Source organism: Vidua macroura, chromosome 17 (genome assembly GCF_024509145.1).
Source record: "Vidua macroura isolate BioBank_ID:100142 chromosome 17, ASM2450914v1, whole genome shotgun sequence".
In the NCBI taxonomy this organism is placed as follows: domain Eukaryota; kingdom Metazoa; phylum Chordata; class Aves; order Passeriformes; family Viduidae; genus Vidua; species Vidua macroura.
In genome coordinates this window covers 300,911-439,379 of record NC_071587.1, presented here as the reverse complement: position 1 = coordinate 439,379, position 138,469 = coordinate 300,911, and the positions used below count along the sequence as shown (strand labels likewise).

The 138,469-nt window shown below is 52.0% G+C and overlaps 5 protein-coding genes and 5 long non-coding RNA genes across 20 annotated transcripts; 5 read left to right on the top strand and 5 right to left on the bottom strand.

The window, feature by feature from the left end:
• Positions 1–10,747: 10,747 nt before the first annotated feature.
• Positions 10,748–13,640, bottom strand: LOC128815675 (uncharacterized). The gene is made up of 2 exons (XR_008439703.1): positions 12,926–13,640; positions 10,748–12,823 (listed from the first exon to the last, which is right to left on the bottom strand). It is a non-coding gene; the product is annotated as an uncharacterized LOC128815675 (long non-coding RNA).
• Positions 13,641–14,007: 367 nt separating this feature from the next.
• On the top strand, positions 14,008–18,341 carry SRSF6 (serine and arginine rich splicing factor 6). The gene is made up of 6 exons (XM_053992585.1): positions 14,008–14,310; positions 14,508–14,656; positions 15,935–16,062; positions 16,231–16,439; positions 17,044–17,133; positions 17,289–18,341. Exons 1-6 carry the CDS (start codon positions 14,204–14,206, stop codon positions 17,650–17,652), a joined length of 1,047 nt encoding a protein of 348 aa, XP_053848560.1. The 5' UTR covers positions 14,008–14,203; the 3' UTR covers positions 17,653–18,341.
• A 6,178-nt stretch (positions 18,342–24,519) lies between these two features.
• On the bottom strand, positions 24,520–25,688 carry LOC128815676 (uncharacterized). Its single transcript, XR_008439704.1, has 2 exons — positions 25,574–25,688; positions 24,520–24,791 (listed from the first exon to the last, which is right to left on the bottom strand). It is a non-coding gene; the product is annotated as an uncharacterized LOC128815676 (long non-coding RNA).
• Positions 25,689–25,841: 153 nt separating this feature from the next.
• Positions 25,842–53,840, top strand: L3MBTL1 (L3MBTL histone methyl-lysine binding protein 1). Of its 11 annotated transcripts, XM_053992577.1 has the most exons (25): positions 29,646–29,726; positions 30,037–30,156; positions 30,570–30,667; positions 32,507–32,696; positions 32,915–33,077; positions 35,188–35,411; positions 36,085–36,229; positions 36,366–36,495; positions 37,149–37,272; positions 37,867–37,954; positions 40,014–40,105; positions 40,699–40,803; positions 41,560–41,695; positions 42,166–42,266; positions 43,311–43,462; positions 43,547–43,623; positions 43,998–44,083; positions 44,641–44,751; positions 44,997–45,111; positions 45,368–45,467; positions 46,388–46,585; positions 46,871–46,917; positions 47,621–47,778; positions 48,418–48,480; positions 49,395–53,840. In XM_053992577.1, the coding sequence occupies exons 5-25, from the start codon at positions 32,942–32,944 to the stop codon at positions 49,527–49,529; spliced, it is 2,523 nt and encodes an 840-aa protein (XP_053848552.1). In that variant the 5' UTR covers positions 29,646–29,726; positions 30,037–30,156; positions 30,570–30,667; positions 32,507–32,696; positions 32,915–32,941; the 3' UTR covers positions 49,530–53,840. The 11 variants fall into 11 exon arrangements, with proteins under 11 accessions (XP_053848554.1, XP_053848550.1, XP_053848549.1 ...); XM_053992578.1 differs by lacking the exon at positions 30,037–30,156 and having other exon boundaries at positions 29,638–29,726; XM_053992579.1 differs by lacking the exons at positions 29,646–29,726; positions 30,037–30,156; positions 30,570–30,667 and adding an exon at positions 25,842–25,907.
• Positions 53,841–54,434: 594 nt separating this feature from the next.
• Positions 54,435–58,887, bottom strand: LOC128816061 (osteoclast-associated immunoglobulin-like receptor). Its single transcript, XM_053993318.1, has 7 exons — positions 58,840–58,887; positions 56,994–57,075; positions 56,356–56,610; positions 56,230–56,265; positions 55,771–56,034; positions 55,259–55,540; positions 54,435–54,644 (listed from the first exon to the last, which is right to left on the bottom strand). Exons 1-7 carry the CDS (start codon positions 58,885–58,887, stop codon positions 54,439–54,441), a joined length of 1,173 nt encoding a protein of 390 aa, XP_053849293.1. The 3' UTR covers positions 54,435–54,438.
• Positions 58,888–61,666: 2,779 nt separating this feature from the next.
• Positions 61,667–68,799, top strand: LOC128816052 (uncharacterized). The gene is made up of 2 exons (XR_008439779.1): positions 61,667–62,372; positions 65,602–68,799. It is a non-coding gene; the product is annotated as an uncharacterized LOC128816052 (long non-coding RNA).
• A 1,983-nt stretch (positions 68,800–70,782) lies between these two features.
• LOC128815916 (sacsin-like) lies at positions 70,783–87,166 on the top strand. Its single transcript, XM_053993054.1, is given in 8 exon segments — positions 70,783–70,867; positions 72,804–72,891; positions 73,073–73,175; positions 73,429–73,575; positions 73,951–75,283; positions 75,538–75,626; positions 76,112–80,704; positions 80,707–87,166. Coding segments are annotated over 8 exon segments (11,829 nt in total). The 5' UTR covers positions 70,783–70,844; the 3' UTR covers positions 86,160–87,166.
• Positions 87,167–104,965: 17,799 nt separating this feature from the next.
• On the bottom strand, positions 104,966–107,611 carry LOC128816062 (uncharacterized). The gene is made up of 3 exons (XR_008439782.1): positions 106,947–107,611; positions 105,629–105,774; positions 104,966–105,035 (listed from the first exon to the last, which is right to left on the bottom strand). It is a non-coding gene; the product is annotated as an uncharacterized LOC128816062 (long non-coding RNA).
• A 3,958-nt stretch (positions 107,612–111,569) lies between these two features.
• LOC128815885 (uncharacterized) lies at positions 111,570–115,488 on the top strand. Its single transcript, XM_053992991.1, has 10 exons — positions 111,570–111,616; positions 111,704–111,775; positions 111,861–111,959; positions 112,411–112,518; positions 112,687–112,758; positions 113,396–113,467; positions 113,648–113,719; positions 113,806–113,841; positions 114,484–114,649; positions 115,180–115,488. The coding sequence occupies exons 3-10, from the start codon at positions 111,923–111,925 to the stop codon at positions 115,373–115,375; spliced, it is 759 nt and encodes a 252-aa protein (XP_053848966.1). The 5' UTR covers positions 111,570–111,616; positions 111,704–111,775; positions 111,861–111,922; the 3' UTR covers positions 115,376–115,488.
• A 13,613-nt stretch (positions 115,489–129,101) lies between these two features.
• LOC128815942 (uncharacterized) lies at positions 129,102–131,045 on the bottom strand. Its single transcript, XR_008439752.1, has 5 exons — positions 130,993–131,045; positions 130,834–130,905; positions 130,650–130,748; positions 129,910–130,075; positions 129,102–129,380 (listed from the first exon to the last, which is right to left on the bottom strand). It is a non-coding gene; the product is annotated as an uncharacterized LOC128815942 (long non-coding RNA).
• Between the last annotated feature and the right edge of the window lie 7,424 nt (positions 131,046–138,469).

The following is a 138,469-nucleotide window of genomic DNA, read 5'->3' as shown; positions in this document are numbered from 1 at the left end:
AAGGCTTCATTCCCAAGGTAGAGAACAAGCCACTGGAGCAGCTTTTGGAAGTGGCCAGTGATACCAGCTCCTTCATAAACCCATGCCAGGTAGCCAGGCTTTCTCTGGGGCTCTCCTGGTCACCACCATGGCACTGCCCCTGCGGACAGGGCTGGGGGATGCCTTGCTCCAGGCTCAGCCCAGCTCCCTCCTGGAGCAGCATGGGATGGAGGAGGCAGTGGGAGATCCCTGCATATCACCCACAGCACCACACTATAACAGATGCTGAGGTCACCACAGTGACAGCAGGAGTCTTTCAAAGTTCTCTGTGCCATCTCATGGAAAATCTCAGGTCCATGCCCCATCCCAGTGAAAACCCACTGATCTGCTGTCCCTGGGCATCCCCCTGCACTGCTGTGCCCCACCCAGGTGCCAGGAATGCAGCCAGATCCTGCATCTTCACACCATGTGGCAAATGCTACAGCCATGGGTTTTATTTTTCTGTGGATGTATTTCAGGTTTTACTATAAAAAGAAAAAAAAAAAAAAGCTTATTAAATGACATCCAGACACTCTTTTTATTAAGACACCCAAATATTCTTCCATCTGTGTTTGTACTAAGTGAAAACAAAACCATTCTTATCAACAGACTTGTCAGCAAGTCTTGGGAAAAGGGTAAAATTAAGCCATGAGTGCAAACCTCTTGTTAATATGAGCATCTGTAATGCCCTCAAAATAGAAGGAAATTAAACATCAACTCAGTAAAATCAGGGGAGAAGCAAAATAACAAACTACTCTTACAGTACAGTGGTTTTTCTTTCTTGAAGAAGTCCACAAAGGTTGATCTGCTCTGTGTCAAAAGGTGCAAAACTCTTCTCCTTTCAGCACCTTCTGCCTCAGCTGCTGTAAGCTCAGCCCAAAAGAGAGCCCAGGTGTACCAGCAGTTACTTGCACTGGGGTCTTTCTTCCAGTCAGTTATGTGTGCTCTTAAATCTCTCTTTCTTACTCACGGCACAGCCCAGAGATGTTCTGCCGGATTTACCAGGCCAATTCTGAAGTCTGGTCACATAAAGCTGTGGCAGGGAAAAATAAACTCAGCATATCTTAATTCAAAGCCCAAAGACACAACCTTCATGGAAAGCAGTTTGCACTGCTGAGAATAAATCTCTATCTCTGCTCATGTATAAAGATCTAAGAATAAATTCTTTGATGATGTTTATCCTTGTGTGAAATTCTTGTATCACTCATTACATGCTCAGGATAAGCAGTTGAGCTCTGAGCTGCTCTCCTGACTGGACAGGGATGCTCTGAGGTCCTGCCAGGGTGAATGAATTCCTCTTCCCCTCCCTGGGCATTTCCTACAAGCCATTGCTGAGCCCAGCCCCACTCCTCTGTGGCAGATCCCTCCAAGTGTCCCCAGCACTGTCCCAGAGGGACATCCCCTCATGCACCACTGTTACAGCTCCTGACAGCTTCTCCCCACAACTCTACTCTGCTCAGCAGATGTCCTGGAGCTGGGGCTGCTCCAGAGCCTGGGGCAGTAGTATTCCACCCTCCTGCTTGGCTTCCTCGTGCTGCTCCAGCTGAAATCCTTGTTGACATTGCAAGGAGAGCCCCCCACCCACCAGGAAGGCAGAGCTCATCAGAGCCAGTGGCCTGGGCACAGCCTCCCCATCCCTCCAGCTCCATGACCTGCCAGTACTAGGTTAATGGGTGGGCGCCAGCAGGTCAGGAGTTCTGCTGCCCAGCCTTAACCCTCCACTTCATCCCTGAAAGATTCTTATTCCAGCTCCCACTACAGTAAACTGTGCCCCTTCCCCATGGTTGGGAAGGAATGCTGACAGGCTGCTTCAGAGAGGAGATCAGCTCTTTGGATTTCCACCCATAAGGGTTTAGGTGTTATTAATACTGTTGGGGATGGCATTTTTAATGCTAAATCAGTTTCAGTTTGAGCCAAGGAGGCCAAGTATCGTAGGCAGCACAGAGAAGGACTCACAGGAAGGATTCACAGAAGCTAAGGAGGTTTTTGGAAAAAAAAATAAAGAAATCTGTGATTAATCTCCTTAATGCAAAGAGCATTTTCTGGGACGTCAGTTTAATGACTCAACATTTCTGCCGCAATGTCACAAAGTCCCTCCACTCATCCAGCTCCTGGAGTCCAGGGAATTTCTGTCTTTTATTCAGAGCCAAAAGTGCTGAACCCCAGTGGAAGGCAAATAGCTGGAGAAGGGAATAGAAGTCCCCCAGGAAGGCATGCAAAGGCAATCAGCAAATCACCATCCTCAGAGCAGACAGAGGTTTTGGAGTCCCATCCCCACCCTCCTGTGCCTACAGCAGGCTCTCCCCATCCTGAGATGGCCCAACACTGGCAGCAGAGGGCTGGGAGAGTGGAGCACGCAGGGACAGGGACAGGGACAGGGACAGGGACAGGGACAGGGACAGGGACAGGGACAGGGCTGGCTGCAGGCAGACCCCAGGGGCCGAGCACTGCTGGTCATCCTGGCCATGGGTCTGGCAGCCATCAGGGATGGGCAGTGAGCGCTGCCCAGGGCGTCCCAGGGCTGCTGCGCCGCCCAAAATCCTCCCCACAGTGACAAATGTCTGCCAGGCCTGACAGAGCAGATGGACAGAGGCTGGAAAGCAGATGGAGAGAAGGGAATTTGGAACTGATTTGAAAGGCCCCAAAGTGCCTCGTTAGGAAAACACATCCAGGCATGGACAGAGCAGGCTGCAAAGGTGGGGAGGACAGGATGTGAGAGGAGCTGCCATGCACAGCCTGCTCCTGTCACCCCTGGGGTCAAAGGACAGCCAGAGCTCCCAAGGGACACCACACACCTTCATTCCCATTGGATGCAGACCCAGGTGGCAGCTTCCTCAACCATCCACACACTCCAAGCAAATAAATCCAGGAGAGGCTGGGAGCCCCCTGAGCACTCCGGGGGTTCCTCACCTCAGGATTCCAGCCATCATCCCTGGTGCCTGTGCACTGCCTGTGCCTGGAATGATGGCCAAGGCACAGGCCTGCGTGTGCCCAGTCAGGGGCTGTGCCCTGGGCCATGGTACCAGCAGCTCCTGGGGGGCTTGGTTGGCTCCTCCTCACCCCCTCCATCACCTCCTTGCCCACCTGCAGCATATGCAGAGAGGAATGGGATCTGGGGACAGCGGGAAGAGGAGCTGGGAGCAATGGGAGCACGTCTGGTGCCTGTGCTGGTTTCTACACCCCTCTGCTGGGCAGCCAGCACAATCGCTAAGGAATGTGGCAGGAACCACAGGGAGAAGCCTGGCAGGAAAAGGATTAAAATCAACATGTTTTTAAAATGAAAATGCCAGGGAAAAAAAACCCAACTTCTTTAATTCCCAGCGTGGAAGATGACCACCAGCACTGTGGCCAAACAAACTGAAGTCCGTGTGAACATCCCTTGGCCTAGCTCTGCCTGAGGGGACAGAATTGATCTGAGATTTTCACCTGAGGAATCCCTGAAGGAAAAATAAGCTGGGAATCCTTGCCTTGCTGTTCCACATATTGGATATCTAGAAGACCTGCATAGGATTCATATAAAAAAATATCACTCATCTTTTATATTGTTGTAAGGCAGCAGAGGCTGGAGATTTGGGCTTGGACACATCAGTTTTTAGTCTAAGCTCAGGCAGAGGTTTCCCATATGTTCTGTGACTTTTCTGTCGTGGTTTACTCCCAGCTGGCAGCTCAGCCCTTCACAGCCACTTGATCACCCCAGTGGGACAGGGGAGAGAATCAAATCAAGAAAAAAACACATGGATTGAGATAAGGACAGTTTCATAGGGAAGTAAAATACACACACACAAGTAAAACAAACCAAGGAATTCATTCACCACTTCTCCAGGGCAGGCTCAGCCATCCCTAGGACAGCAGACTCCATCACTACTGGGGCAGGGAGCAGAACAGCCCCTGGCTGTGCCAGTCCTGCTCAACAACAACCAAAACATCCCTGTGTTATCAGGATTATTTTCAGCACAAATCCAAAACACAGCCTGGTACCACCTACTGGGAAGAAAATGGACTCCATCCCAGTCAAAAGAAGCACATTCCACCCTTTATTCTATACCCTTTATGTCATGCTCAGGTCGCACAGTATCCACACAAGCTCATTAAACTCCAGCCCACTTCCCATCTTTTGATATAATGCACAGATATCATTCCCCCAGTCTTTAGACCACTGTGTAAAATGTCCATAAAATGTCCACAAATGTCCACAAAGTGAGCATTCAGTTCATTTAGTCCATGCCTTTGGGCTCCATGGCATGGTGGTCACTCAAGGCTGGAGAAGTGGTGTTTGTGGGGAATTGTTGGGCACCCAAGGCAGCCCAGGTCAGGTCACTGCTGCCCTGCAACTGCTTCTTGTGTAGTTCCTCCACTGGTCCAGGTGGTTCCTGCTGTAGTAATTCCCATAACCTGCAACTCAAATCCTGGGTTACAACAATTTAAAGATATTTCCATGACAATCTCCACCTCTTTGGACCTGATTATTTGGTTTAACACTGGAATGAACTCTTCCCTCCTTCCCTGCCCCTGCTCCCGCTTGGATTTAATCATAGACTGGAGTCCCTTATGGGTGTCCCTGCTCCAAGTGGTGCTTTATCCATGAGCCACAGTCTCCACAGGAATATATCTGCTGTGGCACAGATTTATCCAGAGCCACAGAGCTCTGAGTTGCACCTGCTCCAGTGTGGCCTCATCCAGGGGCCACAACTCCTGCAGAGACACACCTGCTCCAGCATGGCATTATCCTCAGACACATTCCCTTTGGGAGTGGCCCTGCTCCAACAGAGCCCAACCCCTGCCTCCATCCCTCTGTGTGTGCTAATCCATGGCCACACAGTTTCAGGTGCTCCAGCATGGCCTCATGCACAGCCATGCATGTCCAAGGTGTACCTGCTGCAGCATGGACAGCACCAGCTGTCCTGAGATGTCCCTTCTCCAGCGTGGATTTATCCCTTTGGAGGCACAGATTTTGCTGGATGGACATGCCAACAGCCACGCACTTCCAGAAGTACCTGCCCTGGTGTGGAGTTATCAGACACTTTGGGGTGTCCTGCTCCTGTGTGGACTCATGCCCAGGTCCCAATCCCTGTTCCTGCACAGGCTCGTCCCAGGTCCCAGCCCCTCTGACTGGAGCTCACCTGGAGTCCCAGCCTGCCCAGCCAGCACAGCACAGACGCAGCAGCGGTGCCACATCTCCATGGCTGTTATCCAGGTGTTCCCAGGCACAGCTCAGTGACATGAGCAGCACCAGAGCCAGCAGGGAACGCCAAAAGCTGCCACTAATGAGCACAAGATTGCAATCTGAGCGTGAGCTGAGCCCCCAGCAAGCACCAGAGCTGCCAATTAACAGCTCAACAGTACTCACACCTATAGATTCCACCCAGCACATTCCAATCGAACCTGTCACTATCTTGAACGCTTGGAGCCCCACAGCAGGCAGCAAAAAGGACTCCTGTGGGCTGCTGCACACACAGGCAAAGCAAACCAAGGGATTAATTCCCCACTTCCCATGGGCAAGGAGGTGCTCAGCCATGCCCAGGACAGTCAGGCTCCATCATGGTAACAGGGACTTGGGCAGATAATTGTCATCACTCAGAATATCCCCCACTTCTCCTTCCCTGGCTTTACATGATGGTCTGGGATGTCCCTGGAGTCAGCTGTGCTCAGCTGTCCACACTGTGCCCCCCACCCAGCTCCTTGCACACTCCTCTTGCTGCAGGAGTGAGGAGCAGAACAGCCCTGGATGTGCCAGCCCTACTCAGTAACGAAAACACCCCTGAGTTATCAGCAGTTTCTAGCACAGATCCCAAGCACAGCCTACACCAGCTACTGTGAGGAGAATTAATCCCACCCCAGCCCAAACCAGCACAATGTTATTAACCCAGCAGTGTGCCAGCTGTATCTAGACACTCCACATGGACACATCAACTGATTTTCTATACATACCCATAGCAGAAGCTGACAGCACTTTCATACAGTTCCCAAACTGAATAAAATGAGAAATTTGGGTTCAGAGTGCAATTAATGTTTTTTGTGGGCACAGAATTGATGGCATTCCTCCTGTAGCCTTCTCAGGGGCAGGCAGGACCTCCTGCCTCCTCTACCTGGAGTACAGAGAGAATTTTGGCTGGAATCTGTGACCATGTTGGAGATGTAGTAAGTCCACAAAACATCAGCTGCTGCTACTGGGCAGAGGGACAAACACTTTCAGAGCCCAAGGATACCCATTTCCCTCAGCATATGTGAGCTTTAGCTGTACCAACACCCACTCTGAGCCATGCTGGGAGCCCCTGCCCACATGGAGAGACCATGGGGGTATGAATGCATTGGCAGAAGAGAGAGCAGGAGTCTGAGAGCCAGGACAGCCCATGTGCATCTGTGCTTGGCTGCTCTCCTGCACTGGCCACTTCAAAGACCAAGCCCAGAGGGGACCCACAAGGCATAGGAGGACATTCCCTCACATTTTGCAAAGGAAACAGCGGGGGAAAGTCCCATTCCAGCAGTGCTGCACAGAAACAGTCACAATCAGTTCAGCAGCTCTCTATGTATGTGTCAGGGGGTCCCATTTTGATCCAAACCCAGGAGTCACTGGCTGGGATGGCTCTGAAGGTGGTGCTAAGGCACAGCAGATGGATGAGCTGCTTGATCAGGTCCTGGGAGCTGGTAACATCACCTGAATGAGAGACAGTTTTAGTTTGTTCCATGACTGGATGCCAATAGCTTTTGGAGCTTTCATGTTCTAACAGGGCAGAGGACTTAAAATCCTTAGGAATTGCAGCTGGAAAACTAAAAATCCATAGAAAAATCATTCATTTGAAGCTCACTGATTAGCTGTGGCCTGTCTCTGAGACATTGCTTCTTTGTCCCTTTGCTTTCTTCCCCCCATGCTATGGAAGAGAACATTATCCCCTGCAATGCTCCCTGATCCTGAATTTTGGAGAGAAAAAGCCATGTGCAAGAAGAAGAGACCCCTGTAGGCAGGGCCACACTTTCAGGCGCTGAAGGGACACCTCCTGCCCTCTGCTCTCTCTCCATTCCCCACAAACACAAGGAAGATAAAGGTGAGACACCCAGGGATGCTGGGAATGACCCCAACAGTGAAGTACCCCAGGAACACCTGAACTGAGTTGGGCCGTTTTGCATATGAATCCTTCTGGTGTCAGTTCTTATGGGCTCCCCAAGAGGAACTATGGGAAAATGGGAGAAAATCTGCCCATTTTGCCTCTGGAGCAGGCCCCATGTTCAGAACTGGGTTCCCAGTCAGAGAAGTGTGACAAGAATGGGGTGATGGGAGAGGGAAGTGCAACAGAAACAGTTGGACATTTGACAGCAGCATCCTGAAACTCCAGTCTTGCAACACACAGCTGGTGGATTATAAATTCATAATATGCATACTTTGGATTATTTTCATGAGCTACACATATATGGCCATACCTGCTGCTGGAACGGCTGGAGAAAGAACATGAATTTCACACTGAGGGCTCCTCTGACAACAGATTACAGGAAATAATCACAATCCAAATATTAGCCCCTAACAAGACAGACAAATTACATTGATATTTATATAGGACTAACAATAAAAGGCCTGTAGAAGGTTACCAGAGCTCTGCTTCATATATCACAGATTATGATTAATTACAGATTCGAACCTTTGTAGCAAGAGATCAGAGCCTTTCGCCCTTAGGAGGGAAAAGATGAATGTAATTTCTTCTTCTGACACTCCTCCCTCCTTCCATTGTGGCACAGAAACACCACAATACTCATCTGTCTTCATTTCTCTTAAGTGCCTAGGGAAAAGGAACAAAGGCTTGAACTACAGAGTTGCAGCTTCCAGTTGTGCAGCTCCAGCTGATTTGGTGGATCAAACCATAAAACTCACAGGTTTGGGGATCATGCTGAGTCCCAGGAGCACACATCTCTCTGGGTGTGAGAAAAGCTGTGGATTCAGGGCTGAGACTGCTCTGTGTTCGTGGGTGTCAGGAACAGGACTGCCAATCAAGGGTATAAAAATGACAGGGCACAACAGAGAGAGGTCAGGCACTGATCCAGAAGGATGGAGAAGATAATTGGATCTTATCTGCATCTGCTTTGAGCAACCTCTGCCAGCCTGCCTGGACTGTGGGAGAGATGAGGTTTACCTCTGGTCACTGTGTCACTGTTTCACAGCCAGTTCTTGTGTTCCAGGATTTCCAACAGACCAAAAGAGAAGGAATAAGACAGGACAAGGGTGAGGCTATCCTAATTACAGCCAAGGCTGGTCAGAGAGGTCCCTAAATGGCCTTGGAACAGGGAGAGGTTTTGCCATTCATCTTCTGGGCTCCAGGTTTGTCCTAATCCAGGACCAAGGTGGGAGAAAGCTACAAGGAGAACAAACAGTGTGAAAAACACATCACTGATTATGGGGGACAAACACTGATAAAAGGGCAGGGGATGTGAGAAGGAAATATTTGCAAATGGCTTGAGAGGGCACTGGAGGAAGATGTGGTACCAAGTGAGAAGGCACCTCGAAGACTCTGGATTCCTTCTGAAGGACAGAAATGGAAAAACAAAACAAAAGGACGAGATCCTAACATGAATCCTCCTTTCCTTTCCTTGTGGCCTCAGCAAATCTCACTCTGCTACCACCTGCCAGGGGCCTTGAGATGTTCTATCAGACAGCCATCACATTATCAGGGCCCCTGAAGCTCGAAAGACACAACAGCCAGTGCTGGCATATCAGCATCCTATGGGCCATGGGACTTCTTATCCCGTGTGTCACATCCTCTGCATATTCCAAAGAGCACATGGTGCCCAGGCACTGATGTTTTGGAGAAAGGAGTTCTGGCTGTGGAGCTGCTCTGGGGGCCGTGCGGGCCCAGCCCCAGGGAGGTGCCTGTGCTGAGATTCTGATGAATCTGCTCACACACGAGCAGGAAGCAGGGAACTGTGTCTCCTTTTCCCATCTAGACACTCTCTGACCCAGCAAATGCATTTCTAGTGCCGTTTTTCCCTTTCCTGATCTGTCTCACTCTAGTCTTGCTTTGTTGCCGACTGGTTTGGGGATTTTTCTAACCTGACTTTGCTTTTGGGAGAGGGTTTGTCGGGTGGTCTCATTACAGGAGAACCAATTCCCTCATGTATTCTTGTTTGCCACCACCTGCGGTCCCAGGGTGGGCAGGGCCAAAGTCCATCTCTCTGTGTGCACAAAACCCAGCCTGGAAGCACAGGGCTGTGATCATTCCCACTCTGTACAGCCCTGAGCTAAACAGGCTGCATTTCATCCACCTCCAAGGCACAGCACTGGGATGTTCTCCCCAGAAAAGGTGCTGATGTAAACACCAGCTGAGGGCTCAGAGCTCAGAGGTTGCATGGATAGCACTTTTGCCATCAAGAATTTATTTTTCCCTGTTGGAACAGGGAAAGAAATTCCTTATACTGAGAGGCAGAGATGTTGAAATAAGCATCATCACCCACGAAAGAGCAGCTTTTATGGGCTGTGAAAACAGCACTGAAGGGCAGATATTTGCAGAAAGGCAGCTCCTCAGGGCTCTGGTCCTGAAGGGCATCCATCTGCAGGGAAGCCCTTAAAACCAGGCTGAGTTTTCCTCTTTGTCCTTGGACATTACTCCAGGCTTTCACACTGCCTTCACAAGGCACAGGATGGTTTAGCTGCACTGTCTAATGGGGTTGTTTCCAGTGGGTCTTACAGGCAGCTCCATAGGTGCCAGCACAGACAATTCCAGATGAATGCACCTATCAAAGGTTTTTAAATTTGTGCCAGGGAGTCATTTCCTGGGGAGAACAGGAGTGGAAAATAACAGAATCCAAGTATGGTGGGGAGAGGAGCTTTGGGACTAGGCATTACAACCTGCAGTTATCCCAAAGGAGACACAAATTATTTAAATAAAAGGGTTTTCTATATTTTAAGTTTTTGGTAGAATTAATCCTTAGCTCTGTGTATGCCCCACTCAGTGCAATGGTGTTGCTGCCCAGAGGAGAGGCTCAGAGACACTGTGACATTTTAGTAATAGACAGTTTTCCCAGTTACCAGTTTCTGAGAAAGCTCTGGTGCTTCAGAGCTTGTTCTCCAACAGAACAGCCAAATGTGGAAAATTCTCGACTGTGAGCTACATCCCAACACTTCCAGGAGAGCTTTTATTTCAGTAGGCTCAGGGACAAGATAGAACATCTCTTGGACTGTTCCTGTCTGTGTTGAGCTATTCAGGACTTAGAAAAGGCTTTTTGAATTTTCTACACAGCGATGTGTAATGGCTAAATTTACCTACAAGTCAAAATATCTATATATTGTAGCAAAAAAAATACAGCAACTTGTAAATTAGTTGCTGCACACAGAAAACACTCCCTGAATTTGTGAAATCATCCAAGCCCTTTCCACTTTAACAGGTCGCTCACTACCTGTTGCACTCATGAATCAAGCTTGTATTAAATGAAAAACACCTGAGACTTGAGAGATTCTCCCAGTTCTGTTATCTCAAACTCAGCAATTGCTTTGTTACAGATTCACTCAGGGCAACACCCTGGAAAGGGAAGGCAGTGGTGATGCCCTGGGCTGTCACAGGCAGGGATTTACCAGCATGGAAGCACGAGGTGAACACAAGCTGCTTATAAAGCAGCTGGGAAAAATCCTGGAGTAGGACTAAATGTGGCCTTTTTATTATTTTGATTATGTAGTATGAAATATAAAAATGTTATCTGCATGTGAACAGAAATGCTTATATAAAATCTAAATATTTAATGTAATACAATATAATAATTAGATATATAGAAGTTTATCTCAACTATACAGCTCATAGTGTACACTACGAATGCTTTGAATGTAAAGCCCAGCAGACTGTAAGAGTGCATTTATCCACATATTGAGAGGATTTTTGTCAACAGATTGGGAGAATTTTCCTAATTCAGAACATTAAAGGGAAGTCAGGACACACTCTTGGTGACTCCAGGCAGATGTTTGGGATTCTCCTGTTCAGCTGTGCGTGGAAGGGTCTCCACAGACAGAGCCCTTGGGGCAGCCCAGGCTCTCAGGAGGCTGTGACAGGGCACTGTGGGACTGATTCTGGGGCTGTCTCAGACTTTCCTTCTAGGCTGATTCTGTCTCTGAAGTAGAAGAACCAGTGCCTCAGAACGCTGGAAGAACAGAACCTAGAATTGAAAAATAGCATGTCTCAGTTATTTTCTGCTCTTCAGCAGGCAGAGCAGCACTGTTCTGAGCATAGAGGACAAATGCAGGAGCTCAACACCCAGGTAAGCTGTGCAGTGGCATCCTCTTCTCCAGAGACACACAACAGCACCTTTGGCTTGGAGGCCCCAACATCTTTCCCCTCCCAGCAGCATGCACAGCTGCCGTGTTCTGCCCGAGGCTGCTGCTGCATGCTGAGGCCAAGGCTGGATCTGCTGTCTGCTGCCGAAGTTTCCCCCCCATTCTCTCTCCGGTCCCAGCAGGAAATCTGGGAGGGGAGCAGCAGCAGACTCCTCTGGAGCTTCTCTGTCCCTCAGTTAGCAGTGTTGTCCCAGACAGAGTTGGTGCCTGTGCCAGGCACTGAGCAATGTGGGGACACAGAGGTGGCTATGGCAGGCTGGGCAGGGCATTTCCAGCACAGCCATCTCAGCTGCTGTTCAGAGCTGCAGCCTCAAGGGTGCCCATTGCCTTCTTTTCCCTCTTTTCTCTGCACGTGTCTCTCCATGTCTTTCTCTCCAATGTCACCATTGGAATCCTTGCTTCTGGTTTTGGCATGGTTTTTGCCTGAAATAATTTCTTCTTTGTTGCTCTCCCTACGGCCCACTCTGCAGCCTCAGGAGCAGCCCTGTCCCTGAGGCTCTGTGCATCCATCTTCCAGATGCAGGCCATGCTGCTGGCAGAGATAGAGAAGACAGCTCACCAGGCAACTCAAAAGAAGCAGCTGCTGGAAACTGAGGTCTCTGAGCTGCGTGTGAAGCTCCAGAGCTCTGAGGAAAGAGCAGAGGCCATTGCCACACAGTGTAAGGACATGGAGCTGGAGCTGAGGAAGACACAGGCTCAGAGGGACCATCTCAGAGCCCACAATCAGGAGCTGCTGAAACAGCTGGAGCAAAGCGAGCAAGGTACAGCTTCTCCTCTCCTACCCACTGCCCCATCCTGTCTCACCTGTGGGGATCTCGCTGATGGCTTGCAGAGGAAAAGTGCCCAGAGATGGCAGAGGGGAAAAACAACCAGCAGGAGATTTATCCATCCAAGTGCCAGTGAAAGTTTTTTCTTGAGAAAGATGCTGTGGCTGGCAGTGCCACCTGGCTGTGCCATGGCTGATCCTGTGCACAGCTGGAGCCTTTCAGGTGCCGTCTCTGTGCTAAGGAGCTGTAGCTGGATGCCTCAGCTCAATTCCCCCAAACTCCAGGCCCTGCCAGAGCCTCCAGGCTATTGGCCTCTCTGGAGCAGGGCTGCACAGGCATCCCCTCGCCTTTGTCTCTCTTGGGTTGTTCACTCTGCACAAGGCCAAGAGCAAACATACTTTCCTATCCCTCTGAACCTTGCCCCTTTCATTCCTGCTTTTTTCTCTGCCTGGAAGTTGTCTTCATTTCTGTCAGCTTTGGAGCCCTTGTGGGCTCAGAGCCTGGCAAACTCAGACAGGCAGAGAAGACAGTGCTGTTGTCTCTGCAGGATGCACATCAGTTTGCCTTTGCTTTGCTTTTCCCCTTCTCCTTCCCTTTCCCTGCTGCAGATTGGTGGGAGGCAGCAGTCAAGCACATTTCTTGAGAAACTGCCCTGGAGAAAGAGGCCTCTGAAAGACAGGAAGAAACTGTGACTCTTCACCAGGAGCTGACATCTCTGAAGAGGAAATTGGAGAGCCTGCAGAAGGAAAGGAAGGATGTGCTGGTGAGATTGGCAGATGCCACAAAGGGACATTTCCTAGCTGTGTTTGCGCATTCTGTTAATAGTTCTAAGGAGCACCTTTTTCCAGTTAAACTTTTCCAATTGCATTCTTCTGAATAAGGAGGAGATGATGTTGTAGTCATGCCAAAGCCCGTTAATGCTGAGGCTGCTGATTTTCCTCCATGCTGGGCTTCCGTGCCCTAGAAGCTTTAGTTCTCAATATCCACACTGTCTCTATGGACATTGCATGGTTTGGGGAATTCCTTGTGTCCAAACCCACGTTCATATTTCTAAATATCTGGATCTGGAAGGAGGGGTGAGAAGACCAAGTTTGCTGTTAATAGAAAGGTGTTTGGCCTTGGCCATCTGACAGCAGCCAGTGGGGAGAGAAGAGAGGAAAGCCAAGTGCTGATCCACACCAGGACGTGTTGCCTGCAAGGGGAGAACTCATCGTGAGTGGCAGCAGAGAATGACAGACTGATCTGGCCATTGCTGCTCCAAGAGAGGGCAGTGGGGCTCTCGGGGATGGAGCCGTGGAAGCTCTACACAGGAGAGCTGGAAAACCACTGCTGTCAGCCCAACCCCAGGGAAGGAAATGCTGGGGGTGTTTGCTCTTCCCTTCCTCCCTGGTGATGAGCACATCCTCGTGGCATTGCCTAAATCCTGCTTAGCATGGACTTGAAATCCTGGCTGCAGTTCTGGCAGCTCCTCCCCAAAGGAGCACTGGAGTGGAGCTGCAAGAGGTCGGGGAAGGGCAGAAAGGAAGCTGGGACAGGCTGAGTGAGCTGGGAAAGAGCAGCATCAAGTGGGGAGCTCAGCAAAGGTCTGCAGCATCCCGAGGGGCAGAGAGAGAGGGGCAGCCTGTGCCTGCCTCTGCAGCAGGAGTCTGACCTGGGGGCTCTCTCGGACTGACCCCGGAGCTCTCCGGAGCTCGCCGCTCCGTGGGACTCTGTAGGACTGAGCGCGTGAGGCGCAGCGCACTGGCGACTCATGCCCAGAGCCTCGCGCTCGCCGGACCCCGCCCGCGCCCCCGCGCAGCGCTCAACCAGCACCCCCCCGAGCACGCGCGCGCTCAGCGCCCAACCAGCACCCCCCCGAGCACGCGCGGCGGCGCGGTGACGTTGGCGCGCGCCCCGCCTCCCGCTATAAAAGCGGCGGCGGGTGGTGGGCGCCATTGTGGTGCGCCCAGGCCCGGCCGTGCGGAGCGGGCCCACAGCGCCTCCGCCTCTCACGCCGCCAGCGCTCTCGCTCCTATTCTCTCTCTCTCTCTTTCTCTTTCTGTCTCTTTTCCTTCCCCTTCCTCTTCCTCCTCCTCTCCTTTCCTCTCCCTCCCCTCCTACCCCCGCCGCCGCGGACATGCCGCGCGTCTACATCGGCCGCCTGAGCTACCACGTCCGGGAGAAGGACATCCAGCGCTTCTTCAGCGGCTACGGCCGCCTGCTCGAGGTCGATCTCAAAAACGGGTGAGCGCCGCTCGTCCGTCCGCCCCTCCCGTGCGCCCCGGGCCGGTTGGGCCCGTCCATGTCGCGGCCGCTGCCGCGTGGCGCCGGCGCAAGATGGCGGCCGGGGGGAGAGCGGAGCGGAGGGGCCGAGACTTGGACCGGGGCCCGTGACATTGTGCTCCCGCCGCCGCCTGACCGGGCCTTTCTCCTGTGCCCAGCTACGGCTTCGTGGAGTTCGAGGACTCCCGCGACGCCGACGATGCCGTGTACGAGCTGAACGGGAAGGACCTGTGCGGGGAGCGGGTTATCGTGGAGCATGCCCGCGGCCCCCGCCGCGACAGGGACGGCTACAGTTACAGCAGCCGCAGTGAGTCCGGGCCCGTCCCTCCCCGCGGGGCTCGGGGCGGCGGCGGGCAGGGCCGGAGGCGGGCAGGGCTCGGCTGGCACCGAGCCCCGGGGCTGGGTGGGGGAGGTCGTTAGCGGGGGGTACCCGGGGCACCGCTGGGGCTGCAGCGGTTTCCTCGGCACCAGCGGTGCCCTCGGGTATCCCGGAGCAGTTGTGGCTGCCAAATCGTGGCCTTTTAGAAAGGGTTTGCTCTGCTAATTAACGGCTCCAGTATTCCTGGGAGCATTTAGATGTGACAGCGATGTTGCATCGGTAATGTTAGTGTATAAATTATCGTTGTGTAACTGGGGGAGAATCGCTCAGCTGTGAACTTTGTGATGGATTCAGTTGGATATATGGGAGGGGCGGGGGGAGGGTTTGGAGCAGGAATCTGTTGTGCTGAAGGGGGGGGGTATTGTAAATATTTCTGTGCTCAGCTCGGTCGTGTAGATTCTTGAGCTGAGCTGTGTAGAGCTTGAACAGCCTAGTACTGTAATTAAAAGTACTAAGGTTGATTTTTCGGTGGTGTTTGGAATCGTGGTGTTGGGGGGGGTGGGTTTCTGTCTTTTTAAAAAAATCAAATGTATGTTGTTTTAAAATTGTTGCATGTTCAATTCAAACTTTTTAACAAGTCCTTGATGTTTCAATTTAAAAGTGACCAGTGGGGCTGAGGCTGTGTCCACTGAGGCTAAGATGACTGCCTTTCCTGGCCATGGCTTTTCCATACATTGTGTGACCCTTGCCCTATGACCCTTTGGCTGACCTTACCGGAAGCCATGACGACAGCAGCCTTTTGCCATTAGACGCAGGGTGATGGTGAGGATTCCAAGGGTTAGACAAAACTGGTTAAACTGAACTAGGTGACTGTTACCTTGCGTGTTTTGTGGCCAAACCACCACCAAAAACCTCATACTGTGATGTAAGTACTTAGTGTAACTAGTAAACGTTTTTGTAAAATGTAGAAATGCATGTAATCAGTTAAGTTTTATATTTTACAATGTTCTGTAAAATAAAACTTAGCAAGGTGAATCTAATAAGGAGCAGTCACTCTCTAACAGATCTTAGGAGCACAGACTTGTAGGATGTTAGTCTGTTTGATTTGCCATTAATATAGATCATGGCAAAATTGCAAAGTTTATTGGAGGCTTAGCGAAATAAAGTCCTACTCCAGTAAATATGACTGTTAAACTAACTTTTTCAGAACATTGAGCTTCCTTCACGCTAGAAGACAACCTAACTTTGTTTCTTTGTACAATCAAGGTGGGGGTGGTGGCGGATATAGCAGTCGGAGACAGTCGGGACGAGATAAATACGGACCGCCCGTTCGTACAGAGTTCAGGCTGATTGTTGAGAACCTGTCCAGTCGCTGTAGTTGGCAGGATCTAAAAGTAGGTATTGATGTTCTGTGTGCAGTCTGTTGTGACTATCAGGAAGCAATAGCTTCCTTTAGTAGCAGCGTTGATTCTGTTGCAGTAGAATAATTAAAAAGTGTTTGTGCGCATTGAGAGCTGCTTGCAGAGCCCCCCTGTTCTGTAGCTGCCCTGTGCTCCCGGCAGGATTTCATGAGGCAGGCTGGGGAGGTGACCTATGCAGATGCCCACAAAGAACGTACAAATGAAGGAGTGATCGAGTTCCGGTCGTACTCGGACATGAAGCGCGCCCTGGACAAGCTGGATGGCACAGAGATAAATGGCAGGAAGATCAGGCTGGTGGAGGACAAGCCACGCTCCAGCCACAGGCGATCCTACTCTGGCAGCAGGTCCAGGTAACTCAGGGGACACGGTGGTCACTGCAGCAAAAGTGGTTACAATCAGCATGGGGCTGGGTGCCCTACCTGCAGCAGTTACCTAAGCTGATGGCTTAGGAATAGGAGGAGGCCTCAGTGTAGAAGGAAATATTTTACATCATACAGCAAAGCCAGGTTTGAGCAGTTTTTCACATGTGAAACCTCAGATGTGATTCACTGACAGTATGTTGACCCCACCCTGGTAGGACCACCCTGGCTCTTGAGAAGTTCTGTAGCAGCTTTTCTCTGTTAGATTATGCTGCTAGATAGCAGACTATATTAGATGCAATCAGGAAGATTTTCCTGTGAGGATAGATTTCCCAGAGAAACTGTGGCTGCCGCTGGATCCCTGGAAGTGTCCAAGGCCAGGTTGCTTGGAGCAACCTGGTGTAGGAAATAGATTTGTAGAGAATTTTTAAAGTTTGATAGAAAGTTTATGTAGTATGTATGTAACCACGTGGGATAGTGGAAGGTGTCCCTACTCATGACGGGGTGGAACAAAGTGATGTTTTAAGATCCCTTCCATCCTATGGAGGGCACAACGAGGCCAAGAGAAAAGGAATGACATTTTAAATGTCTGCAGGTCACGATCCAGGAGACGGTCTAGAAGCAGAAGTCGGAGGAGTCGGAGCAGCCGCAGCAGATCCCGTAGTGTCTCCAAAAGCCGTTCCCGGTAAGTGCCTCAGTGTTAACACTGCCAGTGCAGGAACTCCCTCACTGATAGATGTTTATAGCTGCTGGAAGTACACTGCAAGCCATGCAGTATAAACTCTCTCTCTCCCAATCTCTCCCTCTCTCTCTCTGTCTCTCTGTCTCTCTCTGTGAAAGATCTAAATCCAGGTCACGAAGCAAAGACCGCTCCCGTTCCCGATCCAAAAGCAGGAAATCCAGATCAAAGAGCAAATCCAAACCCAAGTCTGACAGGGGTTCACGCTCGCACAGCAGATCCAAGGAGAAGTCTGAGAAGTCCCGGTCCAGATCCAGGTCCAGGTCTCGATCTCCCAAAGAAAATGGTAAAGGGGATACTAAGTCTAAGTCCAGGTCCAGGAGCAGGTCTCGCTCCAACTCACCGCAGCAGCAGCCGTCTGCCAAGGCTCGCTCCGAGTCACCGTCCAAAAGAGCTGCGTCCAGGTCCCGCTCCAGGTCTCGCTCAAAGTCCCGCTCACGATCAAGATCCAGTTCAAGAGATTAGGACTACAACTCTCCTCTCACCTTGCACACTATTACGGAACATTTTCTTACCTGTCAGGCCATTAGTGTTATGTTAGTACTTCAGAAGTTGGTTTTTTCTCTCACAGGAGTGAATGGCCTAAGAACTAAGGCATAAGGCATAAAGGTTTAATTTGTATCCCAAATTTGACAATACCAGGTGGAATGGTGGTACAAAGCAGGAAGAGTCCCCATTTTGTAGAAATTGAGCTGAAAGTTTGATTTTATAGCATTTCTGCAGGAGTAACTTAACTACTCTTAAATGCAAAGGGTTTTTATATTAAAAATAAACTGAATATAGACAGGCTTAAATATGGGCTTTTTGAAAGTATCCTTTTTTCCTATTTTTTTCATGGCATTAGAACTATGGGTGTCATTAGCTTCATAGGATTCAGCTTGCTGCCAAAGGCAGGATTGCCTTGCTGGGCAGGTCACACAGTTTATCTTACTTTTGGAAGCAGTCCGCAAACTGTATAAACCAGTAACAGTACTAGGAAGATTTTAGACCAGCAATAAACTCAAGTTGGAGGACTTATGTTGTACCTTGACTTGCCAAAAGAACATTCCCCTCATACTGAGACTCTATTAAGGTACTCTGGAACCTGTATCCTACAGTATTGCTGAAAACCCCTTTGTTCCAGACTTGAAAGAATAAAAACTTTCTTGCTTGAATCTCAAGTGTCACTGTTGTCAGACACGAAGGTGTCTTTTGGCTGTGGTCCAAGTCACTAGTACGCTGTTTGGTTTGTCAGCCTCTGAATCCCCATTGGACATGAAACCCAGGTAAAGAAATATGTCTTCCCTCCCCTTTGACTCACTTATGTTAACATTTTGCTTCAGACTAGGAGAACTATAATCCTCTTGTGTGTAGGTCTGAACTTTATTGGAAATGTATTCTCTTGGAGCTAGAGTTCTAGTTTTAACAAAGGCTTTGCTAAACCACAGTTGCCAGTTCACGTAAATTGTGGAATAGGAGTCATCCCAAAAAATCCCCTTTATAGTTAAATTGATTTTTGTAACATGCAGTAGCAAACATTAGAACTGCCTTGTACTCTATACAAATGTGTAGTTTGACTTGTATAAAATTAAATTGGTGACTCAAACTCTTGTGTTCATTGCAGTGAAATGGGATTCTTGCTCTGCCTTGGGCTGGAGAAATCACAATGTACCTTGCTTTTACGGAAAAAACTTCTTTGGTTTAGTGAAAGACTTGATAGCTCTTGACAGGCTCTTGGTGGTATGCTTGAAACCAGTACAAGCTCTTTGTGTCCCAGTGTGTCACCTTGTCCTTTCTGCAGGTGTGGCTGGGTCTGACAGTTGCACCTCTGGTCTCAAGTTACACACTTGCCCAGAGGATTGGGTCGGCACAGGGCACATGTGAAATGTGACTTGATGCCAACTTGTCTTTCCTGGAATTTCTTTATCCTGTAAACAATTCTCCTGAAATTCAGTTTCTCACCATTTCCTGATGGTCTCTGAAAAGCTGCATTTTGCCTGTTGCAGGTGAGTGTCCATGCTGGTGGCAGAGGGGGTCCTAGGGAGAGTGGTCAGGTCCGAGCTCACCTTCCTGGAACCTGAAGTGGAGTTCCATGCCTGGTGTTGCCATGTGATCAGGTTGTCAGCCTGGATGCTGCAGTGTTATCTGCACCTGACCCTGGTGGTAATTAGCGATAATGAGCTCTTGGGTTAAACTGGAGCTGTTTGCTGAGGGTGGTGTATTTTAGCATGAGTACAAAAATGGTGTTGCAATATTGATTACTGCAGGATCTCAGATGGGAGGGGAGTACTGGGGGCTTCCTACAGAATTCACCCTGGGCGCGAACAGTTAAGTTCAGGTTTACAGCCTAAGGTACTTGAGTTAAGCTGTTTGGTTATATTTCTGATCATGGAGTAGGTCAGATTTGAATGGGAAGTGCTCCTCTTTGTAAACAACTTCACAGAGAGCTCTGCTAAAATACACATCACACTCCTCAAAAGAAGGATTGAGCTTGGAGCTCAGCAGGTTGAATGTGCATATTCCCAGTATGTGTGATAACAAGATGTTGACCATTACTTTTTTGTAGATACAATCCCTTTTTGAATCTGACCCCAGTGCCAGCCCAAGGATGTCCTGGCCACTCTGAGGCCCTGGGCACCCCAGCCTTGGTCAGGAATGCAGAGATGGCTCCTAACCAGCTGCACTCAGCTTTCTGAGCCAAGCTTGCAGTGACAGTGGCTGTGGTTTATTCATGAATTACAGGGAGGGGGCAGGTTGCATTTAACCAATTTACCTGGAACTCCTTTAAATACCAACATTTCTTTCAGTGTTACTGGAGCCACATTGTCTGTCTCCTTTGGCTGCTGCCCTTCACTGTGCCAATGAAGCAGGCATGACTCATCCTTCTGGATGGGTTTCCTCTGGAAAGCCAGGAGAGTTTTGCTAGTGCCAGATCCTGAGCCAGGCAGTGAAGTGTGTGGCTTGTGATAATGCTGTAAGGAACCAGCAAAACCCAAACACCCATAGTGTTCCAGCTCTGCCAGCAGCACTTTTTGTGGGAGTGCAACACAGGCTGGTGTGTGGTGGTCATCACAAATGTGATTATTCCTGAGATCTCTTCTGGGTGTGATGAAAGGGATTGGGATAAATCTCCATACAAGAGTAAAAGGCTACAGGACCTGCATGCTTGGCTGCATGTGCTTTGTTTTGCCTGCAGTAGCAGCAGTAGTTTGATGGGGAAACCACCTGACATTGTCATAACTCCGTTTTTAATCTGACCCTGGGCACAACCTTTTGAGGATATGTTTCAGAATTGGGCTACCTGATTTTTTTTTTGTTGTGTTTTGTGAGTTTTTTGGGATTTTTTTTTTCATTTGGTATAATCAATATAAATTTGTCTTTAAAAAGACAAAAGAGAAACCTGCCTTCTCATCAAATGCAGGGTGCAGGATTGACCAAATCTAAGTGTCCTGTAGCAAATTGTGAAAAGAAAAATCAACACTGCAGTTAAAAGTGAAACTCAGAATCTGGGACTGTATTTGCAGTCTGGTCCTGGCCTTCTCCTATATTTGAAGAAGCATCCCTCTATGTGTTATGTTTTTTGACATAAATGCAAGTTTTGTCCTTAAATCATAGACTCACAGGCTGGTTTGGGCTGGAGGGACCTTAAAGCCCATCCAGTGCCACCCCCTGCCATGGGCAGGGATACCTGCCACCAGACCAGGTTGCTCCAAGCCTCCTCCAGCCTGGCCTTGGAGACTTCCAGGGATGGGGCAGCCACAACCTCTATTTGATTCACTTTTTATTTGACTCTGTGTCAGGGAGAGTTGTGTTGCTGTAAGGAAGGGCACAACTTCTGTGTCTGATGTACACTAGAATAAGTCTCTCACCTTGCAATATCACTGCTTGGAGCAGAGCTGGGGGGCTCTAGTGACCCTCCTTTTTCCTACTATAACATTTCTACCTCTAAATTCTGTGGTTTCAGACTCTGTTTACAATTGGGAGATGACTGTCCCAATCCTGATTGTAACCACCTTTAGATGAGCAATGGGGAGGGGCATTAAAAAAAATTCTTGGATTTATTCTTCACACATGGGATGGCTTGAACTATTTCCAATACCTACTGAAGTCTAGTTTAGGCTGGTACTATGACATCCAAAGAGCAATTTCATGCATCAAAGAGCAAAAATCATGAAAGCAGGAACTTGGCTGAGGAGCCTGGAAATCCCAACAAATAGCTGAGGGTGCTGGGAATGTCTTTGAGAGGTGATGCAAACCCTGGGATCATTTGAAAGATTCATAATTTCTATGTGGTTGGTGATAACGTTTTTCCTTTGGGTAAGAACCAAGTACAGTGATTTTGGTCCAAAATACCAAAAACAGTGGAGGGAAAGCTGCAGGTGACACAAGGGTTGGAAGTGACAGCCTGTGCTGGCATGTGGATGGAGCGTGGGGGGGGTGGTTTGTAGATTTATTACTGGTGTGCAGCTCTGGAGCAGGATTATCCTGCAAATGGGAATAAGAAGTTAGTGCTGTTAGGCCAGCAACACCCTCAGCAGCTCTTTGCTGTGTTCTGGCTTTGTCAGATCTCTTTAAAGCAAACAGGAACATATTACTTTAAAAGGTGAGAAGCACAACTAACACAAATACTGCTCAGTATAGTGGCAGCAGTTCAGGAATTTTATCTATGTGTCCTTAGGATCATAATGGTCACTTTTACACCGTGATCAGCCTTTTTCTCCCCCTTTTTTACGTGGTTAGGTGAAAAGGACAAAATAGCAGAATATGGGCTCAACTCTCACAGCTTCCTCACACTTTATTAGTTTGCTAAATGCATGCGTAGGTGTCAGAGGGGAAGTTTCTGCTGTTTCAAAATCCAGTAAAAATTTGCAATAAACAAACTGCTCTGGAGTGGCTCATAAACTTCCACCCTTTTAGCAACATCTGTCTTTACCAGGCTGGGTTGGAAGCACAAGGGTGTGTTCCTGTGGGAGAAGGAATGGCAGAGCTGTTGGTATGATCCACACCACAGAAAAAGTGCTGACCACAGGAAGATGTCTGCAGCTAATGCATGACTACTCAGAGTGTAGTTCACACCAGCTTGTACTAGGACTCAACTTTTGGGCATGATTCTGGGTGATTCTCTGACTCAAGGGCAACTTGACTCTTGTTCACAGAAAGTGGCTTTTGCAGGGTTGTCTAATTTAGAATATCTTAAATACTCTTTTTATTCATTTTAAAAGCAGACACTTAAGTCTTGCTCCTGTGTTTTTCCTTTGGGTAAGAACTGAGTACAGTGATTTTGGTCCAAAATACCAAAAACAGTGGAGGGAAAGCTGCAGGTGACACAAGGGTTGGAAATGACAGCCTGTGCTGGCATGTGGATGGAGTGGGGGGGTTGTAGATTTATTACTGGTGTGCAGCTCCTGGAACAGGATTATCCTGCAAACGGGAATAAGAAGTTAGTGCTGTTAAGCCAGCAGGTGTGCAGTGGGTCACAGCTCTTGGGCCTGGTGTGACCACAAGTGCACAACTGCACCCAGGGGAGCTGCTGGAGCAGAATGGGGTAAAGTGCAAAATGCTTTCCTCTGCACAGCTCTTGTGCTCTTTGTTCTGTTCAGCATTGGCATGAGAGGAAAATAGCAGAGTCTCTTGTGATCACAGTGGTGACGGGGATGCTGTACAGTTCACCTGAGGGGTGCCACAGCAGCTCCTGTTCTGCTCAGCTCTGGTTCCAGCATGGAGCATGTGCTGACAGTAACGGGAGACACAAGAAAAGTATTTCTGAAAGAGCCTTTCCAATTACCTTGTCTGGGTCTATTTGCTGACAATTAAAACCAGTTGCTCTGTGACACTGAAAGTGTAATCCACCACTTGCCATCATTCAGGTGTCAGCTGTGTACCTGTGGCAGCCCAGACCCAGTTCTCCTCACAAAACATCCCCCTAGAAAGTATGAAACTGATACACAGCATTGCAGTAACCTTCCCAGTGGGAATACAAGCTGTGGATGGCAGCAGCTTCCTGGGGCTTCATGTTTTATGACGTCTGTGTCAGGCTTTGGGACATAACTGTGGGTGAGGACAGGAGTGATGTGTGCATGCTGTTGCCATCCTGGGAATAGCAGGATGTTGTGGGGATGAATTGCAGCAAAACAACTCCCAGAGCATAACAGCCCTGCACAGATTGGGTCTTGTGGGACTAATGGACCAGCAGGGTTGAAAAATCCATGTCAGAATAAATTAAGTCATAAAAGCATTACAAAGAGATAGGTTTACGTTAACAAAAGTTCACAGAATCCCAGAATAGCTCAAGCTGGAGGGGATCCATAAGGATCATTGAGTCCAAAACCTTGATCCTGCCAGGACCACCTAAAATGAAACCAACAGTACAAGTGTTGTCCAGACACTCCCTGAACGTGGTGCTGTGACCGCTTCCCTGGGGAACCTCTTCCAGGCACTGAGCAGCCTCTGGGTGAGGAAGCTTTTCCTAATGTCCCACCAGAACCTCCCCTGAGGCAGCTTCGTTCCATCTCCTCAGGTCCATTGCTGGTCCCACAAGGGGGAGATCAGCACCTGACCCCTGGGAGGAAGGTGCAGACAGCAATGGGATCACCCCTCAGCTTCTCTCCTCCCAGCTGAGGCCCACAGGTGGCCTCAGCTGCTCCTCCCAAGGCCTGCCCCTCGGGACCTTTCACCATCCTGGTCCCCTCCTCTGGACACAACTCCAGCCCTCAGCTGTCCTTTGTGTGCTGAGAGGCCCAAACTGTTCCCAGGGCTGGAGGTGAGGCTGCCCCAGAGCAGAGCAGGACAGTCACCCACCCCCCTGATGTCCCCCGGGGCAGGGCTGGCCCTTGGGGCTGCCAGGACACTGCTGGCTCCTGTTCCACTTGCCCTCAGCCCAAAGCCCCCGAGTCCCTTCCCTAGGACAGCTCCCCCAATCTCGAGGTATGAGATCCCTTCCAACAGAGGTCACAGAAATGGAAGTTAAGGCACAGAGAGGGAGATGGTCTGATGTTACATCAGTGGCAGGGCTCACTGGGAAGCCAAGTCTGTTTCCTGTTTTTTACCTAATGTAGCTGTTCCCTAGGAATTCATCATTCTGAATTCCTGATTGTTTTGTTTTTTTTTTTTACAGCAAGCTCAGACAGGAACAGGGAACTGATGGGTTGCTTTTCAAGTGACTGAGTTTCACTCTGCTCCTGATTCAAATCTGTTTGACCTTCCCTCTGCAGCATAAAAGGATTGATATGGGAAAACCTTTTTCTACACTGTGCCACTGCAGTTTGATTTGAAAATGGGGAAGAAGGCCTTAGCAGCAAAGGAAATATATTGTTACTTCCCTCCTGATTTGCAGGATCTGCTGCTTCATCAGAGTCTAACTTAATATTTTTAATATGGTAAAAATTTTGGAGTACAAAACTCAAGGAACTTGCAGATACACAAAAACTGTGAGGTTGTTCCTACAGTCTCCAAAATGAGCAGGAACACTCTGTGCCCCAGGTTTGGAGCAGCCAGAGCTGGCTGTCAGGGTGAGCAAGCAATCACCTCTCTCCAGCCCATCCAAAACACAGCGAGGGTTCTTCTCAGCAGCTTTTTGTACATTTGGCCCTTGTGCTTCCAGCCTTGGTTCCTTCCACTCCCACTTTCTGCAGGTAAGTGGGACAGACCTTGTGTAAGTGTCTGAACACACTTCTTGTGTGGCCACAAAATACTGAAGGGTGGGAGGTGAGCAGCTCTGAGTTTGACCAGAGCTGTTTGGAAGCGCTACTGCAGTGTGTCCATCCTGCATTTCCACTACAGGACCAGTCAGAGTGATCCTTTCACTTCCCAGGGATCTTGGGGATGTCACATTAACATCCTCTGGTCCCTCTTTGGGGCTGTGATTGGAGTGCTGGGGAGTGGATTCTGCCCTGGTACCAAAGCCAGACAAGGCCTGGGAAGCTGCTATGGTCCCCTTGGCTGCTGTGGAGGACACGTCCCCACTGTTCTTGTCTGATGGGTGTTTAGTTAATCACACAATCTTAGAATGCTTTGGATTGGGAGGGACCTTAAAGGCTTTTCTCATTCCATGGGCAGGGACACCTTCCACTATTTCCAGGGTGTTCCAAGCCCTGTCCAGCCTGGCCTGAGACACTTTCCGAGATCCAGGGGCAGCCACAGCTTCTCTGGGCACCCTGTGCCAGGGCCTCACCATCCTCATTCCTTCCCAGTGTCCCGTCTAACCCTGCCTGCTGGCAGTGGGAAGCCATTCCCTCTTGTCCTGTCCCTCCATCCCTTGTCCCAAGTCCCTCTCCAGCTCTCCTGGAGCCCCTTTAAGCACTGGAAGGAGCTCTCTGCTCTCGCTGGAGCACCTCCCGTCTCCCAGCCTGGCTCCAGGGCAGAGGGGCTCCAGCCCACCCACAGCACCCGTGCCGCAGCGAAGCATCACCCCGTGGCTCCGTGCTCTCCCGTCCCGTCTAACCCTGGCCCCGCGGCCCGGGGCTGCGTGGCCGGTCCGGGGGGCTCCCGTTGTTGCCATGACGACGCCCCCCTTTCCCCGCATCCCCCCGAAAAGCTGCGGCGGGGCTGAGCGCGGCCCTGCGGATGCGGCCCCGCGCGTTTCCACGGCGACGCCGCGGCTGAGCCGCCCCCTCCCCGCGCTCCCCGCGCACACTCGGACCGGCCCCGCGCCCCTCCCGCTCCGCGCCCCCCGCACCCCGGGCCGGGCCGGGCCGGGCCGGGCAGCGCCGCCGGGGCTCGCAGCAGCGCCCGCCCGGGTGCAGGTAAGGAGCGCGGCCGGGCGCCGCCGGCCCGGGCTCGGCGCGTCCCCGCCCGGAATCGCCGCAGCCCGGTGTCCGCACGAGCGAGGCCCCGGCCGGGCCATCGGGGCCGAGCCCGGCGCTGACGGGGAAAGCGCCGACATCCCCCGTGCTGTAGCCACGCGGAGGGACCGGGGGGTCTGGGGCTGCCCCGAAGGCGGCGGGGCCGGGACAGCGGGAGCGGCTCTCCGGCTCCGGCCGGGCCGCCGCTGTGCCCCGAACATCGCCGCGCTGAGGGCCCGGGCCGGGCTCGCGTCCCGCCGGCGTCTGCGAGCTGCGAGGCGCTGCCCAGCCCCGGCCGCAGGGACCGCGCTGCCCCGGGCGAGCCTCTCCGGGCCGCCCCGGGGCTGGGAGCTCCTCGCACGGGGGACGGCCGGCCGGGTTTCTTCGGGTGTTTCTCAAAACACCGTGTGTGCAGGTGCTGTCCCGGAGCCTGCAGTGACAGCACTGCAGCCCTGGACAGGGCCCTGCAGCGTGGAGGGCTTTGATCTAGCCTAGCAGTGCACAAACACCCGAGGCTGTGGACAGGGTGCTCCACATGGTCCAGGACAGGTTCTGAACTGATTTTACTAGTTCTTACCTGGATTTCTTTACTAGTTATAAAACAAAATAAAACACTGGACAGTTAGAAACATTTTGAGGTCAGGTATCCATCCTGTTTATATGTTTCCATCTGCTTATAAGTGTGGAAGAATACCGAACTGTGGAGGTCTGGGTGGTGAGCGGGGATCCTGCTCTCAGGGGGCAGTGGAAGGTGGGTGTGGTGGTCCCTGTTGTCCTCCTCAGAAGTGGCCAGGCTTCAGGCTGCCTGCTGGCCTTGGCGTTCAGCTTCGATGGTGTCACCTCGACCCCTTTGGGGTGGCACATGGGATCACTGGCAACTGCTCATCCTCCCCACCTGTGGGTCTCAGCAGATCCACAGGCCTAAAAGCTGGTCCTGGTGACAGTGAAGCTCCTGGGGACAGCAGGTGACACCCAGCCTGAGTGTCTCTGCTTTGTCGTCCGTGTCTGAACCTAAAGCTGAAGGCAGCTTGCTGCTTTATTGCCCTTCTCCCTCTCATCTCCATTTCCACAGAATCTATTTTCTCTTTTGAAATGTGTAACATGAACAGCCTCTTACTGCACAGAGGGACATTTCATCTCGTTTTGACATGCTGATAAATACTGTGTCCTACTCCAAACCTCACCATGCTTCTAAAGAACCCAGGAGCAAAACTTTTTGGCCCCTGGTTTGTTCCAGAGGAGGCATTTGCTCCTGGCTTTGGAGCAGCATTCAAATTTGGAAGGGAAGAAGTGTGTGATTGTCTTTCTCCACTGGGCCACCTGCCTGTGCCAAGGGTGTTCCTGAGTGCTCCTGTGTGTTTACAAAGCAAGTATTTTCTGCCATTAGTCTTCTAAACACCTGCCCTGGGCAATGCCAGAAGACAGGGGAAGATCCAAGAGAGCAGCTCTCAGCCCCTCAGGTCTCTGTAGTGCTCTGGTGTGCCACTTGCAGTTTGAGCATGATCCCAGCTAGTGGTCTTTCTCAAAGGCTCAGTTTTGCCACTAGAGGCAATTAAAAATCCGTATCTCTGCTGATGGCAAGGATGGGGAAGTTCTCTGTTATGGCAGAGGAAATTCCTGAGAAAAATAATTTACAGAATCTCAGGCTGGGTGAGGCTGCAGGCACCTCTGCAGGTCACCTTGCCCAGCCCCTGCTCCATCAGGGCCACCCAGAGCCAGCTGCCCAGGATGTGTCCAGGTGGCTTTTGAGTCTCTCCAGGGATGGAGACTCCACTACCTCCCTGGGCACCTGCACCAGTGCTCAGCCACCCTCCCAATGCAGAAGTGTCTCCTGAGCTCAGAGGGCCCCTCCTGTGTGTCACTTGGTGCCCGAGGCCCCTGGGGCTGTCCCTGGCTCTGTCCCCTCTGCAGCCTCCCCCCGGGTATTTATCCCCAGGGATGAGATGCCCTGAGCCTGCTCTGCTCCAGGCTGGGCAGTGCCAGCTCTCTCAGCCTCTCTTCACAGCAGAGATGCTCCAGTCCCTCCATCACCTTCATGGCCCTGTGCTGGACTCTGTCCAATCTGTCCCTGTCTCCAGTACTGGGCAGCCCAGCTCTGGGCCCAGCACTCCAGGGCTGGCCTTACTGCTGTGAAGCAGAGGGAAAGGATCCCCTCCCTCCACCAGCTGTGTCGCAGCTCCCAGTGCAGCCCAGGACGCTGTTCTGCATTGCTGCAGGAGCGCATTGCTGGCCCATGGGCATCCTGGTGTCCAGTAGGACCTTTCCTCCCAGCTGGGTGGCTCCCAGCATGTACCAGTGCAGGTTTTAGGAATATTTGAAATTCTGAGAAGCCACTACGTGAATACCCATTAATATTGTTTGAATTAGAATACTTTAAGCCAATTTTGTGATGAACAGAAGCACCTCTCTCGAGCAGATCATGCTTTGTAAACACTGTCAGGGCTGTGCCGCAGCTCCGTGCCGGGAGCTACCCTCTCCATGCTCCTCTGTGGCCTGTTGCATGCAGCACGTCCCTCCTCTTCCCAAGGAGCAGATCACTCCCTGGCTCTGCCGTGGTTTGGTGAGAGGGTGTGTGTGAGAGTGTGTGTGAGGCTGTGGCAGAGCTGGAGGCTCGTGTGTACAGCAGCCCTGGAGATGCTCTGCAAGCCCCAGGGTTGCTGCTCCAGGATGTGGCTATGCCAATACCCAGAGATTCCTGTTGGCACAGCTAAACCTCTGTGAGTAGCAGGGCCAGTGATCCTGGTTGCCTTTAAGGGTGTGTTTTGTGGCCTGTGTCCTTCATCCTTGTGACTATGTGCACAGGCTGGTGTCCCCAGCTCTCTCAGGTGCTCAGGGTGGTCAGACTCAGGTGCCCTGTGCTAACAACCTTCCCTGCTGGGTGAGGGGCCATGCAGGGACCCCTTCTCTGTGCTGGTGCTTTGTTTCCTGAACCTGAGGGTTTGTCTTTGACAGAGACCACTGTTCAGAGACACTGATCCTGCTGTCAGAACTGGTTAGGATAGGCTGGTGGGGTCTGGCTGCAGACAGGCTCCATGTGCACAGCCCTCTTACGCAGAGACGGGATTCCAGGAGCAAAGCAGGAGGGACCAAAGCACTCCCAGATGAGAATTGTCTTGAAAAATTCTACCCTCCAGCAGCACATTGTGGTGTTCTCTGGAGGCACCATGTGTATGTGTGTGGGGGTTTCTTGGGGTGGCTTTCCTCCTTCCTGGCTTTTCCAGCCAGGAATCCTTGGCTGTCCCTCAGCAGAAGGCAGAAGTGAGGAGTCCTTGTGGATTTGGATGGGCAGCTGGCTGAGGAGTGGGGCTCACCTGCACCCTCTGTAAGATGTGGAGTTACACTCAATACCAGGAAAAATGGAGAAGTCAGGGTCTCACTGTAAAGGCAAAACAGCTGCAGCTCCACTGTTGCTCTTTTAAAAGCTGCATTTGGGAGGAGGGGTTGAAGGCTGCTGAGCAGCCTGGTTCTGTTTTGTCTGGGTGGGCAGAGCTTTATCAGATGTCACTGGGACATGTGTAAACTAAAAGTGTTTTAAGACAACAGCTGAAAAAAAACCCCATAAAGATTAATAAAGCTTTTGTTCAATATCTAGGGTAATCAGCAGAACAAATCATAGAATATCTTGAGCACAAGGATCCTGGTCCTGCACAGACACCCCAGCAATCCCACCCCGTGGCTGAGAGCATTGTCCAAATGCTCCTGGAGCTCTCCCGGGGAGCCTGTTCAATGCCTGACGACCCTCTGGAGTTAAAACCCTTTTCTAGCATCCAAGGAAAAAGTGTGAGTTTGGTTTGCTAATTGTTGTGCTAATTTGCAGATTTGCATCCTGGTAGGCGGGATAACGACCAGACTGGGTAAAGCCCTGAGCAGCCTGGTGTAATCCCACACTGCTGGGAGCAGAAGGTTGAATTACAGAGCTCGGAGGTTCCTGAATTATCCTGTGACCATATGGGTCGCTCCAGGGCTTGCAGGATCCCCTGAAGGGATCTCTGGGGCAGTGGTACCTCCTGGGCTCTGGCTCCAGGGGCTGAGGCCACCAGGGTTGTCTGAGCTGTGGGCATCCCCTTGATTACCTCTTTTCTGCTTCTAGGGAGCAGGGTTATCCAAAGTGTCTTTCTCCTGCTGTGGCAGTGGTGCTAGGGCAGCTCATAGCTGTGGCTGAGCCCCTTTTCCTCATGTAGCACTCCTGACCTGGGATACTTCACAACAGGTTGTTTTTATTACAAAAACTAGTGAATTTACATGATATAATTAATATATATTAGTAGTAAGTGTTTGAAGGGGTTAATATTTTTAAACATTTATGTAATATTAAAAATAGTTACTTTTTATTGGTATTACTTATAGAAAACAGAAACAACAGAGGTTATACGTTTATTACTAAAATTTCTAAAACTTTGAATCATTGGGGAATCAGCTGATGACTGTAGATGACTTTGTAGATAGGATTTGATTGAAGTTTTTAAAATGTTTTGTTTTTAGAGAGATTTTTGGTAGTTGAATTATTACTAATATTTGTATCTTTATATGGTGGTTTCACTTGTTGGGAAACACTTTTTACAGTAAAAGATTTGTATTTATGTTATATTTGGAATAGTACTGATTTGTATAGTGTCCTTCCAGGGGGTTTTATACCAGGATTTAAAAAACTGTGAGCTGCAAACAACACCTCCAATCCTGATTCTCAGGCCTCCAGGTGGGGATGGAGCTCTGCAGTCCAGGTATTGGCATGCCCACACCTGTGGGGCCGTGGTCCAGGGGCTGTGGGGGTTCTCCCAGGAATGCTGAGTTAAAAGTTTACCAGTGTGTGCTATGGTTGATGGGAGCAGTGTTGGTGGTAAATTGTTTTCTGACACCATGGAAGCCCCTGACAAGAGATGGGAGAGCCCTGGGAGACGCTGAGTTTCAGCTGTGGCAAGAGTGTGCTTACAGGTTCGCACCAACAGTGTTCTGGCAGCTCATGTGTGGCCTTGGAATAGAATTTGTGCTCCATGTGTGCTCAAAGGGCAGGAGTTGCGACAAGGAGTTGGGGAGGGAAAGGTTTCCACGAGCAGGACAGAAGTTGCTCCAGCCAGGAGTTCTGGGGCAAGCACTCACACTGCTGCTGAGGGACAGGTGAGGGGAACAGGAGGCACAGTTTGTGGTAGAATGATGGCATTGTTAAGGTTGAAGAGGACCTGTAAGATCACTGAGTCCAACAGTAGGGCAGGGCTGTGGGCTGGATGGCCTCCTCTGCCTCTTGGAGGGCTCCCAACCCTCTGAGCTAGGCTGCCCCAGTGCTGGGACATACCCTTGGCTGCAGTGAGGCCTTTCCCAGGAGGCTGCTGGAGGAGGACCTGTCTGGAGGTTAAGGCCTAAATCTCAGTTGTTTAGCTTTTCCAGTTTAAAGAACAGCACCTCAATCTGTAATCCAAATTCATTCTGTTCACCCTGAGCTCACAGTGTCCACAGCATCAGCCTAGTCCTGTAAGGATTTGGAGAGTGAACCACAGTCACAGAATATCTCAAGCTGGAAGGACACCAAAGGACCATCAAATCCAACTCCCTGCTCCTGGCACCCAAAATTAAGTAAAATTAAACCATAATGTTGACTACTGCTTTGCATTTCCTGAGCAAATATTTGCTTTTGTGTTCACATCAGAGACTGTAAGAAACTCAGGTGAAGCGTCATGAACCTGAGTACTGGATCTAGTTGTTTCTCTTCCTTTCTAGGCATTTCCAGTCCCAAATTCTGTTAGAATTTTAAAAAAAGGCAAAAGTTCCCACAAAATGAAGAGTTGTCCTTGAAATATTTGACCCAATGATGAATCAAGGATTGATTGGATTTAAGTGCCAAAAAAAGCAGATAGATTCCTACTGGCTATTAGGAAGCACTGAAACAGGTTGGCTGCTAAATTAATTTTGGCTTTCACTTGGAGTCTGGTGTCTAGATTAGTTTCTCAGTTCCTTCAGTTGTCCTAACACTTAACAGTGTTTTTCTGCACCTGGAGAGCCTGAAAGGTCTGTGATGTTTGCCAGTTGACCATCAGGTGTTTCTAGTCACAAACCTGACAGAACTGGGAGAAGTAGATCTTCCCCTCAATGTGATCACACCAGCCCACTCTGTACCCTCTGATTGTAACACCTTTATCTGAATGTCTCAAGTTTTAAAATTCCAGACTTTTTCCTTTGTAGCTCAATTCTTAGCTAACCCTCCTTCACCAAAATGATTATCCTCTTTTCCACATGGATATCTTGCTTTTCGAATTCAAATTGGATGAAGAGGAGCCAAGACATGACTGTGGTCCTCTCTAGCCCTGCCTCTATCCTGGCAGCAGGTGCTTTGGAGAGGATGCTGCTGCAACGTGGAGCCCCTGGGCCCATGGGTGGGGGGCTAGTCACAGCCAGAGAGAGCCAGTCATGCCCTCGAGGCCCTGACACTTTGCTTCCTCCTTGAGATTCACAGCTAGACAGGTTGAGCATCACCAGTCCCCTGAGAAACTCAGAGGGGGTACAGGAACATCAGGTTCCCCCCACTCACACCCCCAGTAACTCCTGTCACTTGTGAAATTCTCTTACAGCCAGTTAGAAGATCAAGGGTGACACTCTGACGGGAGAACGGGAAGGGGCCCTGCAGGGAGCTCTGCCTGCTCCAGGGTGAGATTTGGCAACTCTCAGTCACAGTCTGTCAGAGCATTGTGGGCCCCCGTGGGAGCCAGGAGCAGCTTGTGGTGGACCTGTTGTGCTCGTGCCATCTTATGGTCGTGCCAGGTGAGAAAAAATCCTCAGCATTTGCAGGCTCTAAGCTGGGACCTCACAACAGGGGCTTTCATGGGGCATGTTGGTGCCAGCTGTGACCTTCATGTGGGACCTTTAATAAATCTTTCAGGGATTTCTGCTGGGAGAGACCATCCTGTGCTGTCACATTCTCGCTCCTTTGTTGTGTTTATACTGGTACCCAAGTTGATTTGTTCCCCGCTGCCCTGCAGGGCTTCGCTGTGTGCCCAGGCAAGGTGATGGACAGCAGGGGGGAGATGGAGGTGGTGAGGAGCACCAAGGGCAGTGCAGCTGGGGAGGTCAGTGTCCACGTGGTCACCACCGAGAGCACTGTGCAGAGCACCCACCTGCCCACCACTGCCTTCATCATACCAGGTATGTGGAGCAGCCCCCTGCAACTGCTGCCTCCCCAGCCTGGAGAGCCCACATTCCTTGGGGAGCTGTGCTCCTCCCAAACCTTGGGAGGCAAAGCCAAGCTGCTGTTGTCATCTTGGATGTGCTCTGTGGCTATCCCACATCACTTAGACTGTTTGTGGTCAATCAAATCTTTCTGAGCTTTAAACTGAATCCCTGGTGTGAGGGGCCCTGAGCCAGGGCAGCACAGTGTGCTGGTACCTGCTCTGCAGGGCTGTGAGCTCCTGGGCTGCTGCATTAGCATGGAATCCCAGAACAGCTCAAGCTGGAGTGGATCCGTAAGGATCATTGAGTCCAAAACCTTGATCCTGCCAGGACCACCTAAAATGAAACCAACAGTACAAGTGTTGTCCAGACACTCCCTGAACGTGGTGCTGTGACCGCTTCCCTGGGGAACCTCTTCCAGGCACTGAGCAGCCTCTGGGTGAGGAAGCTTTTCCTAATGTCCCACCAGAACCTCCCCTGAGGCAGCTTCGTTCCATCTCCTCAGGTCCATTGCTGGTCCCACAAGGGGGAGATCAGCACCTGACCCCTGGGAGGAAGGTGCAGACAGCAATGGGATCACCCCTCAGCTTCTCTCCTCCCAGCTGAGGCCCACAGGTGGCCTCAGCTGCTCCTCCCAAGGCCTGCCCTCGGGACCTTTCACCATCCTGGTCCCCTCCTCTGGACACAACTCCAGCCCTCAGCTATCCTTTGTGTGCTGAGAGGCCCAAACTGTTCCCAGGGCTGGAGGTGAGGCTGCCCCAGAGCAGAGCAGAGCAGGACAGTCACCCACCCCCCTGATGTCCCCCGGGGCAGGGCTGGCCCTTGGGGCTGCCAGGACACTGCTGGCTCCTGTTCCACTTGCCCTCAGCCCAAAGCCCCTGAACCCCTCCCCCACAGTAGCTCCCCAGTCTTGGTCCCCAAGGCATACAACTTTTCAGGATTAACCCATCCTAGGTGCACAATCCAGGTCTTACTCTTGTTTCATGCATATGGTGATTGGATTGCCCAGCTCTCAGGTCCGTCCAGATCTCTGTGTAAGGCCCCTCTATCCTAAAGGGTGTCCACAGCTCCTCCTAATTAAGTGTTATTAATAAACTTACTTAATGGACATTCAGTTCATCCATCCAGATTATTTATAAAGAATTTAGGAGCACTGGCCCTAAACCCTGGGAACCCCACTGGTGATGGCCACCAGCCCCATGTGCACCCAGTTCCTGTAAGGCTTTGTACCCAGCTGTAGGAGAGTCATCATCCACTTGTTCACCCGATGGACAATGGACTGGATGAGCTCTGTACTGGACTTTTTTGTCCAGAAGGGTACTGTGACAGGCAGTATCAAGGCTTTGCTAAAATCCAAAAACTCACATCTATTGGCTTTGCTTGGTCAGCTTAGTGGGGTGACCTTTCCATAAAGGGAGATTCAGCTGCTTAACCAGGACTTCCCCTTGTGAACCTATGTTGGCTGTGACCAACGACTTTGTTGTCTCTCCAGTGTTTTTCAGTAACTCCCAGAATAACCTTCTCCATAATTTTACCAAGCACTGTAGTGAGACTGACAGGCCTGTAATTATCAGGGTCGTCCTTCTTACCCCTTCTTGAAAATTGGGACAATTTTGAGTGCAGCTGACCGGTGTCTTTTAGGAGGTGTTTGAGCAAAGCATGGTTGTGTGTTAGGTGAGAGGAGGAGTGTTCTCTAGAAGTTTTTCCTGGTGCCTCAGTTCTCACTGCAGAGAGGCCCTGGGTTTCACAGTGCGTTCCCTTGAAACACAACTAAACTGGAAATTGCAGCCCAGGAGCAAACTCCTGTCACATCAGGGCACCCTAGGCACAGAAACAGTCTGAGATCAGGCTGAAGTAGAAACCCTTGAATGTGGATAGTGTTGGTGCCACCCCCCAGCATGAGCCATTACTGGCTGCATATTTTTTTTTGCGTCACTCTGCTTCCTTTGTGCTTTGGCCCACAGCAGAGCCCTCACTTGGGAGACCATGTCCTCTGGGATCCTGGGCTGCCTTTGAGCCTTATTTGCATCAGTGAAGTGTTCTGTGTATGCCTCTGGCTGTTTGTCTCCTTTCTTCCCTTCTCAAGCAAACGCCACTGCCATCAACCTTCCCACGAGCACCTTAGAAATCCAGCGATTCCCTCGGGAGCCCCAGAGAAGCACAGGGGCTGAGAGGCCAGACAGGGGAGGAGGGAATGAACCCATCACAGCTGCTGTCATTCCCCAGATCAGCGGGGTGCAGACCTGCAGCACAGTCCGTGTGCTGGAATGGAAAGATGGGGTGGCAACTTTGCCTGGGAGTAACCTGCGGGTAAGTGTAGCCCTGGGCCACTGGGTTTGACCCCTCTGCCTCTCCCCACAGCTGCTTGTGGTTGTAAATCCCTCAGCCTGTGCCAGGTAAGGAGCACCAGGATGTGCCATGGGCCTCCTGCACCCCAGCTGGAGGATCCCTCAGCTGCCCCAGCTCTTCTTCTGCCCTATCCCTATGGCCCTGCCATCCTGGGAGCTTAGCACAGAGCTCACAGAGGTGCCTGGGGGGCTGCAGCAGCTCTGCCCTGCACAAGGAGGCACAGGGGTGCTACGTGCTGTGCAGGACATCTTCCCTTCCAAACTATGCTGTGGACTTGGCTGTGCCCCAGGTCCTGCCCTCACCCTGGGAGCAGCAGCCTTGTGCTCATCTGGCAGCAGGTGCCTCAGTGCATGACAGCTTGCAGAAAATGCACCCATTTCTCAGCTGCTGCTCAGCCTCAGGACACCTCATCCTTCAGCCACCCACCTGCCAGCTCCATCTGAGTGCCCAGCACAGGCTGCATGCAGGGCACCTTCACAAGGCCTGGGGTGCTGTGCTCACCTCTGTGCTCAGAAGAGTTGTCCTCTTGTCAGACACACTGATGAACATCCCTGTCCCTCATTTTCAGACCAACCACCCAGTTACATGTCTGTCCTGCTGAACTCTTTTTTCCTTGCTTTTTGTTCAATGACAGTTCCGGATAAATGAGTACGGCACGCTGAAGGTGGTGAGTGCTGATAAGATGCCTCCCGTGGAAGCTGTGAAGGAGGGTCACACAGAGAAAGATGGGGACTCCGAGGTGGCACCCCCCAGCAGAGACAATCCTACTGTGGCTCAGGGTAAGGGCATCATGGTGCCACTTGTGCGGTGGGCACCAGCATCCAGCAGATGCTGTCTGGTGTCCCCATGGATGAGGCAAATGTCTCCAGTGTCTGCTGTTCTTCTGTGTGCCTCACTGCTGCTCCTTTGTCGCAGACGTGCCGGAGCAGCCCACGGCAGAAGGCCTGTGCCACTGCGATACCTGTGGCCGCAGACACATGTGGGACGGGGCCCGGGAGGGCAGGGGCTTCTGCAGCGAGCACTGCCACCAGCAGTTCAAAGAGAGGTAAAGGAAGGGGGTCTGTGCCCTGCAGAGCCAGATCCATCCCTCTGCCCTCCCTCCCTGCCCTGCTCCACATGCTCCAGCAAGGGATGGGAATGCCTCTGCCTCCGGCAGGTGCTGGGGGTACCGTGTGTTCCGCTTGTTCCTGGAGGCAGGCTGGGGAAGGGAAACTTCCCAAGGGAGCAGCACGAAGCATGGGAGCTAGATTTTCTCCTGCCCAATTTGTGGCCTCGTTAACGCATATCTGCTGGAGCAGGAGGTTGCTGCATTGGGGGCTTCCAGGCTGAGCAGCAGTGGAAGGCGACAGGTCACGGGGGCATTTCCAGCCCTACTCCTGACCAGTGTGTGACTCTCAGGACTTGTTTTCCAGCATCTCTGGTGCAGCTTAGAGCCCTACTACTAAACTAGATCTCTTTTGATTCATCCCTGGGTTCAGGTTTCTAACACCCAAGTGTGTGAGGGTGACTCTGGCCTGTCCCTGGCTCTAACTCTTGACAACTTATGTGCGTACATCCCCCCACAGGAGGGGTGGGGGTATGTGTGAGTAAGAAATGGGGGGACAGTGACTGTCCAACAGTCCCTCCCTTACTGACACCCCAGGCAGTGTCACTGTGCTGCACTGGCTGCAGTGCTTGGCCCTCCTTCCCTCTGTGCAGGTCTGTCATTGTGGAAAATTCTGCCAGCAGCACCAATGCCACTGAAATCCTCAAGCCTGTGAAGAAACGAAAGAGGAAGGACTATCAGAGCCCCTCGGAGGAAGAATATGAATCTGAACAAATGGTAGGACAAAGACAGGGAGGGGGTTGGTGCAGCCAGTGTCCCAGGGGTTGGAAGCCAACCCTGCGTGCACAGATCTCATCGTGCTGCTCAGGGCTCTGTCAGCAGCAGGTCAAAAGGGAAACAGATTGGCCAAAATGCCAAAAAGACTTGAATGTGTGGAGATGAGGGCTCCTAGCAATGGGCTGGTTGTTTGGCGTGTGGAGCACTGAGGCCTGGGCAGTGCCAGACTGTCCAGGCTGGGCTGTAGGTACTGACCACTCTCAGCTGCTCTCTTGTGTCTGGGCCACCAGGGTAAGGGTTGAAGTAGGGGAGTGTCTGTCTATGTGCTAGTATCCTGGGGAAGGGAGGCATTTTGACAAGGTAAGGAAGCTCTGCTTGCCAGCCCTGACTGTCTGTAGCAGGTCCAGTCCATGTGTGATTGCTACCAGTCCCTGCAAGCTCCCATCACCAGATTCTCTGGCAGTCCATTTCTGGGCCAGGCATTGGTCAGACTGTGAACCTTCTGAGGGTGCACTATGGCCCTGGGCACCAGTGTGAGGATACAACACACAGCCAAAAACATCTGGGTTCTGTTCTATCTGTTCTCATGTCTAGGAGGAAAAGCAGGAAGAGAAGAAAAGCTCTGTGGAAGATTCTGCCATGAGCAATCTGGAGGCTGAGGCGTGGAACGGGAGCCAGCACGGTACGGAAGGCAGGGTGGACTGTGGGGTGAGCACTGCTGCTGGGGCTGGGGGGTCCCCCTGCAGGGTTGGACCCTTTAGGTGCTCCTGCAGGGTCAAACACCCACTGCAATGCACTGGCATGTGGTCCTGAAGGCTTGTGAGCTCCTCTGCTTGCTTGATCCTGCTCTCTCTGTCTCTTTCCATTTCTCTCCTTTCCTCTCTCTCTCTCCATGGGAAGGGGGCACCCTTACAGACACGTCACTGGCACTGGCCCGTGCTGGACAGAGCTTCCTGTCCCTCCCCTCAGGAGCTCAGTTTGTTACTGGCTCGTGGGCACTGTGTTTGCTCCCAGGGACACTGTCCTGAGCACAAACAGGACTGCACCACGTGTGGCTTTGCCCTTCTTTAGGATCGGCTCATGGGGAACTTCCCTCGTGGCATCAGGAGCTCACAAGTTTGGGAGCTGCTCGTGTAGGTGCAGTGCCACTGAAGCCCTGTGATTTGGTATTGTCTCATCCCGTGGGGATCTATTTCGGGACTGTATCACAGATCTCAAAAGCAGAGCTGTCGACATGGAAGGAAAGGAGACAAGCTGAGGGATGCAGTGTTTTCTTGGTTGGTTTCTTCCCTGCAGTGTCAAGGAAAACTTCAGGAAACACTGAAAATAAACATTCATGGGAAACCTTTTGACTTTGAGTACTGAAAGTCATACTCAAAATAATTTTAAAATTAAACTGTTACAACTTCATACTCCTCTGCATAACCAAGTGCAGGGAAGGTGGCAGGGGCCAGGTGTCATTAACCCCTGATGTTACAGTGAGTTAACCATCATTACAAAGGAATCTCAGATCTCATACCTGCTTCTCACTCTGAGCCCTGAGCATGTAACCTTCCCTGCTGCATACAAGTAAGCAGAGATGAGCTTTGTTACTTCAGCATTTTATTTTCTCTTATTTTAGAAGTACTTCAGCAAACAAAATACACACCTGGCTGCCTCAGTGCAGCAGTCAGTGTATGCTCTGACTCTTGGTGTATTTGCCATTTCCCAGAAGTGCAGAGCTTGTACTCAAAGATTCCCCAGCTATGCCTGGCACTTTTTCTATGTCTTAAGGAATAGTAAAAGTGTTTTTCAATCTGAAGATGTCAGCAAAGCAAGGTTAGTCACCTTGCTCACTGAAGTTCACCTTTAAATTCTTCCCTAAGTTTCTGGATTTTTTCCATTTCCTCTTCCCCTAAGCCCAAAGGAGGAAGGAGTAGATCTGTTTTCCTCCTGCATTTCTAGCCTGCTGTACCTATGGCTGTCTGCCATAGCTGATCTGCAGCTGGAAATTCCTCAGCTCTGGAATAGGCACAGCACCCCTGGAGTCCCTTCAGCAGCTGCAAATTAGGGAGACAAAGAAGCTGGAGAGCAAGAGACTTGGGTTGTGTCTCATAGGTCTTGGGCAAGGCCTTTGTGGCCTTCTGAAAGGCATGAAGGCTCACCTCCCTGCCTATGAAGAGACAGTACTGTCTTCTTTGTCGTGGGCAAACACATCTCTAGGGCATCAGAGTGGCCTTGCTGTGCCACGGGGGCTCAGGTGGCTCTCAGAGCAGAGGATAGCAGAGCTGGGATGTGAACCTGCTGCTGGTTTGACTGTCTAGGAGTCCCTTGCAGCTGGGAATGATTCCCAGACCTGTGCATGGATCCTGGCTTCCACAAATCCATCCTGTGTGGACACAGCAGATGTTCTGGCTGGAAGAGGGTCTGGTCAGGTCTGGTGTCCTGATGGCTCATCCCTCACACTCCCTGGAATCCCAGACTCATTGGAAAGGACCTTAAAGCCCATCTTGGTTTCACCCCCTGTCATGGGTAGGGACACCTTCCACTAGCCCAGGTGCCTTACCAGGACATGGTTCAGGACATTTGGGTCATGGGGGCTCCTGGCTCTGCCCCTCATCGTGCAGCCAGCCAGGTTTGCTGGAGAAGGGGCTCTGGAAGGATGGTGCTGAGCTTTGCAGGGATGCAGGACCCTGTGTGAGAGCGGGATGGGGCTGGAGCGGCCCTTCAGCAGCGTTTGTGTGCGTTTGTGCTGCGCTCAGGTGCCAGTGAGGAGAAGAAAGAAGGCTGGTCTTGGGCGTCCTACTTGGAGGAGCAGAAAGCTGTCGCTGCCCCTTTAGATCTCTTCCAGGATGTGAGTTGGGATTTTCCTGTCTTTTCCCCTCTTTTGTCTTCTCTTTTCTTTCCCTTTTTTTTTTCCCACCCCTCCTCCTTCTCCTCTCTTCCTTGCTTCCCTATTTTGTGGGACTCTGAGCAATAGCCAAGCTCCCATTGTCAGCTGGAAGTGGCTGGGCAGCCTCCAGTTTTGATTTGCCCAGAGTCCCACTCCCCAGCAGGTGCTAGCCCCATCCCAAACACCCCACCTTTGTCTAGGACACTGCTGTGACTCTGGCAGGGTGGTGGAGCCTCTCCAGCCCTTCCTGGGAGCCAGGTGGGCTCTCCTGAGGCTGTGCTGCAAACAAGTCAGGCCTGTGTCCTGCTCCCCCGGCTTCAGCTTTTACCCCAGGGACACCTTGCCCTGCCAATAGCAAGAGATGTAAATCCATAAGGAGGTGTAACACTGTTTTTTTCCTATGGGAAAAAAATAAAATTTGTATGACAACATAACCTGTGGCCCACAGTCTCTTGGTCCCAGCAGCTCCCATTGCCTGGTGGTTGCTCCCCTGGTGGGTTCTAGACCCAACCCCCTGTGTTGGTTTTACATTGTACTTTAATTTTTGTTTCCAGTACCAAGTAGCTTCCCAGCACAAAAATGGCTTTAAAGTGGGGATGAAGCTGGAGGGGATCGACCCGCAGCACCCATCTATGTACTTCATCCTGACAGTGGCTGAGGTGAGGAGCCTCCAGTGCCCATGTTCCTTGGTTGCTCCTGGCTACCACTCAGCCAGAGGCTCTGGGGCAGGGGAGGTGCTGCCAGATGGCCCCTGGAGGAGACAGGGCCTGTCGCTGCAGGAGATGAGCTGCTGCTCCAGCACCTCAGGCAAACAAGTAGGGAGTTCCCTGCCAGCTTGGAGGGACAGGACACAGCACTGTGGAGCTGTGTTGGTCTCTGTCACCCTGACACAGCACGGGGGGAGGGATTGTGGTGATGGCAACAGCTTATGTCCCTAAGACAGGTCTGAGCCCTTGAGATGGAGGATGTGGAGGCATCCCACTACTCTTCTTGTGTCCATGCAGATCCACTTTCCACTCAGCCAAGTGGCAGCTGAACCAGCCTTGCCTTGCAGAGCTCCCCAGGCAGCCAGTGTGGCATTTAGCCAAAATCTCTGCATCAGCAGCTTCCTAGGCTGCAGAAAAGGGAGTCTGTGCACTTGCTGGATATAGCAAGGTGCTCCACCATGGCATTTAATGCACCCTGAACATCCCTTCTTCAGGCTGGCTTGTGGTGGCTTTGCACTGACCTTGTTCCATGCTGGACACCCTTTGGGACTGGTTTGTGCCTCCCAGTTTGGGCACCGGCCTGTGATTGACTTTTGGCTTCCCAAAGTGAACCATGCTGAGCTGGTATGTGGGAGGGGGTGTGATGCTCAGCCAGGGACAGCAGCAGGTCTCCATGGCTCTTTCCTTCTCCTCCCTCCCTGCTGGCAGGTGTGTGGCTACCGGATGCGTCTCCACTTTGATGGCTACTCCGAGTGCCACGACTTCTGGCTGAATGCTGACTCCCCTGACATCCACCCTGCTGGCTGGTTTGAGGAGACGGGGCACACACTCCAGCCCCCCAAAGGTAAGGAGTTAATTCAGCTCAGGTGGTGGGTCATGCTGAAGGAGGGGGATGAAGAGTGGTTCAAATGTAGAGCTTGAGGTGGGGACAGGCTGGCTCCATGGGGCCAGGGAGGGACGCTGCTGTACGGGTGGAGTTCCACAGGATAACATTTCAGGCACCCATCTCTGCTTGCTCACATTTTGCAGCAAAGCCCTGTTGCTCTGGACCTCCCAGTGCCACCAGTTGTGGCCCAGGGCAGGCAGGACCCGAGGAGGAGCTGTGCTCTAGATTTCCACTCCACTGCTCATGTTTCCTAACACCCCTTCAAAACCACCTATCAGCCCTCAGCCATGGGCTTTGGGCATCCCAGGGCTGCTGCAGATCCTGCTGCAGCAGGATATGCTGGCAGGGTGACAATTGTTCAGGGATGGCCAGGCTCACCCTCACATCCTTCTGGCTGTGAACTAACTGTTCTCATTTCTCTTCCTGAGGGGTTGTAGGTTATAAAGAAGAAGAATTCAGCTGGACAAACTACCTGAAGTTAACAAAGGCTCAGGCAGCTCCTAAGCACCTCTTCATGGTCCGAAACACTGTGAGTAGCAGCATCTCCTTCCTGCCAGAGCCTACAGGTTCAGGTTTGATTCTTCCCCTCCAGCTGAGCAAAATGCTTCCTCTAGCACTGGGCTTTGCTTTGTCCATCTCACACCCCTCAAGCCCACAGTGCTGAAGAGCCAGGAGCATGTGTCACATTGTTGCTCAGGATCTGTAGCTTGGACACTCATTTGACATGCCCAGAATTGGTGCTGGTCTGATTATGTTTCATCCAGGTTGATCTCATGGACAATTAAATGTGAAGTATTGATGAGAAGTAACTACTATTCTCAGCAATTATTTGGCTAAAATATATCACTTAATGCTTCATAAGTATAATTCCTTTGCCTCTTTGTATATTTGTTGTTTCTGTGTCTGCCTATTTTTTTCACATGGAAGCTTGGGTAAGGAAAGTGGGAATATAGGAGAATGAAAATGCTGATTGTTCCTTTGTCAGCTGCAAAGGAAACTCACCCTACTGGCAAATCACCCTCTCCAAGTTACTTATTGGTCTAAACCCTGCTGTTCATTGCTGCAACAGCCCCACCAGTGTGTGCGATGCAGTGTTTTGCACAGAATCTGGATCCAAGAAATAAAGGCAAGGAAGGGAGAAGGCTCCCAGCTCCTCCTGCCATGCCTGAGGCATTGGTTGCTGCTGACTGACCAGAAACAAGTGTTTTGGGACAAAGCAGAACTAGTGTCAGTTGGAGGACTTTTTTTTTTTTTTTTTCCCTTGGAATTTACTAGTTACAGAAGATCCTGAAGGTCTGAAGATCACTTTTCCTCTTTCTTTTTTTTTCACTTTTCCTCTTTCTTTGCTTTGAGTTGAGTGACCCAGCTGAGTTATTTACCTACTTCCTCTTTCCTTGCAGTGCAGCACACTGCCCATCTGGGAGCCTCAGTGGTCCCAGGCCTGTCTGGAGGTCAGATGGGGTGTGGTTTTTGGAAGGTTTGGGCAGGTGCCTTCTTGCAGCAGGCATAGGCAGTGGTGAGGAAGGAGCTGGGGCTGCAGCTCTGAAAAAGCCCTGCCCCTCTCTCCTGCCAGCATGAGGCTTCTCCAGGCTTCAAGGTGGGCATGAAGCTCGAAGCCGTGGACCGCATGAACCCTTCCCTGATCTGTGTTGCCACAGTGACTGACGTGGTGGACAATCGCTTTCTGGTGCACTTTGACAACTGGGATGATACTTATGACTACTGGTAAGTGTACTGAGGCTCTTGGGAGCCAGTGGTGGGGAGACACCCACAGAGGGCCCTGTGTAAGAGCTTGGGTATGTTTTCTAGGTGTGATCCCAGCAGTCCATACATCCACCCAGTTGGATGGTGTCATGAGCACGGCAAACCCCTCACACCTCCTCAAGGTGAGTCAGTGATTGGTGAGGTGCAGCCTGGGAGTGCATCCCCTTGGGAACAGGCTTTTCAAGGTAGCATGGGGGTCCTGGGGACACAAACCTCCTGCCAAGGCTCCTGTAAACATGTTCAGGTGCAGCATGGTGCTTGTGTTAGGCCAAGTCTCCACTCTGAGATATGAGGAGGACCCCAGCTGTCTGTGCACACTCAGCTGTTTCTGCTTCCTTGTACTGTGGTCCATGAGAAAGTAGCAGCACTTCTTGGTGTCTCTCAGGTTCCCGTGTGCCCAGCAGACTTGGTTGGCCCTCGAAGGCAGTCGGGCATTCTGGGGTACTTTCTGACTTCCTGCAGGCATGTCTTACCTTCTGCATCTTCCCTCTTCCAGATTATCCTGATCCTGACAACTTCACCTGGGAAAAGTACTTGAAAGAAACTGGAGCATCTGCTGTCCCAGCTTGGGCCTTTAAAGTGGTGAGTGTCACATCATCTGCTCCACTCCACCTGCGCAGGAGTTTGGGTTTTCTTCATTGTCAGGTCTTTGCTTTTGTGACAAGCCTAGTGATGTTCTGTATTTTCCTGCCAGAGGCCTAGGCTTTGGATCTACACTCAGAGTTCAGAAGTCAGGGGTATCCTGGGCAAATAGTTCAAAATTGGGAAAAATGAGGAGTATGACTGTGCCCTCAGCTAAACAGGAGCTGAGTGATGGGAAATAATTTAGGTTTGCTTGATTAGTTTTTGTGTCAAACTGCACCACCAGCAGCCGTGTCCAGCCAAGCGTGGTTACAATATATATCCCCAAAATGTGTCTCTTAGAGATCTTCTTCCCTGGGGCACATCTTGTTAAAGACAACTCAAATGCAGTGAGTCTGTTTCTGCTTTCTCCTGTTGCCACTGTGAGCTGGGATGGCTCTTCCTGGCCAGGCCAGGGCCAGGCAGGGACCTGGGCTCGAGGGGGACACAGTGCTGGGAAAGCTGCTGAGGGGGCAGGAGCCTGAAGCTCCCTGCTCCCCCTGACTGGGCTCTTCCAGCGCCCGCCCCATGGCTTCCTGGTCAACATGAAGCTGGAGGCAGTGGACAGGAGGACTCCTTCCTTCATCCGAGTGGCCAGTGTGGAGGACGTGGAAGATCACAGGATAAAGGTGGGTGCTGGAGCATCGGTACTGAGCCTGTGTCCAGGCACTGTACTAGCTCACTCCTGCCCTTCCCAGCTCACTGGGAATGTGCAAATGTGGGCAGGTCCCAGTGCCTGGCTCCAGGAGTGGAGAGTCTTGTGCTGCACTTCAGCTCTACCCTGCTGCTTGCTCTCAACTAGGAAGGATCCAGAGCTCCTCTGGAGAGAGGTGTGCTGGCATTTGAAGGGTGACCCCTCTACTTGCTTCCCCAGGTCCACTTTGATGGCTGGAGCCACGTGTATGATTTCTGGATTGATGCGGATCATCCGGACATCCATCCCATGGGCTGGTGCTCAAAAACAGGACACCCATTGCAGCCTCCTCTCAGTAAGTGCTGCACCTGTGTCAGCTCCTCCCTCCAGGGCACAAGCACACCAGACACCTCTGTCACTGCCACCTGCCCATGCACAGAAATGGGAGCACAGGTTCTGGCTGAGAATGGGAAGGGAGGAGAGGCCACTCCATGGATTTGTCAGTTGGAAAAGCCCTCCCTGTTTAGTGCAGGCAGGGAGCCCAGAGCCCTGGCTCTGCCTGGGCTTGCAGCTGTGACAGCCTTTCTCCTGTTCCTCTCCTCTGGCTGCAGGGCCAAAGGAACCAGCCTCCTCTGCCCATGGGGGCTGCCCGAGCCTTGGCTGCAAGACCATCCCTCACTCCAAGAGCTCCAAGTACAGCTTTCACCACAGGTGAGCTCCCTGGCACAGCCTGGAGGGGCACAGCTGCTTCCCTGCCAGGCCGGGCCAGCTCTTCCTCTGCTCTTCCTCACCTGCCACTCCCACCAGCATCCAGCCTTTCCCTGCACTCACACCACATCTGGCTCTGCCCCCTGCTCCCTGGGCAAGGCCCGAGGGCAGCAGCAGGACCCCAGCTGGAGTAACCCCTGTGAGCCCCTCCTGTGCCTGTCCTGTTGCCCCAGAACCCCTGAAGGTGTCCTGTGTGCCCACCTACCATGGGCACCTGTGGGCTATGGAGAGGACAGTGCAGATGCTGTTCAGTGACACCAGCTGTGACAATGCTGTCCCCCCCACCCCTCCTGGGTGCCTTTCCCTGTCATGCTTTGAGCTGGGAAGTCCCACGAAGGAGCAGTGTATGGTTCCAGCTCAGGCAGTCACCTGAGGGACCTTTTCCAAGGGAAGCCAGTCTGTGTCTGGTGCCAACCCCAGCACTAGGCTGGTGTCTGGAAGAGCCAGTATGGTGGAGTATCTGTGAGGATGGGGAAGGCAGGTGTGCCTCCTGGGGGTTTCTCTGCTGGCTACGCTCCTGGCACATGCTTACTGCTTGCTCTGAGGCTGGTCTGGATGCTGTGGGGGCAAGGGAAGATGGAGACTCTGGGAGCCCTGATGAGCTGCTCAATCAGCACATGGGTGCCTTGCCCAGGCTTGCAGGCATGGCAGAGGTCCAAGGTTTGTACCTGGAGGGACTGGCTGTGCCCTGCTCCTGCCCCCAGCAGCCTGGCTGCAGGAATTTGCTCAGCACATCTTTCCTCTGCCTTCCATTGCCAGGGCAATGGCTGCCTGTGCTCAGAGGCAGAAGGGTGGCCCTGCTGGCTTGTCACCCGATGCTGCTCCAAGCTGGGCCCAACGCTTGTGTCCCCTCTGTTCTCTAGGAAGTGCCCCACACCAGGCTGCGATGGCTCAGGCCATGTGACGGGGAGGTTCACAGCCCATTACTGCCTCTCAGGGTGCCCGCTGGCAGAGAAGAACCAGGGCAGGTTGAAGGCTGACTTGTCTGACACCGAGGCCTCGACACGCAAGAGGAGCCCAATGGGTTTCCCTCAGCGAAAGAAATCTCGGCACCATGGAAGGTAGGAAGCCAGTGAGCCCCGTGCGGGGAGGGCCCCTGTGCCACCACTGCCCGCCCTGGCAGGAGTCACCAGGTCGCAGAGGCTCCTTGGCCTTGGTCCTGCCAGCTCTGCCGGGCACCTCTCTCGCTTTTTCTTCCCATGGTTTCTGGCTTTGGCTGTCAGCCCTTTGGGTCAGGGCCCAAGGGGTCCCTGCTCCCACTGCTGAGGTGTTGCTCTGGGTGCTGGGGAGGAGGGCCCTGGGGCCAGTCCCAGCCCAGCCGGACATCAGTCTTCCTGTCTCTTTAGAGGGAGGCCTCCAAAGTACCGGAAGATCCAGCAGGAAGACTTCCAGAGTAAGTGCCATCCTCTCCCATGGTGTCATTGCAGGGCAAGGCTGGAGGAGCTGGGGTGGGTGGGGGTGCTGGGGATGGGTCTCCCTTGGCTCACACAGGTCCACCCCAGTGAGGGGCTTGTGTTCAGCTGCCAGACTCGACCACGGATAAGAGACGTTCCAGCCTTGTGCCAGGGCTCACAAAGCTCCCTTGATTTGGCTCTGGGGTTATGCCTGGGAGTCTTTGAGTGCTTTAGAGCATCGAACTAGGATCCTCTCCATGGCACTGTATTTTCTGTGCTGCTTTGTCCTCTTCAGACAGAGGTGGTGGGAAGTTGTGCCCCAAAATTTCAGTATGGTTGTGAAGTGCCAAATTACTGCTGCCACACAGAAACTGATGCTGGACAGTTGGCCTGGCATTTAGTTCTGATGCCTGACAGAAGCAAATGCCTGATGTGTATTCCATCCAGCATCCCTTTCACCATAGGCTGTCCTGCTACCTACCCCACCGCTGGGAGTGAGTAGAAAATGAATGATTAAAGGTCATGAGAACAAGGCAAAGCCAAGCTTGTCTAAACTTCTTTCCCCAGGATCCCTAATCCCATCTAAGCGAACACTTGGATACACTGAAACCCTGTTGACTCAAGGGACAGCCACTGGCTCTTGATACCTGCATGGGATGTTCTCATCTTTTACCTCATTCACACATTGTGCTTTATCCCCAGCTATTTCTTCAGACAATGTGCACCAGTCACTCTTCATGTCCGCCCTGTCCGCCCACCCCGACCGCGCCCTGTCCCTGTGCTGGGAGCAGCACTGCAAGCTGCTGCCGGGGGTGGCTGGCATCACAGCAGCCACGGTGGCCAAGTGGACCATCGATGAGGTGAGGTGCTTTGGACAGTTCCGTGCTGGCCCCTGTTTTGCTGGCATGGCTGGGAGCGCCCTGCCCAGCTGTGCAGCACCGTGGCACATGCACCAGGCACTTCAGTGGCCACGTCCCTGGGCTAGCAAGGGGGGATCTGCTGGACACGTTGTCACTTTTGTTCACTTTCTTGGGCAGCTATGGTGACCCCTGTTAAGGCCTGAATAGGTGGAGGAGCTCTAGCACCAGCTCCAGCAGCCTCTGCCTGCCTGACTCAGGCACTGGCACAGGCTGTCCAGGGCAGTGGTGCAGTCACCATCCCTGGAAGAGTTCAAAAGCTGTGTGGATGTGGCACCTGGGGACATGGCTTAGTGGTGGCCTTGGCAGTGCTGGTCAGTGGTTGGCCTCAATGACCACAGAGGGCTCTGCCAATCTTAACGATCCCCTGATGTCCTCATGACCCCCTGGGTGCCCCTCTCAGGCCAGTGCCTGTGCCTGGGGCAAGGGGTGGGCTCTGGCATGGGAGGGCAAAGCCACTGCAGCCTCTGCCCCAAGAGCCCCGTGGCACCTGCAGAGCTCAAAATGTGAGGATGTGGGACTGGGGGGGGTCTCCAGCCAGAAACGTTGCTCTGTCTTGACATTTCTCTCATTTATTCCAAGGTTTTTAGCTTCGTGCAGACTCTGACAGGCTGTGAGGACCAAGCCAAGCTCTTCAAGGATGAGGTGAGAAGGGCTGGTGGATGAGACCAGGGGGTCAAGGCCCCCACGAGGGCCAGGAGGAATTAGCCAGTGGCCTTCTTGCAGTGGCTTGCTGCTGGATGCTGAGGGCAAATCCAGCACCTGGCAGTGGTTCTGCCCTGCAGCCCCACTGCATGGGAGTGTGCAGCCGTCTGGCTGTGTCCATATGGGGCAGGAGGGAAACTGCTGAGCCCCAGGGAGCTGTGCTGCCGTGTTCTCCCAGCATGGGGGACAGAGGGCCCCTCTGTGGGGATGTGGATGGGGGGCATGAGGAGGATGGTGCTGCAGCCTGAAGAGCACCATTGCCTCCTGTGGGGAGCTGCTCCTCCTCACCCTTTCATCCTTCCCCCTCTGCCCCTCTCACCAGCACAGCAGTTGGGTGGCACTGCTGCCTGTCAGGGTTGGCGTTTTTGGATCCTCTGTGGGCACACGTGGTGAGGGTGGCTCTGACACCTGGGGCTGATCCTGGGCACCCTGGCTACAGCCACTGTCACAGCCTGTGTGGGAGTGGCCCCTGTGCTTTAAGGGTGCTCAGGCAGGCAAAGCTGAACTGGGGCAGCAACCACAAGTGCTGGTCCTTGGAGTAGGGAATGGATGGTTGCTTGCCCAGAGCAGGTTGTGGTGGCTCTGTGCTGTGCCCGTGGGGCTCCAGCATAGAATCCCAACCTGGCTGCAGTGTGGGCTCCTGGGATGGCCCTGGAAGGGCTTCTCCCCCTCTGCCCTGTTCCTGGGCACATGAGCTGCCAGCTGGGGTTTCCCTGGGGAGTGCTGTGGGTGGGCCCTGCCCTGGTCTCTGGAGTCACCTGTGGCTTCTGCCCAGGTCATGCTGGTGCTGGCTGTCTGCAGGAGTGCCAGCCCAGGTTTGCAGTAGTGCCTTTTGTCCCTGCTCTCCTTCCCAGATGATCGATGGCGAGGCGTTCCTCTTGCTGACACAGGCTGACATCGTCAAGATTATGAATGTCAAGCTGGGTCCGGCACTCAAGATCTACAATGCCATCCTCATGTTCAAGAACGCTGATGACACCTTAAAGTGACTTCTCTTGGCCCAACCGGGACCCTCCCTCCTCACTGGTGCTGCCAAACTATCCAGTCAGGACAAAGATTCCCCCAGCCGACCGCAGCTTGTCACATCCTGCTCATGTCCGCCTGGATGCCACATCTCCCCTCTCCCACCAGTCCATCTCCCATCCTGTTCCTTGCACGCTGCCCTTCTGCAGCGCTGGGCCCAGGCTGGCCGCAGGCCTCGGGGGCGGTGGCAGGGAAGGAGGGAGGATGTGGCACTGGCCCATCTTAGTGCCACAGCTGCCCCCACTGTGTCCTGCTGTGCCTGCACTGGGTCAGGAGTGCTGAGGGCCGGGGAAGCATTGTGGAGGGTACAGGTGTCAGCAGAGGACTGACACCTGCTCAAGTCACCCAGGCATGGCAAGGGACTGACTGCCTGCATCCATGTTCACACCCACTTAAAGGCTGCTGTTGCCTTTGCTCAGCAGGTGAGAGAGATTTGGGATTTTTCCCTCTGTATGATCCTCTGGGGGTACTTCTGCTAACACCATTTCCAAGGGACATTCTTGAGGAGCTTCTGCTCATTTTGCCTTTTTCTCTGAATTCTTTTGACTTTCCCTTTTTAAGGCCAGTTGATGACTGCTTTGCCCCTGCACTGCACTGCAAACCAGTGGCCACCTCTTGCCCCTTCACAGAGCAGCTGTCCTGGCAGCTGCTCTGCTTACGACCAGCACCTGTGCTTTCTTCCTCTTTCCTGAAATTCAACAGCCTCAGGGCCCTGTCAGGCCAGGGCTGGCTGGGTGCAGAAAAGGCTTCATTTCTTCTTGCGCTTCAGACTGTTTGGTCCAGCACTTCTCTGGGAGAAAGGATGCTTGGATAGCTTGTTCCCCTTGCACCTATTAAAGAGCCCTCTACAAAGGAAGTCGGGCTCACTTTGGTCCTTGTATTAGGAGCAAGGCCCTCTCTAGGATGGAGACAGTTGCCAAGGACAAGAAGCATCCATTGCTCCAATAGGCAGATCCACAGTCGCTTCTGAAGGTATTCCTGAGTTGGCTGAGTCAATTCTGCCAAGCTGCCTTCTCTCCACTCTTTGCCCTCACAAGACACCCAGGTTTTGGTGTCTGAAGAGCAGGATCTTCTGCTGTCCCTAGATACCTTATGTGCAGAGCTAAAAGAAATCCAGCACTTAGCTGGTTTGTTTCTGTCCTTTTCAGAACATAGCATCTTTCCAACAGAGCCGCAGGCAGTTTGGGAATGCTCATGTAACACTGTCCCTTGTGATGGAGGAGGGACCAAAAGGCTGCAGAGCCAGAAAAGCCAACATTCCTGGGGGTCCTGGCAGAGTCCCAGCAGCTTCTGATAGGCCCCTGTACCTCCTGGCAGTCCCTACACTGCTCTCCATGGTCCATCATCCTGGCACACCTGCTGTGGGAGCTGTTGGAGCAGGGGCTGGCTGTGCAGTGCTGGAGGATGGCCACCTGCCCAGATGGCCACCTGCCCAGGGATCCAGTCCCAGGTCCACTTCCTTTCCCATTCCCAACAATGACATTCCAGTAGTAAAACAGCTTCCCCCCTTTCCCAGTGCCCAAAGACATGGATGCAGAGGTGTGAGCAAGTGCACCAGTAACTTGTCCTGGAGCTGTGCTGCCTTGGGAGGCACTGTCACATCTGGGTCAACTTGTTTGAGGCTTCCCATGGAAATGTAGCATTTTGACTCTGTTATTGAATATTTGGGGTCATGTTTGACCTGCTCTTGAAATGTCTGCTGCTTGCTCTTCCCACAGGACTTGCAACTTGTCCATGCCTTTGTTTTGTCACTGCTTGGGTTTGATTTAGGCAGCTTTCCTTCTCCTTTCCTTTTTTATGTCCTTGCATCTTTTCAAGCACTGCAGTGTGGCCAGCTGTGGAGCAGGTGAGTGAGAAGAAACAGCTGTGTTCCTGGGTCCCAGAGTCACTCCCTGAGCCACCCTTCATCTGTAGGAAGTGGTGTGGAAGTTGGTCTCTTTAGCTGATGGAGAGTCTCTTTCTGGGCAACTGTGTGCTAGGGTAAAAGAGGAGGAGGCCTGGGACCTTCAGCCCAAACTGTGAATGGTGCTGAGACTTTTCCGGGTTTAATCTGGAATGAAGAGGCTCCCTCACACTGGACACAAACCTTGAGCTTGCAAGGACCCATTTTAGGAAAGCATCCTGTTCTCATCTGCTGTATTCCCATGTGTGAAGTCATTCCTCCTGCTGGGGAAGGGACTGAGCACCATCCCAGGGTGCTGGGAGAGGAGCTGCTACCCAGGCATCAGATCTGAAACTACTGTGAAGGAGGAAGAGCCTTCTGTCTCACAGGGCTGCCTGGGAGAGCAGAGGTGGTGAGGAGCTCAGAAGATCCTGCTGAAGGGAAGAGGAGCCATGAGCCAAACCCTGGCTGCCCTCCAGGGCTGGGTACAACCAGCACCACCGCCTCTTGCTCTGCTGCTGGGTGCAGCCAAGCTGTACTCTGCCTGGGCACCAGCCACACAGGCAGAGGTGCATCGCCACACTGTGCCAGCCATGGCACCACCTACCCTGGGCTCTCCTCACCTCCCTCTTAAAAGCAGACATGACCTGGACTGGACTGCCAGGGTGCTGCCCCTTGTTTGGGGGGTCTGGCTGCAGAGCTGGAGCCCAGGTCCCCACCAGGTCTGATCTGTGCTGGGAGCAGTTGTCAGGAACACCAGTCCCATTGTCACACACCTGCTGGATTGAGCATCACTTCCTCAGCCTCTCAGGCTGATGTACCTGTTGGGGTACAAAGCTGCTGGATTTGTCTGGGTGAGGGAGTTACAGGGTTTGTAGGTGGTCAAGGGCTATTTACTGTTAAAACGTGTAACCTTCTGTGTCCTTTAAAACCAAACTCAAAGCATTGTGTATGTGTGGATGGGTGATTGTGGGAGTACCATGATGCCATTCTCCTGCTGTTGGTGTGTTGCTGTTTTAGGGTGGGGGTCTCCAGGGCTGTGGAGGCAGCAGATGCCCATCCCACAGTCTCATGTGATGTGTCCTCTGTGAGCAGTTGTCCCTGGTCCCAGCAGGGAAGCCCTGGTACCAGCAAGAAGGAAGGTTTGCTGCACCCCTGGCCTTGGTAAGTCCTCCATCCCCACAGAGCATTGAGTGGGAATCCCCCCTCAGGGACTGTTAAGGACAGTTGTGGCCAAGGCAGAAGCACCAAAGTTTTCTGTCCTTCCCCTGTTGCCTGACCCGATTCCTCACAGTGACGTTTACTGCTGTGTCACCAAGAAGTCAGAGAGGACAGTGGGCTGGGTCTGGCCCACAGGTTCTCCTCTAGGGCCTTTCTGAGAGTTGTAACTGCAGCCAGCATTTCTAAGTCAATGAAGAATTCTTCAAGTCAAATGTTTTTCTGAGTGGAGGTCCCCAAGTCTCTTTCTGCCATTCCTGCCTCTGCAGCTGGTGGTGGCAGGGCTTAGCTGGAGCCATGGGAGAAGTCCCACTACATGCTCCAGCCTCAGTTATGGGGTGTCTCCTGGGAGGGCTGGTCTGTGGCTGACTCTGGGTATGTAGGAGCAGTTGGAGCCTCTTAGGAAACTGTTTTCTCCTCCTCGTGGAAATGGGCAGCACTGGGACAGCGCAAGCCAAAGTCTCCATTTCCATGGGAGCAGCCAGCCTGGAGCTCAGCAGGGAGGGTGGCCGTGCCTGCCCCAGCAGAGCACAGCCACATGCCCTCGCCTTCCTCCGCTGCTCTCCATGGCAATCACAAGCACTTTCAGAAGAGAAAAGTACCCTCCAGTGGTTTAGGAGGGCTGGGGTCTTAGGGCAGCTGCTGCCACAGGGGCACATCTGGGCCCAGAGGTGCGATGGGGTTGTTGGAAGAGGGAGCCAGGGGAGGGGTATGACTTTGCCACTTGGGTTCCTCACTCCTCATCCTCCAGGAGAGCTCCTCGATGCAGAGAGGGAAAGACAGGAGGGCTACAGCTTGGCTCCCTTCTTCCAGCCTAGCCCTTCCTTCTGGGGCCTGAGGCTCACTCGTACTTGGAGGGGGGAATGGGAACCATATTGTGGAGGGAGTGTGATTATGATAACAAAAGCTTTTTTGCACTTTCATTCATTTTGCACTCTTTCTTAATTTCTTTTTTTCTGTGTTTTTGATATTGGTGCCTCCTCTCTGTGTTTTCATAATGAAAATCCTTCTGTTGTAGCCAGTGCAGCTATTCTGGAACTGTGTGTCCTGAATGTACAGAGATTTAAAGGCTCTATATATATAAACTTATAGTGGTACAAAGGTAAATTTATATATATAGATGATGGTGTGATATGTTTTGTCAGTGTTTTAAAATAATAAACGAATGTGAGCAACAGAGGCCTGTGAAGCAGAAGTGGTCACTGCGCTGCATCAGCGGTCGCTGCAAGGCTGGAGCAGTCACACTGCTGCAGGGCAGTGGGAGCAATCACTGTGCAGTGGGGTAGCAGGAGCAGTCACTGCGTGGTGGGAGAGGTCAGTGCACTGGTCACTGTGTGGGAGCAGTCACTGCATGGCCAGTGTGGTTACCGTGCAGCAGGTGAGGTCAGTGGAGTGGTCAGTGTGCAGCAGGAGCAGTCACCATGCAGGAGCAGGCACAACATGGCTGGAGCAGTTGCTCTGTGGCAGGAGTGGTCAGTAGAGTGGTCGGTGGAGTGGTCACTGTGCAGCAAGAGCAGTCAGTGCAGCAGTCACTGTGTGGCCAGGGAATCAGTGCAGCAGTCAGAGCAACGGTCAGTGCCCAGCAGGAGCTGTCAGTACAGCAGTCAGTGCACAGCAGGAGCGGTCAGTGCAGCGGTCACCGCGCTGCCCAAGGGCGAAAACCCCACCCCTCTGTGTGTTCCTGGGTGTTCCACCACCGCCCGCCCGCCCCGCGGGACCCCCGAGGCAGCCAGGACCGGGACAGGGACCGGGACAGGGATAGCAACAGGAAGGGTTTATTCATCCCGGCGCGGGTGGCTGCAGGGGAACAACTGCGGCAGTCCCGCGGCGGTGCCCGGCGGGGCAGCGCTGCCCGCGGGGAGCGGGCAGTTCCCCCAGCCCCGGCAGCAGCGGCTCCGCGCTGCCTCAGCCGTAATGAGCCCCAACAGGAGCAGCAGCCCGGCCGCCAGCGCCAGGCGCACGGTGTTGCACAGCGTGTAATCTGCAGGAACAGAAGGGACCGTCACTGGGGAGGAATCCACTGGGAGATCCTAGTCCTCCCACGGGGGCAGGGACACACAAAGGATCCAAAGGGCAAGGGGAGACCCCAGGGATGTCCTCGGTTAAAGAGACACAAAGGGAAGTTCATAGAGAGCAAAGGGAGCCCCGAGGGGGCCCCCAGCTGCACCTCCTACATCCCTGTCCCCTGGGACACTCCCTACTCACAGCCTCTCACCTGTGACCCCACCAAGTGGGGCCAAAGATGGGAAGGAGGGAAGAAACATGGAGCTGGCCCTCAGATGCCACTGCCAGCAAGATGGTGACACTGAGCTGTGACAAAACATATGACTGTCCTTGGGGCTGGGAGGTGCAGGGAGAGGTGTCCTCTGACTCTTATCCCCACCTGTCAGACCAGCAACCCTGGTGTCTAGGTCATCTACAGGGTCCCTGAGGAGCTGGCCAGGCTCAAACACAGGTGAAGGAAGCCAGAACCCTCTCCTTGGTCCCCTCTTACAGCTGCTTTCCTGCCCTAAATCCTCTTTTCTAGTTCCCCCAGGATGTGACAGATTGCAGGAAGGAAGAGTGGAGCAGGATGTGGCTGGGGCAACATCTCACCTCTCACCACCAAGTCCAGGGTGTTGCTGACAGCAGACCATTCTATCGAAGCATTGAAGGTGTAGCACTGGCAGCTGTAGCGGCCACTGTCACCTTCCTGCACGAGGGAGAGGTTGTAGTCACCTCGTTCCCTGGGGAGTAGCTGGGCTCGGATCTGGCCCTCCAGGTACAGGTAACAGCCGGTGCTGGGGTGTGTGGTGGTGCAGTGGAACTTCACATCAGCTCCCGGAGTCACCCTCTGCCCAGGCAGGACAGAGAGGTTGGGTCTGGGCAGACGGAGCTCTGTGGGGACAGGAGAGGGAATGAGAAGGTGCAGAGAGCTTTGATGTGCCAGGAGCACCAGGATCTCTGTGAAGCCACCAATTGGCTCAGGCAGAGGTGAAGATGGTCCCCACCTCTCCAAGCCAGGGAAGAAGAAAAAAAAACCCCGTCCATCATGGGAACGGCCATAGGCATCCTGGTGTGCCCTGGGGCATGTGACCTCACAAGAGGGGAAACAGCACATCACTCACCTTCCACAAGGACTTCCAGCTCAGTACTTCGAGCCAGCACAGTGCCTCCCTCCAGGTAATGGCAGTTGTAGCTACCTCTATCCTTGTAGGTGGCATGAGAGATGGAGAACTCGGCCCTGCTGCCACTCTGCTCCAGGAGCCGGCGGCTGCCCTTGTACAGCACAAAGCTGCCATAGCTACGCTGGCAAATGCAGGAGATGGTGATTGAGCCCCCAGGTGGGATCACCCCAGGTGGCTTCTGGAAGATGGAGATTGTGGGGGCACCTGCACAGGAAGAGAGATGCTGCCAGCCAGACAGGGAGCCCCCAGCAGCTGCCCTGCTGTGAGCCCAGGGCTGCCACTAGGCCCCATCTCCATACAAGGGTGAATTTTGTTCCAGGGGCCTGTGGAAGACCCCTGAGAGATGGGTGGGCCCAGAAATGTGTCCAAACTCCCCATCCACCTTCTCAAGATACTCACTTGGTGTAGCCTCACTCTGTGACACCAGCCAAGTGCCTGCAAGAGAATCAGCTGCATAACATCTCTGTGGAGTGTCTGGACACATCCTGTCACCCTCTGGGAATCCCCACAGCCTCTGGCACTCACCTAAGGCCAGCACATGGGTCACAGGCAGCATCACGTCTCTCTTGGCTCCCTCTGTATTCGGCTCAAGCACGGTTTCTTCAGAGCAAAGTGTTGGCCAGAGGCACCAAGCAGCTGCGTGGCTTCTTGTGGCTCCTGATACAACCTTGTCACAAGCCACCTTCTGTCCCACAGCTTGGGTTTCTGCAGCACAACTGCAGGGCTGGGATGGTTGAACTGGAACCACAACGTCCCAGTCACATGCCCAGGGCTGGGCCCCTGTGACAACTTAGGTCTTAGGATCTGGCAGACCTTGGGGGAAAGGCTATCAGGACTTTTTGTTTCTTTCTTAGATCTGGTCACTTGATGGTGAAATGGCTTCTTCTCTGTCTTATGAAATAGGGGGTTGTTTTGCAACCACAAACCCACAAGTTTGGTGGCTCAGCAGAATGAAATAGGAGGGAAGGAACTTGACTTCCTTTTTGGCCATTTCCTGGGCTACAGGGTCTGTTTTTGCAGGAGGGACAGCAACACTTCCTACCTGTAGGTCTGGGTGCTCCCCACAGGGTTGGTCCCACTCCTCATCCATCCAAACCCCTTCAGTCCCACACTGAAGCAACTGATGGTCCTTACTCCAGACAGCTGCTCCCTTCCACCCACACCTGGAGCCAGGTGCACCTCAGCTGCATCTTCTCTGGGTTGACCAGTGACGTAGACAGAGCTCCCTTTGACAATAACGAAGAGCTAATGAAACAGGGAAAGTCACTTGCACCTCTGGATGTGGGAGAAGAGAACAGATGAATTCTGGCACTGGGGCTGTGTGGGACAGGTGCAGCTTGTCCAGGAGTCCTGCTCTGAAGGTGGCAGCGCTTATAGCTCCCTGCCTTCCTGTGAGCTGCAGGCAGCACATCCTGAACCCTTGGCGTCTGCAACCTCTGCCACAACTGGTCTCCAGAGGAAAAACAGGGAATGCTCAGGGCTGGGTGGGTGGGGGTTCTATGGTTGTAAACCAGGGGAAAAAGGCAAAGCTATACTTCTTCCAGACCCTTTTTTTCCTTCCCCCTTCAGCCCTTTCGGTCTCCCTTGGAGATTCCATGGGCAAGAAGAAGTTTTGGCAGCAGGGTGCCCTATGGCCTTTTCCTGTTCTGGGCACCTCCTCTGGCCCTTTCTCCCGTCTAACCACCCTTTGCCTCCCCCAGCCTCAACTAATTATTGGCATTGATGACTTAGCATTTTAGCTTTTATATTTTTCATATATTTGTAATCCGGAAATTCTTTAGTGTATAACTCTAAACTCCATACAGTGTCAGCTGCTGTTTCCCATTTTGTTCAGACACAACAATTCCTCTCCAGGCCTGGCAATCAAGGACACCTCACTGTCTCAGGCCACAAGAAATGTAAACAAAAGTGAGTTGGGGGGAGCAAACTGGGGGTAAGTGACTTCATTACCTGAAGCTGTAATTGGAAGATTAGCCCCCAATATGCAAATGGACCAAACTTATGAAAGTTATAAATGTATGAAAACCTGTGAACTGTTATCCATTTTGGGTGTAGCCCCTGGGGGGCTTTGTCTGCCCTAAATGTACCTGAAGGGCCTTCAATAAATATAATTGCTTAATATTCCCTTAATTTTGTCTGGCCTCTGGTTTTAAGTAGCCCCAAAAAGGCATCAGGATCTCATTGGAGAGCCTCCTTTCAGCCCCACAGCCCCCAGTGGCCACACCAAACTGCTCTGGGCTCACCATGCCCAGTGGAGAACAAGCCCTGGCCATTCTGTGGCTCTGGCCTGGCTCACACTGTCCAGGATGATGGTGGCATCGCCGTGGGCCCATTCATGGGCACACTGGAATCCTTGCTCCCCTCTCCAGAGCCTTTTGTCACATCCCTCAGCCTGAGACCAACCTCTGGGTGCATATCCAGAGCATGGGACCATGGAAAGAGTTTCCCCCCTCCATCACCACTGTTAGGAGTTGCCTGATCCAGCAGCCCGAGAGGAGGCTGCCACAGCTCCAAGGCCCCAGGTCCAAGCAGTTGTGGTGTCCCCAGAGGACAGGTGGGGTCACACACAGACACAGCCAGTCCCACAGGTCTCGACAGGCACACAGGGCCTCCCACAAACAGCACCAACAGGATGTGCCCCTTATTGTATCCCTGCAAGCACATTTGAGCTTAAATATCAAAAGCTTTAATGAACAACGTACCCCAGAGTCCCACCACCATAAACGGTTTTACAGGCAGTAGGGAAAGATGTGGCTGGAGACAATTCCTCATATCCACTTAAGCAACTCCAAAGAACTCCCCTGTGAACTGGGCTTCACCCCCAGCTACAGCTACACCTCCCTCTACTGCCCAAAGGTGGCTCCTCAGCAGCTGCATTGCCTACAAGACAAGGCTGCTGCACGTCCTCACCTCAGCAGCAAGTGAAATGTCACCCTCTGACAGGAGTCAATATCCCCAGCATTCCTGCTCCCAGCCAGTTTAGCCCTTTCTACCACTGGACATTCTCACCTCAGAATCACAGAATATGCTGACTTGGAAGGGAGCCATCAGAATCATCGAGGCAAAATTTTGGCTACAGTGCAAATATGTGAAGCAGTAGGTTCTTCTATTTTTGGTCCTGAAGGAAACAATTGTCACATAATATTTTCCTTTCAGTCATCTACCTTCCCCAGTCTAATTCTGCAGCCTCAAGTCACTGGCTAGAGCAGAAGTATGTCCATACTAGAAACAAAACATGGAAGAATAAAGAAATACAAGCTGTTTCCAAACCATGCAAATATCACAAGAAACCACCCCTGCTGCCAAAATCTAGCAACTGCTGCAGTGCTCCCAGTCAGCAAAGCAGACTCCAGCCATGATCTTCCACCTGCTCATTGGTGGGACCACCACATTCATAACACCTGAGCCATGTGTCCTGATAGCCCCACAGACCTTGGCTGGCACTTCCCACCTGGATTCTCCCTGGCTGTCAGTGGAGGTCTTAATTACAAACTCTAAAGACATGCAGAAGCATCTTCCGACAAGCTAAGCATGAAACAAACTCTACCTGCCTGTTCACACACTACCAGGTGAGCATGCAGCCATCCATGTCTCCCAGCACCGAGGCCAGAGAGCAGCAAGAACCAGTCTGCAGCAGACTTCCCAGGAAAGGTGGCTTTAGAAATGTCAGGACAGACTTCACAGCGTTCTACACCTGCCTCTGCTGAAGAGAAGCAGCAAACTCAGGCTCCCAAGGCAAGAAATGTGATAAAATTTTTAATTTTAGAAATGTGATAAAAAAAGCCAAAAACTTGGGAAATAATGCTGTCCAAGAAGACAAATGAGAAGACATTCCTAAGATTAAATTTTAAAAATATTTTATGTAAATGATATTTTTTTTTTGGTTAATTTTTCACACTTTAAACTATGCATTAATTAAAATACTGCGATAAATGCATCATCTTGAATTATAAAATAGTATAATATTCTTGTTGAAAATATTAATAGGAAAATGCTTTTCCACCTGGGTTGTTTCAGATTAGTTCAGAATAATAAGAACTGATTCTTTCTTACAAGCAGGTTTTATTGGTTTTTCAGTGAACCTGCATTTTCCAAAAGAGAAAAAAACAATTATAATGTCAGTCTTGTTTTGGGTTCTACTTCATTTTCTTGTGATCTGCCTATTTTTGCCTTTCATTTTCAGTTTCAATTTTTCAAATTTTGCCTTAATTTTGAGAGCCGAGATACTGGAGAATAAATGTCTAATTAGATCCCTCCCTTTGCCTCATCTCTGAACACTGGTGTTTGTCCTGGCCCTGCTACATCCAGAGAGAACAACAAGGAAGACTTTCCTCCAGACATGCAAAACTGTTCCAAACAGCCCAGGAGGTGCCTCAGCTTGCTCTGTCCACCTCTCAGCCCAGCACATGAGAAAAAGCAGGGAAGAGCAGGGTCAGTTTTATTGCATCTATCAAGGGAAGGACTCATTTTACTTACCTTCTGTCATAGTATAATCCCAGACAGCAATTAAGCCTCACACACGATCCCTGGTGGGATGGCGGAGAGAATCAAATGGTCAAAGTGAAAAAAAAGCCCCTTGTGGTTTAAGATAAAGTTGTTTAATAAGGGAAGGAAAAGCTGCACATGGAAGAAAAGCAAACCAAAGGATTTATTCCCTATGGCAGCAGCTCTCTGGCCACAGAGAGCAGGCACAGACTTTCCCAGGCACTTCTCAGAGAAGGCTGTGAGAGAAGCAAAGAAAAGAAAAAACAATTCTTATCTCACTTGCTGCTGCCTGGTGTTTGTGCCCATGTGGAATGTGTTCTGGAGATTGTTTACTCGAGGTGATTGCTTGATTGGATTCTGGTGATGGTTGCTTGGATCTACAGCTGTGTCGGGACTCTCAGGAGAGAGAGTCATGGGTTTTCAAGTTAGTAGTGAGTGAGAGCTCTTGCTAATGTAATATACTGTAATAGAAGTATAATATAATATACTATAAGATGATATATTAATAAAGCAATTGATCAGCCTTCTGAATTCTGGAGTCAATGCTAATTATTACCCAGCTGGGGGCCTGCGGCAACAATTCCCCATCTCCCACTGGCAGGTTCAGCTATCCCCGGGACAGCCTGGCTCCATCACAGTAACAGTAACTTGGGAAGACAAATGGCATCACCCAAACATTCCCTTCTCTCTTCCCCAGCTTTTCCTGTGAGCACAACGCCATCCTCTGGCGCAGCAGCAGCAGCTATGTGTGTGTCCCACTGTAACCTGGCTAGCCAGAGCTCCTGGCAGCACTGCAGGACTCATCCCCATCCCTGCAGAGAGGAAACACGGAGCACAGACCCATGTCTATCTGCAGTCCCACCTGTCCTAGGGTGATGTTATGGTGCTTGTATCCCAAATCGTGTGTTCTGTTCATGCCTGATATTATGTTCTGTGCCTTCAGGACTGGCTCTGAAAAGTGAAGGTTTGTTTTGTCTTGTTATCAGCCAGCTCACCTCCCCCCCCATGGTCTGTGTCTAGGAGAGGCTAGGGCTTGCTTTGTTGCTTGCTTGCTTGCTTTCGCTTTGCTCTTGCTCCTGCTTTTTTGCTTTTGCTTTTGCTTATTAGTTACTTTAGCTAGGCAGTCCAATTTTTTTTCCCGGACTGTTTTCTTTCCCTTTCTTGAATACCATTCAAACCTGCTCCAGACTGGGACCTGGGAAACACCACGAAACACCGAGAGCCTGCATTTTGTGACCTGCAGGAGCCGTCCCCAGCACCAGAGACCAATAACTGGGCGACCACTCCCAGGAGAGACTTTCTGAATTTGTCATCTCTTCAGAGCAGTGAAAGAGTTTTTGTCATCTTGTAATAAAAAGGTCTTTGTTCATCAAAACGAACATTGAAAGAAAATAAGAATTTAAACTGAATAGAGAATTTCAGACTGTGAGAAGAGAAAGAGGAGAAAAAAAAAAGGGGGGGGTTTGATAAACAACAAGTATTCTGCTTAAGAATTGTGCAAATGCAGCTAGCACAGAAGACTGTGTAACTAACTATATACAAGCTAACTTTTAGACCAAGGACAACCGGCAAAGAAGATAAGGAGCCTTCATCCCTATGATCACCAAGGGCAGAGAGAAAAAGGACCCCCTAGCAACCAATTGCACCGGCGCAGAGTGCATCGAGAGAAAATACGTCAACCGAAAAAGAGGGGGGACTATAAAAACAAAAAGGTCAAAGGGGGAAGGTGCGCCGTGGCAGAGTGGAAACTCCCCGGCCGCCCAGCGCTGTTTTTTGCTTAATACCGCTTGCTTAATAAATTCTTGTTAATTGATTTATCTATAATTAGCCTCCCCAATTGACTTTGTCCATAACAAATTTGGTGCCGTGACTCGGATAAGGGCAAACGGGCAGGAATTCCTAATCAGGGAGGCGCCCCGCTGCCTTTTCAGCGGCCCTGGTGCAGGCTTTTCCTTCTCGGGCCCTTACCGACGAACCTAAATTCGGTATTAAGCAAAAGGGATACCGGTAACCCCGTAATCTTTGTGCACGAAGCCCGGGCGAAGACGCAGGACAGCGTGAGTATAAAAGTGGGATCCGCTCGGTTGGGGTTGGGATCCCAGGACATAACGTACGAGACGTCCTTTTAGGACGAGGCAAGTGTGGACCTCTAAGTAGTGCGGTTTCCAGACCCCGAGAGGGGCTGGGCCACGAACAGGGGGCCGCGAGTGTGTGTGTGTGTGAAGGTGTCCTGGAAGATGGGACAGAGGAAAAGCAAGCCCTCTGATTCCATGGGGACGGGGACCCCAGTAAAGTTTCCTCAGATACCACCTGACAGTCCGTTAGGTTTAATAATAAAATCTTGGGATGAATACCCTTCAAGAAAAGGGAAGGATAGGGCAAAAATGATACATTATTGTATGGAAGTATGGGGAGGGAAACAAATCTGTGGTGATAATTTATTTTGGCCAGTGTTTGGAAGATTCGAGGACTGGATTTGCCAGTCATTAAACATTTATGTAAATTCTAAAGAACCTTTTGATATGGAAGAGCGCAAGTACGCTGCTCTCTGGATAGTGGGGGAAACAAGAGCAAAACTTTTTGCCTTAAGCACCCAGGGAGAAAAAAAAAAAAAAAAGAAGAAAAATAAAAAGCCTGAGGAGGTTCCAACTGCACCCCCTCTACCATACATACCTCCCCCTCCTCCACCTCCACCAGCACCACCAGTAGTCTACCCCAATTTAGATCAAGGGGGGGATCTTGAAAACCAGGAAGTAGAAGTCCTGGAACCGGTCCCTGAGGAAAATCGTCGTGTTACTCGTAGCCTAACAAGGGGGAAAAGCGAGAGGGAAAGGCAAGCTCTATATCCATTAAGGGAAGTAGCTTTGGGAATGATCCCTAATCCTAATGCTGGTCAGCAGGGACAACCAGCCCAAATTCCGGGAATAGGTTATGTGGAGGTACCTCTTAATTCAGGAGATGTGAGGGAGCTCAAGAAAGAAATGGGACATCTATTGGAAGACCCCCTCGGAGTTGCAGAGCGGGTGGATCAGTTTCTGGGGCCCAATGTGTATACGTGGGATGAAATGCAGTCAATACTGGGGATTTTATTCACATCTGAGGAGCGAGGGATGATCAGGACGGCCGGTCTGAGGATTTGGGATAGAGACCATCAGGCAGGACCCCAAGCAGATATTAAATGGCCTTTACAGCGTCCTAATTGGGATAAGCAGGATCCCCTGCATAGGACACATATGGCAGACTTAAGAACAATTCTTATCCAGGGGATCAGAGAATCAGTCCCTAAGGGGCAGAATGTGAATAAAGCTTTTTGTGAGAGTCAAAAGAAAGATGAAGACCCCACGGAATGGTTAGGATGGCTCCGGAGATCTTTTCAGCTGTACTCCGGAGCAAACCCTGACACTCCGGAAGGACAGATGTTGTTAAAGACCCAGTTTGTGGCCAGAGCCTGGCCTGATATTAGGAGAAAATTGGAAAAGATTGAGGATTGGCATGGTAGAGGCCTGGATGAATTGTTGCGGGAAGCTCAGAAAGTGTATGTACGGAGAGAGGAGGAAGGACATAGGAAACAAGCAAGAGTGATGATGGCTGTGGTACGTGAAGGGCAGAGGGGAACGTTTAGTCAGTTCCAGGGAAGTAAGCTGAAGGGCCAGAAGGTAGAAGAAGGGAGAAGAGAAAAGGAGAGTGGACAAGGAAGCTGCTTTTATTGTGGTAAGAGAGGGCATTTTCGGCGGGAATGCAGAAAAAGGTTGGTAGATGAAAAGCAATTCAAGGAAGATTGAGGGGGTCAGGGGCTCTATTTGCTGGGGACCCAGGAAAAAAACAGAGCCCCTGGTAAAACTAAAAATTGGTCCCCAGCAGCAAGAATATGAGTTTCTTGTGGACTCAGGAGCTGAGAGATCAACGGTTCAAACCCTTCCCTCAGGGTGTAAATTATCAAGAGAAACAATACAGGTAGTTGGGGCAAAAGGGGAAGCCTTTAAAGTGCCTGTAATCAAAGACGTGATTTTTGAAACCAGCTCCAAAATAGGTATAGGGTCACTGTTGTTAGTTCCAGAGGCTGACTATAACTTACTGGGACGAGATTTGATGATTGAATTAGGAATTGGAATCGACATAAATGACAAGAAGCTAAATATTAAATTATGTCCTCTTCGGGTAGAGGACGAACAGAAAATTAACCCTGAAGTGTGGTATACCCCAGAAAAAGCTGGCCGATTGGACATAAAACCTTTTGAGATAATATTAAGAAATCCTGAAGTCCCAGTTAGAGTTAAGCAGTACCCAATTCCAAATGAAGGAAGGAAAGGGGTCAAACCTGAAATTGAAAGATTAAAAGCACAAGGGTTATTAGAACCCTGCATGTCCCCTTTTAATACTCCTATCCTTCCTGTTAAAAAACCCGATGGGAAATACCGTTTGGTACATGACTTACGAGAAATTAACAAAAGGACTGTAGAAAGATTCCCTGTAGTAACTAACCCTCATACTTTATTAAGTCAGTTAGGCCCCGAAAATCAGTGGTATAGTGTTATAGATTTAAAGGATGCATTTTGGGCATGTCCCCTTAAAGAAAGTTGTAGGGACTATTTTGCCTTTGAATGGGAAGACCCAGACACCCACAGGAAACAACAACTCCGTTGGACGGTACTCCCACAAGGGTTTACAGAGTCCCCTAATTTATTTGGCCAGGCACTGGAGCAGCTGCTTACAGATTTTCAGTTGAGAGAAGGGGCTGTCCTGATTCAGTATGTAGATGACTTGTTAGTAGCTGGGAAAGAAGAGGAAATTGTCAGGGAAGAGAGTAAAAGATTACTCAATTTTCTAAGCCTGAAAGGACTCAAAGTGTCAAAATCCAAATTACAATTTGTGGAAAAAGAGGTGAAGTATCTCGGACATAGACTGAATCAAGGAACGAAGAAACTAGACCCAGAAAGGGTTAAGGGAATCTTAGCTATGCCAGGGCCAAGGACAAAGCGGGAGGTTAGACAGCTGTTAGGACTGTTTGGGTACTGTAGACAATGGATAGAGGGATTTAGCGGGAAAGTAAAATTCCTATATGAGAAACTAACAAAAGAAGGCTTGCTTAAGTGGACTTGGGAAGATGAGGAAAAACTACAGGACCTCAAGGCAGAATTAGTAAATGCACCGGTTCTCAGTCTTCCTGATTTAAAAAGGCCCTTTTATAATATAAAACCAGGTGATAAGGTGTTAATAAAAAAACCTGGAAAGAAACCTCACTAATCCCAAACTGGGAAGGCCCCTATGTTGTTTTACTTACTACAGAAACTGCAGTCAGAACCGCCGAGAAGGGATGGACACATGCGAGCCGAATAAAGGGACCGATTACTGCTGCTGCTGCCGAAGACCCCTGGAGAATAACCAGCCAACCCGGAGATCTTAAGGTCACATTTAAACGGACTTAATGGACTCAGTAAAAATTGTACAAACCAGCTGGTATAGTGAGATATTGGATTATGGATATCCTGTAACTGATGATTTTAGAGTCTATTGTACAAATAAGGATTGTGATTGTTACCCTTTTGTATGCTATATTTGTAAAATCTGCCAGGAACGGTGGTGGGTCCATAGTTATAGAGGTACCCCTCCTAGGGGTATTTGTAAAGGGTGTTACCAATTAGAAAGAGAACTGACAAAGTCAGTCCTAAAGATTGGAGAAGAGAACGAGACCCTACCAAGGGAATCCCAAGAGTGGTGGGAGGTGTTTACTAAGGGGGCTAGGCCTGAAAATTGTTGTTACCACTCTAATGAACCAATTCCCCTAATTGTTCAAATTATAAAAGGGAATTGCCTGAAGACTTTACCTGGAATTCAGTGTAATTCACCGCAAGTGAAGGATAAGAATTGGGAATCATTCAAAAAGAGGCAGCAAAAAACAGAGTAAGGGTCCTCCTGAAGAATATCCTTGCTGCCGAGAAGATGGTACACCTCGCGGCTCGAAGCAACCGGGTCGGCGAGCGAGGCAGAGGGATAAGAAGCAGTGGAGGAAAAAGCCCTCAAACTGGGACAATTCAAAGGTATTTCAAGAACTGCCTCAAGGGTACTGATCTCCCAAGGGTAAAGGTGAGCCCGGCAATAACATGTCAAACCAAACAGCGGGAAGGGGGAAATAATGATAATCAAGTTCTGGGGTGGTTTGGACTCCACCCTTGCTGGCAAATTCTGTACATATTAGTTATATGTTGTACCTGGCCTGTACAAGGGGACTATGCACACCAGCCATTTAATTGGACTCTGACCAAAATAGACCAAGGGAAAGTTGTTAAGCAAAATGCCACCACTGTAGCTCCTACTTTTTTAGTTACTAATGAGGACTTGGTGAACTCTGTGTGGGGATGGAGTAAACCTGACTTCCACGCTATCTATTGGTGTCCTAGCTCCAATCCTGGGAGGGGATATTGTAATTACCCTGGGGAATATCTATGTGGATATTGGGGCTGTGAAACCATAGCAACTGCCTGGGCTGTCACCCATCCAGATAAATTTTTACAGGTCTCATGGTATCCTAAAGGATGCAAAGTTCCATGGTATGGCACTCAAGGAGAAATTCTGTATATGGGGAATTGTAGGTCCTTGAAAAATACAGGTGCTCAACCCCCTGGACCCAGGATGGCTGGTAGGAAAAACTTGGGGAGTAAGGTGTTGGGAACCGGGTAAGGATCGTGGAGGGTACATTCAAATAAAAAAGGAAATCCTACCACATGATCCTCTACCCATAGGCCCTAACTCTGTAATTGCTGAGGAGAAGTTAACTGAGACAGCTATAGGGACCAGTGACACCACAATGCCCGGAAACGGGACCCTCATACTCCCGACCCCGGATCCCCAGCAAAGTACCCTTTGGAAACTTATGCAGGCAGCGTACCAAGTCCTCAATGTAACACGACCTAACATTACTGAACAATGCTGGCTGTGCTTTGATATTAAACCTCCTTTCTATGAGGCAGTAGGGCTCAATGAGAAACCCAAGCGAGTTAATGGGAGCAATCCGCCACAATGTAACTGGAAAGACCCCCAAACCCAAGGGATAACGTTAGCAGCAGTAACTGGAAAGGGACGATGCATAGGGAGAGTCCCGTGGCAAAAGAAACATTTGTGTAAAACAGTCAGTAAAGCACAGCATAGGAGTAACCCGGCAAAATGGTTGATTCCAGCCAAAAATACTAAATGGATATGCTCCAGAGGGGGGCTTACACCCTGTATTGCTCTTGACCTATTCAACGAAGTCTCTGAGTTTTGCATACAAGTGGTAATAGTCCCTAAAATCATTTATCATCCTGAGGAATATGTGTTTAATGCTCAAGTCACTTCTGAACATCACTTATCAAAAAGGGAACCCTTCACAGCCTTGACAGTGGCTACCCTAATGATTGTAGGTGGAACAGGTGTTGGCACCGGGGTGGCATCATTAGTAAAACAGAATCAAGAATTTAATTCCTTGAGGATTGCTGTAGATGAAGACTTAGCCCGCATTGAACAGTCGATCTCAGCCCTTGAAAAGTCTGTAAGATCCCTGTCAGAGGTAGTATTATAAAATCGTAGAGGATTGGACTTAATATTCTTGCAACAGGGAGGATTATGTGCTGCCCTTAGGGAGGAATGCTGTGTGTATGCAGACCACACGGGAATTGTGAGAGATACAATGACTAAACTAAGGGAAGGCCTCGAACGGAGAAAGAGGGAGAGAGAGTCACAGCAAAGCTGGTATGAGACTTGGTTCAACAGCTCCCCTTGGCTTACCACGCTACTATCAACACTTGCAGGTCCTGTGATATTGTTGTTACTAGGTTTAACTTTCGGACCTTGCATTTTTAATAAAATCATAGACATTGTAAAAGGAAGACTAGAGGCAGCTCATCTAATGCTTATTAGGGAGAGGTACGAAGCATTGCCCAGGGACTCAGAAGTAGATGAAACCCTGGTCTTAAGCCACCAAGAGTTAAAGCGTTTTAATGAACAAATTGGTAAAGAGAAAGAGGAGGGATTGTAATAAAAAGGTCTTTGTTCATCAAAACGAACATTGAAAGAAAATAAGAATTTAAACTGAATAGAGAATTTCAGACTGTGAGAAGAGAAAGAGGAGAAAAAAAAAAGGGGGGGGTTTGATAAACAACAAGTATTCTGCTTAAGAATTGTGCAAATGCAGCTAGCACAGAAGACTGTGTAACTAACTATATACAAGCTAACTTTTAGACCAAGGACAACCGGCAAAGAAGATAAGGAGCCTTCATCCCTATGATCACCAAGGGCAGAGAGAAAAAGGACCCCCTAGCAACCAATTGCACCGGCGCAGAGTGCATCGAGAGAAAATACGTCAACCGAAAAAGAGGGGGGACTATAAAAACAAAAAGGTCAAAGGGGGAAGGTGCGCCGTGGCAGAGTGGAAACTCCCCGGCCGCCCAGCGCTGTTTTTTGCTTAATACCGCTTGCTTAATAAATTCTTGTTAATTGATTTATCTATAATTAGCCTCCCCAATTGACTTTGTCCATAACAATCTGGTGTTGTTCATTTTTTGTGCTGGGGAGTGCTTTGCCTATTAAATAAACAGGTTTTTTTTCCACTTCTCTCTGAGGAAATTCTTCCCGAAGCGGGTGGGGGAGGGGCCATGGGGGTTTGCTTTCTGGGGGCTCCTTCCAGAGGTTTTCTCCCAGATTTGCCTGAAACCAGGACAGCTCTGAGGGTCACAGGGATTGAGGGTCTTGGAGGAATGGGAATCTGCCTGGAGAGGGGTCAAAGCGGTGGAGCACTGACCCGAACACCATCGCACTCAGCAGACAGGTGAAAGAAGGAAGAAGTGAGGAGGCTTCCCTGCAGAGGTGCCTCATTGCATCCCCTGAAATTTGTCCTACATTTGCCCCAAGTCACTGTGTCCTACAGGTTCCTTCTTCATACATTCCAAGTGGTCTCATGCCTTTGTGGTCTTTTTGCCTTCACTCTGCAGTCCAAGTAGCCTCAATGTGGTGTCCTTGTGATGTCGTGTGGTCCCCACATGGTCTGTAACAGTCCATGGGTCTGAAATTTGTCTTATGTGATCTCTACAGTGCAAGAGATCTCCGTATGGTCCCATGATCCATTAGATACAGCCCTTTGGCCCAGGACAGTTCAGGTGTTTCTGCAGGCCAGTCTGAGGCAGGAGACCAGGCCCTGATGGCCCTGGGCCCACAGCAGTGTCTCCACATATTCACATACTACATCCCTGCAGCCATATCCCCACGGATTCCCATACCACATCCCCGTGGTAGATGTCGGCAAACCCAATGGGAAGAATGATGATGTCTAAATCCATTTCAGAAGGCTGAATGATTTCTTTATTATAATTATGTTATAATACATTAATATGCTATGTAAAAGAGAATAGTAAATACTACATGCTACTTTCTCTAACTATCATATCTCACTAACTCACAACTCGTGACCCTGTTCTCCAGAATCCAGACACAGGTGGATCCGATTGGCCGTCAGGCCCAAACAATCCACCATGATCCAACCAAGTGCTCACTCTGGGTAAACAATTCTCCAAACACATTCCACAAGAGAAAAACAAGGAGCAGAAATAGAAATTGTTTTCTCTTTCATTTCTCTCTGTGCACCTCAATAAAAAATCCTGAGAGAGAGAGAAATGTGCTTGCCACACATCCCTGTAGGTGTATCCCTACATATTTCCATATCCCTGTAGCCCTATCCCCACATGTGGGACATAGATTTGTAGAGAGTTCTCAGGGCCTGACAGAAGGCTCACACAGTGTGCATCCAGATGCAAACTTTGAGATAAGAAATGCTGACCTAGAAATGCCATGGAATAGGACAGATATTGTTGAGAGAGAGATGGAGCTAGAAAAAAGTTTCAAAAGGTGGCCTTGCAAATAAGACTAGATACTTTAGAGAAATAGAACTATGAAAGATGCATTGTAGTGGGACCCACGAGGGGTAATTTTAGATGATTGGCTTTAAAGCATCTATAGCATGGTGGGACTACAGCTGATAGGCCAAGAAACACTTATAGTGTATTGTAATTAGGAAATAGTTGGCTTCTGATTGTGATGGTGTGAATTATAACATCTGTATTGTCTCACCCTTCTCATGCGACTGAAAATGGAATAAAAGTTTTTAAAACACGTCTCAGTTACCCCATCTCTAAATCTAAAAAAATATTATCCAACACCCATGTATTCCCATACCCCATCCACGTATCCACTTTCCCATATCCCTGCCCCATAGGCAAGTTCCCGCCCTGGTCCTCCTCGCCTCCTTTCATGCCTCCTTGCTCCCCACCCCTATTTTTGAAAAAAAAAAAAAAAAAAGAAAAAGAAAAAAGCACATTTCCCCGAATGAGTGTGTGCAACGGGGAATCGAAACTCTTGGTCCGGGAGGCGGCACCAGGGAGGCGGAGCAGGGGGCGGAGCGGAGCTCCGAGCGCCGGCAGCGCACTGCGGCACCGGGCAGCAGCAGCAGCTCCAGCTCCGGCTCCAGCTCCAGGAGTGGGCAGGGGTCCCCCGCAGTGCCCACCATGGCCCTCAAGCAGCCTAAGGCGTAAGTGGATCTGGGGGCGTCACTGGGGGTTTGTGGGGGGAGACAGGGCATGGCTGGAGTGTTCTGGGGGTCACAGGGGGCTGTTGGTGGGCCAGGGGGCTCAAGGGGTGCTGGGGAGAACTGAAGGGTGACTGAGGGAGGTGAGGACTGCAGCGGTCAGGGCTCACAGGAAGGGTTTTTGGGGGCTGCTGGATGTCTTGGTTTTGACTGGGAAAGATAATTTTCTCCCCAGAAGCTGCTCCAGTGCTGTGTTTGGGATTCAAAGTGAGAACAACGTTTGTAACACGCTGAGTTGGAGCCCCATCGAGCTCACTCCAAGTCCAGGACTTTTCAGTGTCCCATGCTCTGCCAACAGGGGGGAGCATGGCCAGGAGACCCAACCCAAACTGGCCAGAGGGATATTCCAGACCACAGAACCTCCTGCCCAGTACAGAAACTGGGAGGGGGTTGGCCAGGAGCCACCGATCACTACTGGGGAACAGGCTGGGCATTGGTCAGTGGGTGATGAGTGACTACTGGGCACTGCTGGTTTCTCTCAGGTTTTATTCTGTTCTCTCTCCTTCCCATTACTATTCTTAATAGTAGTAGCAGCAGTAATGTCAATATATTTAGTCTAGTTTCAGTTATTTAACTATTCTTATCTTCACTCACGGGTTTTACCTTTTCTGGATTCTCTCCCCCATCTCACCAGAGCAGCAAGCAGCTGCGTGGGACTGAGTTCCTGGCTAGGGTTAAACCACAACAGTCCTTGGTGCTCAACTGGGGCACAAAGAGTTGAAATAACAACAGATCTGAGCAGAGTGTGTTAAAACAAAGTTGTTGTGAGCATCTCTCGTATTTATTTAACAGCTGTGGGTCATAGTTTGCTCTTGGAGTTCCTGCCCGTGCACTCAGGTGCATTTTATAAAACCCTTCCTGGTGTGTGTGATCCCGTGGGAATGTTCATCCTCCCTGGCTCTGGGCTAAGGTTATCATTCTGTTGTGGTTGGTAACACGGGGCTGTGGTACGAGAGAACGGCTGGAGCTGAATCGAAGTTGCCGGCTGTGCTCAGCATTGCCGTCCCCGATGGGCTTCGGGAGCCATCCAGTGGGAACTGTCAATAATTACACCTTGGGATTTCTCCTGCGAGAGCCAAGCCATGAGACAAATCTTCCAGCGTAGCCTTTCCCCTTCCCCTTCCCTGTACTCTGTGGTTACCCAAACCCTCAGGACAGTTGAGCTGCCTGCAGCTCATACCATAAAGCCACTTGCTGTTCCCAGTACGGCAGAATCAAAAAGAAAAGGTAAAACCTCTGAACTGACACAAGAACAGTTTAATAATTGAAACAAAGCTAAATATATTGATGTTACTGCTGCTACTAATAGTAATGAAAAGGAGAGAGAATGGAATAAAACCCAAGAGAAACCAGTAATGCCCAATAGTTACTCATGCCCCACTGACCAGTGCCCCACCCATCCCACAGCAGTGATCGGTGGCTCCTGGCCAACCCCCTTCCAGTTTCTGTACTGGGCAGGAGGTTCTGTGGTCCGGAATATCCCTCTGGCCAGCTGGGGTCAGGTCTCCTGGCCATGCTCCCCCTTGCTGGCAGAGCATGGGATACTGAAAAGTCCTTGACTGGGCTGCAACTCAAACATCAGTGTGCAACCAACACTGTTCTCATGCTAAATCCTGAATGTAGCCCTGGACACACTTCTGGGAAGAAAATTAACTCCATCCCAGCCAAAACCAGTGCACTGGAGCATCCCAGGAAGAGATAGGGGTCTGGGGAAGTATAGTAGTCATCCTTGGAGGTGGTTGTTTCAGGGGGTCCTGGAAGGAGATGGGGTCCTTGACCCTTTCCAAAGAGAGGCACATCCTGCGGGATCCAAGGAGAACATGGGCATCTTGGTTACAGAGCATTCCCCACACCTTCTCTCCCTCTCTCTGCTTTACAGAGAGACCTTCTGCCAGCGGGCACCCAGCTTCCTTGACTACCTGCACAGCATCCTGCAGAAGTACCCGGACGGAGGGCAGATCCTCAAGGTCAGATCCCCATCACCCATCCGCGATCTCCTGCCCAGCGGGGCAGAGTTACTGCAGGCAGTGGGGCTGGTCCCTGTCCAGCACCAGCCCCAGGACCTTGGTGCCCAGCTGGGAGAGAGGGTTGATGCTCTTCTCAGGGCCTGGAGGGCCCAGGTGACCAGGCACTGGTGTCTAATTCCAGGAGCTGGTGCAGAACGCAGACGATGCCGGCGCTAACGAGGTCGTGTTTGTGTCTGACGAGCGGGAATTCAACATCACCGGAGGGGGCCTGGAGGGCACCCAGGGTGAGAGGCACTGCGGGCACTGGGAGAAACTGGATGAAGCCCTGGGGTGGCACTGGCTGGTGCTGGGAGGGACTGGGGGAACTGGAACTGGTGAGGGGTTCTGGGATGTGCTGGGGACACTGAGGTTACTGGGAGGCCTCAGTGCTAGTGAGGGGAGTTTTGTGGGACTGGAGCTTGTGGGAACACTGAGTGTGAATGACAATTCCTGCTCCGTGTCCCAATTCCCCCTTTACCCATGGATGGTGCTGACCAGGCCCAGCTCTGTTGGCCTACAATGACGCCGTGATGTTGCCCCGGGACTGGACAGGGATTCAGCGCCCAGGGGTGTCACACAAGCGGGAGGATCCCCACAGCGTGGGGCGCTTTGGCTTGGGCTTCACCTCTGTCTACCACCTCACTGGTGAGTGGCACTGGGAGCCTCAGCTGGGACTGAAATGGGGATCTGGGTTTTACTGGAGGCACTGAACTACAGGTGCTGGGGGGAACTGGGGGGCACTGGGGGTGTGCCAAATGGAGGGCTGTGTCCAGAGTGAGGAAACCTGAAGCTGGAAACCTGAAACATCAGGAGGCTGGAGGGAGGCTGGCTGGCAATGGAGAGCAGGGCTAGGGGGACAAACTGAGGGAGGACTGGTGAATTGGGATTAAGCTTTGGATCATGGGAGGCACCATGGGGATAAACTTGAGGCCATTGGCTGGGCATTGATGGGTTGGGATGATCTGGGAAGGCAGTGGTGTCCATGTCATCTCTGTGGCCTTACGGTTCCCGTGTCTCCAGACCTACCAGGTGTGCTGAGCCCCCCATACTTGGGGGTGCTGGACCCCAAATGCCAGGTGCTGCCTGGTGCTGGCAAGCGCTGGGACATCTCCGAAGCCCAGGACCTTCCTGGCCTTTTCGAGCCCTTCTGGGCTGGGCTGGAAGCTGTGGGACAGCACCGTGCCTCAGCCCAGGGCACCCTCTTCCGCTTCCCCCTTCGCCAGCAACCCTCAGAAATCGCTGCAGGGGTCTCCAATGCTGAGCGCATCTGCAACCTCATGCAGACTTTCCTCACAGAGGCCCCTCTTGCCCTCCTCTTCCTCCGCCATGTCCGCCGCTTGGCCCTGCACCGTGTGGCCCCTGACGGGGTCCAGACACTCATGGGAACACTTGCAGCATGCCCTCAGCCTCTCCCTGTCCCGGTGCCATTGGGGGATGAGGGGCTGAGTCTGGCGTGGTGCCTGGTGGCCCTGCACAGGGATAGCGTGAGTACTGGCAGCGAGTGGCTGGTGGCCACAGGCAGGGCCACTGAGGGGCCAGTCGTGGCTCTGGGCACACGGCTGGGGTGCTGCCCTGAGCTGAGCCTGGCACACCCCCTCCACGGGGCCTGCCAAGGGCGGCTCTGCTGCTTCCTGCCACTGCCAGCCACTGATGAGACAGCCACAGGGCTGCCCGTCCATGCCAGCGCTCCCTTTGCCCTCTCTGATGATCGCCGCCACCTCCGCTGGCCCCAGGAGGGTGAGGAGGGTGAGGAAGATGCCCGCTGGAATGCTCTTCTGCTGCTCGACCTCCTGCCCCGGGTCTACAGCCACTTGGCTGCCATGGCTGTGGCTCTGCCCAGTGCAGATGCCTACAGCCTGTGGCCAGACCCCGAGCGCACGCCAAGCTCCGGCCGTATCCACAGCCTGATGAGCCGTGTGTGCCAGGAGCTGGCGGCTGCCCCTGTCTTGCTGCCGGCCGCAGACGGGGCGGCGGGGCGGCTGCGGGCCCTCGAGGCTGTGCTGCTGCCAGAGGCTGTGGGTGATGCAGCCACACGGCAGGCGATCCAGGCCTTGCTGGTGGCAGCTGGGGAGCCGGTGGCCGAGGTCCCACCCCACGTGTGGAGGGCACTGACTTTGGGGATGCCGAAGGGTCTGCGGGAGGCCACGGCGGGACACGTGCGGGAGGTGCTGCGGCACCACGGGGCCGCAGAGCTCCCAGCTGCCGGCCGCCTCTCCCTGCTGCGCTACGTGGCCGGGGATGGCTGCCATGCTGAGCTCCGGGGCCTCCCTCTCCTGCCTCGCGCCGACGGAACCTTCGTGGCCTTTGGAACTGCCTCAGCCGTTGTCTACGTGGACACATCTGACTGCCCCAGGTGAGCCCGCGGCCCCCGGCAGCTCCGTTCCTTGCAGAGTGGGCAGGACAGACAGTTGCCCGCAGTCACAGCTCTTGCTCTTGAATTGGGAACAGGAGGCATGGCCAGACCTGGATATTTGGCCCTGGACATTTGGGCTCCTCACTGCCTTCCTTCTCTCACCTAGTGTAACCAAGGGGGAGCTGAGGCAGGTGCCCAGAAAGCTGCTCCCCATTGCCCTTCTGGTCTCCCAGCACGTCTGTTTGTTCCCACAGGGAGCTCCTACCTGGCTTGGCCGGGTCCTTCCTGCCCTCAGACCTGGAGCCAGGCTTGGAGAGCCTCCTGCGAGGCATTGCCAAGGAGGGTAAGAGATGGGAGTCTCTGGACCACTTTTACGTCCCCTGGTTGCCCCCGCTAAATCCCAGCATCCCTAGGCGACCTTCTACGCCCTGGGTTACTCTGCAGCCCCAGTATCTCCCTGTACTTCCCTGTTTCTCTGGAGATCCATGTCCTTGCTGTTCTTCCCACATTCCCCTGTCCCCTCTGTGCTCCCTTGGGTCCTGGGTCTCACTGTGTTCCTCATCTGAAGATCTCTGTGCTCCCCAATACTGGTTCCCCTAACACCTTTTTACCTCCTATATCTCTTTCTTATATCCCCATCCATCTGGGGTTACTGGATTCTCTGTGCTCCTACTAAGGGTATACACCACCCCCCCAGAGCCCAGGTCCTCCCACATCCCATATGGGGGCCACCCATCCCCTGCAGGTTCTTTTCCCCCCATCCTGTGTCCCCCTGCCAGGTCCCAGGTCCCACATGTTTCTAGTCCAGCCTCTGCCTCTTGTACACAGGTCTCTTCCCCAACCTGGTTCTGCTGGATCCAGCTGTGACTGTACAGACCCTGCGCTTGGCTCTGCCCCCCACCTGGACATCCCAGTCTTCAACCCCAGTGACATGGTGCCCAGCCCAAGGCCCCCCCCAGCCCCCAGCCTCCTGGTTCCCAGCCCTGTGGCAATTTCTGGCCCACCACATGGATGACTTGGGCCCTCTGGAGGGACTTCCTCTCATAGCCCTGTCCTCACTGGATGCCCCCACTGTCCATCTGGCTCCACTGATACCTGAATCCAGTCTTATCTTCCAGGTGTGGGAGGACCAGCTCCTGCCACTTGCTGTGGCCTCTGTGCTGGAGGTCCTGGGTTGCCCTGTGGTGCCACCAAGTGCGTGGCACCGCTCCCTGTCCCGCTATGTCCTGCCTCCATCCCCTCTCAATGCCCTGCGGGCCCTGGGCAGGCAGGGGGCTGCAGCACTGGCCTCCCGCATGGCCTCGCTTCCTGATGCAGATGTGCTCATCCTCCGGCTCTACCTGGCAGACGTCCCATCCCTGACAAAGCAGGACGTGGCCACTCTGGCTGCTCTGCCCCTCTTTCTGCCACTGCCCTGCCTGGCCACCCCACAGCCCTCGGAGCTGGTGCCAGCTGCTGCCACCCTGGCGCTGGAGCCAGAGCTGGAGCTGCCCCAAGACGTGGTGCTGCCGGAGGCCGTGTTGCGGTGCCGGGATGAAGCTGACCGGCGGCTACTCGGGAGGCTCCAGAGGCCCCTCATCAGTGCAGCCTGCGTGATGCTGAAAGCCATCAGAGCCGTGGCCCAAGGCGCATATGTGGGGCGAGCGGCTGAGACACAGGCTCTGCTGCTCTGGGTACTGCAGCACGGAGACACTGTCTTTGCACAGAGCCCCCCACTCTGGCAGGCCTGCAGCAAGCTGGCCTTCCTGGAGACCCCTGATGGCCCCGCATGCCCGCAAGACCTCTATGACCCCTGCGACAGCACCTTGCAGGCCCTGCTGGGACCCGAGCGCTTTCCTCCTGCTGCCTTCCACACTCCGTCTGTCCTACGTGCCTTGAGGGCCGTGGGCTTGCGGCATGGTGAGGGGTGCCTGCTGCCCTCAGACATCCTGGCAGCTGCAGCAAAAGTCAGTCAGGGTGGCACGGCAGCTTTGGACAGGGCTGAGGCACTGATCACAGTCTGCAACCACCCCAAGGCACTGGATGGCTTCAGCGCTGCAGAGCTCAGGCAGCTCCAGGCCCTGCCATGGGTACCTCACTCCAAGTGCACAGGAGAGCCTGGGCAGCCCTTCCTGCCCCCTCGGGAGCTGCGATCCATGCAGTACCAATCCCTGGTTGGGCTTGCCATGCCCCTGACTGACGCCTTTGTGCCAGAGGCAGAGAAGAAGCTGGGGCTGAGTCAGACCCCACCGCCGGAGAGAGTGTGGGAGCAGCTGAGAAAGCTGGCGGGGCGCAGGGACATGGATGAGGTGGGTCCCGCTCTCCAGCCTATCTACTGGCACATGCAGGAAAACATGAAGGCCTTTGGGACTGCCCCAGATGGTGCCGTTGTGTGGACTGAGTCTGGGCTTGTCCTGCCACGTGATGCTGTACTGGGCTATCCTGAGAAGCTGGAGCTGGGGCTGCTGGTGCCCCGGGTGCCCCCTGACTTCCTGCCCTACAGCTGCCTCTTCAGGGCTTGGGGGGTGGTGGACGGGGTGAGTGAGGAGAGGGCGGTGTCAGCCCTGCGCTCCCTGGGGCAGGACATAGACAGGCGCGGCTCCAGAGCGGGCACTGCCACAGAGTTGCAGGTGGTTGTAGCTGTCCTGGAGTGGCTGAAGAGACGGGGCCACAAGGGCAAGGGCACTGTGCCAGTTCCTGTGAGGATCCCGCAGGGCTCAGGCTTTGCCCTCCGTCCAGCTGCCTCTGCCGTGTACCTGGACATGGAGCTGGAGGAAGAGGAGGATGTTCAAGAGGTGGTGCACGAGGCAGTGCCTTCCAGCACAGCCATGTTCCTGGGCACGGAGTGTCTCAGCACGCAGGTGCTGGGCCCAGAGCCATTCACAGCCTGTGGCCCCTCAGAGCCCATCACCCTACGCCTCCGCAACATCCTCCGGGAGTACAGCGAGGAGGGTGACCTCTTCACAGAGATGGTCCAGAATGCAGAGGATGCCAGTGCTACCGTGTGCCGCTTCCTTCTGGACCTGCGGTGCCGCAGAAAGGCCACCTCTGGGCTGCTAGACCCAGGCATGGCTGCCTGCCATGGCCCAGCCCTCTGGGCCTACAACAATGCCCTGTTCACAGAGGATGACCTCCAGAACATCACCCGGATTGGGGCTGCCACAAAGGAGGGCCAGGCAGGCCGGATTGGGCGCTTTGGTCTGGGCTTCAGCTCTGTCTACCGTGTCACGGATGTGCCAGCAGTGCTGAGTGGGGAGACACTGCTCATCTTTGATCCCAATGGCACCCATCTGGGCAAGCACATCCCCAGGGCCGGCTCCCCTGGCATCCGCCTGGACTTCTCCAGCCGGCCACGCATCCTCCGTGTCTTTGCTGAACAGTTTCAGCCCTACCATGGAATCTTTGGCTGCTGCCTGCCTGAGCCAGGACCCTTTCCAGGGAGCCTTTTCCGCTTGCCTTTTCGCACTGAAGAGGAAGCTGTGACATCGCAGATTTGCTCTGAGGCCTTTGGTACAGAGCGCATCCAGTCCCTTGGGGCTGCTTTCCTTCGCTCTAACAGGCTCCTGCTGCTCTTCCTGAAGCACGTGAGGGAGCTATCCCTGGAGATGCTGCCGGACACCGCCACTTCTGCAGAGGATACCATGCCTCTGGCCACGCTGCAGCGAAAGGAGATCCGAGACTTGGGGGCCCCTGGGGATCCCCCAAGTTGGGCAGCCATTGAGCAGCTCTCAGCCTGTGAGGAGGAATCCAGGACAATGTGGCATTACCTGGTTTTGGTGTGTCAGGGTGATGGGGAGTTGCTGGAACTGTTTCACCAGAACACACAGGCAGGACTTCATCCTCCACTTCCCATGGCTGGTGTGGCCCTTCCTCTTGCCCCTACCAAAGATGGCAAGTGGGTGCCACGTCTGGATGCTGAGAAGGGGCAAGTTTTCTGCCACCTTCCCATGCCGATCATCTCAGGGCTGCCAGTCCACCTGCATGGGGCCTTCAGTATCCTCTCAAATCGCAAGGGGCTGTGGGACACGGCAGAGCGGGGCAAGTGGAACCGGGTGCTGCTCCACAATGCTGTGCCGATGGCCTGGCTCCGGGCACTGGACCATCTCCGTGCCATGCACGAGGCAGGCGAGTTGAAGAACTATGAGTATCATCTCTTCTGGCCAGACATTAGCACTGCCCGTTACCCCTTTACAGAGGCTGTGACTAGTTTCTACCAGGCTGTGGCAGCCAGGAGTGGCCCAAGGCTCTTTTCTGATGGCCACTCCTGGTGTTCACTGCAGGACGCCTGCTTCCTGCACCAGACTGTGGAGAGACACCATAAGCTGGGTACTGTGGCGCAGCGAGTCTTTGCCATCACCGTGCCCCGTCCCCTGTTGGCTGTGGCCTTGCCTGGGAAGGTGCAGGAGGGCCTTGGGAAGGTGCTGGATGCTGGAACCTATGACTGGAACCGCTTTCTCTGTGAGCTTGTGCTTCCCAACTTGGAAAATCTCCCTGATGTTGACCGGAACCTGCTGCTGCTCCATGCGCTGGATATGTCTCATGAGGATGTGGACAAAGTGCTGCAGACAGTGCCTTGCATCCCTGTCACCCCTCATGGCCACCTGCAGTTCATCAATCACCTCGTGCATCCCAGAGGTCGCGCTGCCCCTTTATACAGCCCTGAGGATGGGCGCTTCCCCACTGGGAATGCCTTCCTTTCCCTGGAGAGACTAAGCCAACTGGAGAGGCTGGGCATGGTGAAGGACACCATAGCCCTGCCAGAGCTGCTGGAGAGGGCAAAGACTGTGCAGCTTCTCTGGACCAAGAATCGTGCCCAGAGCTGCCAGAGGGCTGCTTGCATCCTTGAGTTACTTCAGGATGCAGTGAAGAAGAGAAGAAATGACACCCTGCAGGCCACTTTTCAGACTGTGCCCTTCCTCCCTGCTGTACTACGCAATGGTGAGCCTGTGCTGCTGCCAGCTGCCCAGCTCTACCATCACCTCCATGAGCCTCTAGTGGGACTCATCCAGCCTATCTTGGCTCCTAAAATGCTGGGGAAAAACTTCAGCCTCTCCGAGGAGGTAGCATCCTTCTTGGGGCTGGACCGGCAGATACCATCAGCTCAGGTCCTTGAGCAGCTGTGGGCACTCAGACATTTCTCCAACACTCTCCCTTTGGAGACCCTGCAGTACAGCACCAACTGCTGCTACAAGCAGCTGAACATGCTGCTCCGGGAACATCACTCCAGCTGGAATGAGGTGGCTTCTGCAGTGGACCCCGGGGAGCCCTTCATCTTGATGGGCTCCCGTTTTGTGCCAGTCACAGCTGTGGCCGAGACACTGTCATTTAAGGCTGCCCCATACCTTCATCAGCTCCAAGAGCAGTACAAGCCCTACAGAGAGCTCTGGGAGTGTGTGGGGCTGCGCCACACGTTCACCTGGGATGATTATGCCCGAGTGCTCTGCACTCGCTGACACATGCTGGAAAGCCGCTGCCTGCTGCGGAGCTGGATCTGGCCCTGCGGCTGGTGTCTTGTGGCTTGATGAAAGATGGCACCCAGCCAGATGCCTGCCAGACCCAGCAACTCTTTCTGCCTGATGAGGAGGGCATTTTGCACCCATGGGACAAGCTCTACTTCAATGATGCACCATGGATGCCATTGGACAGAGATGTCCTGCTGTGCCATAAACAGCTGTCCCGAGATGCAGCCCTGCGCTGTGGGGTGGCCACCACACACCACCGAGCACTGGAGAGGAGTGAACTCATCACTGATCACCTGAGCCTCTGGGCACAGCCATTTGGTGCCCACGAAGATTTGCCAACACGACTGAAGAACATCTTGAAGGAGTACTCTGAGTCCGCTCCTGATATGGTGAAGGAGGTACTCCAGAATGCAGATGATGCTGGTGCGGGGCTTGTGCACTTTGTGTGGGACCACCGGCAGCACCCAGCGAAGGCCACTTTTAGTGAGAAATGGAACATCCTGCAGGGCCCTGCCCTCTGCATCTACAACGACCGCCCCTTCCGGGAGCAGGACATTGAAGGCATTCAGCGTCTGGGGGTGGGTGGCAAGCAAGACCAGCAGGATGTCACAGGCAAATATGGCCTTGGCTTCAACACTGTCTACCATTTTACTGACTGCCCAGCCTTCCTGACCGGAGACAGTACCCTGTGTGTCTCTGATCCCCATCTCTACTACATGCCCACGGCCACAACTGCGAAGCCTGGTAGCATGTTTGCTGTTGACACTGACTTCAAGAAGAATTTTCCAGACATTTATAACACCTTCCTACCATCCTTCTTCAACCTGAAACAGGGCGTCCTTTTCCGGCTGCCGCTCCGCACTGCAGCTGAGGCTGCCAAGTCCAGGGTGTCTAACATGGTGGTGCGAGACCAAGACCTCAAGAACATGGAAGAAACACTGGCTAAGGAAGGTGAGGACTTGGTGCTCTTCCTCCGGCATGTACACACCATCATCTTCTCTGAGATCCCCCCAGGTGGGAAAGAGTTGGTGGAGAAGCTGCAGGTGACCACAGAGCTCACGGAGGATGATGCAAAGTTGAGACAGGAGGTTCAAGCAAGATTAAGCAAAGCCATGGATGGGAACAGCCCCACCCCTCTCTCCTATACCATGAAAGTCAAAAATAGCAGGGCCAAGACCACAAATTTGTGGAGGGTGATCTCCCAAACTGGGGTGCAGGGTGGGGCTGAGGAGTTTCCGGTGCTTAAATGGCTGCCCTATGGAGCTGTGGCTGCCTGCCTGGAACCTTTGAACCGAGTCACGGGCAGAGCCTTCTGCACCCTCCCACTGCCCTTGATCACTGGGCTGCCTGTGCACATCAATGCTAACTTCTCTGTGGATGCGGCCAGGTGCAGTCTCCACTGGGACAAAGGTGGCACAGGGGCAACCTGGAATGACTTCTTGCTCCGGCGCTTGGTGGTTCCACTATACTGTTACTTTCTCACCAGGCAGTGGAAAGCCCTGGAGCCAGAAAAGCTCCAGTATAAGTCCCTGAAACTCTGCCAGCAGCACCTGGACTCCCACTTCCTCCAGTTTTTCCCTGTTATGAAAAGGGTCTTACCTATCTTCCAGGACATGGTGAGAGAGGTCTACAAGCAGATCAGTCATGCACGACTGCCCCTGGTGCCTGTGTACCACAGGAAGTCATCTGACACGGTGACAATAACCTGGGCATCTCCAGGTGGAGGGGACATGCTAACAGAGCCATACTTCCTCAAGGAGAAGCCTCAGCCAGAAGTCCAGGAAGTGCTGCAGCAACTGAACATGAAACTGGTTCCAGCATTCACCCACCTGCAGCAGATCCATGAGGAGTTCATTGAAGCCCAGGTGAACGCTGTGGTCTTAGGGCCAGCCTCTCTCCAGTGCTTCCTCAAGGCCCTGGCTCTGCCTGTGCCCTGCAAGCTGGCTGAGACACCCCTGAGGACCCCAAAGAGCTGCTTCTACCTGCTGCAATACTTAACAGGATGGAACAGGCACTCCCAAGGTACTCACAAGGATGGGGACAAGGCAGACCTGGAAGGCCTGCCCTTGCTGGCCACAGAAGATGGTCTTCTGAATGCTTTCAGCATCCACCACCCTGTCTTCAAGAACTCCTTTGCCCACCTGTTCCCCAAGCACAGCCACCGTTTTGCCCAAGAGTGTATTTCTGAATGGATCCCAGCTTGCTTTGTGAAGGAGCTTGACCTCCCAGAGGCCACACCACTCATCCAGGAGGTATTGTGTCAGCTGGAGTGGACCGCAGAGGGGGAAAAGTGGCTCAAGGGGCTGTGGACCTTCTTTGACAGGATGGTCCCCTCCAGGACTTCAAACATGGACATGAAGTCATTCATGAATCATCTCCATAATATGGCAGTGCTGCCTGTTCAGGGGAGTAAGACAGACTCGAAGCACCTACTGCCACTATCCTCCCTCTCCAAGGTTCTTTTTGAGTGTCACTCTAAAGTGGAAAAGGTGTTGCACAAACTGGGCATCCCTGTGCTCCAGCAGTCCCTGCTGCCCTGGAGTTTTGCCTACTGTTGCCTGAAGCCGTGGGCACTGCAGGTCACAGATCCCAGGGCTGTAGTGGCCCATCTGGCAGACACAAGAGCTGATCTCTGCTGGGGGGATTTAGGGGAGCAGGACGTGTCAGCCCTGCTAAGGTTTGTCCAGGAGGGAAAGCTGGATTCATGTGCACTGGAGCAGCTCCGGTATCTGCCTCTCTTCCAGAAGTTTGGGGGGGGCTATGTCGCTGTGGCTCCCTACCACAAGGTGCTGTTACTCCGCAGACAGTTCCTGCAAGTGCCCTCAAGTGCCCAAACCCTGTATGACTTGGACAAAGACATGCTGCTTCTCACACCAAGCCAGGACCATGAATGGCTGGCCAAGTGTTTGAAGTGGGAGTTCACCGATGACCAAAAGCTTTTCATTACTGTGGTACTTCCCCGGCTGTCCCAGCTCACACAGCAAGACCTCATGGAAGCTGTACGCTTGTTCTTTGTCCTGCAACCCATCTGTTCCACTCAGAGCATGGACGCCATCATGGCAGCTTTTCAGAAGGTGGCCTTTATACCAGATGCCCACAGAACACTGCGCCTGGCCTCCTACTTCTACCATGACATGCCCTCCTTCCACACCCTGCGGCTCCAAAACCGCTTTGTGCCTAAAACTTTCTTGAATAAGCTACCTTTAAACTCCATAGTAATTGTGGATTTCTTCCTTAAGGCAGGTGTCCGCACCAGCCTCTCTGTAGAGGATTTTGTGGTGCTGGCTGAGGAGATAGAGCGTGAAGCCACTCAGGCTACATGCCATGCTGCAGAACTGCTGGAGCGACAGCAGGAGATGCTCAAGCAACTTGCAATCCTGTTGGAAAATCCTGAGGAAAATTTCCTGAGGAAAATTGCCTCAATCCAATTCCTGCCTCCACTGGATATCCCCCCAAACTTGATGAACCTCCACCCTCCTTTTGCAGACTGCACTAAGGCCGTGGCTCTGAAAGGCAGTGTTTCCTACTGCAAAAATGTGGCTGAGCTCCTGTGGACATCAGCCACCATCCTGCCAGAATCCCTTGAACTTGAGGAGAGGTGTCTGAAGGCCATGGAAGTCCTTGTAGAGATACCCACTGCCCTGGTGGTGGCCAACCTGGAGCATGTGTGCAGGGCAGCCTGCTCAACAGAACTGCAGGTAAGCACACGGGCCAGGGTGCTCCAGAGCATGTACAGCTTCCTGCAGACCCATCTGAAGGAGGTGGACGCAGAGCACCTCTCTGAGCTGCCTGTGGTGCTGGCCAAGTCATGGGACATAGCCAGGCCACGGCAGGTGGTGACATCACTCCCGGACGAGGCTGACTTTTACCCCTACCTCCTCACGCCTCACCCCCACGCAGCTGCCTTTGGAGATCTCCTGCAACACCTTGGTGTCGTCCTGGTCCCCACGCTGACTCACTACAGCCAAGTCCTGGCCCAAATCTACCAGGAGAGCCATGGCAGTGGAACCCTTTCCAGTAGCCAGAAGAAGACAGTCCTGCTGGCCACACGGCATTTCTTCCAGCTGCTGCGGGAAGAATCGGAGCCTCCCGATTGCTCTGCTGTGGCTGAGCTGTACCTGCTGAGCGCTGCTGACTGCCTGGAGCCATCCCACAGACTGTGCTTCAATGACTGTGTGCCCTCAGAGACCGCTCGGGCCCTAGAGAAGACCTTTGTGTTCATGGCTGCACTGCCAGTGTCTGGGTGTAATGTCAGGTGGCTGCTGCAAAGGCTGCCACCACACCTGCGGCCGCGGGCACTCTCAGAGGTGACAGAGAAGCAGCTGGAGGAGGGTGGTCCACAGCCATGTCATTACGGCTCTCAGTGCGCTGCGCAGAGGCGTCTCCAGACCCTGCTGGTATCCCCGTGGTTTAGGCTGGGGCTGGAGTCCCTGCTGCAGTGGCAGACCCCCGAGGCTATGATGGGAATGGAGGGGGATGGTGGCTTTGCAGTGGAGCAGGTGAAAGTGCAGTGCTGCAAGGACATCTGCACAGTGCTGGTGCACAGTGGGGCAAAGGTGGAGGGCAGCTCCCAGTCACAAGTTATCTATGTGTGCCCTTCTGGTGGTGCTCAGCGGCTCCTCTACATCCAGCATGCAGAGATGGTGCTGAACTGGCAGCAGCTGAGGGTCGTGGAGACACTGGCACAGGAGATAAATAACATCCTGGGTGGGCAGCTGGAGGCACAGGCTTTGTCTGTGCTGCGTGAAATGCTGGTCTGCCAGGAGCCACAGGACGTGGCCTTGGTTCTAGAGGCAAACAACGTGGCACTGGTCGGTGCTGCACCAGAGCCAGAGAAAAGGCTGCAGGAGGAGGCTGAAGCTGGTCCATGGAAGGATCCCAGCCTGTCAACCTTGAGGCCTCTGCATGGTGTCAGGGGGCCAAAGGTGTTGGTCCAATACAAACCTGTGAGTGCTGCCTGGCACCACAGACAGGGAGGCTGTGGCTCCTGGCTGAGCAGTGAGGAGTTTATGGCCCTGACTCCATCTGTCCCTGAGGCCCTGCGTTGGCTGTGTCAGGCCACGAGTGACCTGCAGGCAGCCCGCAATGACATCCGGCACTGCTGCCCCAACTGGGTGCTCTTCAAAGTGCACCAGGCCCTGGAGAAGGCACTGGTGGCGGCCGTGCTTTGTCGTGGTGAAGCTTTTGCGGGCCACAGGGGGCTGATGGGTATGGCCCAAAGGCTGGAGGCGGAGGAGCCGGAGCTGAGGGGCCTTGTCCTGGACGTGCAGTGGTTGCGTGAGTGTGGTATGGACGGCAAGGCCACACAGTACCCGAGTTACCATCCCTTTCCCATGACCCCCAGTGAGGCCTTCCCCAGCGTGGATGAGGAGGAGTTCCTGAAGCGGGCACAAAAAGTGCTAGTAATACTGAAGGACCATGTGGGCAGAAAGTGATAGATCCCTACCAAGGCGCACGGCACCTGGGCCAAAGGACCATCAGGCGCCCATCAGAGACTCACCATGGACCTGCTGTGGACTTGCCATGGACTTGCCACAGACCTGCCACAGGCAATTCCAGACTGTCCAGCCCTGGCAGGGGAGTTTTGGTGGCAGACAAGGGCCCAGACCACTGGACATCACAGAGTTGCCTGTGCCATTGGCATGTCTTGAGTGTGCAGTAAATAAAGTGCAAAATAAATGCTGCAATGCTGGAAGACCCTTCACTGACAGTGGAGTCAGGGACATGAAGAAGACATGGGCAATGGGTGTTGAAGATGGAGGTGGTGATGAAGGAGTTTGGAGAACTGTGGTTGGTCAATTTTGGCTAGCCAGGTGCTCACTGAGCCACCCCATTACTTCCCCTCTTTGACTGAAAAGGAGAAGAAAATGTGATAAAAATCCCACGGGTGTCTTTGTTTGAAAAGACAGGAGTCTGTGAAGGAAGGCAAGGGCCTCCCATGAAATGGAAAAGGTAAACCCCCTCCCTCCAAATTACCACAATTTCAAAATAAAAAGGCTCTCAGGCAAAGATATGGGAATGGGAATAACAGTTCTTTACTAGGAAAAAACTAAATTTAAAAAATGTAATTAGTGCAAACAAAACTACTGATAGAGTCAGAAACCTGACACCCTGATGAGTGAAGAGGCTGAGGCTGAGTTGCTGTCTCAAGAAATGCTGATTTTATGCGGGTAGGTGTGGATATTCTCAGCTCAGTCAGAGAGAAAGAGAAAGGTTTTCTAACCAGGCAAGAGCCTGGGAAACAGTTGGGAAAGAATGTAAATAATTCTCTAATCTATCTTGTTATTCACATTGTTTATAGATATGCTCTGCCAGTGTGCGTCATTCACTGCACACCAATGGTGTGACATGTTTTCACTCTACGACCAATGAAATTAGTCTTCTCGATGTTCTCTATATATAGAGCGGTACATTTGAAATAAATCAGAGCTCATTTTCTTTGCCTTCTGAGCTGGAGTTCTCTGTTCCTGTCCTGCTTGACAGCGACAGGTAGGGATGCTTGGCTCCTCCCTCTGGGTGGAGCATCTTACAATGGGATGATGTAACTTTATCAGTCATGCAGTGAGCCATTCAATGGCACATTAACAGAAGATATCTGCCCGGAGGGAGACATTGTTCTTGGAAAAGATAAGAAAACTGCCCAACACAGATGGCAAATAGAATATATGCTTATTTTACAAGCCAGGACATTATCCACCCCTTACTCTATTTCCATCTGCATCACAATGAAATCTTACACCCAGTTCTCACATAAGACTAGGTTTCCCTGTGGTACACAACGGGTTTCCCCATCTTTCTGCATTACCCACCAAGTGTAACCAGGTCCTTGAGCAAAAACAATCCCACGGATGGGTTTGTCTTTGCCTGAGGTGGGATTAATCCAAACCGTTTTTCCTAAAATACCTTTCATATGTACCACAGGGACTTTATCTCCATCTACTGTGTGCAAGGGTTCTGTCTGGGCAGGACCAGCTCGATTGATGGACCCTTGGGTGTTGACCATCCAGGTTGCTTTTGCCAGGTTCATTTCCCAGTTTCTAAATGTTCCCCCACCAAGTGCCTTCAGGATAGTCTTAAGGAGTCCGTTGCACCGTTCAGCTTTGCCGGCAGCTGGAGCATGATAGGAAATATGATATATCCATTCAATACCATGTTCTCTGGCCCAGGTGTTGATAAGGCCGTTCTTGAAATGGGTGCCGTTGTCAGACTCAATTCTCTCAGGTGTGCCGTGTCTCCGCAGGACTTGCTTTTCCAGGCCTAAGATGGTGTTCCAGGCAGTGGCATGAGGCACAGTGTAGGTCTCCAGCCATCCAGTGGTGGCTTCCACCATGGTCAGCACATAGCGCTTGCCTTGGTGTGTCTGAGGCAGTGTGATGTAGTCAATCTGCCAGGCCTCCCCATACTTGTACTTGGACCACCACCCACCATACTACAGGGGCTTCACCCACTTGGCCTGTTTGATGGCAGCACACGTCTCACAGTCATGGACAACCTGAGAAATGCTGTCCATGGTTAGATCCACCCCTCGGTCTCGTGCCCACTTGTAGGTGGCATCTCTGCCCTGATGACCTGAGGCATCATGAGCCCATCGAGCCAGGAACAACTTCCCCTTATGGTGCCAACTAAGTCTATCTTTGACACCTCAATTCTTGCTGCCTGATCTACCTGCTCGTTGTTTCGGTGATCTTCATTAGCCCGACTTTTGGGGACATGGGCATCTATATGACGGACTTTCACCGTTAGTTTCTCCACCCCAGAGGCAATGTCTTTCCATATATCAGCAGCCCAGACTGGTTTTCCTCTACATTACCAGTTGGCCTTTCTCCACCTTCCCAGCCAGCCCCACAGAGCATTGGCTACCATCCACGAATCGGTATAAAGGTAGAGCTTTGGCCACTTCTCCCTTTCAGCAATATCCAGGGCCAGCTGAACGGCCTTGAGTTCAGCGAGTTGACTCAATCCACCTTCCCCTTCGGTAGCTTGTGCAACTTGTCGTGTGGGGCTCCATACGGCTGCTTTCCACTTCCGGTTCATCCCTACGATGCGACAGGAACCGTCAGTGAAAATGGCGTAGCGTGCTTCCTCTGCTGGTAGTTGGTTATAGGGTGGAGCTTCTTCAGCCCTTGTGGCTTGTATCTGCTCCTCGTTGTCAGCGAGACCAAAGTTTTCACCTTCCGGCCAGTTCGTAATTATCTCTAAAATCCCAGGGCGATTCAGGTTTCCAATACGGGCACGCTGGGTGATGAGGGCAATCCATTTGCTCCATGTGGCATCAGTGGCATGGTGGATAGTAGGAACCTTTCCTTTGAACATCTACCCCAGCACTGGTAGTCGGGGTGCCAGGAGGAGTTGTGCTTCCGTGCCGATCACCTCCGAGGCGGCTTGAACTCCTTCGTAGGCAGCCAAGATTTCCTTCTCTGTGGGGGTGTAGTTGGCTTCGGACCCTCTGTAACTGCAGCTCCAGAATCCCACTGGTCGGCCTCAAGTCTCACCAGGCACCTTCTGCCTAAGGCTCCAGGACAAACCATTGTTCCCGGCTGCAGAGTAGAGCACATTCTTGACTTCTGGTCCCGTCCTGACTGGGCCAAGGGCTACAGCATGAGCAATCTCCTGCTTGATCTGGGTGAAGGCTTGTTGCTGCTCAGGGCCCCAGTGGAAATCGTTCTTCTTGCAGGTAACCAGGTAGAGAGGGCTCACAACCTGGCTATACTCGGGAATGTGCATTCTCCAAAAACCTATGGCACCTAGGAAAGCTTGTGTTTCCTTTTTGCTGGTTGGTGGAGACATCGCCGTGATTTTGTTGATGACTTCAGTGGGAATCTGGTGCCGTCCATCTTGCCATTTCACTCCCAGGAACTGGATCTCTCAGGCAGGTCCCTTGACTTTGCTCTTCTTGTTGGCAAAGCCAGCTTCTAGCAGTACCTGGATGATCCTCTCACCTCTTTCAAACACTTCTGCCGCTGTGTTCCCCCACACAATGACATCATCGATGTATTGTAGGTGTTCTGGAGCCTCACCCTTTTCCATTGCAGCCTGGATCAGTCCATGACAGATGGTGGGACTGTGTTTCCACCCCTGGGTCAGTCAGTTCCAGGTGTACTGCACGTTCCTCCAGGTGAAAGCAAACTGAGGCCTGCATTCTGCTGCCAGAGGAATGGAGAAAAACGCATTAGCAATATCAATAGTAGCATACCATTTTGCTGCCTTGGACTCCAGCTCGTCCTGGAGTTCCAGCATATCCGGTACAGCAGGGCTCAGCGGTGGAGTCACTTCATTTAAGCCACGATAGTCCACAGTCAATCTCCATTCTCTGTCAGATTTGCGCACAGGCCAGATGGGGCTGTTGAAGGGTGAGTGGGTTTTACTGACCACCCCTTGGCTCTCCAGCTCACAAATCATTCTGTGGATGGGGATCACAGTATCTCGATCTGTCCGATAGTGCTGGCGGTGCACTGTCGAGGTCGCAATTGGCACGCGTTGCTCTTCCACCCTGAGGAGTCCTACTGCAGACGGGTTTTCTGACAGTCCAGGCAAGGTGTTTAATTGCTTAATGTCCTCTGCCTCTACAGCAGCTATTCCAAAAGCCCACCTGAGTCCCTTTGGCTCTTTGTAATAGCCATTCCAGAGGAAGTCTATGCCTAGAATACACGGAGCGTTTGGGCCAGTCACTATAGGATGTTTTTTCCACTCCTTCCCAGTTAGGCTCACCTCGGCTTCCACCAGGGTCAATTGCTGCGATCGCCCTGTCACACCAGCAATGGAAACAGGTTCTGCCCCCACATGTCCTGATGGTATCAGAGTACACTGTGCACCAGTATCAACTAAGGCATCATATTTTTGTGGCTCTGATGTGCCAGGCCATCGGATCCACACCATCCAGAAGATCCGGTTTTCCCATGCCTCTCCCTGGCTAGAGACAGGGCCCTCTAACCCTGGTTATTATTCCTTTCCTGGGCATATATACTAGAGGTTCCTTCAAGGGGGTCTGACAGATTGTACCCGACAGCTTGGTCATGGGAGGTTGAGGCTACCTTCACCTTGGTGGAACTCTCCTGGTTAGAGTTTCCCTCCCTGAGTTGACGCACCCGTGCTGCCAGGACAGAAGTGGGTTTCCCATCCCACCTTCCCATGTCTTCCCCATGGTCACGCAGGAAGAACCACAGATTAGCCCTTGGGGTGTACCCTCTCTCTCTATCTGGGGAATGTTGGGCTCTGACTTTGGGGTCTGTGACTCGCAAGGGTGCTGCATTAACCTTCCTCATCTCCTCCCTCATCTCCTCTTTGAACTCCTTAATCACAGCTGAGACATGAGCCTGCATTGGGCCATTAATCATACTCTCATAATTCCTAAGTTTGTTGGCAACAGAACCCACTGTCTCTCAGTTAGTGTCAGCATCGATTGTTGCGATGAAAGTGGTGTACTGGGATGGCCCAAGATTTGCTAGACTCCACAGCATTTGCCCTGTGCACCTGACCTTGTCAGGGTCATTATCATGCTGTCCATCCCTCCCAAAGAGTACCTCCAGTACTGCCACTTCCCTCAGCTGTTGGATCCCTTCCTCAAGGGTCTTCCAGCACATTCTATGATAGTGCTCCTGCATTCTCTCCCTGTGGACATGATTTATTAAAGAAATATGGATATTGATCTAGCACTGATATCCATCTGTGATGGACAAAAACTCTCTAACAGTTTAAAGTTAGAAAGTGTATGTTTATTGCGACACCAGGCAGCGTGTGGGATAGCTCCCAAATAGACACCGCACCTTTCAAATGATTACAGAGTCCTTTTATCCACACAAGAATTGAATACCCAAAATACAAAGACATATTCATCATTTTGGTACATCCCATTCCTCACTTCATATGCTAATCATTTCAAAAGCTATTAAGCATGCGTAGTTTGTTCCTTGAAATGGGTTGGTGGTCCCTTTCATGGGGAGGGGTCCCAAAATGAGGAAGTAAATGAAGTCTTCCTCATTCTGACCTTTCTACCTTTTCAATGCAAATATGACAAATGAACCTTGGTAGAACACCCATTCCTTGTCTTCAATTGGTTTCAGAACAGAGGAGGCCCACAATTGTCTTATGTTCCTAAAGCTATTTGTCAGTTTCTATATTCTTCATTATAAACCCACCTAACTAAACACTGTGTTGACAGGCAATCAATTATTAAACTACTCTTAACTTCATCAAGGCCTACTTACAAAATCCCTTTATTTTAATTAACTCTAGTAAGGCTTATCTCTAACTAAAATCTTAGCTCCTCTAAAATCTCTAAATCTCTTAAAAGTTTATGTTTCAGACAAACCTCTCTCTGACACTCATTAAAAGCCGCTCCCAGAGAGAAATGGACCCTGGCTCCCTTACAAAAATCTGATTCATACCTGAGTCCTGGGTCAAGGGTCCCAAGTTCCTTGCCTCACCACCATCCAGCTGGAGGCCTCTACCCATAACGTCCCAGATCTGGAGTAACTAGGTAGTATAAGCCTCACGTCCTCATTGCACAATGTCTTTGTGCAGGTTATGGAGACTTTCGTACGTCAGGGACTCAGTGATAATCGCAACCTCTGGCTCCCCTGTGGGTTGTGAGGTTCCTCCATTCCTATCCCTATCTGGGTGCTCTGCTTTCATCTTAGACCTCCTTGTTTCTACTGGGGCAACTGCTGCTGGCTGGGACTGTCTTTGTGGCTCAGCTGGAACCTGGACAGTGGGTTCCACAGCTGTACCATTAGACTGTCCCTCTTCAAGGCAAAGGGAGGGTTTCTCACCAGCTGGGGAAATGCACTCCTTCAGCATCTCACGTATCTCCTTAACCAGAACCCTCACCCAATCTGGGTGGTTCATTTCTGAGGCGGGCTGCGGGGCAGGGTCAGGCTCTGGAGCAGCAGCATCTCTAGTCTCTGGGGCAGTGTCAGGCTCTGCAGCAGTATCCCTAGTCTCTGGTGTAGGTGTCAGGGTAGTTATCCAGGTTAATCTTCCCTTATCTCTGAGTGCTAATAGAACAGGCCTATCAGCAACACCACCCATTGTATGATGTCATTAGTGTTGTAGTGTACAGCTACGCAAATGGAGCAAAAAGCTTTGTGAATTTGAAATGGGAGTTTCTGTTTCCTAAACCTAAAGCTGGAGTTTCTATTCTGTATTTTTACATGTATTCATCCTTCCCCCTGAAGCTATTCCCATTGGATTTTACCTATAATGTATTCATACTGGGCATTGTTCTATTGGTTTCACCTTATCTCTTATTTTCCCCTATAAACCCTGTAACTCAACCCCAGACCACTGTCACTTGTACGTGCGGCGTTCGAGCAAATACAACCTACTTTAGACTGCACAACAAGTGTCCAATCTCTTGAGTCTCTTTATCCCGGTCATGATCGCACTCTCTAAATAGCTCTGCCTGTATCAAACGAACCACAAAGGTGTTTGTTGCTTCCCTCTGGCTGCTCCCGGAAGCGTCCGGCTAGCGCCCCGGGAAAAAGGAGCCGGGCGAAAACAAGGAAGTCGGAGAGAAAAGAAGCAACAATTAGCATTTAGAGTGGATCTTAACCCTTCAAAAACTGGTGGGGCAGATCCAAAAAGATAGTTAAACGCTTGGGAGAAAAATTCCCCCTGTGTCATTTCCTCACAGTAGGTACCATTATTAAAGTAACCCCAAAAACATACAGTTAGTGTGTGATAGCTCTGAATCCATGTACCTGCCTTCCAGAGGAAGTTAAAGATCCATAAATTCCTCACCTTATTAACCCATAAGCCAAACTGGATAACAGCCAGAGCAGCCTTAGTTATAGGGCCAATGTCAAGATAAGGGCCGACAAATGGGAGAAATATAGCCACGACCACATGTCACCCAACTAGACCACATGGTGATACTTAAAGATGTTTCTATATCAGCACACACACAAAAAAATTAGATTACTTAAGAACTGTTAATTATTTTTCCTCTCATTGCCCTCGAGCCCCACTTTGGGTGCCAAAATCTGTCTTGGTTTGATAAGACAGGAGTCTGTGAAGGAAGGCAAGGACCTCCCATGAAATGGAAAAGGTAAACCCCCTCCCTCCAAATTACCACAATTTCAAAATAAAAAGGCTCTCAGGCAAAGATATGGGAATGGGAATAACAGTTCTTTACTAGGAAAAAACTAAATTTAAAAAATGTAATTAGTGCAAACAAAACTACTGATAGAGTCAGAAACCTGACACCCTGATGAGTCAGGGTGTTAGTGATAGTCCAGTTAAATGGTGGCTGCTCCTCCTGCTCCTGGAGTGGCAGATGAAATGCTGCTGAAGTGATGGTCCAGTAGAAGGGTGTAGTTTTCTCTGAAGGCCTGGTGATAGAGTAGGTGGGCCTGGTCTTGCTCTAGGAATCCAGTCAAGAGGCTCTGTTGATGTCCCAAGAAATGCTGATTTTATGCAGGTAGGGATGCTTGGCTCCTCCCTCTGGGTGGAGCATCTCACAATGGGATGATGTAACTTTATCAGTCATGCAGTGAGCCATTCAATGGCACATTAACAGAAGATATCTCCCCAGAGGGAGACATTGTTCTTGGAAAAGATAAGAATACTGCCCAACATAGATGGCAAATAGAATATATGCTTATTTTACAAGCCAGGACAACGGATCAGGGAGATCACTCACCAATTACTGTCACAGTCAAAACAGACTCACCTCGGGGAAATGAATTTATTTTATAACTAATTAAACAGAGTAGGAAAATGAGAAATAAGAATAAACCTAAAACCATCTCCCCCTACCCTCCCTTCTTCCCAGACTCAGATTTACTCCCAACTCTTTTACCTCCTCCCCTTGAGCAGTGCGCAAAATGGGGAATGTGGATTTCTGTCAGCTCATAACACTTGTCTCTGCTGCTCCTTTCTCCTCATAGATTCCCCTCTCCATGGGAGGCAGTCCTGCACCAACTTTTCCAATGTGGGTCCTTCCCATGGGCTGCAGTTCTCTAAGAACTGCTCCAGCAAGGTGCCTTTTCATGGGGTCCAGTCCTTCAGGAACAGCCTGCTCCACTGTTCTGCCAGCTCCTGCATGGACTCCTCTCCACAGAGCATAGCCCCTGCCAGGAGCCCTCTTGTGGCAAGCACATTTCTCTCTCTCAGGATTTTTCATATAGGTGCATATAGAGAAAGGAGAAAACAGTTTCCATTTCTGCTCCTTGTTTTTCCTATGTGGAATGTGTTCGGAGAGTTGTTTACCTGGGATGATTGCTTGATTGGATTCTGGTGAGAATTGTTTGAGTCTGGTGGCCAATCGGATCCACCTGTGTCTGGACTCTGGCGAATAGGGTCACGACTTGTTGGTTAGTTAGATTTAGTAGTTAGAGAAAGTAGCATGTAGTTTTAGTATATATATATAGTATATTATATTATATATATATATAGTATATTATATTAGTTTTAGTATATATATATATATATATATAGTATATTAATGTATTGTAGCATAGTTATAATAAAGAAATCATTCAGCCTTCTGAACTCAGTCAGACATCATCGTTCTTCCCATTGGGTTTGCCTGCATTTACAATACCCACTCAAGTGTGGGCTCCTTCCAGGCTGCAGATCCCTTCAGGGCATCCCCACCCACTGTGCTGTGGGCTTCTCACATGGGCTGCAGTGGGGATCTATTCCTCTACTCACCTACACGGGCTATGGGTCAAAATCCACTGTTGCTCTCACATCTCCTTCCTCCCTGCCAGCTGCTGTTCCACAGCAGCATTTACCCCTTTTTTAGTATCTAATCACAGAGGCCCTCCCAGCATCACTGGTTGGCTCAGCCTTAGCCAGTGGCAGGTCTGTCCTGGAGCCCTCTGGAGCCGGCTCTGCCCAACATGGGAGCAGTTTCTGGTGTCTTCTCATAGAGGGTCACCCTGCAGGCCCCTGCTACCCAGATGTGACCATGCAAACCTGTGACGAGGATGATGAGGTAGTACCAAGGGGAGCATAGGGGTCTCAAGAAAAGTATGAGGCAGGGGAAGCAGCAAGAGGAGCTTAAAAGTTTCAATGAGCTGGAGTCATTGCCATAGGTCCAGAGACAATCACCAAAGTCCCAGTGTGACTCTGCTGGTATGAGGCCAAGGACATGGCCCGCCCCTGGGTCAGGGCAATCCCAAGCACAGACTCAGGCTGGGCAGAGCAGGGGTTGAAAGCAGCCCTGAGGAGAAGGACTTGGGCATGTTGGTGGACAAAAATCTCAGTGTGCCCCAACCGCTTGCACTGTCACCCAGAAAACCCCATGCCCTGGGCTGGCACCACAGAGTGGGCAGCAGGGGACAAGGGGGATTCTGCACCTCTGCTCTGCTCAGGTGAGACCCCACCTGCAGAGCTGCCTCCAGCCCTTGGGTCCAGCATGAGAAGGATGTGGAGCTGCTGGAGTGAGTCCAGAGTGGCCAAAGAGATGCTCCAAGGTCTGGAGCCCCTCTGCTCTGAGCCGAGCTGGGAGAGCTGGGAGTGTTCAGCCTGGAGAAGAGAAGGCTTCAGGGAGACCTTAGAGACATTTCCAATGCCTAAAAGGGCTCTAAGAGAGCTGAGGGATAACCTTGCACAAGGGCTTGGAATGCCAGGACAAGGGGAATGGCTTTCCACTGGCAGAGGGCAGGGTTAGAAGAAACTCTTCCCTATGGGGATGGTAAGACACTGGCACAGGTTGCCCAGAGTAGCTGTGGCTGTCCCATCCCTTCAAGTGTCCAAGGCCAGGTTGGAGGGGGCTTGGAGCAACCTGGTCTGGTGGCAGGTGTCCCTGCCCATGGTGGGGGGTGGAATAGGATGAGCTTTGAGGTCTCTCCAGCCCAGACCAGTCTGGGATTCTATGCTGAGGTGAAACATCACCATAGTGATGACGAATCCAGGGGTTGCTATGCTGCCATGGCATCATGTCCATTGAGTGGTCCTTGGCAAGGTCAAAGGGCAGCTCCTGAGGAGACAGGGTCATCTGATTGGGCCAAAGCTGCAGAAGTGGGATGCCATCACTCAGTGCTGAAGGCTCACTGTCAGGTGCCCTGACCTTTGACCGGTAGAAGGTAGAGGCTTTTGTGCCTTCAAGGAGGGACAGCCTGAGCACATGGCTTCTGCCTCTCCTGCCTGTGGTTCTTCCCTGTCTGGGAAAGGGATGTGAGCTGAGCTGAGGCTGGACATGACATTCAGTGCGTGGCATGTCGGTCAGCCTCAGAGACCATAGGAATGGGGTTGGCTCCAGCCAGGAAGACACATTGCTGCCACTCACTGTGACAGAAAACATGAAAAACAGAAAGTTTTGGTTGCAAAATACAGCTTAAAGACTAACTAGCAAATGAGATAAAAGAATGTAAAAGTAGACACACAGGATGTTGAACAGAGCTGGAAGCAGTGGAAAAACAGATTATAAAGCACCTAGGTGGGTTTTGTGGCAAAGTTATGTAACAGGAAACAACAGTGCATGCCCTAAGAGAAGTTCAAGGCAAAGGCACTTCCAGTTTTGAGGGCTCACAGTGAATATGACCACCAGAGACCTCTTTAGATGACCCTCCAAGACCATAAAAGGACTTCCAGCAAGGGGCAGAGGTGCGTAAAATAGTTCTATGAAAAGTAATGTTTATGTATGAGCTAGGAACTACCTTGTGATGTGTATGATCATGGTGGAATAAACCCCCTGTTGAAAAGTTTCTTCGATTAGAGGAGACATTATCTGCATATAAATATTAGTCATTAATCAACAGTAATACTGGCTCCAGGGATGATCTGGAGTGAGTGGTGTCACCACAGCCTGGCCACTTCGTACATCTGATCCAGCAGCACTGAGCCTGCTGGTTTGGGCGGTTTTCCCTTGGCCATTTACTCAGTCCATTGTGGGAACCTGTGTTGAGGGTAGCAGGCCTGGGATGCCTTGGGAGGATACTTTTGTTTAAACTGTGTCGATTCCCCGAGGGTCCCTGCCCCATATGTTAATAGCCACTTGCCAGTCACCCGGGATTCACTCCCACAGCCCAGAAAGTTCTATTCACCCCATTCCCCCATTGGTTCCTGTGTTAGTCACTCCCCTCATGTTACACCATTGGTTAAATGTATATCACCCCACCACAACTCCTCCTTATATCCCATTGGTTCATTGTACCCTGTCCCCGCCTACCTTTCCCTGGTTTATATACTTTGTATCCACCCATTGCTGGGGCTCTCAGCTCCAGCTTAGGCTTCTGCTGTGCGCCTGTGCACCGTTCCTGGATCCCTCCTCCTGCGGTTTGTCTCCCTCCTGCTTCACCTGCCTCCCTCCCAGCCTACCTTCATCCTACCCCTGTGGACCCTCTACTCAATCCTCAAATAAAACCCAGTTGGAACTCTACATGGAGTGCACTTCTGTTTGTTCCTAGTGTGGAAGATTACTTCATCCGGGCACTGTCGACTGGTCGGCTGGGGGACTGGTTCGTGGGACCTTGGCACGGCAACAGCACCAACCCTGCGGGTCATCTTACGGGACACGGTCTGGGGCAGCCCGCAGTCCATATCTCACCAGTCAGGCTGTAAGGAGACTGCATGGCTGTTGAATGTTTTGCAATGTCCAGCAACACCATCCCTGGTCTCCCGTTATTTGCAGAGTTGCTCAGGTTGGCCAGGCAGCATGTTCCTGTGGTAAATCTATGCTAGCTGTTCCCAATGCTCTTCTTTCTCAGTTGCTTGAAAGGGTGTCCAGGGGGATTTGCTCCATCACTTTCCCAGGGATTCCAAAGCAGCTGCTTAACCTGTAGTTATTCAGACCCTCCTTTGTGCCTATCTTTAAGACTGTTGTAATGCTCTCTGAAGTTCTCAAGAACCACCTTCACTGGCCAGGCTCTTCTGAAGACAATGGACAGCTGATGTAGCTTCCTCCAGTCCTTAGACCTGGTGTATGCCTGGCTTAAGATTCTAACTTCTCCCTAACCATTCTCCCCCTTCCCTACTGCTGTGGCATATGAATGTGAGAGACACAAGCTAGAAGCAAGTAAACTGGGTTTATTGCAAAGTTAAGACATTATTTATACATTTTAGTGTGAGAAACTGTGTTCAGCAGTTTGCTCAAAAACGGTTGCGGGCCTGTAATAAATCCGTCGTTTTGACAGCTTGTTATTCTTCTCACGAGGTTTACAGGCTTGACAAACAGGACATCTTTCCAGTTTTCAGATCGTGTGTTATCAGCTTTCTTCCCCATTTCTCAGCATTCTTACCCACATGATGCAGGGCAGGCTTCCTCTTAACTCCATAACTGCTTCCACAGGAATGTCTGTACACTCCTCCTGGACAACTTGATTCTTCTTCCACAATCTTTTCTTCCACATTCCTCCTTTCTAAGATGAGGTTAATCAGAAGTTTCCAGTTCACTTGATCTCCTATCACCCAGGGCTGTGATTCTGCTTTTCACTTTGCTAAGTTATTTTAAATTATACCCTCAACCCTTGACCTTCTCATTCTTAGCCAGTTCTTGAGTATTTTCAGGATCAAGAATTCCTCCCTCCTATCAAAGGTCATATAAAGATGAGTGAATTGTACACTGGGCAAGTTTCAACTTTGATCTGTCATCATTAATGGAAAAATTGATCTGGGAGGGAAAGGAACTCACAGAATTGCAGGTTCTGCCCTTGCCTAGGAATTGTTCCTGATTTCCACAAAACAGGGGCTTCCATGGTTTGAAGAATAGTCTTTGAATGATCTCTACAGCACAGCTTTTACCTTCCTCAGGGTGCTCCTTCCCACAGTATCTCACACCAGTCTGGCACAGTTCCTGTGCAGGTGACATCCACTGTCACCAACAACAGGACCACTTTTCCTTTACCCACTGCCAGTGAGAGGGAGCATGGATCATTACATTTTTTCCCCACAGAAGATGTGGAGCAGAAATCCCTGTTGTAAATCCTGCCAATCCTTTCTGAATTTGTACATCCAAGCAAAGAATCTTGCACAGAATCTACCTTCTTGGAACCCTGGTGATCAGTGGCACAAAGTCTAGCGGTGGAGCCTGGAAGACAATGCTGAGTCCAGTCCTTTCTGACACCTTTTTTAGTAAACTGGGTAATGGGGCCAGGGGGTGCCCTCCCACAAACTGGGAGCAGTGGCTGATCTGCCAGAGAGAAGTGCTGCCATCCAGAGGGACAGTTCAACAAGGGTGACAGTTCAATGACAAGTACTGAGCTGTGTCCTTGGGAAGGAGCAACCACAGGCACCGGTATCTGCTGGAGGCCACCCAGTTGAAAAACTAAAGTTTGGCAGGGTCCTGCTGGAGACCAGGATGCCCATGGGCCAGCAATGTGCACCTGCACACTTCTGCACTGGGAGGGTGGCTAAGCACTGGTGCAGGTGCCCAGGGAGGTAGTGGAGTCTCCATCCCTGGAGAGACTCAAAAGCCACCTGGACACATCCTGGGCAGCTGGCTCTGGGTGGCCCTGATGGAGCAGGGGCTGGGCAAGGTGACCTGCAGAGGTGCCTCCAGCCTCCCCAGGCCTGAGATTCTGGGACTCTGAGAATAATCAGGCTGCAGTTTCCTAAGGACAAATGAAAAAGCTCCACATATGGCAGGTTTCTCCTGCTCTCACCAAAGTGGTTCATGTGACATGTCTCCCTTCTGCAGATTCCTCCCTGGAGTGAGGATGCCTCTCAAGGTCATGCCTTGAGGCTGAGAGAAATGTTTGCCAGTGGTCATTGGTTTGGGTGAGTAGCATCAATCTTTAAGAACTGGTTTTGCTGGCTTGACTAGAATTGCTACAATGTTGCTTCAAAATATAATGCACTATACTGGAAATTATAGGTCTCTGTACTGGGTAGTAAATAACTCTGATAAAGATCTATTCGTTTAATCATGATCATAATAAACTCTTTATTTTTCTATAAATGTATCTTTCATCATATGGAAAACAGTTGTGTAAAAGTTTAATTTCACTTATACTATCCTTTAAACATAAACTACTGACTAAATCTAGGACTGCATCCAGCTGCACCCTGGCTCCTCTCTGAGATGTTCAGGAAGCAAGGAGGTCCCTTCTGCACCTTGTGTCTCCTGCCTGCTCCCTGCACAGCTCTCCAGGTGGTCCTGTAGGTCTTGGGCCAGCTGTGACTGCAGCAGGGACACCTGAAAGAGGCACAAGGCCTGGCTCAGACAAGCCCACGCTGGCAGGAGCACCTGCAGCCCCACGGTACTGGCTCTCAGGGCAGACACAGCCTCCAACTCCAGCCCTCGCCAACACTCCTCCCTGGGGCAAGGGGAAGGGAACAGGCTCCCACACAGAGCAGAGTTCAGATGATCAACAAGTCCAGTTCAAGGCTGGCAAAGCCTTCCCACATACATCCCTCACCCACCACAGGTCTGTTAGGGACAGTTCTGACAGGATTTAGGAACCCAACTCTGATTTCCAAAGCACACATTTGGGCCACTGACCTCTTTCTCCACAGGCTGTGCCTCAGCAGGAGGGCTGCTGCTCCCCTGAGCTACTGGAGGAGTCTTCTATTGTAGAAGTAGACCAATTTTGATGGGCAGACTTGTGGACAGGCAACGTAAAGTGGTCTGGGGGGAACACTCTCCTAAAAGTTCTGATTCTTCTCCTTTCAGGTTCCACCTGCACGTTGGATGGGAGAGACGGTCACAGAAACCTGTCAGCAAACACAGAGCAAAAGGACCTCTGGACATTATGGCAAGGAGATCTCTGCTCTGAGACCCTGAATTGCACTAGACAACACTGGGGGCAAAAAGCTCTCGCTGGGGGCTGTGCAAGAGAAGCCAGTGTGTGTGCGGGGACACAGGGCCAGGGAGGGAGCCAGCGGAGTGAAGGTGCCCTAATGAAAGCCATGGGCTGCCCCAAGAGAGAGGACAAACAAAAGGGTGTGCCCACAGCAGGGACAGGGAGAGGCAAGGAAACAAGGAGAGGTCTCCAAAGCACTTCCTGGGCTAACGTGCCAAGTTCCAGAGGAGCCTGAGGCTCAGCAAAGGCAGCAAGAGCCCAATTTACCTGCTCACCACTTCTCCTGGGCACAGTGGATAATTCAGGCCTCTCTCTCTTCTCCTCCTCTGCTGATGCAACCGGCTGCTTAGGTTCCAGGCTGGTCCCTGAGCCACATAACAGCTGTTCCACTTGTGCTCCAACAGCCTGCTGGGTATTCAGAGAGGAGATGATGCCCATATTTCAAACACCACAGAAGCTGTCCCTCAGAAATCTCCATCTCGGGAAGCATCCTCAAAGCACCAGCAATGCAGCTGCTCTTCAACCCTCAGTACAAAACTCAGCTGGGTTTAGTTCATCACTCTGCTCACCTGCTCCATTCTTTTGCACCCAGAATATAAACCCCCATGTGTTTGCTCCCCTTGTGTAGGGCATAGGAGAAGCAGCTCCCCATGCCCAGCTTCTGGCCTGGAGTTGATTTGAACAGTAAGCTCCAGAGCTGGATCAGTCATTCTGGGCATGCCAGGAAACAATCTGGCAGTCAATGGTCTCTGGCTGGAGCCAGGCAGACAGACAAGGCTGCCTGCTGCAGCCCGGGCTGCTTTACCCAAGTAGGCCTGGACTGACAGGGATAGAGACCCACCTCTTCATGGGAAACAGCACTGGAATGATTCAGGGACACTGGAATGGACTGAAGGTCAATGCCAGTGCCTGCCTGGATACCAGACTTTCCCTTCAAGATGTACAAGTGTTTCTGCAGAGACCCTTTTTCTTTCAAAGCAGCAATCCCATGCTCCAACTCTTCCTGCCTCCTTTCCTTTGCAGTGCCCAATTGTTGTGTTCTTTCCTGGTGACTTTGCATCTCAGGTGCATGCATTTAATTCTTCTTTTCCAGATCTCTCATGTGCTGCTGGTTCAATTCCCGTTCATGCTGCCAAAAAAGGGAGAAAAAGGGTCACTCATTCCCTCTCTTGGTTTGCTTTTCAGACCAGATCTGGATACCTGCTGCAGGGGCAGGCACAGGCTGCCCCTCTCTCTCTCTGCCCCTTGGGATGCTGCAAACCTTTGCTAGTTCCCTATCATGGCCTGGGGTCCCAGGGGTCTGTCCAGCCCCCCGGGTAGCTGCCACCGTAGGTGTCCTGGATAGCGCTGTGCTGATGAGGCGCAGCCTGTCTGGCCCCTCGGGCTAGCTCCCAGCCTCAGGCAAGTTTAGCGAGCAACTCTGGAGTGATTTCAGCTCTGTGAGTTCAGCTTTTAAGTGATTTCAGCTCTGTGCTCACTATGTGCCTCGGCAGACGCAGGGATGGAGAGAGGAGAAATCTGTATGGAGTTCTGCAGAGATGTATTTATTGGCAGGTCCTGCACAGGGTTCCAGTGACAGCTCTTCTGCTGAACTGGGCAGAGATGGTGTTTAAGTAGGGTACTGGGGGATTGGAAATTGTCCAATGGCCAGGGTTGAGGAGAATACGATCTATAGCCTTACAGAGAGATAACAAGGGTCCGAGGGCAGAAGAGGGGCTGCTTTGGTCCAGTCATCATGAATCTGCATTTCTTATCTTAGGGCGAGTGACTGCCAGAGAGGCCTTACAGGGCCTCTGACTGCTACAGTCCCCCCCTTGATGCTGCTCTTTCCCAGCTCACTCAGCCTGTCCCAGCTTCCTTTCTGCCCTTCCCTGACCTCCTGCAGCTCCACTCCAGTGCTCCTTTGGGGAGGAGCTGCCAGAACTGCAGCCAGGATTTCAAGTCCATGCTAAGCAGGATTTAGGCAATGCCACGAGGATGTGCTCATCACCAGGGAGGAAGGGAAGAGCAAACACCCCCAGCATTTCCTTCCCTGGGGTTGGGCTGACAGCAGTGGTTTTCCAGCTCTCCTGTGTAGAGCTTCCACGGCTCCATCCCCGAGAGCCCCACTGCCCTCTCTTGGAGCAGCAATGGCCAGATCAGTCTGTCATTCTCTGCTGCCACTCACGATGAGTTCTCCCCTTGCAGGCAACACGTCCTGGTGTGGATCAGCACTTGGCTTTCCTCTCTTCTCTCCCCACTGGCTGCTGTCAGATGGCCAAGGCCAAACACCTTTCTATTAACAGCAAACTTGGTCTTCTCACCCCTCCTTCCAGATCCAGATATTTAGAAATATGAACGTGGGTTTGGACACAAGGAATTCCCCAAACCATGTCCATAAAGACAGTGTGGATATTGAGAACTAAAGCTTCTAGGGCACGGAAGCCCAGCATGGAGGAAAATCAGCAGCCTCAGCATTAACGGGCTTTGGCATGACTACAACATCATCTCCTCCTTATTCAGAAGAATGCAATTGGAAAAGTTTAACTGGAAAAAGGTGCTCCTTAGAACTATTAACAGAATGCGCAAACACAGCTAGGAAATGTCCCTTTGTGGCATCTGCCAATCTCACCAGCACATCCTTCCTTTCCTTCTGCAGGCTCTCCAATTTCCTCTTCAGAGATGTCACCTCCTGGTGAAGAGTCACAGTTTCTTCCTGTCTTTCAGAGGCCTCTTTCTCCAGGGCAGTTTCTCAAGAAATGTGCTTGACTGCTGCCTCCCACCAATCTGCAGCAGGGAAAGGGAAGGAGAAGGGGAAAAGCAAAGCAAAGGCAAACTGATGTGCATCCTGCAGAGACAACAGCACTGTCTTCTCTGCCTGTCTGAGTTTGCCAGGCTCTGAGCCCACAAGGGCTCCAAAGCTGACAGAAATGAAGACAACTTCCAGGCAGAGAAAAAAGCAGGAATGAAAGGGGCAAGGTTCAGAGGGATAGGAAAGTATGTTTGCTCTTGGCCTTGTGCAGAGTGAACAACCCAAGAGAGACAAAGGTGAGGGGATGCCTGTGCAGCCCTGCTCCAGAGAGGCCAATAGCCTGGAGGCTCTGGCAGGGCCTGGAGTTTGGGGGAATTGAGCTGAGGCATCCAGCTACAGCTCCTTAGCACAGAGACGGCACCTGAAAGGCTCCAGCTGTGCACAGGATCAGCCATGGCACAGCCAGGTGGCACTGCCAGCCACAGCATCTTTCTCAAGAAAAAACTTTCACTGGCACTTGGATGGATAAATCTCCTGCTGGTTGTTTTTCCCCTCTGCCATCTCTGGGCACTTTTCCTCTGCAAGCCATCAGCGAGATCCCCACAGGTGAGACAGGATGGGGCAGTGGGTAGGAGAGGAGAAGCTGTACCTTGCTCGCTTTGCTCCAGCTGTTTCAGCAGCTCCTGATTGTGGGCTCTGAGATGGTCCCTCTGAGCCTGTGTCTTCCTCAGCTCCAGCTCCATGTCCTTACACTGTGTGGCAATGGCCTCTGCTCTTTCCTCAGAGCTCTGGAGCTTCACACGCAGCTCAGAGACCTCAGTTTCCAGCAGCTGCTTCTTTTGAGTTGCCTGGTGAGCTGTCTTCTCTATCTCTGCCAGCAGCATGGCCTGCATCTGGAAGATGGATGCACAGAGCCTCAGGGACAGGGCTGCTCCTGAGGCTGCAGAGTGGGCCGTAGGGAGAGCAACAAAGAAGAAATTATTTCAGGCAAAAACCATGCCAAAACCAGAAGCAAGGATTCCAATGGTGACATTGGAGAGAAAGACATGGAGAGACACGTGCAGAGAAAAGAGGGAAAAGAAGGCAATGGGCACCCTTGAGGCTGCAGCTCTGAACAGCAGCTGAGATGGCTGTGCTGGAAATGCCCTGCCCAGCCTGCCATAGCCACCTCTGTGTCCCCACATTGCTCAGTGCCTGGCACAGGCACCAACTCTGTCTGGGACAACACTGCTAACTGAGGGACAGAGAAGCTCCAGAGGAGTCTGCTGCTGCTCCCCTCCCAGATTTCCTGCTGGGACCGGAGAGAGAATGGGGGGGAAACTTCGGCAGCAGACAGCAGATCCAGCCTTGGCCTCAGCATGCAGCAGCAGCCTCGGGCAGAACACGGCAGCTGTGCATGCTGCTGGGAGGGGAAAGATGTTGGGGCCTCCAAGCCAAAGGTGCTGTTGTGTGTCTCTGGAGAAGAGGATGCCACTGCACAGCTTACCTGGGTGTTGAGCTACCGCAGTTGTCCAGCACGGTTTGGCCTGCTGAAGAGCAGATTGACACTGAGACACCTGATTGTTCACTGCCAGATTCTTCTCTTCCAGCGTTCTGAGGCACTGGTACTTCTCCTCCAGAGACAAAATCAGCCTAGAAGGGAAGTATGTAACTCATTGCTATATGGTATCAGATTTTATAAACTCTTAGGACTTGCAGCACCTCAGGGAAAAACTCCTCTGTCTGATGAGGTTTGTCTAAACAACTTGCCTGTTTGTTCCCCCTGCAGTCACAGCCCAGCATGTGCCTACTCTGCTTTTGGTCCTGAAAAAACAGGGAGTTCCTGCCTGTTCACACGCCCTACCTTCTTTTTGAGATGGGAATGTGAATACAAACCTAACAAAGTCTTGCAATGAAGACATTAGAGGAGAGTAACAATTTCCTTCTGACTAACCAGGCTTCAAGGGAGGGAGGTTTGGTCAACATGGAAGAGACATTTCCTTCTCCCATCTTGTATGTCCAGGTAGGAGGAGCAGCACCCTACAGCCAGGGGATCTCAGGTGAGTTCCCTAAGATTTACCAGCACCCATCCTACTTTCAGCTGGAGAAACAGAGGCTTGGAGCAAAACCTGATGGAAGACGCAGAAGGCTCCAGGCAAGCAGGAGTGCCCTGCCTTTCCTTTGCCGCCTTCTTGGAAGAAGAATCCTGTGGCACTGAAGACTGGCAGGACTTGATCAGCTGGAGGAGCCCCCCATACCTTGGTCCTGTTTCTTGCATTCTTTGCACAGTCAGTAATGCCTGTGACTGTGCAGGGTGGCAGGGAGCCTGCTTGACCCCCTCCAGTCACCGGGGCACATTTTATGCGGAACGATGCAACAGAGCCATTCTTGTTTCTGGGCTGCCTTGGAGGGCAATCTGGCCTAGATCAGCAATCAGGGCCTTAAGATGGTTCTGCCCAGGAAAAGCGTCAGAAGCCAGGCTGATCCACATCCTAAAGGCTTCAAGTTACAGGACCCAAGGTGGAGCTGATGGATGTATCCAGTTCCTTACAATGCAGCTCGGGCAGTGTCAACACACCCACCTAACAACACAATACCCCCTAGAGGGAAAAGGCTACCCCAAAATCCTTTGTCTTCAGAAAAACTCTATCTGATGGCTTAAAAGAAAAGAAAATGAAAGACAACATCCAGACAAGGAGAAGTGTCTGCATGGAGAGTTCAGAATCTGCCACTTAGGAAATGCTGCCAGAGCCCCTTGCAGGTGCCAAGAAGGCAAAGAGGGAATCCATTCACCACAATGCAGAGTCCCACAGGCTTTCTTTTACCTGTTTTTTTCACTCTCTAGGGCATTCACGGAAGCCTGCAATTCTGAATTTTGCTGAGCCACTTCTTCCCATTGACTCCATTCCCTCTCCAGGTACTTCAGATGCACTTGCAGATCCTTTTTTCTGATTTTCTTCCTCCTTCAGCATCTTCTGGGTATGCTCAATCTCCAACAGCTTCTACCTGGACTCTTCCTGGGCCTCCCTCCCATCTTGCTCGGCTCTCTGGACAGTTGTTTCCTGGGACTCTCGGGGGGCTGCCAGCTGGGATGTCAACTCTCCCACCTCCAGTCAAAGAGAACAAAGCCGTCAGAGGCTACAGCCACAGCTTGTCACTGTCAGCCACAGCACAGGCTGTGAGGAAAGGCAAAGGACAGTTTTCCCTTTCTCCCTGTCCTGAGAGCACCAGATTCACACTGGATATGGACAACTTGTTTCAGTCTCTAAGTGGCCCACCACCAAGGGTGTGATAAGTTAGAAAAGACTCTTTCTTCATCAGGACAAAAAGGGGAAAGCCTTGTGTAAATAACAGGAAGCCAAAGGGGAAGCCTTGTGTAGGTAACAGGATTTGAGCTGAGATGTATATAACATATAACCTTATATGGAAAAGACCATTACAGGGTCGTGGACTTTCATCGAGGAAGAAGAGAGGAGCCTTCCTCCAGCGACCACCAGAGAGTAGAACATGACCCCCTAGCAACAGAGGGCGCAAGCGCAGAGTACATCCAGAGATACCGTGGACACGGAAGGAAGAGAGTATAAAAAGACTCTGGGGAGGGGGAAACAGGGTGAGCCGTTTGTGGAGCAGGGACTCCCCGGCTCCACCCAGCGCTGTTTGCTTGCCATCGCTTGCTGTAATCAATAAATTTCTTATTGACCCTCGAAAGGCTGAACAAATTATTCGCCTCTATTTATAACACTGGGATGGAAGGAGCCCCTTGCTGGGCAGTCGGGGCAGAAAGGACTCCCTGGAGCTGCCAGCAGCTCTAAACCCAGCCCCAGCCAGGGCCAGGCCTTGGCAGCAGCAGCAGCAGCAGGAGCAGCTCAGGCTCCCTGGGGCTGGCAAAGGAGCTGTGAAAGGCTCAGCCCCGGGGCACAGCCCTGGGCCCGGCCCCTTCCCTCTCTGCTCTTCTCCCTGGCTGCACAGAGCACACAACACGGAAGGACACACAGGCATTGCACATGGGTGGAAGATGGACAGCCAAATGCTCCTTCCTCCCACTGACAGCGATCCTGTGGGATCACTCAAGACTCCAGAAGGGAGCAAGTCAAGTTTTCCAGAAACTTTCACCCCTGTGATTCTGCTAAGGGAAATGGCTTAGGAGGCACTGATTCTTCTCTCAGGAAAGGCACACAGAGAAAACTTGCCTCCAACATTCTCCAAGAGGTACAAACTGTCATCCAACAGGGCATCCGGATAAGCCATGTCACCATGTCCCTCAAAGTCACCATGGCCCATGTCCCTCAAAGCAGCAATTGCCCAAGCAGCTGTGCTGGCCCCGGGCCATCCTCCCGGCCTGCTGGGCTTTGTTGGGTGGCACAGCCTGTGCCAAGGGGCGGCAAGGTGCCTGCAGGCCCCAGCTCTGGGGGAAAACAGAGAATGTCCTGGCCGTATGCACCGTGCTGCCAGCTCAGCAGTGCAGCACAGCGCAGGCTCACACTCCCCATTGCTCCCACAGATGCAGCCAGCCCCACAGCACGTGTTCCCAATGCCCAGAAGGGAATCAGAACGGGTTGCTGTTGGGGAACACCCTGTTTGTTTGTGATAAGGGCAAGTTTGGCCTTCTATTTCTAGCAGGAAATGATTTGGAAGTGCTCAAGAAAACCTCGACTGAGAGCTTCCCAAATCAGCTCTTCTGTTGCAATAAAGAGATGGAGCCGTCATCCCCGTGTCCGGGTGGTACCACCAGCAAAGTCCAGCCGGCACCAGCACTGGCTGAGCTCCGTGCCCAGGAGCAGCCGTGGATGCCCACGGTGAAGGCAGGCAGGAGCCAGGCAGGGGCTGCTGTGAGCAGCGGCGGGGCCCCGAGGGGCTGGGGGAGCCCATGCTGAGAATCCCTGGGCTGAAGGCACATTTCTTTCAGTGAGATCATCTGGGCCTGGAGCTCCTCCAGTGGCATGCCCAGGAAAAGAGGGAAGCCATCAAGAACATCTCCAGGGACACAGCCTGACCAGCAATACCAGCAGCAGGTTTTGCTGAGCAATGGCCCTTGGATCAAGCAAAACATTTCCAATCAGGGCAGTCCATTTGTACAGATGGGGTTACACTCTGGGGGTACAGCCAATGCCATGAGGTCACAGCAGGCTCTGGGGTCACAGCAGGCTGAGGTCACAGCAGGCTCTGAGGTCACAGAGGTGCCAGAGCCCCGTGGTTGCACAGCACCACAACGACGGAGCAGTCAGTCCTTGAGCACAACTGTTGCGGCAGCAGCGGCGGTGGCAGCAGTGGTGCTGACATTGGGACAGCGGTGTCAGGACAGCGGTGGCAGCAAGAGCTGCGGGACTGGCAGAGGGCAAGGCACCATGGCACTTGCTCTGCGCCTCTTCCTCCTGCTCCTCCTGGCCGTGGCCCTGCCTGCCAGGTCTGCCCAGGCTGCTCCGCTGCAAGCGGGGGGAGCAGGTGAGCCGGCAGACTGGCTCCCCTTTCCCGGGACAGCGCTCCCTGCTCGCCGGGAAGCGCAGGGGGATGGTTTTCCCCTGGGCTTGAGGGAGGGTTACCTCTGTGGGAGGGAGAGAGCCACCGTGGGGGCTGGGCTGCTCCAGCCGCCCTCCCAGGGATGTTGCACAGGGCCTACCAAAAGTGTGGAGAGCGACCAGGAGCCAGCCCAGAGCTCCCCAGGACCCTGTGCAGCTTTGGCCATGGCCATTCACATGAGGCTCCCATGGCCATACCCGACCCCCTTGCCGTGCCCTGTTCCCAAAGGCACAGGGGGATCCCAGCACACCAGGAAATGGTTCTCATCTGTGCTCCCTTCTAGATGAGCATGCCATTAAGGTTTCTCCAGCAGCTTGGCTCCATGCAGATTTCCAGCCTCTTAAGCCTCCTGCAGGTATGCTGTCAATGTTCCTAAGAGAATAATCATTGGCAACCTGGCAGGAAGCAGGTGACAGAAGCTCCTGTGCCTGTTGTGTTACAGCTGTGTCTGCAGGGAGGACTTTCCCAGGTCCTTTGGTGGATGTTGCATGCAAATCCATCTCCTATTGCAGGGGTGAGTAGTGTGTCCCTGCGGACCCCACAGGCTGAGCCCTGGTTTTGTGGGATCTATTCCTGGGAAATGCAAATACATCTCTTGAGCTCCTCCAAGAGGGAGGCACAAATCTACAGGAGACAGTAAGTCCCTGGAGGCATCCAAACACATGGAGAAGACACTGAGTGATGTGGAGAGACAGTGGGTGAGAGAGATGGTGGCTGCATTTCCCCCAGCCTTCCCCTGGGACTAAGCAGCCGGGGGCATTCCCTGCACATCTGGACACACCGTGCCCGGCACAGCGGGAAGGGATGCATGGCAGCCTGGCTGCCCCGCTGCTGCTTTCACGGCCTGCAGGGCTGTTTCCCAGCCTGGCCTGGCTGCAGCTTCTCCCCAGCCTCTGCAGGAAGGCATTTGGCAGCAGCTGACAGGGAGCCCAAACTGCACCATGGGCCACGCACACCCTGAGATCCCCTGCAATTTCCTGGTCACCACCAGATAAAGAGGGGTGGTGGTTTGGAGAAGGCAGGGCCCTGCCCTGGTTCCAAAGCTTGGATGAGTCCCCGAACCTTATTAATATCTTTGACAAGCATTGCCTCCTGAAGATGCCATTTTCCTGTTGGGGAACAGGCCCACCTGATCCAGCTATGCCTTTTCCCTTCTCCAGAGATGGTAGGAGAGGCTGTGCTGAAGGCTGAGTTTCCTGGAGGAAGCAGTGGCTCATTGGCAGCCTCTGCTGCAGGAAGGGAGGTGATGCCAGGCACAGTCACTGGAGGTAATTGCTGTGTCTCTGGGCCTGAGCCCTGCTGAGGCTTGAGCTGCCCTCTCTGCTGCTTGGCAGTGCGGGCACAGCCCGGACAAGACTGGCACAGCCCAGAGGAGTTATCCCGAGCAGGCTCAGGACACTCAGGTACTGAGCAGTTCTGCTGGGGTCCCTCGGTGGGAGACACATCCCACAACCCGGGAGAGACTGCACAGGGTGCCCATGGTGGGGAAAGGGCAGAGGGCAGGAGCAAGGCTCCAGTGTGTCCTGAGAGGGAGTGGCTATTTCCCCTTGGATTGGGGGAGTTTCCCAGCAGAAGGAGGGATGGAGTTTGAGAGGCATAGTTGTAGCACTGCCTGCTGCAGTTTTCCCCAAGGATTTAGTGAGGGTCTCCTGTGTGGGAGGGAGAGAGCCCCAGGGCCCTGGGCTGCTCCAGCTGCCCTCCCAGGGATGTTGCACAGGGCCTACCAAAAGTGTGGAGAGCGACCAGGAGCCAGCCCAGAGCTCCCCAGGCCCCTGTGCAGCTTTGGCCATGGCCATTCACATGAGGCTCCCATGGCCATACCCGACCCCCTTGCCGTGCCCAGTTCCCAAAGCACAGGGGGATCCCAGCACACCAGGAAATGGTTCTCATCTGTGCTCCCTTCTAGATGAGCATGCCATTAAGGTTTCTCCAGCAGCTTGGCTCCATGCAGATTTCCAGCCTCTTAAGCCTCCTGCAGGTATGCTGTCAATGTTCCTAAGAGAATAATCATTGGCAACCTGGCAGGAAGCAGGTGACAGAAGCTCCTGTGCCTGTTGAGTTACAGGTGTGTCTGCAGGGAAGACTTTTCAGGCTCCTTTCCGGGTTGCTGCACACAAGCCAAGCTCCCATCGCAGGGGTGAGTAGTGTGTCCCTGCTGACCCCACAGGCTGAGCCCTGGTTTGTGAGATCCATCCCTCTGAAATGCAAACACATCTCTTAAGGTCCTCCAAGAGGGAAGAACAAACCTACAGGAGACAGTAAGTCCCTGGAGGCATCCAAACACATGGAGAAGACACTGAGTGATGTGGAGAGACGCCGTGGTGGGTGCATTTCCCTCAGCCTTCCCCTGGGACTAAGCAGCCAGGGGCGTTCCCTGCACATCTGGACACACCATGCCCGGCACAGCGGGAAGGGATGCATGGCAGTCTGGCTGCCCCGCTGCTGCTTTCACGGCCTGCAGGGCTGTTTCCCAGCCTGGCCTGGCTGCAGCTTCTCCCCAGCCTCTGCAGGAAGGCATTTGGCAGCAGCTGACAGGGAGCCCAAACTGCACCATGGGCCACCCACACCCTGAGATCCCCTGCAATTTTCTGGTCTCTGAGCACATCTGGAGGGGCAGCTGTTTGCAGGAGGGAGGGCCCTGGAGCAATCCCAAAAACCTGGTCTTTAGCCTGAATCTCATCCATGACAGACGAGCATTGCCTCCTGAAGATTGCTGCCTTCCTGTTGGGGAACAGCCCCGCGTGATCCAGCTGTCCCTTTTCCCTTCTCCAGAGATGGACAGAGAGGCTGTGCTGAAGGCTGAGTTTCCTGGAGGAAGCAGTGGCCCATTGGCAGCCTCTGCTGCAGGAAGGGAGGCGATGCCAGGCACAGTCACTGGAGGTAATTGCTGTGTCTCTGGGCCTGAGCCCTGCTGAGGCTTGAGCTGCCCTCTCTGCTGCTTGGCAGTGTGGGCACACAGCATTACCTGAGCACCTTGCAGTGCTCACTTCCCCATAGAAGGGGATCCCAGCACACCATGGAACATCTCCCATCTGTGCTCCTTTCTAGCTTGGGACCGTGACTTGCATCATTTGGAAAGACTGGCACACCATGGTTTAAGGGTCTTGGAGCTTGGTGAAGGTTGGTTATCAGCAACTCTTTCCTAACAGAGTGATCACTGTCCAGAGTAATATTCATGTGTGATTTCCTTTAAGATGCTTTGAAGTTTGATGGATTCTGGAAATCCTGTCCCCCAAATTTCTACTCTTGTGCCCAACAGTGATCCCACAGGATTGCTGTCAGTGGGAGGAAGGAGCATTTGGCTGTCCATCTTCCACCCATGTGCAATGCCTGTGTGTCCTTCCGTGTTGTGTGCTCTGTGCAGCCAGGGAGAAGAGCAGAGAGGGAAGGGGCCGGGCCCAGGGCTGTGCCCCGGGGCTGAGCCTTTCACAGCTCCTTTGCCAGCCCCAGGGAGCCTGAGCTGCTCCTGCTGCTGCTGCTGCTGCCAAGGCCTGGCCCTGGCTGGGGCTGGGTTTAGAGCTGCTGGCAGCTCCAGGGAGTCCTTTCTGCCCCGACTGCCCAGCAAGGGGCTCCTTCCATCCCAGTGTGGGGCCACCGCAGGCACGTGGTCCCCCTGCCCCTGCTCCTGAGTGGGAGGCAGAGCTGAGCGAGTGCCTTGGAGGCCACCAATCACCCAGGGGCACTCACTGCCACTCTGGCCTGAAGGAGAATCTTCAGCAGAGACACAGGAGCTGTTCTGTGCTGCCTTTCTTTGCAGCTGAACGTGATGATGAAGATGATCTGGATTCCCAACCCATACCCATTACTGAGCCTCTGGGAGATGCTGAGGGTGGGTCAAGGCCTTTCCCCCTGGGAGAGCTGCCAGCTCAGAGCCCAAAGCTCAGCCAGGGGGGCATCGCTGCAGGTGCCAGGACAGCACCATGCACGTGTGTGCTCTCGCCCTGTGCCATACCTGCTGCCCGTGCAGATCTGCAGAGATGACAGAGCTTCTGTGGCTGTTGTGTTACAGGTGTGTCTGCAGGGAGGACTTTCCCAGGTCCTCTGGCAGATGTTGCACATAAGCCCAACTCCCATCACATGGGTGAGTAGTGTGTCCCTGCTGACCCCACAGGCTGAGACCTGGTTTTGTGGGATCCATTCCTGGGAAATGCAAATATTTCTCTTAAGGTCCCCTGAGAAGGAAGAACAAACCTACAGGAGACAGTAAGTCCCTGGAGGAATCCAAACATCTGGAACAAATACTGAGTGATGTGGAGAGACGTGGTGGTGGCTGCATTTCCCTCAGCCTTCCCCTGGGACTCAGCAGCTGGGGGCATTCCCTGCACCTCTGGACACACCGTGCCCGGCACAGCGGGAAGGGATGCATGGCAGCCTGGCTGCCCCGCTGCTGCTTTCACGGCCTGCAGGGCTGTTTCCCAGCCTGGCCTGGCTGCAGCTTCTCCCCAGCCTCTGCAGGAAGGCATTTGGCAGCAGCTGACAGGGAGCCCAAACTGCACCACGGGCCTGAGATCCCCTGCAATTTCCTGGTCTCTGGGTTGATGCAGAGAGGCAGCTGTTTGCAGGAGGGAGGGCCCTGGAGCAGCTCCAAAACCCTGGCCATTTTCCTTGTCTTTATCCACCCTTTGACAAGTATTGCTTGGAGCAGGACAGCACAGCACAGAGGAATTATGGCATGCAGGCTCAGGGGTTTGAGTACTGGACAGTCCTGTGCCAAGGGGCGGCAATGTGCCTGCAGGCCCCAGCTCTGGGGGAAACAGAGACCAAGGACGTCCTGGTCATATCCACCGTGCTGCCAGCTCAGCAGTGGAGCACAGCACGGGCTCACGCTCCCCATTGCTCCCACAGATGCAGCCGGCACCTCAACACATGCTGACAAGACCTGGAAAAGCATGAGAAGAGTTTTCTGCTGGGGAACACCTTGTTTGGTTAAGTTGATGGCCATTGTGGTTGTTGCAGCACTTTGCCTGATGATTTCCTCTGCTGGAATCTGGTATTGCTGGAAGAGAAAATGGTGAGTGTTTTGCTGATCTCGACCTCAAACAGCTTCCTTTAATGGCTGCTGATAGTCAGGGAACATTCCCAGTGAGGCTGCAGTGGAGTTGTGGCCAGTCTGTGGTTGTCCAAAGAACTCTGCTGAGGGTTCTGCTGCTGCCCAGTGCTTTCATTGGCCTCTTAATTGCTGGGCCTTGTCCTGGGGGGCCCGCTGGGGCTGCAGCCAGTGCTGGCTCCCACTGAGGCTGCCTGGCCAAGACCAGCCCCAGGGGCACAGGGCAGAGGCAAGGCAAGGCGGGGAGGAGAAAGAGCAGGGATGAGATTGTCCTTGAAAGGCAGTCGCGCTCTGGGGCCCACTCCTGGCCAGGGAGCCTGCCCAGAGCCGTCCCCTGCTCACCGGGGTCTTGAGGGGCAGCTGTCCAGCTGGGCCAAGGTGTGCCAGCAGCTCCAGCTGGGCTGGGGAGCCTTGCCAGCTCTGGGCCCTGCTGTGCAGGAGGGTCCCAGTGTGCCACTGGCAGCTGGGGGCCTCAGCCACTCCTCTCTCCAAAGGTGCTCCTGCCCATCTTCAGAAGACAAGCCTAACAACTCCGGCAAAGAGAACTTCACCCGTCTTCCCAGCTCTTCACTTCTGTCCCCATCTGCCCTGCCGCAGCTGCAGCACCCTCTTGAGCACTTTCCAAAACTCATCCCTCCAGAAAACCCTCCGCCCCTGAGCTCCCTGGTCCTGTTCCCCAACTACGACTAAAGATGGTGTCTTCATTTGAAAAGACAGGAGTCTGTGAAGGAAGGCAAGGGCCTCCCGTGAAATGGAAAATGTAAACCCCCTCCCTCCAAATTACCACAATTTCAAAATAAAAAGGCTTGCAGGCAAAGATATGGGAATGGCAATAACAGTTCTTTACTAGGAAAAAAAAGAAACTAAGTTTTAAAAAACAATGTAATCAGTGCAGACAAAATTACTGATAGAGTCAGAAACCTGACACCCTGATGAGTTAGGGTGTTGGTGATAGTCCAGTCCAGTGGCTGTTCCTCCTGCTCCTGGAGCGGCAGATGAAATGCTGTTGAAGTGATGATCCAGTAGAAGGGTGTAGTTTTCTCTGAAGGCCTGGTGGTAGAGTAGATGGGCCTGGTCTTCCTCTGGGAATCCAGTGAAGAAGCTGAGGCTGAGTTGCTCTCTCAAGAAATGCTGATTTTATGCAGGTAGGGATGCTTGGCTCCTTCCTCTGGGTGGAGCATCTCACAATGGGATGATGTAACTTTATCAGTCATGCAGTGAGCCATTCAATGGCACATTAACAGAAGATATCTCCCCGGAGGGAGACATTGTTCTTGGAAAAGATAAGAAAACTGCCCAACAGATGGCAAATACAATATATGCTTATTTTACAAGCCAGGACAGGTGGGCAGACCTTGTCTGCCAGGGCAGGGCTTGGCCCACATTTTATGTTCAAATAAAAAAATAGAGTTGTCGTAGATATGTCCAGGTGGTACCACCAGCAAAGCCCAACCGGCACCAGCACTGGCTGAGCTCCGTGCCCAGGAGCAGCCGTGGATGCCCACGGTGAGGGCAGGCAGGAGCCAGGCAGGGGCTGCTGTGAGCAGCGGCGGGGCCTTGAGGGGCTGGGGGAGCCCATGCTGAGCGTCCCTGGGCTGAGGGCACGTTTCCTCCAGTGGGATCATCTGGGCCTGGACTTCATGAGGCACACAGGAGTATTTCTGGCCTCTCCTAAGAGGTAGCAGGATCCCTCATGAATTTGAGGGGTTTTTTTACTCTTCTCAGCACAGCAAAGTGACACTTGGCCAAGGTTTTGCAAAGCTGGGAGAAAGCCTCTTGCAAACCTGTGGGCCCAAAAGGCTGTGGGCACAGCGGCCGGCCGGAGCCCATCCCCTGGGGCCAGGCCGGGTGAAGCAATATGCGGAATAAATAAATAGACTCCATAACCTAGGGTAGTTATGAAGTGGGTATGTATGTCAGCGCCCGACACAAGTTTTGGCGAGCTATCTCACTTGTGCCGGACGCTGACATACGTACCCACTTCATAACTACCCCAGGTTATGGAGTCTATTTATTTATTCCGCGTATCGCTTCAGTTGGCAACCACAAAGGGACTGCTCTGCTCACCCGCGGGTCCGGTTGGGAGCAGACACCCTCAGGTGCCGCGGGGCTCTTTCCTGGAGGGACTCTGCGCCTCGGCTGTACACTGCGGGGAGCAGACCACGGCCCGTCGACTAGCGGATGGAAGCGGTATATATTAATTTATTTTCTTAAGGCTGGCACTGATAAGTCGCAAAAAGACGTTTTTGCGCACAGATTTGCCCAGGGGCTTGCAAGCAGACCGCCACCGGGGGAGAGGCCAGCGGTGGGAGGACCTCCCCAGCTGACAGCACAGCTCGGAGAGGGAGAAATCGCGATTTCAGTGTGTGGTGTGTGTCCCGATTGCAGTGTAGTGTGTCTGTTACGTCCGGACGTGCGTGCTTGTGTGTGTGTGTGTGTATGTGTGAGTGGAACGGTGAAGCGCGGTGTGGCGTTGCTAAGATACAGAGACGCGGCACGGCGGTGCTGGAGAGCGCATGCGCGGGGCAGCTCAGCCACACTGCCTGATAGAGCGGGTGGTGCGCACTCTACCTGATAGAGCGGGTGGTGCGCATGCGCAGGGCGGCTAGCAGCCGCACAGCCTGATAGAGCAGGTGGTGCGCATGCGTGGGACGGGCTGTCTCTGGCAAGCTGGGGGAGCGCGGCGCGGGGCTTAAGTCGGGGCTTGCAAAGGTGCTTTAGGCGCAGCCTAGCTGGTAGTGCTGCGGGCGCGCGGGCACAAGCCGCGGTTTGAGGAGCTGCTCTGAACACCGCTGGCTGATAGCGCAGCTAGTGGGAGTGTGGTACAAGTTGGGAGTTACAAGCACTGCTTAAAAGCATCGCTGGTTGGTAAAGGGCTTGCAAAAGTAGCCAGCGAACCCGGCTGGGCTAAGAGTTAAGTGTTTGTTGTGCGATAGCACTGCCCTTTAGTGTTAAAAGCTGTCACTGGGAGATCCTTTGCATTACGGGGTTTGCTGTTCAGTTTTTGTTACAAGTGAGAGGCGATCTGCCCACAGTGGCTGCAGAACTCCAAGCCCGGGCTGAGAGAGCCCGGCCTCCCAGACAGGCTCTCCACAGGTGGTTTCAGCTTGAACCAAGTCAGTCTCTTCATCCATCAGGAGACTCAGTAGTCATAGAGCAGGAGGATGGAGAGACAGAGTATTCTTGGGAGCGATATACCAAAGTTCAACAAGTTGCTATCTAGCCTTTGACTGGGAACAACCACCAGTTGAACAGGCGCTTAGGAACCCCTTGAGGTGGGGTCTGGAAGGGGTAATCCCCTGTTTCGTGTGTGGATTGACAACCTTTTGCTGGAAGCCAGACTGGCACACAGCTTGGGTTCTCCTCCGATGCTTGAAGTATCAGAGGAGGTGGTATTGTATTTCATATAGATGGAGATCCACATGTCGTGCATGTGCCCGTGAATTACCGAGATACTATAACCCAGGGGTTGAACAAGCAAGGTGTGAAATAGTGAATTTAATCTGTGGGAAAAGCCACCTAGTCCCTGAAACCTGGGATGTGTTTGAAGAAGATTGGGAAAGGATAAAAGAGTGGTACAGCCTTAGTATTAAAAGGAAGAACTAAGGAAATTTTTTCTCCTTTTCTTTCCTCCCCAGTAGTTTGGATTGAACCCTTAGGAGTTCGTAAATTTATGTGGGACTAGGCAAACAACAAATTAACAACAATTGATGGTTAATTAATTAATACCATAATATTTCAGTATTAGAAGTACTATTGATTATTAATTTGGCTATTGTTATAAATTGAGGCGAATAATTTGTTCAGCCTTTCAAGAGTCAATCAGAAATTTATTGATTACAGCAAGCGATGGCAAGCAAACAGCGCTGGGTGGAGCTGGGGAGTCCCCGCTCCGCAAACGGCTCACACCGTTTCCCTCTTCCCACAGTCTTTTTATACTCTTTTTCTCCGTGTCCGCGGTATCTCTGGGTGTACTCTGCGCTTGCGCCCTCTGTTGCTAGGGGGTCATCTTCTACTCTCGGTGGTCGTTTGACGAAGGCTCCTCTCTTCTTCCTTGGTGAAAGTCCACGACCCTGTAATGGTCTTTTCCATATAAGGTTATATGTTATATGCACCTAAGTTCTAATTACACAACCAGCTTAAGTAATCAACATACTAGCTAGTTTCTGTCTGGCGGTTTTCTGTTATCTTACACAAGGATTCTCCTTTGATTTTCTGTTATCGACACAAGGCTTCTCCTTTCTGTCTTGATGAACAAAGAGTCTTTTCTAACTTATCACAGCTATTAATATTTTAATTTGGTTATTTGAATAACTATAAATTTTATTAATATTTTAATTGAAATAATTATTAAATTTTTTTAACCAAAAAAAAAGTTTAATCCAATATTGCTTCCATTGACGACCATTATATTGTCTAAAGGAGGAGGCAAGATAGCCTCCTACAGGTACATTGGAATATAATACCTTGTTACAACTAATGTTATTTAAGTGAGACCAGAAGAGACTACCCCAGCAGGCCTTCTAGTTGTAATTCTAAAGCTGGGAGAAATTAAGAAAGAACTAGAACTCCTAGTTGATACTAGGACAACGTACTCAGTTCTAAATACAGCCTTGATGTCCATAGGAGAGGAATACGCTATAGTTATAAGAGCGACTGGCCAAACTGAAAAGGCATTTTTCTTTAGGCCGCTAAAATACAAACTGGGAAAGCAGTAGGGGATCCACAAATTTCTATATATGACCAATTCCCCTGCGCCACTTTTAAGCAGAGATTTCTGGGACAATTACAGGCAACATTACATTTAAAAATGGAGAAATGACTCTAGAGGTAAATGATCAAAAGCATATAAAAATATTAATCACCACTAGCTGCATCTAAAAGAATATCAATTTTAATACCCCTATCCTACCAGTTCACAAACCTGGTTAGTACAGAATCTGCGAGCCGTGAACAAGATAACTGAGGATCTGTATCCTGTGGTGGCCAATCCCTACACGTTATTAACTTGCTTAACACCCGAACTAACTTGGTTTACCGTTTTAGATTTAAAAGATGCCTTCTTTTGCCTTCCTATCCACAAAGCCAGACAAAAAATTTTTGCATTTGAACAGGTAAATCCTAAAAGCGGGCAAAGAACTCAACTGACATGGACCAGACTCCCACAAGGATTCAAAAACTCACCCACTTTGTTTGGAGAACAACTTGCAAAGGAATTAGAGACTGGGAAGCCCCTCCAGAGGAAGGGAAGTTGCTAGAGTACGTAGATGACATCCTGATAGCCACACGGACAAGGGAAGCATGCATGGCCTGGACGGTAAGCCTCTTGAACTTTTTGGGGCTCCAAGGGTACCGGATATCAAAGAAAAAAGCCCAAGCAGTAAAACAGAAAGTAACTTATCTGGGTTACGAAGTCAGTGCTGGACAATGTACCTTGGGCCAAAGCCAGAAGGAGGCAATATGCCAGACCCCAAAACCTCAGACTGTAAAGGAACTACGAACTTTCCTGAGGATGACAGGGTGGTGCAGGTTATGGATCTATAACTACGGACTGTTTGTTAAGCCCTTATATGAACTGGTTGCAACTGAAAGCAGGGACATCCAATGGACAAAGGAAGCTACGCAGGCTTTCAACCAGCTGAAAAAAGCCCTCATGTCAGCTCCAGCCCTGGGATTGCCGGACGTGAGCAAGCCTTTCCTTTTATTCTCCCATGAGAAGCAAGGAATCGCCTTGGGAATATTAGCACAGGACCTCGGCCCATACCGGAGGGCAGTGGCTTACTTCTCTAAGCAATTGGATACAGCAGCTAAGGGGTGGCCTGGATGCCTCAGAGCTGTTGCAACAGTCTTACTGAACATCCAAGAGGCACGCAAATTCACCCTGGGCCAGAAAATGACTGGGCTAGTGTCTCACACGGTGTCTGCAGTGCTGGAGGTAAAAGGCGGGCATTGGCTTTCCCCACAACGGTTCCTGAGATACCAAGCTATTATGGTGGAGCAGGATGATGTAGAGATAGTAGTGACTAACATTGTCAATCCAGCCTCCTTCCTCAGTAGAAACCAAGGGGAACCAGTGGAACATGACTGCCTAAAGACCATTGAAGCCACCTACTCCAGCCGCCTTGACTTGAAGGACACCCCTCTCGAGAAGGCAAAAGTCTGGTTTACTGATGGAAGCAGTTATATCATCAGTGGAAAACGGCACGCCGGGTACGCAATTACAACGTGCAAGGAAGTAATATCATCTGGGCCCCTACCAACAAATACCTCTGCACAGAAGGCTGAGATAATTGCTCTTACTTGGCCCTTAGAATTGGCAAGAGGGAAAGAAATAAGCATATACACAGACTCAAAGTATGCATTTGGAGTAGTGCATGCTCACGGAGCCATTTAGAAAGAGAGAGGACTGCTGAACTCTCAAAGGAAAAATATTAAAGATGCATCAGAAATACTGCAACTTCTGGAAGCAGTCCAGCTGCCGGAGAAAGTAGCGATCATGCACATTAAGGCACATCAAAAGATAAACTCAGAATTGGAAGAAGGGAACGAGCTGGTGGATAGGGAAGCAAAAAGAAGCAGCAAAAATTGAGGTAATAACTGATTCCACATGGGCAAATTTCCCTCAAAGGTAAGCCAAAATACAACAAATGAGACAAAAAAAAAAAAAAAAAAAAAAAAAAAAAGAGCCTATAACCAAGAGGGATGGGCCACCATAGAAGGAAAATTAGTTATACCCTCCTATTTATTATGGTCCCTAATAAGAGAGGAACACCAGAAAACCCATTGGGGTATTGATGCTCTATATAAATATCTAAATGAAAGGATCATAGCTCGACATTTACGAGCAACTATCACCCAAGCGACTCGACAATGTGACCTTTGCCTCCCGACCAACCCCAAAAATACTCCCAAACCAAAACTTGGCCAGATTGGGAAGGGTCATGGACCGGGGCAGCAATAGCGGATTGATTTCACAGAATGGCCAAGAAAAGGGGGGTATAAATTTTTACTGGTACTAACAGATACCTTTTCAGGATGGCCAGAAGCATTCCCCACCAGGACTTCTAAAGCTTGGGAAGTAACTAAGGTATTGGTACAGGAAATCATACCACGCTTTGGAGTCCCGGCCACAATCTCCTCAGATAGAGGACCACATTTTATCGCAAAGTTGGTGCAACAGGTTAGCCAATACTTGGGCATAGACTGAGAACTTCACACCCCATATAACCCACCGTCAAGTGGTCAAGTAATCATTTGATCAAACGACAAATTATACGATTGGGACAAGAAGCTAATTTATCATGGCCTAAATGCCTCCCATTAGCACTACTGCGGATTCAAACCAAACCCAAGACTAAAGAACCCCTTTGAATTGCTTTATGAGAAACCATATGGGGTGCAGAAGCGAATGTCTACCCAAGACCTGTCACTAACCTCTTATGTGTTAAGTCTCTTACAAAAAGGCCCTAGAACCACAATGAGAGAGACCGCACCAAGTGCCCCTTACTAACTTTGTGTAGTCAGCACCAATCATATCCCACTAGCTAATAAACACAAGTCATAACTAGTGAAATGCACTGTTTAGAACACTTTATGTCACCCCATTAACTTTAGCTACTATAAGTTTAATGATGTCTATTTTAACATTCATGTAAAAATTAAAGGATGTTAAAATGCATAAGCATTCTAACTTCCCTCTCTAAAACTCATAGAATCCTGCTAAAAGAAGACTGTCATGATAGTAAGTCAGAATTTAAATCGAGACCCCTGTAGTAAAAGAATTTGTAAGGAAAGGCGGGACTGAAATAGAGGTTTTTGGAGTTTATTTAAGTTAACAAAATGAATTAAGCATTTATATTTTAGCGTGTAGAGTTATCTATTGAATTTTAACCTTTTACTTAAGAAACCTCTGCCTGGTACAAAGGGCATAAGAAAATGCAAATTTCTGAAGCTTCTTGCATAAAGAACAATACCAGAAGATGCAAAGAACCCAGATAAAGAAGCTCCTCTGTCTCCACGCCTATCAGGACTGACGGACGTACTCAGATAAGCACGAAAGGACCAAAAGTGCACGCGCAGAGAGGAGAAGTTCAGAAGTTCAGTCATGAGGAAGACCACAATCTTCAGCCTCAGGAACACCGAGAGACCCCCGTACGACCACCACAGCAAACCACGCATGCCCAGAAGGGCGTGGACTTATTTAGCATGAGAGGTGAGGACAGGCGGGGCCAGGAGTTGAATATGCATGGAAAAGTTGTGTAATGTATTGCATATGGAACATCATTGGGAATAAAGGTGTGGGTCAGACTGAGGCTCGGGGCACAAGTTTTGGAGAGCTATCTCACTTGTGCCGGGCGCTGACATACATACCCACTTCATAACTACCCCAGGTTGTGGAGTCTATTTATTTATTCCGCATATCGCTTCAGTGGGAGACACGTCCCGAAACCTGGGAGCGGCTGCACGGGGTGCCCATGGTGGGGAAAGAGCAGAGGGGGAGAGCAAGGCTCCAGCGTGTCCTGACAGGGCCTGACTCTGTCCCCTGGGGCTGGGGGAGCTGTCCCAGGGCAGGGAGGGCCAGGGCTGGCAGGGGCTGCTCAGGGATGGGTTTGGCCCGTGTCCTCAAAGCAGTGATTGCCCAAGCAGCTGCGTTGGCCCCGGGCTCTCCTCCCGGCCTGCTGGGCTTTGTTGGGTGGCACAGCCTGTGCCAAGGGGCGGCAAGGTGCCTGCAGGCCCCAGCTCTGGGGGAAACAGAGAACGTCCCGGCCGTATGCACCGTGCTGCCAGCTCAGCAGTGCAACACAGCACGGGCTCACGCTCCCACAGACGTTATCACTGAAACAGGAATATTTGCCCCAGATCCAATGCGCCTCCCAAGAGTTGTCTGTCCACAGGATGTGCGCAGGCCCTGCATGATAGGCACAGTGGTGACACTGTTCACTGTGCCCCTTGTGCTGATAGGCTGCTATCTTGGCATTCGGAAGCTGTACGAGAGCAGATGGTCAGTTGTTAATTTTTCTCCACAGTTTTCTTGTAACTCTGCTCATAGCATTGGTAGCCTGACTCATAGTCATGCTGCACTGGAGTTGTGGCCAGTCCGTGGCTGTCCAAAGAACTCTGCTGAGGGCTCTGCTGCTGCCCAGTGCTTTCATTGGCCTCTTCATTGCTGGCCTTGTCCTGGGGGGCCCGCTGGGGCTGCAGCCAGTGCTGGCTCCCACTGAGGCTGCCTGGCCAAAAGCAGCCCCGGGGGCACAGGGCACAGGCAGAGCAAGTTCTCAACAGTATTTGGGCAACACAGCTCAGGACAGGACAGTGCTTATTTAGTAGCTCATGTCAACTTTCATGGTGACAGTGATGCTACCGGACAAGCAAATTTGCTGCAGTTCAGTGTTCAAAGAAATCCAACCTGATGAAGGTTTGGCTTTGGCCTTGAGGCTTTGCTCTTTGTGTGAGCCCTGTTCTGGATTGATTCCCACTCAGTCTTGGAGCCAGTTTTGGGTGAAGGCTCATCCCGGCCCTGACCCTTGGCAGTTCTGGGCTCAAAGGGACCACCAAGGCTGCACTGCACATGACTGGGGTTCAGGGCTCCATTATCAAAGGGCTTTGAGAAGTTTAAATTACTGTATTTTTACTATTTGGTTTTCTTTATGGCATTCATTCACTTTTTTTACGCTTAGTTTAAAAAAAAACAAACTTCTTTTCCAGTGCTTTTCAGTTATTTGATATAGTGAATGATGGCATAATTATCCCATGGCTGAATGAGAAAATTGTAAGTACTACAAAATGAAATAATATTTACACACTCATGTCTTTCACATGAAGCTTATGTTGGTTTGATGTGACCAACAGAAGAGTTTTGCTCTGCTTTTAATTCAAACAAGAAGCAGAGCTGGAACCTGTTGAGAAGAGTCTCTTCACTTCATAGCTAAAGCAAACTGCCAGCGTTCTTTTTTCCAGCTCTGGACAGGAAGATAAAAATCTCTCAGCAGAAAATACTCGAGTGAAGTAACTGATATAAATTAGGGACTTGTCTGTTTGCTCCCTAAGCCCTGAGTTCCTCAGAGCTGCAGCTCCCTGCTCTCTCTGCAGACAGAGGCTGGCTGTGGATGACAGTCACGTGTCTGGCCTGGTGCACACCAGGTGCACACACGAGCTGAGGGATCATCCCTGCACACCCCATCCTGGAAGAACCGAGGTCATTGATGAATCTGACACGGTTTTATGGCATGGCAGCAAAAGAAGGCAACAGAAAGGCTACAATTGGTACCATTCCAACCACTTGACATTTTGCCATGTGTAATGGAGATAGGAACTACAAGTTTCCTATTCATGCACAATTTGCTGCCTGAGAGCACTCTGTTCTCAAATCACAGGGGCTTGCAGGTCTGTGTCTGAGATGACTTTAAAAACAAAAACAACCTTTATGTGCAACACCTGTGTATCAAAGCTTCACAATACAAATCACCAGCTGATTTCTGCTGTTAAGTGCATGAAAAAAAAACCCAAAAAGCAAAAGCAAAATTGTGACCAAATAAAACAGGCAAACACAACAACCACCAAGAAAACAACAAAACCAACACAAACATCCCCACAAATCCAGAAAAAGATAAAAATCAGGTGAAGGAAGCAGAGATCCAAGAGCAACAAATGGGCAGAGGAACTACAGGAAGGACAGATCATAAGAAAGGAGAGATAAGAAGTGGCTATGGCATCAAACTAGCCAGGGGATCTGAGATACTGTTCTCACCCTTCCGAAAACAATCTGACATAAAAATGAACAGAAAATAAATTATGATGACTGTGATAATGGGAGTCTGCATGTTTAGCTTTAATATATCCATTGTGTGTGAGTTGTGTTTTCCTTGTTAAGTCACATCATCTGGCAAGGGTTTGTTTCTGTGCAAAGAAAAACACTGCAGTGGAAAAGGAGGCCGGCTGGGAAAACATTAAAAGCAAGAGCTAAGAATAAAGTACCTTTTTTTAATATGTTGTTTGGTTGGTTTGCTGGTTGTTCATGGGTTTTTTGTCTGTCTTTGAAAGCAGCCCCTTGGATGTTAATGCACGCAACAAGTCCTTTGTAAAGGGCTGTCTTTGCAAAAAACCTGCCAGTTCTGTGATGCAAGACAGAAACAGCTTCCCTTGGGCTACACCCAGGATGTCATAAATAAATTCACTTTCAAAGGTGGAGTTCTTAATGGTTAATTATTACAGTAAGTTTTTTTGGATTCTTAATGAATATAATGAGTTGTTATACAATTAATGTGATAAGTTATTACGTTGAATGTACAGTTGTTTAAGTGTATGCATATGGCTACTAAACAGAGAAAGGGGGGTAGTAATAAGGTGCAAGAGTAAGAATCTTCTAGAAAAGTGACATCATAGGGCGATGACAGCAACTGGAACTACGATTGGGAAACGAGCCACCCAATAAGTTTGCTGTGTTCCAAAATGATTGGTCAGGACTGCACCATCTTATAGAGCGATCAGCGACCAAGAAAAGGATGGTTGGCAAGAGGATCCAAAGCGCACCAATCGAGCACCCCCAAGAGACTTTAAAAAATCCCTGGGTGCAGAGCAGCCGGGCTCTTTCGAGGGCACCTCGTGTCCGCAGGAGCACCTTGTCACACAGTGCTGTTAGAGCTACCTCTGGCTTGTGGCGCAGGCCCCAGGCTTACCCTGAGGCCTCGGCCTCTGTTGTTCTAAGTTTTAATAAACAGGCACATTTTTTATAAAAGTCATCAGCCTCCTTTTAATTTCATTTTGCCTGTTTACCACAAGGAGGCCCAGCAGCTCCTTGCTGAGGGCCCATTACATGCAAGAACTGGCACTCAGAATATTAAATCAATTAAAAAGAAAAGGATGGGGGAAGGCAGCAGTGAGGTGGCCTCAAAGGTTCAACTCTGCACTCTGCATTTGTCACCAACATTAGCCAAGTTCCTGTGCTTGTTTTCCTGGAGAATTTGTAGTCAACAGAGCTTCAACGCCTTTGATCAGATCACTTTAAGAGCAGCTCAGCTCTGGGTCAGTCATTGAGACCTGAGCACGGACTGGGGTCCAGCCAACAAAAGAACATTAGCTGCAGACCACCCACCCAGCTTTTCTTATTAATGAGCACAAAGCCTTTATTTTAATTATTTATTTATTAAACAGAGGGATGTTGGGAGGGTTTTTGCACCATCAGGCCGAGGCACAAGGCTCTGCATCCTCCCAAGGAGCAGAGCCAGCCCCCTTGAGTGCCAGAAGGCGCGGCCTCACTTGTAGCCCCACCCCCCGTGCCTCCTGTGCCCCAGGGCACGGCCCTGGCTGTAAATGTCTTGGGCTGCAGCACAGGGCCAGGGCGGAGCTCAGCAGCCTCATCAGAGCCCAGGGCCGCGGCCCTTCCCTGCCGGGGCCCTCGCCTGGCCCGGCCCAGCCCTGGCCCGGCCCGGCCCGGCCCGGCCTGAGTAGCCTGGAATGGCCCCAGGGGATGGGCTTGGACCAGCCGCTGTGCCCACAGCCTTTTGGGCCCACGGGTTTGCAAGAGGCTTTCTCCCAGCTTTGCAAAACCTTGGCCAAGTGTCCCTTTGCTGTGCTGAGAAGAGTAAAAAAACCCCTCACATTTAGCCTGATGCACAGCTCATGAGGGATCCCAGCACACCTTAAGAGAGGCCAGAAATACTCCTGTGTGCCTCATGAGGCATCCCTGTGTCATGAATGAATTCAGTAAAACTTACATATTTGTTGTGCCCCCATGTTCATTCCAATTGTACTCCCCTTGTTATTTCTCCCACTGTGGATGCCTCTCCCTGTTCATTCCAGTTGTACCCTGGTTGTAATACACCCCCTGTTTGCTGCTTCTATATGCCTCCCCATGTCCCTTCCAACTGTACCCTTGTTGTAATACCCCCCTGGTTGTTATATGCTTCCCCATGTTCACTAAGGTTGTATAATACCCCCCTGTTACTGTTATGAATGAATTCAGTGCATATTTGTTGTGCCCCCATGTTCATTCCAATTGTACCCCCATTGTTATGTCTCCCACTGTGGATGTCTCTCCCTGTTCATTCCAGTTGTGCCCTGGTTGTAATACACCCCCTGTTTGCTGCTTCTATATGTCTCCCCATGTCCCTTCTAACTGTACCCTTGTTGTAATACCCCCCCTGGTTGTTATATGCTCCCCTATGTTCACTGGTGTTGCATAATACCCCCCTGTTACCCCTTGTTAAATCCTTTTATTGTTACCCTCATTCAGTCCCTCGGGCATTGCCTTCGCTGCTCCCAAAATGGCGGCCAGAAACAACCTCGGCAGTATGCAAATGAGGTGAAGCAGAACAGAATCCACCAAAAGGGCCTAAAAATACCAAAATAACGTGGAAACTCGAGGAACCAAGTGACTGGACCTAGTGGGAAGAGTCCTCCCATGCCATCAATCGAATTCTGGAGGTCACCACCACCTGAAAGTAGCCAGACCGAGATGAGGACCCTAGTCTACGAACCACTAATCATCTTCCTAGGCACGCCCTCGAGGATGGAAGCCCCAGTTCTGCTGTGAAGCACAACTGTTCACCTCCTCCTCTGCGTCGCCGAAGGGAGCAGCGACGGTGTGCGCGACCCCTCGGGCCCCCACCCAGAGCTGATCACCTAAATAAAGGCCTTTTCAAAGGAGCTGGTCTCCTGGCCCTTAATTTACATCAGTTACCCCTTGTTGAATCCCTTTATTGTTACCCTCATTCAGTCCCTCGGGTATTGCCTCCGCTGCTCCCAAAATGGCGGCCGGAAACAGCCTCGGCAATATGCAAATGAAGGAAAGCAGAACAGAATCCACCAAAAGGCCTGGAAACACCAAACCAACGTGGAAATTCGAGGAACCAAGTGACTAGACCTAGTGGGAAGAGTCCCCCACACCATCAATCAAGTTTTGGAGGTCACCACCACCTGAAGGTAGCCAGACCAAGATGAGGACCCTAGTCTACGAGCCAGGAGACGTCTTCCTAGGCACGCCCTCGAGGACGGAAGCCCCAGTTCTGCTGTGAAGCAAAACTGTTCACCTCCTCCTCTGCGTCGCCGAAGGGAGCAGCGGCGGTGTGCGCAAACCCTCAGGCCCCCACCCAGAGCTGATCACCTAATAAAGGCCTTTTCAAAGGAGCTGGTCCCTGGCCCTTAATTTACAACACCTGCACACCACAGCAGAGACCCCAAAATATCCCTGTGTGCCTCTTGAAGTCCAGGCCCAGATGATCCCACTGGAGGAAATGTGCCCTCAGCCCAGGGACGCTCAGCATGGGCTCCCCCAGCCCCTCGGGGCCCTGCCGCTGCTCACAGCAGCCCCTGCCTGGCTCCTGCCTGCCCTCACCGTGGGCATCCACGGCTGCTCCTGGGCACGGAGCTCAGCCAGTGCTGGTGCCGGTTGGGCTTTGCTGGTGGTACCACCCGGACATATCTATGACAACTCTATTTTTTTATTTGAACATAAAATGTGGGCCAAGCCCTGCCCTGGCAGACGAGGCCTGCCCACCTTTAGTCGTAGTTGGGGAACAGGACCAGGGGGCTCAGGGGTGGAGGGTCTTGTTCTGGAGGGGTGAGTTTGGGGAAGGGCTCAAGAGGGTGCTGCAGCTGTGGCAGGGCAGATGGGGACAGAAGTGAAGAGCTGGGAAGACGGGTGAAGTTCTCTTTGCCAGAGTTGTTAGGCTTGTCTTCTGAAGATGGGCAGGAGCACCTTTGGAGAGAGGAGTGGCTGAGGCCCCCAGCTGCCAGTGGCACACTGGGGCCCTCCTGCACAGCAGGGCCCAGAGCTGGCAAGGCTCCCCAGCCCAGCTGGAGCTGCTGGCACACCTTGGCCCAGCTGGACAGCTGCCCCTCAAGGCCCTGGCGAGCAGGGGATGGCTCTGGGCAGGCTCCCTGGCCAGGAGCGGGCCCCAGAGCACGACTGCCTTTCAAGGGCAACCTCGTCCCTGCTCTTTCTCCTCCCCACCTTGCTCTGCCTCTGCCCTGTGTCACTGGGGCTGGTCTTGGCCAGGCAGCCTCAGTGGGAGCCAGCACTGGCTGCAGCCCCAGCAGGCCCCCCAGGACAAGGCCCAGCAATTAAGAGGCCAATGAAAGCACTGGGCAGCAGCAGAACCCTCAGCAGAGTTCTTTGGACAACCACAGACTGGCCACAACTCCACTGCAGCCTCACTGGGAATGTTCCCTGACTATCAGCAGCATTAAAGGAAGCTGTTTGAGGTCGAGATCAGCAAAACACTCACCATTTTCTCTTCCAACAATACCAGATTCCAGCAGAGCAAATCATCAGGCAAAGTGCTGCGCCAACTACAATGGCCATCAACTTAACCAAACAAGGTGTTCCCCAGCAGAAAACTCTTCTCATGCTTTTCCAGGTCTTGTCAGCATGTGTTGAGGTGCCAGCTGCATCTGTGGGAGCAATGGGGAGCGTGAGCCCGTGCTGTGCTCCACTGCTGAGCTGGCAGCACTGTGCAGACAGACAAGAGGTCCTTGATCTCTGTTTCCCCCAGAGCTGGGGCCTGCAGGCACATTGCCGCCCCTTGGCACAGGACTGTCCAGTACTCAAACCCCTGAGCCTGCATGCCATAATTCCTCTGTGCTGTGCTGTCCTGCTCCAAGCAATACTTGTCAAAGGGTGGATAAAGACAAGGAAATAGGATTTTGGAGCTGCTCCAGGGCCCTCCCTCCTGCAAACAGCTGCCTCTCTGCATCAACCCAGAGACCGGGAATTTGCAGGGGATCTCAGGCCCGTGGTGCAGTTTGGGCTCCCTGTCAGCTGCTGCCAAATGCCTTCCTGCAGAGGCTGGGGAGAAGCTGCAGCCAGGCCAGGCTGGGAAAGAGCCCTGCAGGCCGTGAAAGCAGCAGCGGGGCAGCCAGGCTGCCATGCATCCCTTCCCGCTGTGCCGGGCATGGTGTGTCCAGATGTGCAGAGAATGCCCCCAGCTGCTTAGTCCCAGGAGAAGGCTGAGGGAAATGCAGCCACCACGGCATCTCTCCACATCCCTCAATGTCTTCTCCATGTGTTTGGATGCCTCCAGGGACTTACTGTCTCCTGTAGGTTTGTTCTTCCCTCTCGGAGGACCTTAAGAGATGTGTTTGCATTTCAGAGGGATGGATCTCACAAACCAGGGCTCAGCCTGTGGGGTCAGCAGGGACACACTACTCACCCCTGCGATGGGAGCTTGGCTTGTGTGCAGCAACCCGGAAAGGAGCCTGAAAAGTCTTCCCTGCAGACACACCTGTAACTCAACAGGCACAGGAGCTTCTGTCACCTGCTTCCTGCCAGGTTGCCAATGATTATTCTCTTAGGAACATTGACAGCATACCTGCAGGAGGCTTAAGAGGCTGGAAATCTGCATGGAGCCAAGCTGCTGGAGAAACCTTAATGGCATGCTCATCTAGAAGGGAGCACAGATGAGAACCATTTCCTGGTGTGCTGGGATCCCCCTGTGCCTTTGGGAACTGGGCACGGCAAGGGGTTCGGGTATGGCCGTGGGAGCCTCATGTGAATGGCCATGGCCAAAGCTGCACAGGGGCCTGGGGAGCTCTGGGCTGGCTCCTGGTCGCTCTCCACACTTTTGGTAGGCCCTGTGCAACATCCCTGGGAGGGCAGCTGGAGCAGCCCAGGGCCCTGGGGCTCTCTCCCTCCCACACAGGAGACCCTCACTAAATCCTTGGGGAAAACTGCAGCAGGCAGTGCTACAACTATGCCTCTCAACCTCCATTCCTCCTTCTGCTGGGAAACTCCCCCAACCCGAGGGGAAATAGCCACTCCCTCTCAGGACACACTGGAGCCTTGCTCCTGCCCTCAGCCCTTTCCCCACCATGGGCACCCTGTGCAGTCTCTCCCGGGTTGTGGGATGTGTCTCCCACCGAGGGACCCAGCAGGACTGCTCAGTACCCGAGTACCCTGATCCTGCTCGGGATAATTCCTCTGGGCTGTGCCGATCTTGTCCGGGCTGTGCCCGCACTGCCAAGCAGCAGAGAGGGTAGCTCAAGCCTCAGCAGGGCTCAGGCCCAGAGACACAGCAATTACCTCCAGTGACTGTGCCTGGCATCGCCTCCCTTCCTGCAGCAGAGGCTGCCAATGGGCCACTGCTTCCTCCAGGAAACTCAGCCTTCAGCACAGCCTCTCTGTCCATCTCTGGAGAAGGGAAAAGGGACAGCTGGATCAGGTGGGCCTGTACCCAACAAGAAAATGGCATCTTCAGGAGGCAATGCTTGTCAAAGACATTAATAAGGTTCAGGAAGTCATCCAAGCTTTGGAACCAGGGCAAGGCACTGCCTTTTCCAAACCACCATCCCTCCTGTTCTTCCTGGGGACTGGGAAATTGCAGGGATCTCAGGGTGTGCGTGGCCCATGGTGCAGTTTGGGCTCCCTGTCAGTTGCTGCCAAATGCCTTCCTGCAGAGGCTGGGGAGAAGCTGCAGCCAGGCCAGGCTGGGAAACAGCCCTGCAGGCCGTGAAACAGCAGTGGGGCAGCCAGGCTGCCATGCATCCCTTCCCGCTGTGCCGGGCACGGTGTGTCCAGATGTGCAGAGAATGCCCCCGGCTGCTGAGTCCCAGGGGAAGGCTGAGGGAAATGCAGCCACCACGGCATCTCTCCACATCACTCAGTGTCTTCTCCATGTGTTTGGATGCCTCCAGGGACTTACTGTCTCCTGTAGATTTGTGCCTCCCTCTTGGAGGAGCTCAAGAGATGTATTTGCATTTCCCCCGGAATGGATCCCACAAAACCAGGGCTCAGCCTGTGGAGTCAGCAGGGACACACTACTCACCCCTGCGATGGGAGCTTGGCTTGTGTGCAGCAACCCGGAAAGGAGCCTGAAAAGTCTTCCCTGCAGACACACCTGTAACTCAACAGGCACAGGAGCTTCTGTCACCTGCTTCCTGCCAGGTTGCCAATGATTATTCTCTTAGGAACATTGACAGCATACCTGCAGGAGGCTTAAGAGGCTGGAAATCTGCATGGAGCCAAGCTGCTGGAGAAACCTTAATGGCATGCTCATCTAGAAGGGAGCACAGATGAGAACCATTTCCTGGTGTGCTGGGATCCCCTTGTGCTTTGGGAACTGGGCACGGCAAGGGGGTCGGGTATGGCCATGGGAGCCTCATGTGAATGGCCGTGGCCAAAGCTGCACAGGGTCCTGGGGAGCTCTGAGCTGGCTCCTGGTCGCTCTCCACACTTTTGGTAGGCCCTGTGCAACATCCCTGGGAGGGCGGCTGGAGCAGCCCAGCCCCCACGGTGGCTCTCTCCCTCCCACAGAGGAAACCCTCCCTCAAGCCCAGGGGAAAACCATCCCCCAGCGCTTCCCGGCAAGCAGGGAGCGCTGTCCCGGGAAAGGGGAGCCAGTCTGCCGGCTCACCTGCTCCCCGCGCTTGCAGCGGAGCAGCCTGGGCAGCCCTGGCAGGCAGGGCCACGGCCAGGAGGAGCAGGAGGAAGAGGCGCAGAGCAAGTGCCATGGTGCCTTGCCCTCTGCCAGTCCCGCAGCTCTTGCTGCCACCGCTGTCCTGACACCGCTGTCCCAATGTCAGCACCACTGCTGCCACCGCCGCTGCTGCCGCAACAGTTGTGCTCAAGGACTGACTGCTCCGTCGTTGTGGTGCTGTGCAACCACGGGGCTCTGGCACCTCTGTGACCTCAGAGCCTGCTGTGACCTCAGCCTGCTGTGACCCCAGAGCCTGCTGTGACCTCATGGCATTGGCTGTACCCCCAGAGTGTAACCCCATCTGTACAAATGGACTGCCCTGATTGGAAATGTTTTGCTTGATCCAAGGGCCATTGCTCAGCAAAACCTGCTGCTGGTATTGCTGGTCAGGCTGTGTCCCTGGAGATGTTCTTGATGGCTTCCCTCTTTTCCTGGGCATGCCACTGGAGGAGCTCCAGGCCCAGATGATCTCACTGAAAGAAATGTGCCTTCAGCCCAGGGATTCTCAGCATGGGCTCCCCCAGCCCCTCGGGGCCCTGCCGCTGCTCACAGCAGCCCCTGCCTGGCTCCTGCCTGCCCTCACCGTGGGCATCCACGGCTGCTCCTGGGCACAGAGCTCAGCCAGTGCTGGTGCCAGCTGGGCTTTGCTGGTGGTACCACCTGGACACGGGGGTGACGGCTCCATCTCCTTATTGCAACAGAAGAGCTGATTTGGGAAGCTCTCAGTCGAGGTTTACTTGAGCACTTCCAAATCATTTCCAGGCAGAAATAGAAGGCCAAACTTGCCCTTATCACAAACAAACAGGGTGTTCCCCAACAGCAACCCGTTCTGTGACATAGCCACTCCCTCTCAGGACATACTGGAGCCAGTCAGGGCCTCACATGACTTCAAATGACCCAAAATAACCTCAAGTGACTCCACTCAGGGCATCAGGTGACCTCAGGTGTCACCAAATGACCTCAAGTGACCCCAAATGACCTCAAGTCACCCCGGTCAGGAACGCAGATGACCTCAAGTGACGCAAAATGACCTCTAGTGACCCCAGGCAGGGCCGCAGATGACCTCAAATGCCCCCAAATGATCTGAAGTGACTCCAGTCTGGCCGTCATGTGACCTCAAATGACCCCAAATGACCTCAAGTGACCCCAAATGACAACGAGTGACCCCACTCAGGGCCTCAGATGACCTCAAATTACACCAAATGATATCAAACGGCCCGAGTCAGGGCCTGAGATGACCACAAGTGGTCCTAAATGACCTCAAGTGGCCCCGATCAGGGCCTCTGATGACCTCAAGTGTCTCCGGTTAGGGCCTCAAGTGACCCCGGTCAGGGCCTCAAATTACATCAAGTCATCCCAAATGACCTCTAGTGACCCTAGTCAGGGCCTCACATGACTTCAAATGACCCTAAATAACATCAAGTGCCTCCACTCAGGTCAACATGATGACCTCAAATTACACCAAATGATATCAAACGGCCCGAGTCAGGGCCTGAGATGACCACAAGTGGTCCTAAATGACCTCAAGTGGCCCCGATCAGGGCCTCTGATGACCTCAAGTGTCTCCGGTTAGGGCCTCAAGTGACCCCGGTCAGGGCCTCAAATTACATCAAGTCATCCCAAATGACCTCTAGTGACCCTAGTCAGGGCCTCACATGACTTCAAATGACCCTAAATAACATCAAGTGCCTCCACTCAGGTCAACATGATGACCTCAAATTACACCAAATGACCTCAAATGGCCTGAGTCAGGGCCTCAGGTGACATCAAGTGACCCTGGTCAGGACCTCAGATGACCTTAAGTGATGCAAATGACCTCAAGTGACCCCAAATGTCCCCAAGTGACCCTAGTCAGAGCCTCAAATGACTTCAAGTGGCCACAAATGATCTCAAGTGACCCGGTCAGGGCCTCAGATGCGTTCAAGAGACCCCAAATGACCTCAAGTGACCCCGGTCAGGGCCTCAGATGACCTCAAGTGACCCAAAATGACCTCAAGTGACTCCGGTCAGGGCTTCAGATGACCTCAAGTGAACCAAAATAACCACAAATGACCCTGGTTAGGGCCTCAGATGACCTCAAATGACCCTGGTCAGGGCATTAGGTGGCCTCAAGTGACCCCGGTCAGGGCCTCAGATGTCTTCATGTGACCCCACATGACTCAAGCGACTCTGGAGAGGGCCTCTCATGACGTCAGTTGACCCTAAATGACACCAAGCGACTCTGGTTAGGGCCTCAGATGACCGCATGTTTGCAAAAATGACCTCAAGTGACGCCGGTCAGGGCCTCAGATGACTTCAAGTGACCCCAAATGACCTCAAGTGACCCCGGTTGGGGCCTCAGATGACCTCATGTGACCCCAAATGACCTCAAGTGACCCTGGTCAGGGCCTTAGATGACCTCATGTGACCCAAAATTACCTCAAGTGACCCCAGTCGGGGCCGCAGATGAGCTCAAATGACCCGAAATGAACTCAAGTGACCCTATTCAGGGTTTCAGATGACCTCACGTGACACCAAATGACCTCAAGTGACTACGGTCATGGCCTCAGATGATCTCAAGTGACCCTAGATGACCTCAAGTCTCCTCGGTCAGGAACTCAGATGACCTCAAGTGATGCCAAATGACCTCTAGTTACCCCAGGAAGGGCCTCAGATGACCTCATGTGACCCCAAATGATATCAACTGACCTCAGTCTGGGCATCAGGTGATCTCAAGTGACACCAAATGACCTCAAGTGACCCCAAATGACAAGTGAGTCCACTCAGGGCCTCAGATGACCTCAAATAACCCCAAATGAATTCAAATGGCCCCAGTCAGAGTCTCAGGTGACCTCAAGTGACCCAAAAGACCTCAAGTGACCCCAAATGACATTAAGAGACCCTGGTCAACGGCACAGATGACCTCATGTGACCCCAAATGACCCCAAGTGATACCCGGTCGGGGCCTCAGATGACCTCAAATAACACTCAATGACCTCAAGGGACCCCACTCTGAGCCTCAGATGACCTCAAGTTATCCCAAATGACCTCAAGTGACCCCAGTCAGGGCCTCAGGTGACCTCATGTTTCCCCAAATGACTTCAAGTGATTCCGGTCAGGGCCTCAGATGACTTCAAGGGACCCCAAATGACCTCAAGTGACCGCAGTCAGGGCCTCAGATGACCTCAAGTGACCCCAAATGACCTCAAGTGACCCCGATCCGGGCCTCAGATGATCTCAAGTGACCCCGGTCATGGCCTCAAGTGACCCCGGTCAGGGCCTCAGATGACCTCAAGTGATCCCAAAGGACCTCTAATGACCCCAATCAGGGCCCCTCATGACTTCAAATGACCCAAAATAATGTCACGTGAGTCCACTCTGGGCATCAGGTGACCTCAAGTGGCACGAAAGGACATCATGTGACCGCAAATGACCTCAAGTGACCCCAGACAGGGCCTCAGATGACCTCAAGTGATACCAAATGACCTCAAGTGACCCCAAATGACCTCATGTGACTCCGGTCAGAGCCTCAGATGACCTCATCTGATCCCAAATAACCCCAAGTGACAGCCGGTCAGGGCCTCAGATGGACTCAAGTGATCCAAAATGACCTCCAGTGACCCCATTCGTGGCCTCAGAGGACCTCATGTTTCCCCAAATGACCTCAAGTGATTCCAGTCAGGGCCTCAGATGACTTCAAGTGACCCCAAATGACCTCAAGTGACCGTGGTCAGGGCTTAAGATGTCCTCAAGTGATCCCAGATGACTTCAATGACCCCAGGTAGGGCCTCACATGACCTCATGTTTTCCCAAATGACCTCAAGTGACTCCGGTCAGGGTTTCAGATGACGTCAAGTGACCCAAAATGACCACAAATGACCCTGGTCAGGGCCTCTGGTGACTTCAAGTGACCATGTTCAGGGCCTGAGATGACCTCAAGTGACCCAAAATGGCCACAATTGACCCTGGTTAGGGCCTCAGATGACCTCAAATGACCCTGGTCAGAGCCTCGGGTGACATCAAGTGACCATGGTCAGGGCCTCACATGACGTCAATTGGCGCGGGTCAGGACCTCAGATGAACTGATCACTGTGAGAACCTCAGGTGACCTCAAATGACCCCAAATGATATCAAGTGATCCCAGTCAGGGCCTCAGGTGACCTCAAATGACCCCAAATGACCTCAAGTGACCCCGGTCAAGGCCTCAGGTGACCTCAAGTGACCCCAAATGACCACAGGTCATCTCAGTCAGGGCCTCAGATGACACCTAGTGAGCCCAAACTACCTCAAGTGACCCCGGTCAAGGCTTCAGGTGACCTCAAGTGACCCAAAATTACCTCAAGTGACCCCGGGCCGGGCCGCAAGTGACATCATGTGACCACAAACGACATCAAGTGTCCCTGGTCAGGGCCTCAGATGACCTCATGTGACCCCAAATGATCTCAGGTGACCATGGTCAGGGCCTCAGATGACCTCACGTGACCCCAAATGACCTCAACTGACGCCAGTCAGGGCCACAGGTGACCTCAAATGACCCCAAATGACCTCAAGTGATCCTACTCGTGGCCTCAGATGACCTGAAGTGGCCCAAAATCACCACCTGTGACACCAGTCAGGGCCTCAGGTGACCTCAAGTGACCCAAATGACCTCAAGTCATCTCAGTCAGGGCCTCAGATGACACCTAGTGAACACAAATGACCTCAAGTGACCCCGGTCAAGGCTTCAGGTGACCTCAAGTGACCCAAAATTACCTCAAGTGACCCTGGTCCGGGCCGCAAGTGACATCATGTGACCACAAACGACATCAAGTGTCCCCGGTCAGGGCCTCAGATGACCTCAAGTGACCCCAAATGATCTCAGGTGACCATGGTCAGGGCCTCAGATGACCTCACGTGACCCCAAATTACCTCAAGTGATGCCAGTCAGGGCCACAGGTGACCTCAACTGATCCCAAATGACCTCAAGTGATCTTAGTCAGGGCCTCAGATGACCTGAAGTGGCCCAAAATCACCACCTGTGACACCAGTCAGAGCCTCAGATGACTTCAAGTGACCCAAAATGACCTCAAGTGACCGCAGTCAGGGCCTCAGATGACTACAATTGACACCAAAATTACCTCAAGGCACCCGAGTCATGGCCTGAGGTGGCTGCATGTGACCCTAAATGACCTCAAGTGACCCCAGTCAGGGCCTCAGGTGACCTCATGTGATTCTGGGCAGCACCTCAGACGGCCTGAAATGACCCCAAATGAATTCAAGTGACTCCACTCAGGGCCTTCAGATGTCCTCAAGTGACCCCAAATGACCTCAAGTGACATAAGTCATGGCCTGAGGTGATCTCAAGTAACCCAAAATGACCACAAGTGACACTGGTCAAGGCCTCAGATGACCTCAA

What these genes read in the sequence shown, in the direction of transcription:
- SRSF6 (XM_053992585.1), top strand. Translation starts at nt 14,204, where the DNA reads ATGCCGCGCGTCTACATCGGCCGCCTGAGCTACCACGTCCGGGAGAAG. An exon ending in CTACAGTTACAGCAGCCGCA is followed by an intron (nt 14,657 to 15,934) that starts GTGAGTCCGGGC and finishes TGTACAATCAAG; the next exon opens with GTGGGGGTGGTGGCGGATAT. An exon ending in TACTCTGGCAGCAGGTCCAG is followed by an intron (nt 16,440 to 17,043) that starts GTAACTCAGGGG and finishes AAATGTCTGCAG; the next exon opens with GTCACGATCCAGGAGACGGT.
- L3MBTL1 (XM_053992573.1), top strand. Translation starts at nt 29,640, where the DNA reads ATGCTCCTGGAGCTCTCCCGGGGAGCCTGTTCAATGCCTGACGACCCT. An exon ending in CCAAGTGGACCATCGATGAG is followed by an intron (nt 47,779 to 48,417) that starts GTGAGGTGCTTT and finishes ATTTATTCCAAG; the next exon opens with GTTTTTAGCTTCGTGCAGAC. An exon ending in CCAAGCTCTTCAAGGATGAG is followed by an intron (nt 48,481 to 49,394) that starts GTGAGAAGGGCT and finishes TCTCCTTCCCAG; the next exon opens with ATGATCGATGGCGAGGCGTT.
- LOC128816061 (XM_053993318.1), bottom strand. Translation starts at nt 58,887, where the DNA reads ATGATTCTGATGGCTCCCTTCCAAGTCAGCATATTCTGTGATTCTGAG. An exon ending in GCATATTCTGTGATTCTGAG is followed by an intron (nt 57,076 to 58,839) that starts GTGAGAATGTCC and finishes CTGTTTCATTAG; the next exon opens with CTCTTCGTTATTGTCAAAGG. An exon ending in TGAGGTGCACCTGGCTCCAG is followed by an intron (nt 56,611 to 56,993) that starts GTGTGGGTGGAA and finishes AAGTTGTCACAG; the next exon opens with GGGCCCAGCCCTGGGCATGT.
- LOC128815885 (XM_053992991.1), top strand. Translation starts at nt 111,923, where the DNA reads ATGGAGAAGACACTGAGTGATGTGGAGAGACGCCGTG. An exon ending in GCCAGGCACAGTCACTGGAG is followed by an intron (nt 112,519 to 112,686) that starts GTAATTGCTGTG and finishes GCTCCTTTCTAG; the next exon opens with CTTGGGACCGTGACTTGCAT. An exon ending in GCCTCTGGGAGATGCTGAGG is followed by an intron (nt 113,468 to 113,647) that starts GTGGGTCAAGGC and finishes GTTGTGTTACAG; the next exon opens with GTGTGTCTGCAGGGAGGACT.